The sequence below is a fragment of the Microcebus murinus genome, chromosome 26 (genome assembly GCF_040939455.1).
Source record: "Microcebus murinus isolate Inina chromosome 26, M.murinus_Inina_mat1.0, whole genome shotgun sequence".
In the NCBI taxonomy this organism is placed as follows: Eukaryota; Metazoa; Chordata; class Mammalia; order Primates; family Cheirogaleidae; genus Microcebus; species Microcebus murinus.
Window position 1 is genome coordinate 19155227 of NC_134129.1, and position 144179 is coordinate 19299405.

At 37.3% G+C, this 144179-nt stretch overlaps 1 protein-coding gene across 1 annotated transcript; it reads left to right on the plus strand.

Annotated features, from left to right (window-relative positions):
* The first annotated feature begins 25282 nt into the window (after nt 1–25282).
* Nucleotides 25283–95265, plus strand: GABRG1 (gamma-aminobutyric acid type A receptor subunit gamma1). Its single transcript, XM_012743043.3, has 9 exons — nt 25283–25528; nt 47437–47585; nt 57805–57872; nt 71491–71711; nt 72615–72697; nt 76001–76138; nt 76270–76422; nt 81512–81723; nt 94648–95265. Exons 1-9 carry the CDS (start codon nt 25425–25427, stop codon nt 94915–94917), a joined length of 1398 nt encoding a protein of 465 aa, XP_012598497.1. The 5' UTR covers nt 25283–25424; the 3' UTR covers nt 94918–95265.
* Nucleotides 95266–144179: the final 48914 nt, after the last annotated feature.

Below are 144179 nucleotides of genomic sequence, written 5' to 3' on the forward strand. Positions count from 1 at the left end.
CTGGACGCCAGTTAAAGTGGGTAAGGACAGACTTTGATCAGTAATAACTATTGCCACGAGGAAAACAATCCCATGGGAAGTGAACTGAACTTCAAATTTGTACAGAGGCAACTGGGCATTTTGGAGGGAAAATGAAGGATTAAGGAGGGGAGCAAATGGGAGCTCAGGGTCAGGGACGTGAAAGAAAACGACCAGTAATTAGCACGAAGGCAATTAGGCCACCTGTGACTGGAGGCAGAAGCCCTATTCTCTCCCCAGGTTTTGGCTGAAACCAACGGTGCATTTTCTTTGGAGGTCTTGAATTTTCTCAGGCAGGTGCTGTAAGTGGGGATAGAGTCCTCTTAGGGATGTGGGCTACGTTCATGTTTGTTCAAGTCTTTATATAGCCCGAGGCTGAGGCTTACTGGAAAAGGAAGCTCAGAGGAGCCTGGCTAGAGTTTGGTCCGGTAGAGAATCTCTGCCACCTTACACCAGATTAAATTTCTGTCCCGTGCAGCTCTGCCTCTCTGCTCATCTTTCCTCCATGCCCACCGAATCCACAAAACTCCTAAACTTAGATTGCCCCGACTTATTGTTCCTCTATAAATGCCCTTTCATGCCACTCCGGCAAAGCAGTTCTCCAGCAAGTACCATGTCTTGTCCTAAAATACTAACTCCAGTCAAGTATGATGTCTTGTCCCAAAAGACTAGTAAAACAAGCAGCAGGTTGTCTGCTCAAATAACACTGCTCACTCCGCTTGATAACAGCACTGTCTTCTGCTCTCTTTTAAAAAATGAAAAAAAGAAAAAACAACAATGCACGATTGTGAAAGATCTACATGTCTCGAATAGCCTCAATTCATCATTGCTAAAAAAAAAAAATATTAAAATATGATGGTAGCTGCAGCAAGATTAACGCTTATGCTCATGATGTGCAAAAATGCAAAAGAAAATGAGGTTTTAAATGCTTTCAATTGCATCTCTAAAAACAGAGAGATAATCCAATCCACGGAAAAAAAACTGGTCACTATGCCTGTGTGAACAATATCTGGGAAAAGTTTAATGACGTTCCCGTGTTTACGAATGGCAATATTGGTAGTTAAGAGTGTGTGTTAAATGCCAAATGGTGTGAGGAGTACTGAGTGTCCAGGGTGTCAACACCCCTGGTCCACCGAGTTTGCTACTCGTGTGACACAAATATTTGTGTTTGGGACTTACTTCCTGAAAATCTCGATATGTCTCTCTCTCCCCTTCTTTCTCCCTTCCTCTCCTATTTTACTTTTGTAAATCAGATCCTTGATGGGAAAATGTTTTGTGGTTTTTGGTAAGTTTACAGAAATGGAACATTTTTACATTTATATCTATGTTTTATAACTTAAAAACATTAGCATTTGTGTGTGTTTTTGAAATGATTTTTAGTTTTCAGACTAAATGGTGCGTAATTTCTGTGAGTTACCTTTCATAGATCAATCTCAGGCACCGGTCTCATTTTTAGCATCCCCCAATACGCAGACTGCCATTATGTTCTTATCCACTTCTTGACCTTAATCAAAAAGTGTATCTACCCCCATAATATGCCAAAATTAAAAAAAAAAGTGTATCTAATGTTTCACCATTAAGTTTCACGTTTTTTATATATTTTTCATGGATATTTTTTATTAACTAAAATATTTAATTTCAAATCTAAATTTGCCACTATTTCTTTGTAATCACAAATACAGGTTAGATTTTATTGAATGCTTTTTCAACATCAGGATTATGCATTTTTTACCTTTAATAAGGATAATTAAATTGAGTGATAGTTTTATTCCTGCTATTAACTATATTAAGTCATAATATATTATTACTTCAATCAGTTCTGAATTTTATGTTGTAACCTTTAATTCTTTTAAAATACAGACTATGATTGACAGCTTAATGTGTTTCACTATGCCTAAAAATAATTCAGATTTTAAATATTGTTTTATTTTGTAGGCATTATTTCTTGTGTTCTATATCTATCTTTATTTAAATAATTTTTTTTTTTTTAAATTCTGCTCTTCGATCTCCAGGAATTCTTTTAAAATTCTCCAAACTATAAGCCAATAAACTAACAATTAAAAACTGTTATTTCTTTTTGACTGAAAATATCTGTTTCATTTTTTAAATTTAAAACATTATTGGAAATACAGTTCTGAATTTGTAATGACATCAGACCAACTTGGCTCAACGTCTATGTAGCAAAGTTGTGAGTTATTTTTCAGTTGCCATGGATCCCCAGGTTGAAGGGCATGTAGTCTGAGCATGCCCAGATGAACCAAACAGGCACCACCACCCCAACTGGGAACCTAAATGCTTGGGCCCAGGATCGGGGACTGAATTAAGAGGAGGACTCCTCATTACAGGATCCAGGATCCAATCAGATTGAGCCCTGGCATCAAACCAACCCTTCCATTTGAGAGGTTATAGATTGGTAATAAATATCATTCAGAAATTCAAAGACATCATTTTATTCCTAGGGTCCAGTCTTATAAAAAAGAAATTTGATGCAAGTGTTATTCTTATTTCTTTTAAGTTACTATTTACTTTCCCTGGTGAAGCTTTTTCTTTTAGCTTAAGATCTCTGTAATTTCACCCTTTTATTAGAAGGTGAGAGTTCAAGGGAAGCATGAAGTCATTATTGCTCAGCATTTCATGGGCTCTTTTAATCCGAAGACTAGTTCCAGGAAAATTATCAGCTTAACACCACACACACACACAAACAAAAACTCCAAACCAAACAACAACAACAGCAATAAACAAAAGCAACAATGAAAGCAGCATACATTTCTCCTCTTCCATTTTATCTGCTCTTTTCTTATGAAAAATACATTAAATAGATCTTTAAAAAATCTCCTTCACATTAATCCTTTAGGTTTTGGAAGATTTCTCTGATTTTTCCGTTAAATGACAAGTTTTAATTTTAGCTAGATCCAGACGAGTGTGTGTACCTTATATTTTTAAATTACAAGTGCATCGTTTAATATTTTCTCCCTTTTCACAACGGCGTTTTATCATTTTTTTCCTAAATTAAAATTTTCTAATACTGCTCTGAGAATTTCTAGTACTCGCGATTTTCTTTGAATCCTTTCTATTTCTTCTGGGTTTAGTAATTTTGATTATTCAATTTGGTTTTTCTCTTTAGGTGTATTAATTATCCTCAAACTTCTAGTGAATTTATTACATTAATGGATGAAAATGCAGACTGATTTCTATACTTACTTAATGAAGGCCTCCACTGCAGTGGTATAAACTGATTTCTCAAAGAAGTCTCATCCCATAGTGGAGGTGGTGGTGGTGGGTAGAGAAGTGTATGCATTTTCGGGGTGAGTGAAGTGTTATCTGGAAAGCTTCTCTTTAGAATACCTGGGTTGAGTACAGAGAACTTGTTTATGTGTACTCCAAATTGCCCCAAATAAAAAAGATTTTATTCTTGGGATATTGACTGTTGCTTATTTGGGGGGGTGGTCCCAAGTCTCCAGAAGCCCTGTTCTACATATTATTTTAGCCCCCAACACACCCACTAATAAGCCTATTTAGACATCTGTGCTGTTGTAATAAATCGAATTTGGGGGAAGGCATATGATTCATTAAATAATAATTCCGAGAATTGAGTAAGGGGCCCCTCTTTCTCACTCATTTTTTGACTCTGATTTTGGAATATCATATTTGCTCTTGTATGTATTTTGCATTGCAGTGAGTTTTCTCCAATCTTGTTTCTTCATAATTATGATCTTAAAGACTCACTGTCTCCCAGAAATTTTTCAAAATTTCTGCCTACATGTGGTTCACTTTTGTTTTCCAGGGCTACTAGGGGTTTCTTTTAACAAAAATAGCATTTGCATCCATTTATGTGTGTATAGGGTTAGAGGAGACATATATATTTTTTATTTATTTATTTAATTTTTTTGAGACAGAATCTCACTCTGTTGCCCAGGCTAGAGTGAGTGCCGTGGCATCAGCCCAGCTCACAGCGACCTCAAACTCCTGGGCTCAAGCAATTCTCCTGCCTCAGCCTCCCGAGTAGCTGGGACTACAGGCATGTGCCACCATGCCCGGCTAATTTTTTTCTATATATATTAGTTGGCCAATTAATTTATTTCTATTTATAGTAGAGACGGAGTCTCGCTCTTGTTCAGGCTGGTTTCGAACTCCTGACCTCGAGGAATCCATCCACCTCGGCCTCCCAGAGAGAGGAGACATATAGATTTTCTAGGTCTTCTGTCTTGATGCAATCTTCGAAATAATCTCAATTTGCAAAATAATGCACAAATCTTAGTGCACCAAAGTGGTATTTGGGGTGGATGGATACAGTAGATTGGCCCACTTGAACCCCTATTGCAATCCCTTCTACTGGCTGAAACTGCATTTTCCAAATTCCCTTGGGGAAGCTAACATCCTAGATCTGATTTCAGCTTTGCTAACCAGATGAATTACTATTCAATTTGAATGTGGAAATTATCTAAATGGAATGAGAGGTGTGGAAAGCATTTATTTATTTATTTATTTATTGCTACTGAGAATTAGTGACACAGCTCTGAGTTCAATTTTGAAGAAGGATTCTTGATTTCTGATTATTACCGCAAGGCTATGAGCACTTGGGGCCAATAATTGCAGTGGGAGCTTTCTGATCCTTCAATTTCCTGATTGTGGCAGAGGTTTATGAACTCATTCCCACGGGCTTAGCTTTGAATCTGTTTCTATATTCCTTCCTGTTTAGCATCCCTAAAAATATTAGAATGGTGCCTGGCCCATATTAAGCACTCAAGAAACTTAAAGTACTATCATTAATCACATTTTTTTTGCTTTCTGCTCACTCTGTACATAGCCTCCATAAAAGTAGAAACTGAGTCTGGTTTAATGTTCCATACAAATGTTGTCTTGGTAAATACATAAGCACAGAAGAAATATAGGAAAACTTACTCAGGCAAAATTATTTGTTTTATTCACAACATACACTACAAAACCAACGCTGGGTTGAAATTGTGCATTTAAAACATGTAACAGGGACTTTAGTCTACATCTTTAGTAGTGAATAACTTTGCAAGAATGTTTAACTTCATTTCCATAAAAGTTAAACAATATATTGAATTATATTTAGCAGAACATACTACTAATATAAAGGGCACTGATAGAGAGGAACTAAATATGCATGATCATATTCATATCAATAATACAAATAATTATCAAGTAAAACACAGCCTATACCATTTTTGTAGTGATAAGCTTGTAGCAATTTAAAAATCATTTTATTAATATTTTAAAGATGTTTTTAATAGAAAATATTTATCCTACAACTTCTCCTTGCACTCATTAAATTCATTACTGGGAGCATAAGTATGGCAGGATTTTAGTTATATTAAGAAAATTGTCCTTTCAAGCCAACAGAAGAGTAAAACACAGAATTCAAAATGAACCACACTTGAGAGAGAATCCTTAATATATTTAATTAACTTTCTTATTTCATATAGGTCTTTAGTAGTTACAACTATTAAACATTAAAAATAAGGTGCTTTAAAAGGAGTTGTGCAGAGTTGTAGGAACAAGGGCAACTTTGCTTAAAAACAAGTTGAGAAAAAACCTTTCACTCCTAATACCTTATTGATAAATGTAATTGTCTTAGAGACACATAAATTTATATAGAAAAGGCTAACTATAGCTCAATCAAGACAGGCAATGCCAGCAGCAGAGCCTGGTGATAGTATGCTAACTGTAGATTATTTTGTTATTTGAACACACATTATATATATATTATATTATAATAAATAAATATATATTTATTTTATAATAAATAAATAAATATATATTTATTTAGAGAGAGAAAGAGAATTTTTCATAGCTACTAATTGCTTAATGATCATATATTAGAGCATTGGTTCTTTTTTTTTTTTTTTTTTTTTTTTTTTGAGGCAGAGTCTCACTTTGTTGCCCAGGCTAGAGTGAGTGCCGTGGCGTCAGCCTAGCTCACAGCAACCTCCAACTCCTGGGCTCAAACAATCCTCCTGCCTCAGCCTCCCCAGTAGCTGGGACTGCAGGCATGTGCCACCATGCCCGGCTATATATATTAGTTGGCCAATTAATTTCTTTCTATTTATAGTAGAGACGGGGTCTTGCTCTTGCTCAGGCTGGTTTCAAACTCCTGACCCCGAGCAATCCTCCCCACCTCGGCCTCCCAGAGTGCTAGGATTACAGGCGTGAGCCACCGCGCCCTGCCGAGCATTGGTTCTTATACTGTGCTCTTTGGGAATCTCATGGAAGAGATTGCTATTTTTGGCTGGTGTGGAATTTGAACACAGCAGAAGAAACAGGTGAGACATTGTAACCTATGAACCTTATTCATCCAGCTCAGGTCTATTTTTGAAGAACAGGGCTCTATGATTAAAAACAAAAAAGCTCCCAAATTTAAAGTAAACCAAATATTTATAACCAACAGGTGAAGTTGAAGCTCTACGTTTTCAGATGAGGAAATTCATGCCTAAAAACGTCCTTTGATTACTATCAAAGTCACAATTTAAGACCGATTCTTCATCTATGATCTGGTTCTCTTTGTGCAATGCTGTATTGCCTTTCTTTTTGTTAGTCTTGGTTCATTAATACTTAATTCAATTTATTTCCACAAACATATCGAGCCTCTCCTGTATCCCATGCATAGTGTTAAACATCGGAGTCATGACGATGAATACTACACAATTCTCTCCTCTGCACGATCTCAGTTTGTTTAGGAGACAGGTAGTAAATGTGAATTTTCAGAATACAGAGGTAAGTGCTACTGTGATGTGTGCAACATACCCAAATAAAATCACAGCTTATTAGGGCAGAATTATTTCAGAAAGGGTCTTTATTCCTGGTTTTGTTCACTGTGGATACCAGCGTCTTGATTCTAACATTCAGAAAATATCCATGTGGTTCATATATAAATATGGAACAGTAGTATCTGAGTGTTTCCATTTTTGTTTTAACTCAGAAATTTTTGAAGTGGACAAAAGGATTTATTGAGCATAACTAAATCTACACTCATTTATAAAAGCTATATGGAATTTATTACATCATTATTACATATAATTTACGCTAAAGTTTCTCTTCAGATCGTATAAATCTTTCGCCCTTTAATTTACGCTAAAGGATAGTGGCTTTCGTTATCAATTTCTAGTCCCCTGTCGGGGAGTAACGAGTAATAACATGTAACCCTTTTGCAAAAAGAGAATCTCTAGTTCCATCTGTGATTTTCTTTTACCCACACATTCACTATGTTGTTGTGTTCTATGTCTTCTGGTCGATCCTGGAGTTTATGTTTCACGTCAAGGTTCTTGCTACTAAATCTTTGCAATTTTTTTTTTTCCCCCTGTTGTGATGATTGATCTCTGCCTCCAATTTCAATAAATAAGTCTTTGGGATCGCCATTGGATCCAAGTATTCCCACAGGTGTCAATTTCAGTCTGGTATCTGGAGATGGCTTATACTCAAGTCCCATTGACAGCAAGACTTCCCCTCCACTCAACTTGCAATGGACCTCTCATTCGCACAGACTCTATGCTGGTGAATCACCATCAACAATACCTCAGGACCTGACTGTCTAATCACGTGCTAGTCAACGCCACCTAGATCATGCACGAGGCGGAGCTCGGTGTTCAGCTGGAATTATTCGAATTTGCAGCCGACTTCACTGGAAACTACGTCCTACTGGGCATTTACACCATAACCTGCCAGAACTCTTCTCTGTTTTGAGTTACACATAATGCTTTGCTTCAAATTATCTTTGAGGTGTTACCAACCATCTATTTTACTGCCAGAGAGTGACTGAAGGCTCCCAAAGACTGCGGCTCAAAATCTGCTTTTATAGGAACGATTTTTACTTTCCAGTATTTCTTCGTGGTCACTTTGACTGCTTGTACAAGTTGTATATCCGTTGCTCAAAATACTTGGGACCGGAAGTGTTCTGGATTTGGGATTGTTTTTGGATTTGGGAATATTTGCATAGGGATAATAAGATATCTTAGGGATGAGCCCAAGTCTAGATATGAAATTCATTTATGTTTCATATATATATATATATATATATATATATATATATACACACATATATATTATACACAGAACCTGAAGGTCATTTATACAATATTTTTAATAATTTTGTGAATGGAACAAAGCTTTGACCATGTTTTGACTATGATCCATCACATAGAAATAGAGGGGATTTCTCACCTGTGGTGTAAATGACAGCACTCAAAAAAGTTTTGCTTTTTTGGAGCATTTTGGGTTTCAGATATTTGGATTAGGGTTGTTCGCCCTATACTTCTATACCTGATGAATTATGTTCGCCTCTGTAACAAACTGATTGTTTCATCTTGTCTTTGAGTAAGCTCATGATCTCTTTAATGAGGGGCTGTAATAAAAACCACTTGAGCTGCTGTTTGTGAGACTGACATCTCCATTAGTCAATTCTAATACCCCCCGAGTTTCAATTGTGCTCATAAAGTCTTGTCAATGAATTCATGTATCAGTAAATGAATTAGAAAGAACAAAGGAAAATCACTGAGAGGATATATTTAAACTTCGATGGGAAATGTAGTTTTGGTTATTTGGAGGTATTCAAGTCCCAAGTTTCCTTTATGATTAAAGAAATCAATGCTTTTATGCCATTGGCATTGAATTTGCAATTTCCTTCTTTGATGTTTTGCTGGCATCATGTTACTTAAATGAAGGGAATATATGCTCTTAGCTTTAAGCAGCTACTTAAATCCTTTTGAAGTACAGTGTAAAGCAGCAGGGTATTAAAATTAGGAGGGTCTGAGATTTCATTATCACCTCCGCCATTTAGTAGCTGCGTAACCTTGAGCAAGTTATTTAACTTCTCTGAGTCCTCATTACTCTATCTATAAAATAGATTAATAATATTAAACTGGAAGATATCTCCTAGGGGTTAAAGGAAATAATAAATTTACCCAAAAAGCCTCAACACAGATCCTACTAAAAAGTAATGGCCCGTTTAATGACACCGATAGCTAATTTTTTCGACTGACATATTCTCAATTTTAATAACTTACATTGCCTATACAACTATTTTAGAATAATATACAATGTAGATTTATATATTATATAATGTATTTTTATTTAGAACATTCTAGAAGTTTTCAATTAGTCTTTCAAACATAGCTTTATTTTCTGTCTCTCAATCTTCTCTCACTTGTGAAGTCTAGTCCTTCTCCTGCAAGTGGAAAGATATTTGACTAAAAATTCAAGCCCCGAATGCTAAACCAGTGACCCCAAACTACCACGTCTGTTAAGGAGGCATGCTTAGGAAATGCCATATCAAAGTCATTTTTTATTGTAATAACAGTGTTATAATAAAAACTGTCTCCTAAGACATGCTCTGTAGAATTTTAAGTGTGAGAAAATCTATGGAAGCAAAACAAAACACATAAAAACAACGACAAAATAGAAATGGAGGTACTGTAATTAATAGTATTCATATTATCAACTACATTAATTAATAATATTAACTACACTTCTTGGAAATTCACACAACAGACAAAGATTCGAGAATTCCTATAGGAAAGAAACCTATTTCTGGTTGGCCCAGCATCTTCATATCTATTTAAATAAAAAAAAATGACTTTTGGAATAATTTATTTGTATCAATAAAAATGCTATGGGATTAGAATTGGGATTGTTGCTGTTTGTAGGATATAGAGGGAAATCCTGTCCTAAGGCTTTGACACCAGACTCTCCTGTGGAACTTGGAGCCTTGCGGAACAGGGTTGTGTCACCAACTTGTGTCACCACTCAGACTTGTGTCACCAACACCCTATGTATTACTTTTCTACAGTCTTCGTTAAGTAGACTAGGTTACCATCTTGGCTCCTTGCTTATAGACTCACAGATCTCATTTCAATTCTGTGATCTTCATGGCAAGGAGAATAAATTAATGCTGGGGACTGGCTGCTGGGACAAAAGTATATTTCTGGTCTGAGAATTAACTATTAGATTTACATTTATGGAGATGGGGTATAATTGGATGAAATAACAGTGAAGGGTCCCTGAATTTCAGAGGGGGTAGAGATCAGTAATCCAAGGATCAGGATAATAGAATTGTTGCTACAATGCAGAGACAGTGTGTAGATTTATTTTAGATGGGATAATTCCTGCAAAGTACGTAAGAATGAGCCTAGCACAGAGGAGGCGTACACTAACTGATGGATTCCTTCATTATTGGTACCCTCGATTTTGGGTAACGATGATAGTCTACGATTTTACTTTTGATTTTTTAAATATAGTTATTTCTATTTCTACTTATTTCTTCATGTGCCCTTTTAAAGCATGTTTTAAATGGCAAAACGCTTTTGCATACCAATCAACCCATAGGTGGAATCCATATATATATATATATTTTTTTTTTCTCCACTTTGAAATTCTATATTCTGAACCTCCAGAGACTGAGTAATTTGTTTACAGTCACATGTCTGGAAAAGTACAAGAACAGAGAATCTAAAACACAAAGCATGTCTCAAAGAACATTTCTCATTCTATTAATTTCTAAAAGAGAACAAAAATTTTCTTTTCTACTTGTTGCTGCCAGCTTAATAGCCACAGGGAGCTTTGCAAAGATAGCTGTCATATTTTGCTACTTAACTTGATTTCTAATCTGTCTCCAAAATAACTGCAGTTGTATAAATGGATCTTTTAGTCTCTCGAATGGGATGGTTCTCTACCATCATAAATTTTTGTCAATGTCCCTCTTCAAGTGGGACACGCAGAATTAAAATAGCTCAAATGTAGTTTGCTTACTTCAGTGTGCAACACAAACTTTGTGGGTTTTTTTGACCTTTACAAAAGGCATTCATTAATTTAAATTTTGATAGGCATTCTTCACTTTCAGGTGACACAGTAAAATTATGTTAAATAACTTTGAAAATGTAGTTGCATAAAGCCTGTAACATTTTTATTTCCTTTTCACAAGTATATAATCACACTAATCCTTATCTTTCAGCAATTGTGCATTTTTAAAAAAAACTACGTGTAGACCTTTTTTTCTGCTTAACATGTAGGAAGCTGCAAAATAGGTCACCTTCACCCTAAAAACAAATAAACAAAAAGAGCTGAATAATCTACAAATCAGTACTTTTTTGCTCCTCAGAGAGCTAAAATTAGAAGGCAAATAAATAATTTCTAAGGAAGACAGGTGAGACATAAGAATTATTTCACTTTTGGCAAAGCACAGAAGAATAAAGGAAATCATTACACAATTAGGTAAGAAATATCAGTTGAAAGTTTAAGAAATAATTAAAGGCTAAATGCAGGCTAATATGTCAGTTTGGGATATCTGGGGATCCCCCAGACAAAATGGGAGCTCAAACTCACTAGAAAGTTCTTCTCAACAGGGTTTCACCTGTTGAAGGATTGAATTGAATGAAGTGGATTATCTACTAAAATCTCCAGAGGGGGTGTAACCCTGCTAACACCATAATTTGGGCCCATTCATACTGATTTCATACTTGTGGGCTCCGGACCTGTGAGATATTTGTTATAGCAGCCAGAGAAAACTAATACAATGTTCTTGCAGGTTATTGTTCAGTAGGTTTTTCAGGGTTTTTTCCCCCTTATAAAATGAGTTGGAAGTTCTCAAGTTCTTCTATTTCCTGGAAGAATTCGTGTATAACTGATATTGTTTCTTTCTTTAATATTTGTTGGTATTTGCCAATGAAGTCATGTAGGCACAAGGTTCTCTCTGCTGGAAAATTCTTAACTACAAATTCAATCTTTTCAATCAATACGGTAATCAATCCAGTTATTCAGCTATTCCTGAATGAACATTAGAAATTTTTATATTTCAAGGAAATTTTGCATTGTCTTGGCTTAAATCTGTTTATAACTTGTCCTTACTATTCCCTCAACCTCAATTGGCCTTGTCCACTGCCTCTTTTTATATACCCTACAATGTAAAATTTTTTAACATTTTTAAAGGATTCTAAAAACAAATAAAATGAGAAGAACATGCAACAGAGACTATATGTGCACTGAAAAGTTTACTTTTGGCCCGTTTACAGAAAACGTTTGCCAATGCTTGCTTTAATCTCTGTAGGACCTAGAGATGTTCCCTCTTTCATTCCAGATTTTGGCAATATGTATCTTCTCTTGATTTTGTGATCAGTCTTGCTGAAGATTATCAATTGCATTGATCTGTTCAGAGAATCAGATTTTTGCTTCTTTGATTTTTCCCTAGTGTCTTTATGTTTTTAATTTAAATGATTTTTGTTCTTATCTTTGTTGTTTCTTATAATAAATATATAATATAGTAGCAGAGGGAGCAAATTCTCCCTTATTCCACCTTTCTGTTCAATTCAGGATCAGATGTGGCCCACCTAGAGCAATCTATGTTTCTCTGTTTACAAGTTTAAATATTAATCTCATACGAAAAAACCCTCACAGACACACCCTTTACTATATTTAACCAAATATCTCAGCAACCTGTGCTCCAATCAAGTTGACACATAAAATTAACCATCACACACAAATCAGACCACAGAACCAAACTTAAACCTACAACTACAAAACTCCTAGAAGAAGACATAAGAGAAAATTTTTCTGACCTTTGGTTAGGCAAAGAGTTCTTAGGACACATAAAGTACAAACCATAAAAGGAAAACAAAGTGATACCTGTACTTCATCAAAATAAAGTCTTTCAGTCTTCAAAAGACACCGTGAAGAAAATAAAACGATGAGATACAGACTTGGAGAAAATATTTGCAAATCACATACTCATTAAAAGAATCGTATTCATATATAAAGAACTGCCATAATTCAGTAATAATATGCCTATTAAAATAGGGGAGAAAAACATTCTTAAAAAAAGATACCTTTTAACCCTGCTTCAGGGTGACATTATTGATTTAATCTATGCTCTCTTTGCTTGGTTGATGAGTAGCTTCAATCCACATTGACTGCTGTTACCTAACAGAGTGAAGCAATGTGAACTACAAGGACATCAGAACCATGACCCTTCAGCATGCTTGTCAGGAGAAAGTTCTAGTCATGTGGTCGGTCAGTTGACCTGCAGAGAAAGCTGATGAAATTATCTCAAAGTAGTTGTTTCTACCTTAAATTCCATTATATGTATATAATGGAATATATATAATGGAATATATATATGGAATATATATATATGTATATAATGGAATATACATATAATGGAATTTAATGGAATAAATCATGGAATATAATGGAAATATATGGAATATATATACTTCATGTATATATGAAACAATGGAATATAATGGAATATATATATGTATGTATCTGTTATGTGTATATATACATATATATATACATATATATATATATATATATATATATATATATATATATACAACCTCTGAAGTTATTCTATGTGTAAATTGATGTGGAAAAATGACACTATTTGACCTAAGCTCCTTATATACTCTATCATTTCATTCTGAGGACACACAGGTTTGTGGTAATTGCATTGACATTTGAAATTTAAATGATATCCGTTGTGGGTTGAAAGTAAAGACCAGAATACATGCAGATCAATGACTGTATGAATACTTAGGGCATTAGTTCTTAACCTTGTGAGGGCATTGATCCTGATTTGCAGATGGTGGTTTTCTAGCTATATTCTCACAGAGCCAAGAGAAACAATCTCTCTCTTGTTTCTTCTTACAAGGGCACTGGTCCCATTCATGAAGTCTCCACCCCCATGACCTGATTACCTCCCAACGTCCCCACCTCCTAATACCATAAAACTTGGGTGTTAAGAGTTCAACATATGAATTTTTATTATTTTTGATTTTTTTTCCAGCGTATTATGGGGGTACAAATGTTAAGGTTATGTATATTGCCCTTGCCCTCCCTCCCCCTTCGAGTCAGAGCTTCAAGCGTGCCCATCCCCCAGTTGGTGTGCATCTCACTCATTATGTTTGTATATACCCGTCCCCTCCCCCCTTCCCACCTGCCCGACACCCGATAAATGTTATTCCTATGTGTCCGCTTAGGTGTTGATCCGTTAATACCAATTTGCTGGTGAGTACATGTGGTGCTTGTTTTTCCATTCTTGGGATACTTCACTTAATAGAATGGGTTCCAGCTCTAGCCAGGAAAATACAAGAGGTGCAGTATCACCGCTGTTTCTTGAATCAGCAAGGAAAAATCAAACAACCCTATCAAAAAGCGGGCAAAGGACATGAACAGAAACTTTCCAAAAGAAGACAGAATAATGGCCAACAAACATATGAAAAAATGCTCAACATCTCTAATCATCAGGGAAATGCAAATCAAAACCACAATGAGATATCACTTATCTCCAGTGAGAATGGTCTTTATCAAAAAGTCCCCAAACAATAAATGTTGGCATGGATGCGGAGAGATAGGAACACTCCTACATTGCTGGTGGGACTGCAAACTGGTTCAGCCTCTGTGGAAAGCAATATGGAGATACCCTTAAAGTGATACAAGTGGATGTAGCATTTGATCCAGCAATTCCATTACTGGGGATCTACCCAAAAGATCAAAAGTCACTTTATGAAAAAGACACCTGCACTCGAATGTTTATAGCAGCACAATTCACAATTGCAAAGATGCGGAAACAACCTAAGGTGCCCATCAATACGTGAGTGGATTCATAAAATGTGGCCTATGTATACCATGGAGTACTATTCAACACATGAATTTTGGTAGGACACAAACATTCAGTCCATAACACTAACAGCAAGAATGCCTGCAGGCCAAACTATGCTGATCACCGTGTGGGCTCTACTAATGCTACACATTGAAGTAACCTTGGCACTATTGCTTACCGTAACTCTGATTATTAAGTGCTGCCACTTGGCCCCTGCCATTCCGGGATTTCAGTACGTCTATTAAATATAGGGAGTCCTCAAGATCCCATTATCCCCACTGAATTTCAGGAATCCAATTCTATTGCAGCGTTACTGTCATTCCTAGCCTACAGGTAATAGCCACTACAGAGTTCTTTAAGGCTGTTAGAGCTTCCCTCATGAATGCATTAAGGTAAAGAGAGTATCCTTGGGAAAACTCAGGGGCTGGGAGCGGGGAGGGGTGGCAAGGGCAATATATGTAACCTTAACAATATTTGTACCCCCACAACATGATGCAATAAAAAGAAAAAATAAAAGAAATATTTATCCTGCTTTCCTGGCAAGAAAGAAAAAGAAAGAAAGAAAGAAAGAAAGAAAGAAAGAAAGAAAGAAAGAAAGAAAGAAAGAAAGAAAGAAAGAAAGAAAGAAAGAAAGAAAGAAAGAAAGGAGGGAGGGAGGGAGGGAGGGAGGGAGGGAGGGAGGAAAGGAGGAAAGAAAGAAAGAAAGAAAGAAAGAAAGAAAGAAAGAAAGAAAGAAAGAAAGAAAGAAAGAAAGAAAGAAAGAAAGAAAGAAAGAGAAAACTCAGGGGCATAGATCGAGGATGGTTAGCAGGTCTTGTAGAACCAATCCATTCTAACATCCATTTCTTTCTGCAACTTTGGATAAGCACTTCATAGTGCCAAGGACATTTCAGCTTCATTATTGTAAGTTACCTTTGACTAAAGGCTTAGTCAAACAGAAAAGCAGGAACACTGTTACGAACACTCTTCCCTTCTTGATTTAATATTTTGAACCCAGATTCTTTGCTCAGTGCACCCACCCATTGCAACACAATTTGCTGATCCAACATTATAATCCTTCTACTCTGATCCAACCTACTTAGAACCCATTCCCATGTGGGCTCCCAGACTTTTGTTAATACAGACTGGCAATTCTTTTGGCATAAATGGCACTTCCTCATGGTGCTAAGAGGACACTTGAGGATTATAAATGGCTTCCTGATATTTATACGTAGTTGCTGAGTTCTTTGGTGGACCAAAAGCTACTGTGAGATAAATGAGGGAGGAAATATGAAAGTAGAAGGAAGTTCTCTCTCTCTGTCTCTGTCTCCCTCTCCCTCTCTCTCCCTCTCTCTCTCTCTCTCTCTCTCTGTCCCTCTTTCTCTCTCTCTCTTTCTCTCTAGACCCTAACGGCTATAGGAAATTATATTATTCTTTAGCTGCTAGTCAAAATCACATAAGTAGACACATCAAGGGCTATAAACTGGATGAGCAGGGAGTTAGGTACCGGACAGGACCCATTCGAAGATGCCCCGGGGGCTACTATTTCCACGCCAGTCCTGCTAGCAAGGCATTTTTTAAAATAAAATATATTAGGCTATATGAAGCAGGTGAGTAATTGATATAATAAAGCTCCATCAAAACCTTTAGGGTTTTCATTAAATGTCAGGCTACAATAAATCTCCCAGTGCCAGGGCCTCTTTCCTGTAAGCGTCTCCTATCTTAAACAGGGCTATATTCTTTTGAAACATGGCTGCTTCAGGCTCATTCTTCAGAAACTCTTTCCCACTCTTGACAATTTTATGGGGCGCCTCTTTAAAGTGAAATATGAAAGGTTTTCCCAACAGTGATGCTTTGGTTTATAGTCACTGGTATAGCCATGATGGTTAACCTGAGGTGGGGAAAGGTGGAAGAAACCGGAACAATTTGCTTTAAAGCAGATATCATGACTCCTCTGCCATGCAAAGGATACTGTGATGTAGCAGTTCAAACCGTGAGCTCCAAAACCTGACTCTCACGGTTCAAATCCACCCTCTGTCATTTATTTGCTGTGTGACCTGACAAACTTCCCACATCACTGCCCTTCAGTTTCCTCATCTGTAAAACAAAGAGATAGTCACAGTAACTCCCTGCCAATTATTGTTTAGGGGTTCAGTAAGCTAAACTATCCAAATCAAGATATTCGATGTTTAGCAAACCATAAGAACTATATAATTGTTAGCTCTTGATATTTTGTTTTATTTTTGTTTATTTATTTATTTTATTTTGAGACAGAGTCTCGCTTTGTTGCCCAGGCTAGAGTGAGTGCCGTGGCGTCAGCCTAGCTCACAGCAACCTCAGACTCCTGGGCTCAAGCAATCCTCCTGCCTCAGCCTCCCGAGTAGCTGGGACTACAGGCATGCGCCACCATGCCCAGCTCATTTTTTCTATATATACTAGTTGGCCAATTAATTTATTTCTATTTATAGTAGAGACGGGGTCTCGCTCTTGCTCAGGCTGGTTTCGAACTCCTGACCTCGAGCGATCCTCCCGCCTCGGCCTCCCAGAGTGCTGGGATTACAGGCGTGAGCCACCGCGCCCGGCCAGCTCTTGATATTTTGTATGACTTTATTATGTCTTCTTATTTGCTGGCCATTTTGTACTGATCATCAAAAAGCAATAACAATATCAACAACTAATATTTCTAAACCACCTAATTCTTTACAAAGGGTTATTTTACTTGCTCTTCATACTCACCCATTTTGATATGAATAATTATCATTTTCATTTTTTGTTGTAAAATTTTAGGCCCAAAGAGACATGCTTTGCCACGATCACAAAAATAATTAATGTGCTTAGCACATTAATAAAGCACTGATAAGCATTTTATTTATATTATCTAATAGTAGTACATCAACTACAAATTCTATATTAATATCCTAACCTTTTATAGGTAAAAGACTGAAGCTTACAGAAATGAAATATAATGCTCAAAGTTACAGAGATAGTAATGTAGAAATGTTGTACCTCATTGTTTCCTTCATTTATTCATTCAATAAGTTGTTATGCTTGTCACTGTAAACATTTTGGGGATAGTGTAAAGAAAGGAAAAAATGGGCTTGACACAGTGGCTCACCCACAAGCACTCTGGGGGACCAAGGTGGGACGATTTCTTGAGCTCAGGAGTCTGAGACCAGCCTAAGCAAGAATGAGACCCCTGTCTCTACAAAAAAATGGAAAAATTAGCCAGGCATGGTGGTGAGTGCCTGAAGTCCCAGCTACTTGGGAGGCTGAGGTGGGAAGATCGCTTGAGTCCAGGGGTTGCAGGTTTGAGCTATGATGTATGATGACGTCACTGCACTCTACCTGGGGCAACAGAGTAAGACTCTGTCTCAAAACAAAACAAAAAAAAAGAAAGAAAGGAAAAAATAATCTCTTGCCATCAAATAGTTACAGTCTAGAAAAGGGACAAAAATTGAACTGATTATGAACAAAATATTTTTAAGAATGAAAATATAATTCATATTTTATAGGAAGTTCAATAGAATGCTTTTCATGAGAGCACAAACATCTATGTTTTCTTTGTTGTGGTATCTTTACTACACACAAGAGTGCCTGAAACCCAGATGCTCAGTTACTATTTATCGAGTTAAATGGGTCAATGAATTATAAAATACAGCAAACCTCAGGAAGGAAAAAGTGCTGGCTGCTAATAGACGGAGGAGTTAATCATTGAAGAATTAGGGTTTCTTTGAGGATGTGCCGGCCAAGGTGAGACTGAAAAAAGGATAAGGACAGATGGAAGGTGGGGTGGAGTGATCCAGGTGCAGGAAAATCACCTTTGAAACAGTAAAGTAAAAAAAATAAGGCAAGGCAGTGGAAGAAACTAAAGGGAAGTCATTCTGGTTGGAACACAGTGAGAGGAGGAGAGAGTTGAGTTGCAAAAGTGAAGCAGGAGAGAGAGGGAGAGGCCAGAACCCAGAGGGTCCCATGGGCCATGAAAATATTATTGCCTTTTGTCCTAACGACAATAAGAAATCATTGAATGGTTTAAATGGAATACATTTCAGATTTCCACTTTGTAAAAGGCCATTTCTGGGAGTTACATAAAGAATAAATGAAAGGTAGGCAAGGTTGGAAATGGAAGGTGTAGGTAGTCTAAGCAAAAGAGATAATGGCCACTTGGATTCATTGGCTGCAGAGATAGAAAGAACTTGATAATGATAATAACAGTAGTAAGGATTGTTAAGATTAACTGAGCACTTACTATATACAAGGCACTATTCTAAGTGCTTTATTATATAAATTGACTAATTTAATTTTCACAGCGACTGTATGGGAAGTAATGCATAAGCTTTCTATTTTTATTTTTTTTTTTTATAGAAGTAGATCCTGCAGATAGCTTTCTATTTTTTATGTAGCTCATAAGTAGAGAAGTTTGGGTTTGAACACAGGCCACTCAATTATGAGCCTATGTTTGCTGCAATCTATTTACACTGGGTAGATTGGAGATGAGACCTGAGAATATTGAAAAAAGTTAGTGATAGATTAAAAGATAATATGTTTCAAGAGAGAAAAAACAAAAACAAACAAACAAACAAAAAAAACCACTGTGTGGTCTCCGGTTTGACTAACTGACTGGCATTAGATGGATATGTGTGTCTGAAGCCCAACAGAAATTCGTTGACTTGCAGTGTAATTTAGGGAGATGTTTTTGAGTTTTTGCAATAGCACACACACATTTGCAATGACGAGGTTGCCAAAGGTGACGGTGCGGTGTGAAAAGAAAAGAAGTCAAACCGATATTTGAGGGACTCCGGAATGTTGAGGTTAGATAGAGCAAGCAAGTGTAAAGAAGTCTAAAAAGTATTAAAGATACATCACAAAAAAAAAAAAAAAAATCAGGAGAGCAGGATATCATGACATTTAGGAGTGTGTTGAGAAAGTAGGAATGGTCCACTGGCTCAAATGTAGATGAGACATCACACAAGGTGGGCACTGGAAAATTCTGCTGGATCAGGCCACATGCAGGCGTTAGTGTCCTGGGTGCAAAAGCCAAACCAGAGACTGTGGTGCATGAAAAGACGGCTGTCGACGAAACTGCGGGCATGCAAGACTGAGGGAGAAAAGAAGCTAAGGTAGCAGCATACACGTGTATTCTGATGACAGATACGAGAGCACGTTTGCATGTTGGTTGAGGGAAAATCAAGTAGAAAAGAAAATATGGAAGAAGCAGGAAACACTGAAGATAAACAGTGACAAAAATTCAGAAATTATATTATAGAAGCAGAAAGGCAAAAAAAAAAAAAAAATGGGATGGCTTTAGGATTAGAAACCACAAATCCATTGCCGCCTGACATCAATGAACAGCTTCTGGACTTCTGTTTTGGTGGCACTCTGGAGGCCGGGTATGAGATTAAGAAGACTGAACAGATGACACTGAAAGGGTGTTTGTCTTCAGTCTTTTGAAATCTCTTTGTGCTGGCTTTCACCTCTGTTTGACTTAAGTAATAATCTGATTACAAAAACTGACATGGCTGGGTTTGTTGACTTTGGTCTTGGCAACTTCTAAATAAATATATATATATATATATATATATATATATATATATATATATATTTGATCCCCATGGTCTGATGGGAAGGAATAAGTCAAGCACCACGATCTGGAATTTGTCTACTTGGATACAGACACTTGAGGTCCATGCTGTGGAACAGAGATCTCTTAATGGCTTCAGAAATATATAAAATGATTAAAGTCATTAGTTTGTCTAATCATTCAATTATGAATTGAATGCACATTCTATCTACAGATATTTAATGACTGCCTGCTACCTGCTAGCCATTGCTTTGGACAAAAGGGCTACAGAGTTGATGACACAAGCAAATGAAGTCACCACCTTCATGGAGCTACATTTGCAGGCATCCTCAAACTACAGCCTGTGGGCCACATGCGGGTGTTTTTGCCCATTTGTTTTTTATTTTTTTTTACTTCAAAATAAGATATGTGCAGTGTGCATAGGTATTTGTTCATAGCTTTTTTTTAACTATAGTCTGGCCCTCCAATGGTCTGAAGGACAGTGAACTGGGCCCCCTGTTTAAAAAGTTTGAGGACCCCTGTTAGGGGGAGAAAGGTACTGATCAAATATGCACATAATAGTGAACACACAATACCAGATATTATAAACACTACCAATCCTTAGTATATAAAACTTAAAAAAAAACAGAACTAGCAGTTTGGGTAGAAATATAAATAGTTTCCAAAAATGCTATATGTTTACGGTTTATGACACAGATATCAAGCAGCTGCCTTAGGAAGACAGGTGACTATGTGCACCTGTAATTCAGAACTGTTAAGAACAATGCCTGGTGGAACATAGTTAGCTCTCAAAAATACTAACTCTTATAGGGCAGCCCTGTAATGTAGACTAGTATGCAACAAACAATCAATGAGGGCTTCTTGGAAAAAAAAAAAAAACAATGACCCCTAAGCTTAATCAGAAAGAATGAGGGTCTCTTAGACTAAGAGAATAGTATATGACAAAGCAAAACATGCATGATTTTTGAGTGGTTAGTTTGGGAGGCTGCAAGCAATATCTTGACTTGATGTAGAGTTTTGGTTATCAGAAGGAAAGTGTATCAGGAGAAGTGAAACACACCTCAAAATGTCTTTTTGCTCTGGAGAATCCAGATATTAGGATAATGTTGAGCTCGGGGTGGGCGCACCAACCCCCACACTAATTCTCTGCACCCTCCCTTTTAGACTGTGCATTCTCCAAGCTAACTATCCTGTGCCAGGTGCTATACAAGGGGCTGGAGGGAATAATCGGGTTTAAAAATCTATCCTCAATGAGATAACAACACAACTAACATGTTTCTTTGAGTAATGTCTTATTATCTAGGCACTGATTCAAAGTGATCCTCATGTATGAATCTATCCAATCCTTAGAACAAGTTCATAAAGCTAAGTAGAATTTTTATCCTCTTTCATATAGATGAAAAAACTAAGGCGGTAAGTTCTGTCCACCATTGTATTCCTAATACCAGCCTTGGTGCCTGACGTCAGTTCCTTAATAAATAGTGCTGAATAAATGGATTAACAATGGGCAGATGAATCATGCTGAAAGCTTGCCTTGAAGGGCCAGAGTTGCTACTAGTTGATCAGGTTCCTGGCTCACCGGTCATTTTGTGGAATGACGGTAGGGCAATGATTCTACAGCTCTGATGCATGACAATTTCCAGGGGTTCTTACTAAAAACTCTAAGTCATAGTGAAGTCCATAAATGTGCATTTTTAATAGGTGCACCCAAGCATTTTACTCTAAAGTGATTCCTGAACAAATTTTGAGAGAAAAAAAAAAAAGGAAATTGCTGTGCAGTGTGTGTTGATAGTCATTACAACGAGATATAAGACTAGCGCATAATGATCGTGGCTCCATGGGTCACAAGAAAGAGGAGGGGAATGGCGACTTCAATGGCAATGTAAGGAAATCAGTGACTTCAATGGGATCTAATTACCTGTTTCACTCATATTGCAGGGCTTCTAAGCCCTGGCGCTATTGCCAGTTTGAGCTCTGTAATTCTTTGCTGTGAGAAGGCTTTTTTTTTTTTTTTTTTTTTTTTTTTTTTGCATTTTAGGATAGATAGCACCAACTCTAGCCTCTATTCACTACATACTGTGTTTCCCTGAAAATAAGACAGGGTCTTATATTTATTTTTCCTAGGGCTTATTTTTAGGGGATGTGTTATTGTTTTTAAGGATGGTAAAACAATCTACACTGATTCAAATAGAGTGAAGTCGTCTTCTTCTGGAACATCATCATCACTCTCCAAACCCCGAATTCCATCCTGAATTTCTTGCGACTCTATTTCCTTTAGAACCACCGGCCCTGATCTCTCATGTCGGGCAATAGAGCTCTCACGGGGCAGATGAGAAGGGCTGCTCGTGTTCTTTCCCGCTCTGAGATGAAATGCATGGGTTGTGCAGATGCGCTGCGCAGCCACACCCGTCACTACGGCTTATTTTCGGGGTAGGGCTTCTATTGCCCAAATGCTTAGAAATCCTGCTAGGGCTTATTTGATGGGTAGGCTTTATTTTTCAGGGAAACACTGTACCAGTAGCTCCCTCCAACTCCCAGGTTGTGACAACTGAAAATATCTCCAGGCGTTGACCAAAGCTCAAATTGCCTCCAGTTGAAAACCACTGCCTTAATGGAAGACAGAGAGCTTTCTTCAGCTCCTTACTGTAGCAACTTCTGTTCCTCTAACCTAGAATCCTGTAATACAGACCCCTGACCTGTTTTCCCGATTGTGCCCCTGAGAGAGACTGTGGCTTGTTTGATGAGCACAACGTACCTTATTTGTTCTATTCAGAGCCTACGGTGTGTTTCTTTTCCCACACACAGACAGAGCTTGTTTATCAAATCAAGTGGGACAGATTGTCAGGGTCAACACATGTCAAAACCGTCCTTAATTCTTCTAGATTCTGGGGGCCTCCAATCCCTTTTATGCAGTTTGCAGGAAATTATAATTAACTATGACAGTAGAATAGGATCGGTTTCCTGGAAGCCATATATTATTAAATGAAAAAAAATATATATATATCAAAGGAAGAGACATAGAAATAAAGTCAGATAAAAGTGCCTGATATAAATGAATGATCTGAGTTGGAAAATATTTCGGCACGAAACTGGCAGAAACCTAGATTTGGGAAACTATAGGAAATTTTCCTTTATTCTAATTTTTAAAAACCTTTTGCAAGAATAAAGAACTTATTAGTATCCAAGGATATATCCTTCACCTTTCTCCTCCATTAATTTCTTTTAACTGCTCTCAGCATCTTTCAGTTATGTAGGAAAAGAATGAGAGTAAAACCTCCTTTAGAATGATTGATGGGAAGACTATCAACTATTGTTGCATAACATTATAAAGTATCATATTCTTATTAATGTATTAAAAAAACCCTTACCTAATCTTAGCAAAATGCAAGGGTTAACTAGACAAGTAGTTGTTATTCACAACATACTACTAGTGAATTAATTCCTAGTTCACTGGCTAATCAGATCAGTGAATTAGTGTGTGCATTCAACGAAACAGTTAGATAGCTCTCCAAAGCACATTCTTAATTGAAATCGTAAAAAAGGAAAGAAAAAAAAAAAACAACTAGGGTTTATATTGACATTGCATTTTACCCAAATTTATTCACCTCAAAATGTATTGTAATGAAACTTATTGTTATATAAATTATTTGACAGGGGCTACCTTGACTAGCATTCTTTTTTTGTGCAAGTGAAAAATGCTCCCTAATTAGCATATAGTGGGAGACGAAAAGCTAGGAGAGTCAATACCTATTTGCAGAGACTAAAAGGATTGAGAATCAATCAGTCAAGAGGGGGAGAAAATCCCAGCACTGCACCATTGGTTACTCAGGGCAAGAAAAAACAAAAACAAAAATAAAAACTGTAACCTTGTTACCCACATTCAGTTTCTCTAAGTGATTTCAGTAGGTACATAGTAACAATTCCCTTTTGGCCACGCACAAACACTGTTACTTCTGGCTCGAACTATTTGCAGGTAAGACAAACAGGCTCGGTAACCAGGTGGTGGATTGCAGTTCAGCTCAGAATCTGGCCAATTTGAGGTGGTCTGGGAGGTGGGTGATTAATGAGACAGCCCAAAGCCGCCAACCCTAGGCAACTTCCGTGGGAATAAGCAGGTTTTCAGGAAGGCATGAAGGCAGAAGATGGCTGGGCAGAGCGAGAGCCTGCTCCCAGCTCCACCAGCGTCTGTCTTCGCCTGTGCAGTTGCTCCAGCTGCCAGAGGCTTTCCGGTTGCCACGGCAACTGCCAGGGCTCCGCTGCGAACTCAAAGCAGAGCCTTCTGAAGTTGGGTACCAAACGCTGGCGCCCAACAAACGCAAAGGCAGCTGCGGAAGGAAGGGGAAAAGAGCCAGCCAGGACCACCCATGGATCACTTTAAAAATCAGATTTTTTGTTTTTGTTTTTGTTTTTGCATTTGCAAAAATGAGATTTTTTTTTCTTTTTTTTCCTGCCTGGGATTATTCATGCGTGTCATCTTTTGGTGCCTGGCGGGAGAGGGAGAGACTGCAAATCCTCTGCTAAAGGCAAAGCATCAGGAGGGGAGGAGGGAGTGGGGCTTGTGGCAAACGTGGTTAGCAGGAATGCATGCAGCCCGCTCATGCTCATTCATTCCTTCATTCATTCAGGTGAGTGCTCATCTGTGCGGGGCATCGTGCCAGGTGCTGGGTCTACACAGAGAAAGGGGACACCACCCCACCCTCAAGACCACCATAATCATTAGCAAAAATTAGCAGAATCCTCAGAAAACGCCTGGGGGAAACCAATTAGGCATTGCCTGTTTCCCAGGGGTCTCTCTTGGAGGACAGATTCAGAATCCAACCCCAGGAAGGGAAAGAGGCCCCAGAATAGGGTTAGGAGAGAAAGCCAGGGGACAGAAAACCTGTGAAGGCCACCCAAACGTCTCTCTCCCAGGCTGCCAGAGAGAAGAGAGGTTTGTTTTTCTTTTAGAATAAACGTAGCCCTTTTCCCTACTGGGCTCAATTTCTAGTAGGGGAAGCCCCGCCTCCCTGGGCCACTCATTGGCCCAGCTCTTTTTAAGATAATTTATGCCAGCATCCTCTCTGTCTGATTGGCTGCCCTGCTCAGTTCCACCGGGAGGCGCATCCCACCTGGTGGGAGGTGTGAGGCTTTCCCACACTCTGCCTCTCTTACTCTCAGGCTGCTGCCGAGGTGGGAGGGAAAGTCCTGCTTTGGAGAACTGAGCCAGTGGGCAGTGCAAACAGGAAAAACGGGATCCCGATGGCTTCTTGGAGAGCCTTGCTCTTCTCCCCCTTCCTTCTGGGGAATCAGAGCAGAGGGGTGAGGCTGATGTTCCTGCTACTGACTCTGCATCTGGGAAACTGGTGAGTGGATTCAAGGACTCCAAACTATTCTTTGGTATCTACCACCCCTTATTTCCCTTTCCTTTTAAAACCTCATTCTAAGTAATGTGCATTTTCTAATTCATGTGTGTGCCATTTATTTTACCATCATTTCATTTTTCTTATTAGATCTATTCACTCTCCTAGAAAGAGAATTTAGCTTATGTCTAAAGCATCCAGATTCAGTTCTTTTTGGCTTTCAAGCAGAGTATATAAACTAGTAAAGGTTCAGTTACTGGGAAGGGATGAGGGGGGAAAGAAAATGACTTAGCTACTAAATTTAGTGAATGAAATGCCATTGATGAACTTTCTGGATGATTCTGCATTTTGAAGACAAAGTTATTTCAGAAACTTGTTTCAAAGTATGGTATATACATAATGCTTTTGTTCTATATACTAAGATAGCTTTTTCTCTCCACACTCCCCCCCCCCAACACTCACACCCTTTTTGGGTAACTTTCTGCAATAAACCAATGTTATACATCAAGAAAGATTATAAATCTAACTAAAAATATCATATCAGCATTGATATTTAAGTCAAAAATAACCACGTTTATTTTATTTGAACCAGCTTTGAGTGTTTTTTAATTGGCTGTCCACTAGTAATTAAAAAATGTATAGTGATATGAATGTCTTGGCTGTGTGTGTGTGTGAGAGAGAGAGAGAGAGAGAGAGAGAGAGAGAGAGAGAGAGAGAGAGACAGAGAAAGAAAGAGAGAGAGAGAGATTACCAATCACAAACCTCCAATTTAACAGGAACAACACTGGGCTGTAATACCTTTCAATAAAACTTTGAAATCATTCCGGTAGAAAAACAAAATGCTCAAGTGTCATACTTGGATTGTGCATAATAAGAGTAGTGGGTGAATAGTTATATGTTGATTAAGAAATAGATACTATATTGGTCTGGGACACATTATTTGTATCATGTAACTTGTTCCAAATAAATGTATATTTAACATTATTTTATTGTATTATATAATCCTGCTTAGAACTCGAGTAAAGTACAATCACTATGAAGATATTAACAGAAACATGCTTTTGTAACTACTTGTATCAATGCTAAAATGAATTATTATTATAAATTTTAGTATAAAGGTTGACTGAATATTTATTGCCATTACCACTAGATAGAACAACTGTAATTTATCTCAGAAAATAGAGATTGAAGTATGCTAAGTAATAATAGGCTTGGTAGAAATTTTTTGACACTGAGTACTTTTTTTCACTATTACAGTTTTGAATATTTTACCATTTTCCCTCAGACTCTTAAATGTTCTGCATGGACACAAACATATAACTAGGTGAATTATTTCTTACACATGTTGCATTGTAATGGCTTATTCCTTCAAATATATTATAAAAACTTATAGAAGATATTTAGGTAGAACATGTACCTTCGTAATATTACAAAAGTAAAAACAGATTTACCCAGGGGTTTTCTGAAATAACAACCTGTATGCTCTTTTGTCATTATAAGGACAAGTTTCCCTTTCAACCAAAAAGGCAAGCTTTTGTTAAAGTGCATATTGTCTATCCAAAGAGATGTTTTGTTTTAAATAAAAAGGTTTCGTTTTTGAGGATTTTTTAAAAAAAATGAGTATTGTAATTGGCCCCAGAACTCTCATCAACCTGTCAGAGTTCAAGAGCCATGTGGTGTATTGACCAGAGACAAGATTATTAGCAGTCTGGAGTCATGATCTCACATGTCAAGGATGCTTACCCTCTCTGGGCACAGTTCCTTCATCTAAGAAATAAAGTATAGCAGTAGATAACAATTTATGATTTCCTTAGGTTTTCACATTCAATATGTCTAAGATTTGAACTGAATCAGAGAATGAACCAATGGCTACTTCACTGTTTTTTTCTTAGTAGTTTTCAAGATGGAAATTCTAAATGCAAATGTCATATCCTTTTCCCATATGTATGAGCAACTGAGAGAGGTGATATACAGCTAAAATTCATAAATTTTTTTTTCTATCATAGTAATACAAACAATCTGGATTATTCTGGCCAGTGAATAAATGCATATTAAAAAATAAATCTGTAGGTTGATTGATAACTGATGCCCTAAGCCCTGAGCTCTTAGGGCATCAGTTAGGAGAGTTCATATCTTCAGTTACTAAAGTAGCTACAGTTATGGTGAACTTTTCACCCTTTTAATATGTAGTTGGAGATAACTGGCGTCAACACGGGTAAACCATGTGCAATCATATTCTCTCCCACTTTCTCCTTCTTTTGAGAGACCTTTCCAAAACTAACCACAGATGGTTCTGTTTGTAAGACTTTTGGTACCTTATACTGGTTTCTAAAATACGTCTTCAATGTTTCTAAATACGTCTTGGTGCTTACCCAATTGAAAGCTATTCTTTTTTATAGCAAATCAGAGGCAATGCCTTGCTTCCTCATTAGTTTCTATCCAGAGTGTAGAGCAGAGACACTATATTGATTTTTATATTGCTGAACTATGAAAACCTATCCTATCATCGTAGCTAAAAGCTATAGTCATGGTTCCTGTGTTTCATTCTCCATGATACTCTATGGCACTTTGACAAGCTGGTTAAAATCTCTTCAGTTTGATTTGACTTCTTTGTAATCTTGGGGGAAAAAAAAAATCCCATTATCATCAGGTTTATAAAAGAGTTTAAAAAGTGCTTTGAGATTTTAGCTGCCCTAAAAAGTAACTTACAACACTAAGAAGTTACATTTCAAGAGAGCTCAAGGCAAATAACTTGCTTTGGTTTTTCAGTTGCTCAAATGAAAATATTCAAATATACTTACTTTTTAAAATATATTATCTTCAAGTAATTTCAGTAATATATTTTGCGGGAGTGGTAGCAAATAAATGATTTTTTTTTTTGGCATTTACATTTTGGGCTTAAGTTTCTAGTAAAATACTGATGACAACCATTTAGACTTTGAGAACAAGATAACTAAGTAATGAAGATCCATGATAATTAAATATTCAAAGGACTAAGAAAAAATGACTTTGAAGCTAAAATGCAGATGTCATACCTGATAAATGCCCTGTGTATAGTCTTTTAGGTTATCTAAACAAGCAATGTTCTTTTTCCATTCTATAGTATAAAATACACTTTTGGCTGAGCAACAAAGGGAAATGTTAGGCATTTTACTCAATTATTAAATAGATTAATCTAATATATGAATATAATGATGAATGTAGAGGCCCAAAGGGGAGACAAGGAAGGGTAGAAAACTGAAAAATGGTTCTGGATGTCCTGAGAAAAATGTGGTATATGCATACCACGGAGTACTATTCAGCTATAAGAGACAACGGTGAACTGGCACTTCTTGTATTTTCCTGGCTAGAGCTGGAACCCATTCTACTAAGTGAAGTATCCCAAGAATGGAAAAACAAGCACCACATGTACTCACCAGCAAACTGGTTTCACTGGTGGGAATATAGGAATAACATTTATTGGGTGTCAGGCAGGTGGGAGGGGAGAGGGGGGGATGGGTACACACATACATAATGAGTGCAGTGATGCACACCAACTGGGGGATGGGCACACTTGAAGCTCTGACTCGAGGGGAGAGGGGGGCAAGGTCAATATACGTAACCTTAACAGTTGTAACCCCAAAATATGCTGAAATAAAAAAAATATGATGGCCGGGCGCAGTGGCTCACGCCTGTAATCAATCCTAGCACTCTAGGAGGCCGAGGCGGGCAGATTGCTCGAGGTCAGGAGTTCGAAACCAGCCTGAGCAAGAGTGAGACCCCGTCTCTACTATAAAAATAGAAATAAATTAATTGGCCAACTAAAAATATATAGAAAAAATTAGCCGGGCATGGTGGTGCATGCCTGTAGTTCCAGCTACTTGGGAGGCTGAGGCAGGAGGATCGTTTGAGCCCAGGAGTTTGAGGTTGCTGTGAGCTAGGCTGATGCCACGGCACTCACTCTAGCCTGGGCAACAAAGTGAGACTCTGTCTCAAAAAAAAAAAATTATAATGAAAATATGATAAATGGTTGCCTTGGGGGAAGAGGGAAGCATGGACTTTAGGAGAATAAGTCACATGTGGTTAGGGTACCAAGTGAGAAGCCTGGGCTTTACCATTTGATCTGAATTCTCGGTTTGGCCCTAACATTTCCCACTAGGGCGACTTCAGACAAATCTTTGAGGCAGCGAGTCTTCATCTGTGAGACATGAAAATGGCATCTACATGTCCAGATTGTTTCACGACCAAGAAGGAAAATTTATACAAAGAAGCTAGCACTTAAAATTTTACCTAAAAAAAATAAAAAGAGAGAGATATAGTAATAGGTAATCTGTGGAATCATAGTTATTCTAGTATTATTTACCCTAAAGTGGTTTGACATGCAGTAGAGTGAAATCCGTGGATCCTTGCGTGTTATTAAATTTCTTTTGGATTTGGGAGAGATCAATCACTCATTTAATTCAATAAATATTTATTGGATGCTTACTGTGTTGCACAGTACAATATGCTGGGCTTATCATAGTGATACTCTAATACTGCTAAGACCTACATTTATTTATTTTTATTTATTTTTTTTTAATTTTTTCATGCTGATTGAGATCTCACATTTTTTTTATTATTATTTTTTTATTTTAGCGTATTATGGGGGTACAAGTGTTAAGGTTACTTATATTGCCCGTGCCCCCCTTCCCCCTCTAGTAAGAGCTTCAAGCATGTCCATCCCCCAAACGTTGCACATCTCACTCATTGTGGTTGTATAGACCCATCTCCTCCTCCCCCCTCCCAGAATCAAAGGAAAACATCTTTTGGTCAAAATAAGGAAATATGTCTTAAGGATTCTAAAGATAAACAGAGGAGTCTAAATTTTTGAGGATAGAAGATGATGAGGGTATAGATCGTCATTCACACAAGAGAATTAGCCATGAGATGTCTCATCAGCAATACCAGAAAACTATGGGCAAAATGTACCACCAAATTCTCAAGACAATATTCAGCCTAGAAGGTTGTACTTAACCAGAGTTACCAATCAAGTGTGAAGGGAGACTGCAGCCTAGATATCCTTATTCTCCCCATTTTACAGGTGGAAATACTGGGGCGCTGATTTTTAGGAATTTACTGAAGACCATCCTGCTGATAAGTGCTGAATCCAAGACTCGTATCCATGTGCACTAAGTCCAGAGCCTGCATTCTTGGCTATGAAATCTCTCAGATTAAAAATGCAATATAAACCTAAACAATTAACATGAAATATGGATGAAGGCAACAAAAGGAAGGAAAGGAGAAAGGAGGAGGAAAGCAAAGAAGAAGAGAGGAGGGGATAGAAGAGAAAAAAAGATAGTGCAGTTATGAGCTCATTGATAAAGCATAGAAAGTAGAAAAATTTACTTTGTACTTATCAACATGCTTTCCGGAATATTATGTGCAGTGCTAGATTGATTATTTTAGGGAAAATGTTGATACACTGGAGTAGTTGATCTAAAAAAAAAAAATCCCCATAGGATGATTTTTAAGTTAAAAGCAAGGATTTTTAATTTATTTTGATGAGACATTAGATGACTACTTTGTTTTTAAGAATGCTATCTAAAGTCATAATGAATTTGTTAAGTACAGGTGTAGCAGACCAACTATAACCAAGCAGTGAAAGTTACATGAAGGCAGATTTTCTTCCAATACAAAAGTTTTCTAGCGAGATAACGGATGTCTTAGCATCATTAGCCATATTCAAGCAGAAGCTTGTTAAGAGTGTCCTTGTGCTCTGCGGGAGGCAGATGAAATTTATGTTGTTTTTTTTTTTTTTTCTATTTTTAAACATCTTACAATCTAAGTGTATCCAGTGCAAAAAACGGTTTAGCCAGTTGGAGTCTTATGCTTTAGAAAATAGCCTTAGCTATTAACTCATTCAATAAACATTTATTCAACATGACCATTCACTCAGCACGCCTTTGCTCAGTGCCCACTGTGTTTGTTAAGCAGGGTTCTGGGAACCGGAGATAGTGGTAAGTAACACAAAACCCTTGCCCTTACAGTGTTTGTACAGTGCAAATAGGATATGTGTCTTATAGTATATATATACTAGATGCACAGGGCAGAGAATCAGAGTCTATGCTTCCAGTGATCCTAAGCTCTAGTAGTAGTTTGTATTGAGATGGCTTACTAATGGAAACAAGTCAAGACCATAAAATGCCTTCATCGCTGGCCAGAATTCTCAGTGAGGTGCCATGAACGCTCCAACGAGGCTGCCATCAGTTGCAACTCTGGGAAGATAATTGTATGGTCTCAGCTGTCAAAGGCAGAAGTTCAGGTCAGTGTTAGTGAAGGATAGAGAGAGACAGATAACGTTTCTGCTCTGGGCCAGAGGTACGGGCTCACAGTTTGGTAGGACTTTTGAAAACTGTATTCCTGCATCTTTTAGGGGATCTTTTACGTTGGTCATCTGGCATATGGCTTTAAAATAGCGGTGTGGCTCACGCCTGTGATCCTAGCACTCTGGGAAGCCGAGGCGGGAGGATTGCTTGAGCTCAGGAGTTCGAGACCAGCCTGAGCAAGAGCGAGACCCCTGTCTCTACTATAAATAGGAAGAAAATTAGCCAAACAACTAAAAATAGAAAAAATTAGCCAGGCACAGTGGCGTGTGGCTGTAGTCCCAGCCACTCAGGAGGCTGAGGCAGGAGGATCGCTTGAGCCCAGGAGTTTGAGGTTGCCGTGAGCTAGGCTGATGCCATGGCACTCTAGCCCAGGCAACAGGCTCAAAAAAAAAAAAAAAAAAAAAAAAAAAAAAAAAAAAAAAAAGCAATATCCTGTTAAAGGCTATATAATTTATTTAAAAATTAAATTCTGAATACAGATTCTTTTCCTCCCAGATACAACGTCTTTTGAGATTTAACATGTCTCCTATTTTTAGATAGAGACAGTGCTATGCAACAGGTATATAGAAGTAAACTTAACCTAGACCCTGTTCTCCAACCTATAGCTAAAATAGTCAGATGGGAAGATCTATGATTATAATAAGCTTATTATAAACATTTTAATATTTGTGTGATCAGGATGTGACTTGGTTCCGGGCTGCTGGAATCATGGGTTCTAGGCACCAAGCTAATCTTTGGGTAGATTTCTACGACAATCACTAGTGGTTCTATATTATGTGAATTGCTTAAACACAGGGACACCATCTACCTTTCAGTTAGCCTAGATGGATGTAATTACCAGAATAATTTTCCAACACATACAGTTTCTTGAGTAAGGAATACCTTTTCCAAAAACCAGCCATGCTGCCTGGCATGGAGTAGCCGTATTTGCTGGATTGAAATTAACTCAGACATCTGTATTCTGTAAACTAATTTGTTACTCTATGCAGGTGGCTTATGAATGTACATTTCTTTTCTTTTTTTCTTTTCTTTTTTTTTTTTTTTTTTTTTGAGACAGAGTCTCACTCTGTTGCCCGGGCTAGAGTGCTGTGGCGTCAGCCTAGCTCACAGCAACCTCGAACTCCTGGGCTCAAACAATCCTTCTGCCTCAGCCTCCCGAGTAACTGGGACTACAGGCATGCACCACCATGCCCGGCTAATTTTTTCTGTTTATTTTTAGTTGGAAAATTAATTTCTTTCTATTTTTTAATAGAGACAGCGTCTCGCTCTTGCTCAGGCTGGTTTTGAACTCCTGACCTTGAGCGATCCTCCCTCCTCGGCCTCCCAGAGTGCTAGGATTATAGGCATGAGCCACCACGCCCAGCCTACATTTGTTTCTTGAATTTCCTTAGTAGCAATTCTTTTTGAACAACTTCAAATTTTCATAACTATAATAAACTACAGTGTCTTCTTGTTTCTATTGTACTCATTTGTATTCTCTCCTTTTTGAAGCGAATGGTCTATACCAATGAAAATACTTTATTCTCATTTTAAGATCCCAGGATTTAGAGGGAAAAAAAAAAGATGTATGTTTCTGCATTCAGTAGTGCTAACTCCCATTTCTTTCTTCCACTTTTAAGAACTTGGAATATGTTTACATTATAGTAAGTCTTAATATGATGCTCCACTATGTAAAAATTCTAGCAACCTTGAAGAATTTCTCTGATGCATAAAAGAATCAAAGTCTTAGAGAATGTGAATGTCACATAGAATTGTATTGTTTCTAAGTCTAATTTGTATTCTGTCAGGCTCTGTGGATATAAATGGAAAAATGGAGAATTTGATGTTCATTTTAATAGACTCTCTGCTCAGTGGCCATTTCTTAAACAGACTATAATGAAAATTACGTTTTCTTTTTCTTCCTCCAAAAAATATTCACATGGAAATGGTCCCCAAAGAATATTTATAATCTCTTGAGTAGTATTAAGTATTCCCCTGAAGACTATTCATTAGATGCATGGTGGTTCCTAGTTTTCTAAACTCTTTTTTTGAAGAACAGAATTGGCCTGCCAAACATAGCAAACAAACAAACAAACAAAAAATCCCAAATACAAACATTGGCAAATGATGTTATTTTATTAGTAATACTTGTTGTTACATTAAGGATCAGTCAACTGTTAATATAACGGTTAATATAATAGTTTAAAATATATAACCAAAGACATTAAGAAAAAATGTTTTATAATTTTCTGGTTTTATCTTCTTTCTACAAGTATGCCACTATACGAATTAATTTTTAAACATTTATTGTGACATCACTCTGTCCCTTTTGAATTAACTAATAGAATTTTACATTCTTAGGTCTAATCTAATTAGATAAACTATGCTCTGATATTTTTATGAATTGTCCAGACTCCTTTTTAAAACTAATAAGGAAGCATTCTGTGCCCAAAACAACATTTATTGCCATTTATTTCTTAACTTTAATGTAATTTTGAAGGGTTCTATAGCTTCAGCCTTACCAAAGAAACCAAATAAAATAGACCATAGATGAAGATGTTGCATTTTACTTTTGTCTCCTAAATTAATTTTCCACATCCCAAACTGTGGGATCATTGATGTATAATCCAATTTGTGTGCTATTCTGTAGACATAAACTATTTTAAATTGTAAGGTTCTTCAGGATGAAGAGTTTAAACCTATTTTCCTTTACTTGTTTCCTTAAAATTATTTCCAAGTTGCTGCTGTGGTTGAAACGTAGGAATAAAAAAGAAAAATGTTTTCCCTGATGCCATAATGATAGTGTTTTTGGTCAAAAATCTAAATGTGAAAGTCCCTTATTCCATTTAAATCCTCAAAAATTACATAGCAATTAGAAGCCTATACTTCCAGATTTTACTGAAAGTTTAGACAGGTATGTATACATACATTTGTCTATATTTTTAAAAATACAAATGAGATCTAACACTTGTTTTTGTAAGTAATATCAGAGATATATTTCTAGATCAGCATTGTTATTGTACCTTATTTTTAATGATGATGTGGTATTCTTTATAATAGAAGAATTGTATTTATTAAATTATCCCATAATAGATTATCTCTCTTTCATTTTATCTGTTACAAATTATTTTTCTGTGTGGGTATACATATATATATATGCATATATATGCCTTTAATTTCAATATTTTAATCACCATTGTCAAATTACTTATCATAAAACAAATTCTGTTTTCTGTCAATGGTTATAAAAATGCTGTTTATCTATATTATCTTCAGTACCAGATGTAATGGATTTTTTTTTTTAACATTTTGTCAATGTGATGGCTAAAAATTATTGTTACAGTTTTAACTTATTTTACATTCTTACAAGTAAATTTTAGCATGATTTTATATATTTATTGGTTTTTGTCCCCCCTCTGAATTCCTATATATCAGTCATAAATATCTTTTTCTCAGTTAATCATTTGTCTCTATCTTGTCTAAAGTACCCTGTCTATACAGAAGTTTCTTGTAAATTTTCATTTGTTGTCATTTTTTTCTTTTCCTTCTTTGGTTACATGTTACCTCAAATGTCTCCTTACCCCAAAGGCCAAAACACATTTTTAATATCTTCCTTAATAATGTTTTACTTTAGCCATCATGTTTTGATCTTTCATATATGTACAATTTATTGTGTAATGTAGGAATGTGATTTTATTTTCTTCTAAATGGGCTAATCAGCATTTCAGTAAAATGTATTGAATAATTTATTCTTTCATTTCTAAACTGACTAGTCACTTTGGTCATACACTAAATCTCTATATATTTGGGATCTGATTTTGAACACTTAATTTTGTTCTCACCAATGTATGTATTGCTACAACCTACAATAAGGTTTTGATGACTTAAACATCTTTCAATTTGTTTTCTCAAATGCTACATGAGGCCGGGCCCAGTGGCTCACGCCTGTAATCCTAGCTCTCTGGGAGGCCGAGGTGGGCGGATTGCTCGAGTTCAGGAGTTCGAAACCAGCCTGAGCAAGAGCAAGACCCCGTCTCTACTATAAATGGAAAGAAATTAATTGGCCAACTAAAAATATATACAAAAAACGGGCATGGTGGTGCATGCCTGTAGTCCCAGCTACTTGGAAGGCTGAGGCAGGAGGATCACTTGAGCTCAGGAGTTTGAGGTTGCTGTGAGCGAGGCTGACGCCACGGCACTCACTCTAGCCTGGACAACAAAGCGAGACTCTGTCTCAAAAAAAAAAAAAAAAAAAATGCTACATGAATATAAAAGTGACCATGCAGGAGCTATCAGCTGGGATACATTAGGTTATACTGTGGTAACAAATCTCAGTGGTTTACAACCCCGAATATTGATTCCACACTTAAGCTGCACGTTTATTGCAGTTCATCTTTGGCTCTGCCCATGACTCTTTCACCCTGAGAGGGAAGAGATGGAGGAGGCTCTGTCTGAGTGTGGCTGATCTCTGGCAAGACAAGAGCAACATACCGTGTTTCCCCGAAAATAAGACCTACCCATCACATAAGCCCTAGCAGGATTTCTAAGCATGTGTGCAATAGAAGCCCTACCCCGAAAATCAGCCCTAGTGATGGGTGTGGCTATGAAAATCAGCCCTAGTGATGGGCGTGGCTATGAAAATCAGCCCCAGTGATGGGCGTGGCTATGAAAATCAGCCCTAGTGACGGGCGTGGCTATGAAAATCAGCCCTAGTGATGGTCGTGGCTATGAAAATCAGCCCTAGTGATGGGCGTGGCTATGAAAATCAGCCCCAGTGATGGGCGTGGCTATGAAAATCAGCCCCAGTGGTGGGCGTGGCTATGAAAATCAGCCCTAGTGGTGGGCGTGGCTATGAAAATCAGCCCTAGTGGTGGGCGTGGCTATGAAAATCAGCCCTAGTGATGGGCGTGGCTATAAAAATCAGCCCTGGTGATGGGCGTGGCTACGAAAATAAGCCCTAGTGATGGGCGTGGCTACGCAGCGCATCCACACAACCCATGCATTTCCTTGCAGAGCGGGAAAGACCAGCAGCCCTTCTCATCTGCCCCATGAGAGCACTGTTGCTCGACAGGAGAGATCGGGACCAATGGTTCTAAAGGAAATAGAGTCGCAAGACATTCAGGATGGAATTCGGGGTCTGGAGAGTGATGATGATGTTCCAGAAGAAGATGACTTCACTCTATTTGAATCAATGTAGATGGTTGTACCATACTTAAAAAAAAAAAACAAAAAAAAAAAAACACATCCCCTGAATATAAGCCCTGGGGTGTCTTCTGGAGGAAAAATTAAATAGAAGACCCTGTCTTATTTTCGGGGAAACATGGTAGTAAACTTCACTGACACTAAACTTTCTGCTCCATAGTGATGCATGTCACCTACATGCTATTGGCCACAAGCAATCACAGGGCCACACCTGAGTTCACCAGGACAGCATGGACAATCCTTCCTGCAGGAAGAAGTAGCCCAGGTCACGTGACCACGTTAGAAGTTTGTGGGGTGAGAATTATAATTCCTTGTCAGGAGGAGGAGGAGAAAAACTGAGAATAGTAATGCACTCTTATCATATGTTGATCATACCTATTCATAGAATTATTGTGAAGGGTGCAACGCTTGTTTTTTGGCTTAAGAAATGCGTATGAAAAAATAGAAACCCATTTTCCTTTATATCTAAAACTTTGCCCAGTATTATATGTTTCTTAGGATTATTTTTTTATCCTGCATTTATCACTGTCTTCCACAGAAAGTTTTCCCCAAGCATTTCCAATTTACTGATTAAGAATTTTTTCTGTTTTTTCAAATGCTACTTCTAATAAATATTTAAATATTTAATGAATCCTCAGAATGGGCTAAGCATTCTATTGGTTTACCTTCTCAGTATTTTTTAGAGTGATAAATCCTCTAGCATATTTATCACAGACCAATAAATATGTCACCTAATATGGACTTAGGTATTTTTTGTTATTGATCTCACCTATTACAACTGAGTTATATCACCACTTGTAGAACAGAATTCTGCTAATAGCTCAATTAAGATAATAATTGATTATACTTATAAAATATTTCAAAGGTCAAAACCTTTAGTAGAAATTTTGTTCAATTGGAAAGTCTGTAGAACATGAAATTTGTGTAGTTTAATAACAACTTAATAAGTTAATAGCATATCTGGAAAATGTAACTTAAAATAGGCCAAGATTTCTGGCATCTCCAAAGACAAAGAAATAAGGAGAGAGGGAAGAACACAGGGAGGGAGGAAGGAAAGAAAAGAAATGAGTGAGAATAAAGAGGGTATATGTGTGCATTTGTGTGTGTGTGTAAAATTAGAATGATTGCATTAAAATAGTAAGTAATATTCACAATCAGATTAAAAAACAAAGAATGTCAGCATTATTATAATGTATTTCCTCGGGAACATATAATATTAACCAATTATTCATACTATATCATAAAGCATACTTAAAATTTGGCTAATAAATGACAAAGTATAATGAGTTGCTAGTCATGAAAAGTGAAAAGGAAACCATATTCATGAGTACAGAGGAAATCAAACGACAACTATAAAATCACATTTATATAATGATATAAATGTAGTTACACTTGGGCTGGAAGGTAACCACTCATCATTCTTCTTGCCCCGTGACTCACTTTGCATTCAGCTTAATGACACACCTGGAAATTAGTAGCTATTGTTACCTCCATTTATGTTATTTCAATTACCAAAAAGAGCCATTTCTGAGGTTAGGATAAGTCATAAGGAAATGAGGTGTTAGGTGAAAAAAAAAAGAATCTGGGCCGGGCTTGGTGGCTCACACCTGTAATCCTAGCACTCTGGGAAGCCGAGGCGGGTGCGGATCGCTCAAGGTCAGGAGTTCGAAACCAGCCTGAGCAAGAGCGAGACCCCCGTCTCTACTAAAAAATAGAAAGAAATTAATTGGCCAACTAAAAAAAACCAAAGACTCTGTATACCTAGTAATCATTGAATTTAAAATATTGTAACCATCCTGAGCTTAATTCAGTTGAACACAGTGGAACCAAGTGTTCATTCTGCTGAAGTTAAAAGCTTTTGTCTAGATTTGAGTTAGTAATATTGTTCTTGCTCTATCATATTTTCAGGAACAAAAGCTGCTGCTCATTTAAAATGTCGCTTCCTGGTAGACAGGTTATTTCACTGAAGAACTGGAAGCATATAACGGAAGCTTTGCCGTTAGCCACCTGGCCAGATGTTGGGCAGAGCACTTAGTGAAAGGTTAGAGGTATTTGCTTCTCCCTTGTCTCACTTTTTTTACTAGCAATGCAAAATAAGTCAGTGAGAAGATATCTTCCCTTTTCTGGGTTTGTCAAGGGAGGTCTTCTATAGTACGGTAAGATTCTTTTCGTTCTAAATAACAAAACCACACTTAGGCAAACGAACCAATATACATAGACAGATGACTAAATTGCAGGGTATGATCCAATAGAGGACTGGCCAACCAAGTGTCAGAAAAGCTAGGAATGGGGCAGCTCTGGGATCTTGGCAGCAGAAATCTTCTTTCCTGAGCTATGCCTTTAGCTGGACTCCCCTACAAACTAGCCATTCCTGCATTTTATTTTATTTTATTTTTTTCTAAAATTCTCCACTGTCAGAAGTGAAAGGCCGGCTCAAACTTAAGGGTCAGGTGTCTACATCATTCTAACAACTTGGCTAAGAAAGGGGTCTCTGGGAGTACAGACAGACTTCCGTAGGGCACAGGCCTGTGGGTTGTTTTTAGACAAAGCTGAATTATAGCGAAGTAGGAAATCACACTTGACCAGTGTCTATAAAACGAGCCATTTCAGGCAGGAAAGCAAAGAGCTGCTGGAACCAGGAGAAGTAAATAATTCTGGCCAACTCCTTGCTTGAAACAGGAATTCTGTTTCTTTGTTTTGCTTTCTGATGATCAATACAATGAATAAAAATGAAGGAGCATACACTAACTTGTAGAGAAGTTAGAGCATACACACACATATATATATTCATATGTGTAAGTAATTTTGGAAAATTGGAGGAGTACGTGTCTGGAGGAAGACAATATGATATTGATCAAATCCATATTTAATATTCAAATTAATAATAGATATGTCGATATAGTTACAGGTGGGTCATGTTGTATAGTCTAATAATTTGATTTTTCTGAACTTTAAAACTTCCGTCAAGTAAATATCCTTTTAAAACTATGGTCCCCATCCCTGGGGCTGGGGACTGGGTACCATCTGATCCCCACTAGGAACCAGAGCTCCTCTTCCTCCCTAAGCTCCACCTCGCCTGCCCATAGAAAAATTATCTTCCGTGAAACCGGTCCCTGGTGCCAAAAAGGTTGGGGACCACCATACATCCCTTTGTTTTATATGTACTAATTACTAAATACTTCCCAAACTCTCTCCAAATCACCTAAAGGTCTAGACAGCCAAGACAGGCAGCTATAATAAGGCTATTCAAAGTTCTAGGGCTTTCCTTCAACTTCACACACACACACACACACAATATCTGTGGGCGCGTTTGTCTGTGTTACTCCCCTGTCAGCCTGAGTAGATTGACTTTTATTTCATTTTCTTTTGATTTTAGCAAGCCAGTTTCAGAGAAGACTTACATCTGCCAACAGTGTGAATCTGTTTTTTGACTTTTGTCGCAAGAGTTTGCCCCCTAGCTCCAGGAAGGAACATTCTGGCAGCTTCCTCAGATATCTACTATGGTCCTTGCACTCGTTTTGTGCTTTGAAATTCTGAAGTCTTCTTTATCAAAGATAGAGTCCAGGAATCTGTTTCTCTCTCTCTCTCTCTCTCTCTCTCTCTCTCTCTCTCTCTCTCTCTCTCTCTCTCTCTCTCTCCCTCTCTCTCTCTCTCTCTCTCTCTCTCCCTCTCTCTCTCTTTCTCTCTCTCTCCCTCTCTCTCCCTCTCTCTCTCTCTTTCTCTCTCTCTCCCTCTCTCTCTCTCTCTCTGTTACTTTTTCTCGATTTCTGAGAAAGGAAGACTAGCATGGCCACTTTCACCGTGGTTTTCAGGAGGAAGCCCTCAATGACCTTTTACAACTGTGGTAACTTTTAATATTTGTTCACTGCCTAACGGTATATACAAAGATCTAAACCCTGAAAGTTGGGCGAGGAAACTGTGGCTCGAAGATATTGAATGACTTGTTCAAGTCACACACACTATCACTAAAGACTAATACTAATATCTAAGTCTTCTATCTTCTACCCCTGAGCTTTTCCTTGGGGTTTACTTAATTCATGTTTATATCCTCAGCATCTGGGAATGCTGCGTGTTCAGCACACAATAAGCACCTAATGGATAATTTGTCAAATGAAGTTTAATCAAAATTTTGTCACATTTGTTTAAAAAGTTATTGAAATCCAAACTAGAATGTAGTTTACAGAAGATCAAATGGTCACTAAATATGAACAGGTGCTCTACTTTACTAATAATCACAGGAATGCGATGAAATGAAAATTAGATATTATTTCACATCCATTAGATAGGCAATATAAAGTTCATGACAATGCATTGTAGCCATATGTATCTCTGGGTCCTATGGTGATACATATAGTAAAATGTAATCATTACTAACACATTAGCTATTATATTTACTATAACACTGTATCACATTTATTACAGCAAATGTAATCTCTGGGGAGGGAGAAGAATGTAGACGATTTTACTTCTTAAATTGCTGTTGGTTTCATAGACAGTTGATGATTGCATGATTATCTACTTCTTTAGAGTTTCTAAAATATTTCATAAGAACTTCTCTCTACCCCAACCTCTCAGTATGTTTTAACTAGAAGACATTTCTCTAAGTAACTAATATACAATGTGGCGAATATAATCACTAATACATTGGGACTATTGCAATCAGTTTACATGTGATATGATCATTTACATGGAAATTTTTTGCCATTAAGTAGCTCTGAGACACTAATGCAATCACTCATATTTTCGGAATTCCAGTGTTCTTATTTTTTATACAATGAGTATGACATGACAATCTCTAAAGATGCTTTTACTTCAGACATACTAGTTCTTAGAAATATTTAATGCGTGGGCTGACAATGAGAAGCATAATAGAAGCTTTGGAGGAATTATATGTACTTCATCATGGAAACTGAGTTATAAAAACAACTTGAATTTAGTTCTTGATTGTTATATAAAATATGTAAAATGCTAATTTTGAGAGTGTACCTATACTTTTTGTTCCATTTTAATGGCTTATGGTTTTCTCAAATAAGTAAATGAACACTAATGAGGGTACAAAAGCAACTCAATTTTGTTCAGTAATGTTAAATCATAGCAGCAGTAAAATGACCCAGTTAATTAATTATATTCAATGGCATTAAAATGACACAAACAATAGTAGTAGTCATGACTTCTGAACATATTTAATTATTTTCTAAGTGCAAAAGACAAGAATTCAGATGTCTTGATCAAGTATATCTACCTGTTATCTGAGTTTTAAATTGATTAACTGATTACCTTGCTACAAAAACTGTATTAGCCATTACTTGCTTGTAGAAGATAAGAGAGTATGGCAACCTAAAGCGGTAACGATGTGAATAATCAAATTTGATATTTACCTTTTAAGAAGCATGGTGGAAGTTTTCCTGTGAGCATGTAATGATTAATTAACTATATCAAAAGTGTGGAAAAGAAAGTAGCAGTCATGAAATATTTACTGTATTTACTTCCCATTGAATTTCTCCCACATAGATGCTCAGTTCTAGTCACAGTAACTGTCTTTTTTCTTCCCATGGAGTATATAAATGACCTCATCAGTGCATTTCTCTTGCAATCATACCATTTTTTTTTCAAGCTATGGGGAAACTGTCTATCAATATTCCTGCAGGGTTTAGTCATATTCTTAGGGCAACTCATTAAGCTACTCTGAGCTTCATCTCTGCTTTCTTAACAGATTGATGGAAGAGGCTTTTTTGTGTGTCAGAACCAGGACATTTGCAGTCACCTTTGTGTGAACTATATACGGGGTGACTATATAATTCATCATCCAAAGTAGGTCATTTTGTGAGTGAGAGAGTTGCTATTAAAAATTAGGACAACAGGTATAAACCAGGATTGTCCTGGAAAAAAAACAGGAGTTTTAATGGGTGTTTATGCTGTGCATGAAAAATAATTTATATTAATTTATTGACTTGCTACAGGCATATATTATTTCCCTCGTGATAAAGATGGATTCCCTTCATGATTATGTGCCTTGCCTTTACTTAAATTAACTCTTATTTATTAGCCCAAACTTGTTCGTTATGTAAAAGAAAGGTAACGCAGTCATCAAAGTATTTTTCACATGCAGTCATTTCTTATGTCATCAGAGAAATGTGCATAATAGATTAAAATAACTAAGCTTAGTAAGACAAAAAGAAACAAGTAACGATATACTATGTGACTGAAAAACTTTCTTTGGTAAATAGTTGCAGGCTGCAATTGAAAGATGGCAGTAGCAGAAGCCTTCAAGAAGCAGATGCCATGATGAGATTAGACAGGAGAAAGGGGAATGGGAGGAAGAGGGCATACATGGGCAAGGAAACAATGGATGTTTACGTCTAGGAAATAGAGGAGGAAAGAGGAAGTTTGATCAAAAGAGTCTGGGAGTGCAGGGCTCTTCTAAGAAAGTTTTGGCCAGGCCAGTGGGTGTCCTCCAAGACACGTTGCCCCTCCGAGGGGCCCCTGGTCTGACAGGGATTTGGTCTGCACTGACCACACCCCGTGTTCAGGTGTGGCCTGAGAGCTACCTGGGAAAACCTGAGTCAGGTGTGGACTCCCTGCTGACCCCCAGTGCTGGCAGCTGGGCTGGCAGGCAACGAACCTACCATGCAAGAGGTAGGTCCTCTTGCCTATCATGGCAAGAGAACCAAGGTGCAAATTTTCAAGGCTGCCACAGCCATTTTCTTGACAGAGGCGAACACTCTACCTCTCTCTCTAAATTTAATTATTTATTTTTTTATGATTAGAAATTTATTCCAGAGCACTATCTGGTAGGTGAGTCAAATGAACTCCTTTTCACATATTATAAAATTTGAACGGGAAGACTTGTAGGATACTATTAACATACAGAAAAAAAAACCCCCGAATTTTCTATAGCCCCACTAGTGTAGAATATTAAGTGTGTATATTACGCTGTTTTCTCATCAAATCTTTTAAGTAATTTTATAATAGTTGATGATGGAAACAAATTGTTATGTTATTTTTTCATGGGCTATCCAATTATAAACATAATATCATGTTTTTATAGACTCTTCACAGCCAGCAGTTCAATGGATGTGTACATTCTGTTATGTGACTATGTCATTATTTATTTAAACATACTGCCATTGTTTAAAAATTGTGCTATCGTGGACAATACTATGATAAGCATATTTATGCGTATCATGCATATTTATGCATGGCATTTTTCTATATCACTTGTTTTAATAGTTTTCTTCTTCACTAAAAAATAAAATCATTGAGATCAAGACTACAATTTTATTTGTCTTTGTATTCTCAGCATTTAGCACATTCTTAATATGTGATATTTCCTCTATAAATGAATTACAACATTCAGTTGGAGATTGAGAACACATAACTTTTTCATCAGAAATTATGTGATTCCTTGGGACTATTATAATATTTTCTCAGAGGTACAGGACTGAAGCACCTAGTCACATACAATCCAAATATACTTCCTAATTATATACCCTAAGCCTTGCTGTGTTCATCTGAATTAGGAAATTGCTAATAATAACAATAAAAACATCAATAATTATAATAAATGATTAGTGAAATTATATAATCAGATGTCTAAAATTGTTTCCGATAGAGTCATACTTACATCATTTAAGATAAGTTCTTAAGCATGAGGCTGGAAATTCTCTGAGAACTATTTATAAAAATCATACTTGATTTTCCCAAAGGAATAGTCATTTAAAATGTGTAAACATTATAAAAATCTCTTAGCCTCTAAAAGACATCAGGACATCAAGTATGCAATTAGAACTGTGTTTTTAAAATTATGATAAGTACTTTTTAATCACTAAAGTAATACCAATATAATATTAAAAGTAATTAAAGAATATTCTGAAGGCAATTTAGATAGCTTAGGGGGAAGGTATAGACAAAATTAACTATAATAAAATTTCCATCCTGTTATTGCCAGAAATGAGGAAAGATGGCTTTGCAATATTATTGAGGTCAATTTTTATATTACTTGTGTGCTACATGGGAAAAAGAGGATATAAATCATTATAAGCATGCGGTTTTTGGATTACCCAAATGCTGCTACCATAAAATATAGAAAAGACTTCCATTTTTTTTTCTGGTAACTTCCATCTGACTACAATTATATTTCAAGGAAAGACCAACTGCTTAGATGTGCTCTAGCCTGCCTATATCCACCTGATGTTTCATTCTATAAAACCAGGACCGAGGAACCCTAAAACCTGGGTTGTTGTCAATATCTCAACACGTCTAATAAGAAAAAAAAAAAAAAAAAAAAACTTTCCAGAAGGCCATACCGGCTGGGATTCATAACACTTCAGTATTTTCCAATACTTTATTTGTATACGTATTTATTTATTTATTTGGAGAAAATAATAGGAAATTTTTTGAAGGAGGAAATCATATAACAATATTTCAGTACTGCATGCGTCACAAAGTTAAATACAGCGGGGATAAAATTGTTCTGATGGCGATTTCACTAAGAGTGTGTATTTAACTGGGGCAGCGTAGGTAGGAGGAACTGGTGGGAATCTAGAATAGTAAAAGTGAGGCATGTGTTACTGAAACATCTCTCCCTGTGTTGTTTTTCTCAAATGCTCCATGCAAATAAAATTGACCATGCGGGAAGCTATCAGCTGGGGTATGTTAGGTTATCCTGTGGTAACACATCTCAGTGGCTTACAACCCTAAATATTGATTCCACACTCAAGCTGCACGTTTATTGCAGTTCACTTCTGGCTCCACCCAAGACTCTTTTACTCAAGAGAGGGAAGAGATGGAGGAGGCTCTGTCTCTGAGTATGGCTGCTCTCTGGCAGGATGAGAGAGACATAGGAAACTTCACTGACACTAAACCTTCTTCTCCATAGTGATGCACGTCACCTACATGTGCCATTGGCCACAACCAATCACAGGGCCACACCTGAGTTCACCAGGACAGGATGGATAATCCCTCCTGCAGGAAGAAGTAGCTCAGGTCACGTGACCAAGTTAGAAGTTTGTGGGGTGAGAAGTATAATTCCTTGACAGGAAGAAGAGGAGAAAAAATGAGGATAATAGTAATGCATCCTATCATATGTTGATCATACCTATTAATGTAACTATTGTGAAGATGAAATGAGATGGTAAATTCTTTGCAAGTTACATTTTAATTTACCGTGTTAATATAAAAGTAGATGGGGCAAAAGAGATCTGAATGGGTAATGTAAAAAGATCAACTAAATATATTAAGATGAAGTGTAGAATATTTACTGCTAAGAAGGGAGCACATCTTTGACGTATATATAAATAATCTAGTGAATTACAGTTTTACTCAATATTACCCATGTTAGTTTGTAGTTTTTTAGATCCCTTTTCACTGGAGCACTAGAGATTTACTAAAATAGGGTCTGTTGTTAAATCTAGAATAATTTTATTCAAACGAAGATGCAATTACTTATGAGTGATAAAAATAAATGTATTGCTTTTGATGAACTGTAGGTGAATATCTATATTACTGAATGCTTCTACCGTAATTCAGAAGCATGCCGAATCTTTATGCTTTTAAGCACACAGGTTTAGCAGGAAGAATTAGTTAGGGTTTGATTCTCGGTTTTGCTAAGAAATAGGTTTGTACTTTCCCTAGTTTCCCGTGATCTTCAGTTTTCTCATTCATAAAATAAAGGGGGTTATTTGATCTCTCAAATCTCATTCCTAGTCCTAAAATTTTACAGTTATTTTCTCCTCCCCCAAATATATGTGGAGGGTGAGTCACCCACCGATGATTTGATGATCAATTTTTGAAAAAGTTCTTGGATTAAGATGTCTGGGTTCTCAGACTTTAAAGGAATGAGCATGAGTGTGTACAACATATTTTCCTTTTTTTTTTCCAAATCTTTCTTCACTCATATTCCCTTAATTCTGTTCTATATATTTGTTTTAAATGCATTTTACCAGACTGATTATTAATATTACATCTTTTCCTGTTAATATTTTTTACCTTTTAGTTTTTATTTTGGTTGTAGTAGTTTAGGGTCACAACACATGGTTGTGCAGATTGTGTATTGCACAAAACTAGGGAACATTATTCACATTTTCAGCATAACCTGTAAGCATTAAAGCATAACCTATAAGAGCTTTAATGACAGATGTTTACTTTAATATTATGTACTGTATTTATTGCACTTAATTCTTAAAGTTTGAACATTATGACATAAGGACAGCTCAACTGAGAAAAGTGATAGTCCTACTGAAAGTAAGACTGACTTACTGAATTTCTGTGAGGATTTTTCCATCTTACTACTTCCTTACATAATTATAATACTCAAACTATTTTTTTTCTCTATATGCAATTTGGTTGAGTTTTTTATCCTTCAAATTTTTCTTTGAATTATTCTAGTGCTGATAAAGCAGATGATGAAGAGGATGAGGATTTAACAGTGAACAAAACTTGGGTCCTGGCTCCAAAAATACATGAAGGAGATATCACACAAATTCTCAACTCATTGCTTCAAGGCTATGACAATAAACTTCGTCCGGATATAGGAGGTAAGTCTGAGTTATCTTTCTGGGATTTGGGTGACTATGAAAAAATACCTGGTGCTAGTTTAATCATTTATCTCATATTCCTTGAGTGTGTTAGAGACTCTACTGGATTTGAAGATTACTTGGAGTGGTCACTCATAGTTTGCGAGTTCATGGTCTGAAGTAAGAAAAATAGACGTGTAAGTGTTTTTAATGTAATCAACTGTTACAACAAAGGGTGACAGCAGAATTGTTTATTGAATGCCAGTAGGATATATGAAAAACAATGGAGATTTCTACATGATGGTGTCTTCTTTCAGAGAAGATTTTTTTTTTTTTTTGGTTATCAGGTTGAGTAAAGGAAAATCACTGTCATTTTGTTCAACACTGGTATAATTCCCTTTGTGAAAATTTCCTTTTTTTCCTAAGACATAGCAATTTGAGATGTCTCAACTGACAGCCTGAGGTTTATAGCAAGAGCTTCTCTCCCTGGTGGCTCAGACATCCCTAAAATAGCTGGACTTGCTCCATGATATTTTAGATGTTTAGCAGCTGTTTATATTCAGTTTGTTAGCATCATATCGTACACGTGTACACTTCAGTGATTAGCAAATGCCTTGAGGGGAAGTGGCAATGTGGAATGTCCAATTAAACTCCTTGTGGTTTCCTTTATTCTAGGGAAGCCTTAGCTGTCTTGACAGCCCTTAGCTCCATGTTTCGTCTCTGTAGCCCAAAGAGACAGCCACATTTCTCTAAGCCACTATGTTCTGTTCGGTCACGAGTGTCGTACAAATGAAACAGCAAATCTACCAAGGGGAGAAAGTGGCCAGGGAATAATGCAGAGCTCACATCATTTTATTTTTCTTCCTTCTAGAAAATTATTGCATCAAATCTCACCTTTTAAAAATTATTTATTTATTTATTTATTTTATTTCAGCATATTATGGGGGTACAAATGTTAAGGTTACGTATATTGCCCTTGCCCCCCTCCCTCCTCGAGTCAGAGCTTCAAGCATGACCATCCCCCAGACGGGGCACATCTCACTCATTATGTGTGTATACACCCAGCCCCTCCTCCCCCCTCCCACCTGCCTGACACCTGATAAATGTTATTCCTATGTGTCCACTTAGGTGTTGATCGGTTAGTACCAATTTGCTGGTTGAGTACATGTGGTGCTTGTTTTTCCATTCTTGAGATACTTCATTTAGTAGAATGGGATACAGCTCTATCCAGGAAGAGGTGCTATATTACTGTTGTTTCTTAAAGCTGAATAGTACTCCATGGTATACATGTACCACATTTTATGAATCCACTCATGTATTGATGGGCACTTGGGTTGTTTCCACAGCTTTGTAATTGTGAATTGTGCTGCTATAAACATTCGAGTGCAGGTGTCTTTTTCATGAAGTGACTTTTGATCTTATTGGGTAGATGCCCAGTAGTGGGATTGCTGGATCAAATGGTAGATCCACTTGTATCGCTTTGAGGTATCTCCACATTGCTTTCCACAGAGGTTGAACTAGTTTGCAGTCCCACCAGCAGTGTAGGAGTGTTCCTCTCTCTCCGCATCCACGCCAGCATTTGTTGTTTGGGGACTTTTTGATAAAGGCCATTCTCACTGGAGTTAAGTGATATCTCATTGCGGTTTTGATTTGCATTTCCCTGATGATTAGAGATGTTGAAATCGCAGCTGTCTTAATTGATCTCTTTCCTTCAACCATCAGTGTGTGATTTTAAGACATAAGTTTGATAGTTGTTTGATTTAGATGGATATTTTGATACCAATTAATCAACACACAAAAAATAAGTCTGTCCTTCCACTTACTCCTCATAATAATGCTTCACTATTATTATTTAAGTATAATAATAATGCTTCACTGTTATTATTCAAGTATCTATTTTCTTTCTATCATGTAAGTTTCCTAAAAGTAGAATTCACCATATCCCTAATTGCTAAAAGAATTTGTGAAACATAAATAGGGCTCACTTAATATTTATGGAGTATTTGTGGAAGAGAACCCAGTGAATATATTATATATATTTTTTATTCCATGTGTAGGTGTTTTGATAGTTGCTCTATTCCATGAATTTTACCTTTTAAGTCCCTTTATTTCAGATCAAGGTATGAACGGTCAAATTTCATGCACACCTGTAATATCATCAGATCAATACATTGGATTAATGTCCTAGATACATTGATGATTGTATCATGCATAGTAGCATTTTTTCTGTGCACCAGAATATGCACTATAAATGACTTAATTGTTGAAATGATCTTTGCAGGCATTTTTTTTTTTTTTGTCCAAAATTCATGTTAGCACCTTTTCTCTTTGGTTTTGCTATGGAAACTTATCTAACCAATGTATTGAGGTCTTCTAAACTGAATGGGGAATTATTAAAAGTTTTGTTTATCTAGTAAAGCTTTTATTACTTCATGGCGAATATTCTTTTCCTTTCTCTTAATAACTTTTAAGGTAGATTCTACGACCTTCGCAATAGTTTCAGTTATTTAAGCAGTTCAATGCAGTCTTAAAAAATTAATGTTTAAACAGATTTAAAGCTATCGTTCTCTGAAGGGGCTGGGCAGACAAGTGCCACTAGACAGACACTGGGGGTGGGGTGGTGATAAGGGAAGTATAGTGTGCCCTGTTCTTTTACTCCACGTCTTCAATCCTTCTAGGTTTCTGGCAATGGAGACATGGGGAAGACGTGTAGAAGAATGGTCCATGTGTCTAACTGGGTGCGGTTTCATCCTTTAGTTGTTACTTCCTTTTGGGATAACACCAACTGGCCTTAGGTGGATTTTGAGCGGTGGACGTGCAAATAATGACTCTTATGGGTAGGAGGGCATGAGTGGTTTTTGTTGTTGTTCTTAGGCATTCTGTACTGTGGCATGGGAAATCCGGGGGCTTTTCTCTGTCTGCCACCTGCCTCAGCTCCTTTCATCAGCAATCTGTTTGAAGTTTTGTGCCCTGGTGCACAAGTCTCTGAGGTCAAGAAACTGATGAGATTCTTCCAGTGCAGTTATTTTCCTTTAGTATACTTTATAACCACAAGAAATAAAATATCCTAGATGTGCTAAAGAGTTGGTGTGCAGATCTTCCACTGCTTTTTTTTCCCCTTTGAATCCCACCACTCCTCTCGTTTTCCCTAATCACATATAGGATAAGGAGCAAGTCTGCTCCTAAAGAGATAATTTAAGTAGAGATGAGAGACCAAACTTCCATTCTCCTAAGAAGAACCATTCCTGGGATTATATATTCATTTATATATATGGGAATATATACATATATATGTCCCTAACTATAAGGTAGGTTGGGATGAAATGATTTATAATAAAATATTTTGCATTCCATATACAAAAGCCCAGGCATAGATAGGCTGGGAGAAATGATGAGGCTGCTAGATGCTTGAATTTATATATAGAATCACTACATATTGGAAAGCCAGACAGGTAAAGTGATATATGTGTTTGGTAACAGTGACTCCAATACTACCGTGTTCCCCCGAACATAAGACAGGATCTTATGTTTATTTTTCCTCAAGAAGACACCCTAAGGCTTATTTTCAGGGGATAAGTTATTTTTTTTTTTAAGTACGGTACAACCATCTACATTAATTCAAATAGAGTGAAGTCATCTTCTTCTGGAACATCATCCTCACTCTCCAAAGCCCAAATTCCATCCTGAATTTCTTGCGACTCTGTTTCCTTTAGAACCATCAGCCCCGATCTCTCATGTGGAGCACTAGAGCTCTCACGGGGCGGATGAGAGCTCGTCTTCTTTACTGCTCCTCGATGAAATGCATGGATTTGTGCAGATGCGCTGCGTAGCCACGCCCGTCACTAGGTATTATTTTCGGGGTAGGACTTCTATCGTGCAAATGCTCAGAAATCCTGCTAGGGCTCATTTTATGGGTAGGTCTTATTTTCGGGGAAACATGGTACGAGCAGCATTGTAATTGGTGGTGTGGTTAGCTCAAACAGTGTATACAACTCTTGGTAAAATTAAGAACAAAATAAATACCATCTTCCTATGTTTTATACAATGTATTTCTGAAAAATTCTTGAAAAACACAAAAATACTTCGTTTTTATATGTATAAAAACGGTTATCTTCTAAACTCATATTATAACACACATATTTTTCACATACATGAATGGACATCCAAAACCTCGCTAAATGCAGAACAATTTTTTATTACGTGTGACTGGTTTGTGAATTTCATGGACTTCATCCACTAAATATTTTTACCAAGAATCCCACCCAAATAGGAAATTTGCGAAATAATCTGCAGGGGTCATTGTTGTTGAGAAGTCCTGCTAAGCATTGCTCAGTAGAACTTTCTGCAGTGACGGAAATATTGTTCTGCACTGTCCATTTTTTTGTGACCACTAGCCACATGTGGCTTTTCTGTACTTGAAATGTGGTTAGTGTGGCTAAGAAAATATGTTTTAATTTTATTTAAATGTGATTCATTTCTATTTAATTTAAAAACACTCATATGTATCTACTGGCTATAGTATTAGACAGCATAGTCTGATATATACATATATATATACATATTTATATAAATATATATTTATATATAAATTAAATATTTATTATATATAAATTATAATATATAATATATATTATATATTATATATATTTATATATAAATTATATATATTTTTTATATAAATATATATATATTTTAGTCTTAAGAACCTATTTATCCATGTGCACCTTTTTGTCCATATGCATACAAGTATTTATTTATCTGCAGGTAACCTGAGAAGGATGATTGTGGAGTGGTGGTTGACATTTCCTTGTTACTAACACTTTAGAAGAAGTATCTGGACCCAAACTTGATATATGTCTTTGGGTTGAGGACCTATTAGGCTGTCTCATATAGGCAACTAGGAACCCCTTAATCATAAGTTATTTCAAAGTCTCTGTGTGATATGGGCCTGGAATTTTCTTTTCTGGAAGATGTTTAATTATAAATTCAACCTCTTTAATAAATACAGGCTCTCTGTTAATCGGATCAAGATTTTCTTTTAGTTTTGTTGAGTTTACTAACTTTTGTTTTCATTCTTGTTTTGAAAAAAGATTAATAATGTCCTTATGGTTTTTTCCTGATTCATGGATGATGTCTAAATGTAACTTAATTTCTAAATATTTAAGGGATTTTTTTCAAGATATTTTTTTCTGACTAACTTCTATTTTAATTTTGCTTTGGTCAGCATATCTGCTTTTATTATTTCAACCTTACAGAAGCACAATGCAACCACCAAAGCCATAAAGATGATATTTATGTAATACCACCATTGAATACTCAGCCCCAATTTCCAATTGTCTCAATGATGTATTTATATCATGAGGATCCAGTTCAGAAATAACCATTACTGTTTTTGGGTTTTTTTGTGTGTGTGTGTGTGTTTTATTTTTATTTTTTTGGCTTGTTTTTGTTTTTTGCCTCTCTGGTGAATTCTACCAAATATACAAGAAGGAAATAATATAAATCTTACATAACCTCTTCCAGAAAATACAGAAGGAAAGATTCCCAACTCGTTTTATAAAACCAGCATAATCCTGATAACTAAATTAGACTGGGAGAGTACAAGAAAAGAGAATTATTGACTAATATAGCTCCCAAATGTATCACTTGAGTGAAACAGTTGGTACTTGAAGGAATTATTTGCAGATAGAAACAGATGACTCCCTCAAAAAAAAAAATAACTTTTTTAAAAGGCTCATAGAATTTTGAACACAGCTTGGTAAAAATAAACCTGAATTTGGGTAAAGACTGGAAAAGAATCTGAAGGCGATCAGTGTCTAAGAGCGTTTACACCAGGTGGCTCCTTTCTTTCTTGGAATTGTACCTGTACCTCTTGTAAACAATAATATACTTGGTTACATGAAATTTTTAAATGGGAATAAAATTCATACAACATAAAGAAAACCAAAGTCTGTGCATGATAACTGCAATATCTGGATCAGTGGGACCTTTTTTTTTTTTTAATGCCTATTCTGGGACAATAAGAAAAGTCTGTAGAACTTACTCTTCAGAGCGAGAATTTTTAGTTGACCTACATTAATTTTAATATGAAAAGTGACCAAAAAGCTACCTAATCAATTAAAGATATCTTATAGAAATTGAAATAAGTGTGTCAGAGAAAGCATGGTTAAGATAAATTATAAAGAAAATATTTTTAAAAATCCATTTGAGTGTATATTTTCTGATTAATAAGCCAATTCCCACCCCTAGAACTGCTTGTCCTTGCCTTCAATATCTGGAAACTGAACGTGGAAACCATATTGATCTCACTGCTTTCTTCTTTTTAAAATCTGTACATTTTTCATCCTCTGTCTGTTCTCAGGGTGTCCTTTATTGCCCCGGACCTGTATTCTCTCTATATCCTGACTCCCACTGGGAGTTTATCTACTTATATTCTGGTGAGCTACTTACAGCAAAGTACTTAGAATCACAGCACAGACAGAAGCCTTGCAAAAATAATCCAGTGTCATCTCTACCTGCGTTCCCCATACAAAAAAAAAATGCAATTTGTTGTGGCAGTACATGGTTTTCTTACCTATTGTTACACTATTGCAAGAAAGAGATCTTTGTCCCCTTGTATGCTCATGAATTAAACATAATCTGTGCCCACTTTCAAGACATTATTTAACGAGCCTGGAATGACAATCCCCTTTTAGTTTTGGTTTCCAAATTTTGAATTAAACTATGTTTTCCTTTTGAAGCAGTGCTAAAAATCCTGCAATTGAACAAACTCTGGACTGAGAAAATCATAGTGTTAATAAAGACTACTTACTCAATTTCCAAGAAGCCTGTGTTTTAAGTAATTTTACCCACAAGAATTGTTTATAGTAATACGAACATGGCAATGAGTCATTACTAAGGAGCAATTACAGATTTCAGTTGTTTTCCTCATAACTATACACTTGGAAGCACATAATCACTAGCTGTAGTTTCAAATTTTATCTGAGATACTTTAGTGTACTTTCAGGTTTTTTCTTCTTTGTGATTTGGGGCTGCACACTCAAAGATAAGATAAAATACCAATAGCCCAGAGTTATAAAATGGGACACAGAATAACTCAAAAAAGATGCATAGTTTGCAAATATATATTTAACAATTACTGAGTATCTTCTTTATCGATAGCAACGTTGTATATTGGATTTACTAATGTGATTCTTTTTTGATCCCCATCCTTGCTTTATGTTGATCATGAAGTATCTCAGTGTCTCCAATCCCAGGTGACTCATGCCAGAGTTAAGATTTTTTATGACATACGTAAGTCCATCTTGTAATCGGCTAAGAAATGTTGATATCAGGAAACCAGGGTAGCTCACTTATATCTGAAACCTTCTACATTGTAAATATGGGAAGCATATCTTGTGAATAAAAACGTCTCCAGGAATCATTTCTTTCTCAATGGAGTTAATGTTCATCTCTGAATATTATGAAATCAAAGCAGGTCTGCAGTGTTGGTTGATCTATCAGTTTAATTGAAAAAAAATAAACCTAATTATATAAGCGTGGTACATTGCTTATATCAGTTATAAATGCTTATTACTGGTAATAAATATACTTACAAATAGGAATAATAAATCAATTGTCTTGTTAATTGGCTTTCATAAAATCATTTTGTAAATCTAGCTGTAATTAGCTTAATTATATGATATTTATTGGCTAGAATTCATAGCTAGTCAGGAACAAATGACAAACAGTTAAAGCAACTCATCTCAGAAGGCATCAGCCTAAGTTAAATTGTAAAACCTTCTGTACGTGATACATCCTTCTTTTATTTAAGATATCTAATTGCTGGCTGGCAGACTGAATTACATTTTCAAGTAAGGTAGAGGTTTAGAAACTTATACTTTTGCATACTGAAACTATTTCTAACTAATCTCATTAATTTTTCTAGTTAATAAAATATGAAATGTCATGTAATAAAACGTTTTCTGGAGGCAAAACAAACTATGTAAGTGTGTGTTTTCCCAAGTGTTAACTTTTTCTAATCGCAAGGGATAAAAATACTGTTTTTGAAGTTGTATTGCGACACTGTTTTGAAAAATACCTTAAGTTCTCCTTTGAAGTTTGGTAGCTTGAGGGCTCTGTCAGACTGAAAAATGCCAATGCGGGGAAACTGAGGCCGGCTACCTACGCAGACATGGCTGTGTATTATGTCAAGAAATACATCTGACAGGTGGATCACAGCGTTGGAATTATAAGAGTGATAAATACTATGTCAGAAAGGGAATACAGATAAAGGCTGGCAAGGAGAACTGAGCAAATATGACCAACAATATGCCACAAAAACAGAGCAACTTTCCACCTACAAGAAAAGTTTGCTGCTTTATCTCTGTAATTCTCTGTTGAGAAGTGTGACAGATTTTCTCCTAGGAATGTGTTTCTCCTTCTTGTCTACCTCTGGCATCCTTTACACCCACTCCTCAATAAGTATTTGCTGAGTCACTAAATTAATCTTTTACATCTTCTTTGGTGCTAGCGATGGGTGGAGTAAAAGAAACTGAAAAAAAGGTTTTACAGAAAACAGAAAAACATATGAGTCTATGTTATCATTATGATGATAAATCTCATTAAAGAAAGCCAAAAATACCTGGTGAGTCTCAAAAGCCTAAATCATGATCAGAGATGGCATTCCTGTAGATATTTGCTAATTATGTTTATTTGGTAAGCATTCGGAAGGCTTACCAGTGATATACATTTTAATAGAACAAAAATATCGTTATGTGTTATTTAAAAATTAACTGGAAAAACACTAATGATTACATACAAAACACAATTGGCAAGGTCTACAGTGATGTCCATGAAGTGCAATCTGTGGGAATTAGGTGAAAATATGCCTTACACTGCATCCAACTATAAACAACCTAAAGGAATACTGTTAATAAGGGAAGAAGGAAGGAGACATGAACAGATACATATTAAGCTCCTCATATGAACCAGACTTGGAGGTACTACGTTTCCCCAAAAATAAGACCCACCCATAAAACAAGCCCTAACAAGATTTCTAAGCATGTGCACCATAGAAGCCCTACCCCGAAAATCAGCCCTAGTGATGGGCGTGGCTATGAAAATCAGCCCTAGTGATGGGCGTGGCTATGAGAATCAGCCCTAGTGATGGGCGTGGCTATGAAAATCAGCCCTAGTGATGGGCGTGGCTATGAAAATCAGCCCTAGTGATGGGCGTGGTCATGAAAATCAGCCCTAGTGATGGGCGTGGCTATGAAAAATCAGCCCTAGTGACGGGCGTGGCTGCGCAGCGCATCTACACAACCCATGCATGTCGTCTCGGAGCGGGAAAGAACACGAGCAGCCCTTCTCATCTGCCCCATCATGACAGCTACTATCCCAGAGGTGACCGGAAAGGTGCGGACAGCCCCACCAACAAGGTTGGCTCCCCCTGTCAGGTCCCGGCCATCCTGTGCGTGCTGCAAGCTGAGGCTTTGAGGGGAAAACAACACATCCCCTGAAAATAAGCCCTAGGGTGTCTTCTTGAGGAAAAATAAATATAAGACCCTGTCTTATTTTCAGGGAAACAAGATAGTTTCTTAACATATATTATGTCCTTTAATCCTCATAATTATACTTCAAATCCCAGTATGTGCTGAAACTGGCCCATATTGACTCATGATAGCCTCTTATGAAGTAACATATAATATATACTAATATTACATATAGCCTTTGCATTCAATGATTTCACATTGATATATTTAAATCAGCCATTGTGGGAGTATTCACGGCATAGAAATCAACAAATTAGGGGCTCATCCCCTCTCTCTGAGAGCAAGGTCATTAAACATTTACCGGTGTACTTCTGGTGAGCACTAAGTGTAAGTACATACTACCAAAAATCCACTCCAATCCTAAAATCTGTGGCTATTTCAGAACGAATCATCTAGCAAATTTTTTTACTGAATTAACTTCCTGAATTTTAGTGGATGATTGAGATGTTTGAAATATTTTTAGGCTGCACATTGGAGTTTTTTTTTTCCATTAAAAACATTAATTTTTAGTTATTATAATTGATTTAAAAACTAAAAGATGTTAATATTTTTGTGGCAGGCCATGTTTCCGCACTTCATAATGAAGAATGTTTTACGATGGAAATGGTAATTTTACCATTGGTTATGAAGATTCATTGAAAACTAAAATTTATTTAAAACGACCTCTGATTACATGTTTGACCATTCTTTGTGTTGGTACTTTGCAGTGAGGCCCACGGTAATTGAAACTGATGTTTATGTGAACAGCATTGGACCAGTGGATCCCATAAATATGGTGAGTGCGGAATGTTAAAAATAGTTATGTGGCATAGAGATCTCCAGTATATACCACCATTATAAAACAAGCGTGTGAATATTTTTTTGATCGCTAATTCCGAACGACTTCAGATCAACCTGTGCTATGTCTACTTGCCAGGTGTTGGAAACCGGAGCTCAAACATCCCTGCATCCAAGAATTTTTAGCCTGTTGTTCCAGTGCACTGTGCTTGGTAGGGCTGGGTGAGAGCATGGAAAATTATCAGCTGATCCATCAAGAATGGATCCTTGAAAAAAAATCCAGGAGAAAAAAAAAAATCAGAAAGGCTGAGGGGGAGGTAGTCAGAGAAGAAAAGGAACTCACTGGCAGAGAAAGCAGAAGAATTAAACATCCCGAGAAGATCAGGAGAACTCCCAGCAATTAGACGGCACTGGAACAGATAGTGCAAGGTGAGGAATTGAGTGAGGCCAAAGGAATGACTAAGAAGGGCCTTATCGAGGATGGCTTTGTACGCCACAGAAATAGGAAGCCTATGAGTGGTATTGCGTGTCGTGTGAATTGTATCCTTTCAGAGAAATGACTGCAAACTTTTTATCATGGGAGTGTCATAGGAAGATCTATATTTTCAATATATCACACTTCACAGTGTAGAACAGTATATAGAAGACCGTATAGGAGATAGAGGTAAGGGTCCAAGTTCAGGGTTAGAGAGACCAATTAAGAGGTTGTTGCATTAGTCTGGGCAGGTGAGTTTCTCAGAATCTGGGGACTCCTCAGTTACGTGTAGGCTGACTCCAAGGTAAAGAGATGAAGAGACTTTGAAGATGGTAGAGTCCTTATTTAAGGGAGGTAATGCAGTACAGGCATGTGTGCCCCAAATGCTCATGGGACATTGAAGAGGAGCTGTCCAGCACCACTTTGATCCTCCTGCCGCGCAGAGAAGATGCTAGGACTGGATCTAGATGTAGATCAGGAAGGGAAAGGAGACAGCAGCACACAATATATAGCTTAAGACATCAAGAATGTGTGAGATGATCCCAGGGAAAATTCAGATGAAGAAGATCACAGGTCTGAGGACCGGATGGCATAAGGAAATCAACGTATGTAAAACAGAGGTGGGTGAAAGAGAAGTGCAGGAAAGTCTGAGGGGTAGAAGAACTAGGGAAAGATGATATACTACACAATCTGGGAGAGCGAATAAGATGAAGGAGGAGGAATACTAATGCATTGCAATCGTATATGAGGATCTAAGAAGAAAGGGGTTAAACTGGGACCGTGGGCTTTGGCAGGTGGGTGGTGTTGGTTGTGTCTCTTACACGAAATTCACTGGAATGGTAAAGGTAGGGAAGGGTTAACAGCTGGATGGCACATCAGCCTTCCATCCTCAGAATTGGTCTCAGATCTGAACTTGTTGCCATAAAGCCCCGAAGGCACATATGGGCCCTGCATGGATGGGTCCACCGTGTACTGTTTTCAGGGTGCTAGGGAGCGAATGGGAATGCAGATCTAAGGTTATGAACTACTTTTCGAGAAACGTGACTTAAAGAGGATGGGATAAGAGCACGGGGGAAGCAAAGGTAGGGGAAGAAAATCAGAGAAATAAGGGAGGGAGAGAGAAAATGTAAGACCATGTCAAGAGAGGGCCATTTTTAGGATGAAAAATGATAGAAGCGTGGTACTCACACTTTATCTTTTACGCCTAGAATACACAGTGATTTTTATTACTATTTGAAGGATGTTATTAGCAACAGCAATATAACCAACAAGCATTAATAAAAACAAACCTCGTGATGTTCTGTTCCAAACCCAAATAGTCCCATTTCTGTGAGTCAAACTACTGCATCTCTTTGCATTTTTGCATTGGTAGCCAGGCTTACCCTAACAGAGCACCACAGACTGGGTGGCTTGAACAACAAACATTTATATATTTTTTTACAATTGTAGAGGCTACAAGTTCAAGATCAAGGTGCCGACTGGCTCAGCTTCTCCTAAGACTGTCTCATGGACTCACAGATGGCCACATTGGCCAAGTGTCCTCACTCGGTTTTCCCCTGTGTCCGTGCACCTCAGTGTCTCTTTGTGCATCCGAATTTTCTCTCCTTACGACAAGTCGTAATAGATTAGAGCCCGCCCGAAAGGCTTCATTTTGATTCAGTCACCTCTGCCAAGGCTCTGTCTTCGAATGCAGACACACATTCTGAAGGTGCCGGGGCTCAGGGCTTCCACACATAAATTTGGGGGTGACACGATTCAGCTTATATAGGACATCCAAAGATAATTCTCAAACACCTTCTTGAAATTCTTCCTCACTTCATTTATTCGGTATTTTAGAAGTCAAAGCGTCTTTTTATTACAGGCCTTACCATTTTATTTTATTTTATTTATTTTATTTTATTTCAGCATATTACAGGGGTTACAAATGTTAAGGTTACGGTAAGCCTTACCATTTTATATCTAGAAAAACCTTCCCAATATGCCTAACGATCTCCTGTTAGGCAATAACCTAACCTACTTATTCCTCTGGCATTGTGGCCACACTCACCATCAGTTTTTCTCTTATTCTAGTCTGAGGTTCCCATGATTGGCATTAACCATTACAGCCATCTGCACCGAATACTGCAACCACGGAGTTTTAGCCACACCATACCTGACATGTTCGTTACTTTGATGCAACCAATCTGAATCGGCTGTGTTTAAATTGGATTTGAGAAGAAGATGATGGGGTGTCCCCAGTGGGGGTGATTTAGGTGTTGGTCTTCAGTTAGGGGCTAACACTCAGGATAAAGTCAAGGCAGGAGCCAAATCTTTGCCTGGAATTAGCCAGGACTCTTGTGAGGTAGGAAAAACAGCCTTAAGGTGAAGAGACAAGAAAGAAGAATGACTATCAGACCTAAGGGAACACATATATTTAAGGACTTGAAAGATCGAAGTTGGCAAGGAAATAATGACAAATCAGTGCCACAAGTTTATTTTAGCATTAACTCTGCCCAAAACAAGTTCCTACACAACCAGTTGATTTTTGTAAAGAGAAAACATTATATATATATATATATATATATATATATGCAAAATAAGGTTAAATTTTTAACATTATGCAAATATGAGATGTCGTAATGTAATACACTGCAAAAATGTTAAGTTTTCTCTTTAGGAGAATATTAAAATGTTTAGTTTCTAAGTTTACCGATGCCTAGAGAAAACAAGCCTGTTTGAGCATATGGAAAAATCTGCAGTTTTTCCTAAATTGCATATTTTTTTGTTTGGGGATTTTGTTTTCAATTTGCATGAATTCATTAAGTTTAAAATGTGTTCATTAAAATAAAGAGAGAGAGAAAAAAAAAAAGGATTCAAGGCTATATTATTCCAGAAGCACTTTGACAGGAATGGCTACCAAGAGGCTTCTATGATTATCTTCCTGTATAAAAAGATTCATGGTATTAAAGGTTAGTTTTCCCAGTGAGGAAAATTACACAGTTATAACCCTGGACAGTGATAACTTAAAAAATACTGAATACATTAAATTGCTATTGAAACTAGTGATACTAAAACGTGAAACAAATAACAAAATCTCTATGGAACACTTGATAGTGTTTATTAAAGAACAGCATTGTCGTGCTAGGAATTTAAAAGCAACAGGTTACAGAGACTATTTTAACTAAACAATGCAGAAAAATTAGAAATCACTTTTCATAAAATGAACAAAATTGCTTTGAATGTGAGTGTAATCAAGCAAGCAAATTGTGTAATTAAGCCAGGAAGAGGGTAGTTACCCCCTTAAGTACTCATATAATTTAAGGTATTGGTAAGGAACAAAACTAATGTGTTGGTTTAACTTTTAATTTTTTTAAGTTAGCCAAAATTTGTTCGCTACAAAATATTTGTTTCTTTTAAAGCTTAGCTACATAAAATAACATCTCTATAGATTACTGAAAATACTTAACAGCATCATTTTACAATATGATGTTTTCCTTTCCTTTTTTTCTTACATAGTTAAATAGTTTCAATCTGATGTCCCTATCAGAAGTGGGGTATTCAATAATTGCATGTTAAATAAATGAATGAATCAATCAATATAAATATTTTTTTCTATAGTTTTTGAGAATTTACAGTTAAAATGAATAACAGAAGCTCTGATGAAGATTGGGAAAAAATAGAGTAACTTGGAGAGGCTGCTCAATTTTTATGCATGCTTTGATTAAAACGACCTTAAATATATGCAGAACAAAAATATGTAATCAGAACTGAAGGCAAGAAAATGTTAATAGAGGTTATTGGACTTAAAATGATTTTAACCTCAACTTTTCAGATTTGCATGAGATTATGTGCTTTTTTTCCCTTTTTTGAGTAAATATCTCGAGATAGCAAGTACAATGACTAGCAAGTACAATGTCCAAGGGTGACAGCAATTCTCCAAATCCAGGTCAAGACTAGCGAGAGCTCTAGGATATTCAAGATGATGTTACAGGTGGTTAACAGGAGGCTATAGCACAAGATTAGTAAGTAAAAAAGTAGTTATCATTGAAAATTCCAGGTGTAATCTGGACATGGGTTTACTTGTAGGGACTTGCACCCCCTTATGTAATCCGCTATTAAGAGATTGAAAAATATGGAAACTTTGAAAGTAAAGGACAAGAAACAACTTATATAAAAACAGCTCAAGAATGAGATCCCAGTCCCCATATGCAGAACTTAATTTATATCATTCTAATTGCAAGAGTGATGTGTCACACAGTTCTAGAATATTCTGAAGCTGGATAGATCTTCCTGCTTGCAATTATGATTTGGTCTTGGTAGTGGAGAAGGGGCTGAGGAAGAAGGTGAGCAACTATGGAGAGGACAATTTAAAAAGCATTCAGGAAACCAGCTGGGCTATCCTTCAAAACACCTGCTAAAGAGGACTACAGGGGCCAGCAGTACACAAATAGAATTTAGCACATTTAGCAAATGACCATGTGCTTTCCTTCTGGTCCCTACAGAAATAGTTAACAAAAAGACTCTTCTCAGAAACCTTTTAACAGAAAAAGAAAATCCAATGGCCCTCCTATAAAATTTAAACTAAAAATATTTTTAAAGAATAGAATATGTGGAGCCACAAAAGTTATAAACATAATTATTGAATGGAAATGGGATATTTTTCTCACTCATAACTTTCGTTTCCACTCATTTAAGTGAAATGTCCAGTTATCAAACCGTAAGGTGGAAGGTGGGGAAGGGATGTGGCTAAATAGGCTATTTGAAAATGGTGAGAACTGGACCCGGTGTAGTGACTCATGCCTGTAATCCTAGCACTCTGGGAGGCTGAGGCTTGAGGATTCCTCAAGGTCAGGAGTTCAAAACCAGCCTCAGCAAGAGGGAGATCCCGTCTCTACTAAAAATAGAAAGAAATTAGCTGGACAACTAAAAATATATAGAAAAAAAATTAGCCAGGCATGGTGGCGCATGCCTGTAGTCCCAGCTACTCGGGAGGCTGAGGCAGGAGGATCGCTTGAACCCAGGAGTTGGAGGTTGCTGTGAGCGAGGCTGATGCCACGGCACTCACTCTAGCCTGGGCAACAGAGTGAGACTCTGCTTCAGAACAAAAAGAAAGAAAAGAAAATGATGAGAACTGACTTTCAAGTCTTTTTTTCAATTTTATCTCATCAGACTCATTTTGATAATAAACTCCTGAGACATGTGCCTTGTATTTAGGTGTTGTAAAATTATTGAGAAAACTGGGACCCACAGAGAAACATTTCCGCGTGTATTTCTTCCATTGCAAGGAACACATTTCTCCACCACGCCCCATGCAATTGGTTCTCACATTCTATAGGTCCATCTCTCTCTTACTTTCTCCTTCCCTCCCTGCCTCTCTCTCTGTCACTGCTGCCTCTAGTTTTAAAGAGATAAACCTTAGGCACAGCTTATGCATATCAAAGAAACCCTTCTTATTACTTGTACTATATTAACTGGAAACAGTCGTTTCTCGCCAAGCATATTAACTTGAGGAATTATAAAACAGCAAAATCTTGGCAACAAGATACCTTTGTTCCTATCTAGATAACTGACCTGCATGTGCTAATGGCAGAGAAGAGAAGAATTTTAGTCTTTGTGGCTATGATTATTCGTAATACTTGAAGAAAATGCGTTTATATTTTTTAAAAAAACTTAAGTTTATTTTCTTGGTGTGTACAATATTTTGAAGATTGTCGCTGTGGTTTAATTGTTTTTTATTTCTGCACATTATGCTAACTTTTTTTGTCACTAGATAATATAAAATTAACTTCTAGGGATGGGTTTCATACCTAGGAATTGGGCTCTATGGAGGTTATACTTATTCATTCATTTATTCATTCAAACATCTGACAGTGATAAAAAGCATAGCAATGGCATTAAAATAAAATATATGTTGAAAGGCAAGTAGGAAATAAGTTACCAAAACTATTTCATTGTAAAAATTGCAATTGTAAATTATTGTAAAATTGTAATTGTAAAACTATAAATTTCATCTCTCTAGTTTACAATTTTATGCCTCATATGAATGACCTGTGGATATAGGAAAGGTTAAAATTGTGGGGTATGTGGTCGGAATTTCTTACGTATGTATGGTACGATCTTACAAAGTTACTTCCTGGTATCTAAATTAGAACGGAGGAAATCGAGAGTGAATTAGAAGACAGAACTTGAAAAAATAATAGTCATTGGGCAAAAGCAACTTGCTTGCGTTTAGAAAGCAAATGAGATCTTCTATTAATGGATTTACATTTAGCTTTCTTTGCTTAAGTGAGAGACTACCAAATATATATTTGAATCGAATGAAATAAAGGTTTATGAAAACATTTCTGATTTAGTAAAAATAGTAAGCTCAGAGAAAATTTCATATGTTTTTGTATAATTATTTCTAAAATTATTTCAAGGGTATATAAAATCTCTCCACATAAACTAATTCAGTGAAATGCATTACCATTTTGCCTGCTTGCCTTATTTTAAATAAAAATCATATTATAACTGTGCTCAAAATCTGTCAAATATTAATGTTATTACCAAGAATGGCTCCATTTCAAGTCAATATTGAATATCAGCAAAATGCATATTTAAAATAGCTTTAAAATACTAGGTGAACACATATTTTACTTAGTTGAGTGCCTCGTTGCACATGTACAACTAGTATTCTGATGGTTTTTCATTATTTTCTTGTAACTCCACTGAATAAATCTTATGTCTTCAGTATAGAAGGCTTCTTTCTAGATTTCATGATTACTCAGTTGAAGCTTGGAGTGCACAGAAAGAAAAAGAGACAACCTATAGATAATGGATTTTTAATACATTATGTCCACTCAATCGGGAAATACAGAGTGAATTTCACTGAGAGGTAAATGGAGCCAGAGATGGGACAAAATGACAATTGTGTAGATTTGCATAGAAAACATGAGATGGAGGAATATGTTTCTTCCTGCCACAATTAATTTTCCATTTTCCCTTGTCTAGAAAATAAACATGTGGATAATTTTTGTTAAGGCTTTCTGAATCCGTGAGTGCCCATCCCTACTATTATAGCTCTGCCATTGTTAATTTTGTGTGTCAACTTGGCTAGGCTCCAGGACCAGTTGGCTGCTAAGCAGGACAGGCAGTGGCAGCAAAAACACCCGGTGGGCCGGATAAATGTCCTAGGCAGACGGCATGTGGCCCGCTGGCCATAGTTTGAGGATGCCTGCTCTAGAGGAAGAAGGGAGTCTACCTTTAGGCCTCCTTTGGATTGAAGACTGAAACATCACCTCTTGCCCAGTTCTGCAGCTAGCCTCTCCTGTAGATTCTGGACTTGCCAACACCCACGATAGCTCATGAGCCAATTTTCTAAAAAGCTTTATTTATTCATTCTCTCTCTCTCTCTCTCTCATCTATCCATCTATCCATCTATCTATCTATCTATCTATCCATCCACCTGTCCATCCATCCTATGGGCTATGTTTCTCTGGAGAATCTTAACTAATATTAATACCATGTTTCCCCAAAACTAAGACCTACCCATAAAATAAGCCCCAGCAGGATTTCTAAGCATGTGCGCAATAGAAGCCCTACCCCGAAAATCAGCCCTAGTGATGGGCGTGGCTATGAAAATCAGCCCTAGTGGAGGGCGTGGCTATGAAAAATCAGCTCTAGTGGTGGGCGTGGCTATGGAAATCAGCCCGAGTGGTGGGCGTGGCTGTGAAAATCAGTCCTAGTGATGGGCGTGGCTATGAAAATCAGCCCTAGTGGTGGGCGTGGCTATGAAAATCAGCCCTAGTGACGGGCGTGGCTGCGCAGCGCATCTGCACAACCCATGCGTGTCGTCGCGGAGCGGGAAAGAACATGAGCAGCCCTTCTCATCTGCCCCGTGAGAGCTCTAGTGCTCCACAGGAGAGATCGGGGCCAGTGGGTCTAAAGGAAATAGAGTCGCAAGACATTCAGGATGGGATTCGGGGTTTGGAGAGTGAGGATGATGTTCCAGAAGAAGACGACTTCACTCTATTGGAATCAATGGAGATTGTTGTACCGTACTTAAAAACAATAACACATCCCCTGAAAATAAGCCCTAGGGTGTCTTCTTGAGGAAAAACAAATATAAGACCCTGTTTTATTTTCGGGGAAACACGGTACAAGTTCATGAGCGTAACACTCACCCCAGATCTCAAGGTACATATTGCCTATCTTTGGAACCTGTTCATATCCTCTCTATATGATATAACTGCTTAAGGACTGGGAGTTCATTTTTTTATGCCTCTGTATTCTACGCAGGGCTTGGCTGTTCTGTGATTTTACTAAATTTAATCCTTTACTCTTTGAAACTTTGTATAGGATATATATCCAGTGGGAAATGTATGACTCAGCATGATGCAGAAAATTAGCACATGAAGTGTGAACACTTTCAGTTCATATTTCTCATTTCAGCAGTGCATGGATTCAGAGCCGTGGCTAGGTTCCAGAGTCAATTATTGGAAATTTTTAATTTTAGATAATAGTTGCCAAAAACTTTTCCAGATGTAGAGTATCCTGTGTATCTGAGGAATGCCATTCCCTGACATACAGAAAATACACTACCTTTTCCCATTATTTATGGCTTGCATTCTTTTATTGTCCCATTATAATGTGCTACATTTTACTGTCTCTTTCTCCCTCCCTAACATTTATTAATTTAATTCCAGAATATATCTTGAATCCATGAAGGTTGAAGTTTCAGGTTAAATGCAACTTCTGTTATGAAGCCATTCTTAATTTTCCCCAGCTGCAGACAAATCTCTACTGTTTTCATTTCACTTTATCTATACCTCTCCTAAATTTTAGTAATTTCCAATTTGTATTGTGTATTTCCTACCAAGAACGTTCCATTTTCATTTTTGTAAACCCAGTGAGATATAAAATTAACTGGAACACTGAAAGAATATTTGCTAAAAAATTGATGAATGAACACAATCTTGGCGATCTACATTCACTGGCATAAAAACAGCACACAGAGAGTCAGTAGCTCAATCTAGGATTCATGTCTATTTTTTGAGTCTCAGTGTATCTCTGGATGACTTCAATGATTTAAGCAGCTGGCATAACCTCTTTATTCCTTATTTCTTTTTCCATTTGAAAAACAGAATAACACCAAGATTTTTACTTACCTGGCAGTGATAGTATCAAGAAGTTGTTGCTTTTACAATAATTAAGCAAAGTGGAGCAAATACCTGTGAACACTGACCACTAAAGCCATTTGTGGTGTGGATTAGTCACATTCGTACTTTTTTCTCTATATGTGTATAACTCTAGTATGTGATTTATTGCTAATAATGATTAGGTCCACCATTCTGTTTGGGGCACATGATTAGACAGCTTGAAGAGAGTTCAATGCCAGGGTGAAAAGAGCAGATCAGAATCCGCCATATTTCATCGTGAAATTAGCCACCTAACTTAACTGCTCAGGCGGGTCTTAAATTTTGTGTTAAATTTTTCCCATTGCTAGAAAGAAAGTAATATGGAATTAACTAGTACTTTAAAATGTGAGATGCACTACACAGTTGCAAAGCTGACAATATAGTGATAAAACCACACTGCGTGCTTTCATCAATTATAGTCTGATTTGATTAAGTTAGAAATCAGAATGACTCACTTCTCTACATTTATTTATTAATGCTGTTTTTTCAGCTAACTTGCAAGAAGATACAGTAAATTTCATAATGCACATTGGATCACAAATGTTAAGTCCTATGTTCTTTATCTCACAACGTTTATTCTAGAAGCTATGGTATTGTATTATTCTGAGTGAATGGAAGTTCCGTTTCCTGTTTTCTTTGCTTATTTATTATGCAGATAATTATGGCCTGCAAGTAGGGTTATGAAGTACGAGAACACAGTTTGACCATTTTCTGGAAACTACACTAATCCAAATATATAAATAAAATTGGATTTTTGATTACACATAAACTGGCACAGACTTCAATGACTTTCTTATCAGTGAAGCATTTATTAAGAATTAGCAGTTTAAAAGGGCTTGGGAGTATTAGCCTCTACAGAGGTTTGGGAGGATGGATTATCAAGACATATGCCTCGTGTCTTTCTTTTCTTGATCTTAGACTGAGAAAACAATTGTGAGTAGAAAACTTTTCACGCTACCTCAAGATTATCTGCTTAGGAAATCTTTGACCCCTTGGAAGTCATAACCCTCCCAACAGCGATTAGCAACTTTAGGATCAGGTATTTTAAATAAGATCCTGCCAACTGCTGAGCAGCTTTTACTGCTGCTTGTGAAATTCTATCACTAGACAAATTAGTTCTCAAGTGCCACCTTTAATACCCTGTTAGCTACGGATACTGCAGCCAAGTGCACCTACCAAGCAGCTGAGATTCCCTCACTCAACCAATGTTGGATATTCACCAAGGCATAAGCCCAGCAGATTATTTTAAGCAGTCTCTGCTGTTTGATTCCATACAAAAGTCTGACACAATTCTGACTAAATGCTTTTTCCAGTGTCTGCCATAGAATGAGCATGAACCTTCTTTCCATTTGCATATGCTATTAAAATCAGAAAGTCATTTCATTAGCATAAGTTACACTGTTAGACTCTTAATGGTTAATCATTTGTGTCAGGTAAAGAGGCTGCTTGGATAAATCATAATTGATTCCAAAATATATATATACACATATGTATATGTATATGTGTGTGTGTGTATATATATATATATGTATATGTGTATACACACACACACACACACACATATACAAATGGCCTGAGAAACAGGAGGCCAAAATGGGGATTAAAGATAACTTCAACGAAACTGTCCAATAATTTTCCGCAAGGTTCAAGGAAGAGATACAGCAGTAATATGGTACATAAGAATCCATTAGCCCTCCCGAATGCATGCCCTTTTATGTACTATTCCATTAATACTGCTCTATAATATAATTAAACATCTACAGCATAAATAGGCTTCATTACGTATTCCGGGATGTGTGTTGTATTATGACTCAGCTTGAGCTACAAATAGTGTATCACCAGGGTTGTGGCTCCAGAAATTATAAGGCTTATATAATTGCAAAAGTACCTTCAGCCTGTAAATCCACAGCACGGTTTGACTCTATGCCAGCTCGTAGTGAGTTGCAAAAAAACAAAATTTTAATTGTCTCTCTTTCCAAGTTACTCTAGCATGGCAATCAAGACTATGTAAAGAGGCCGGGTGCAGTGGCTTACGCCTGTAATCCTAGCACTCTGGGAGGTAGAGGCAGGAGGATCACTCAAGGTCAGGAGTTTGAAACCAGCCTGAGCAAGAGCGAGACCCCGTCTCTACTAAAAAATAGAAAGAAATTAATTGGTCAACTAAAAGTATATAGAAAAAATTAGCCGGGCATGATGGTGCATGCCTGTGGTCCCAGCTACTCGGGAGGCTGAGGCAGGAGGATCGCTTGAGCCCTGGAGTTTGAGGTTGCTGTGAGCTAGGCTGACACCCTGGCACTCTAGCCCCAGCAACAAAGTGAGACTCTGTCTCAAAAAACAAAACAAAACAAAACAAAAAAAACTATGTAAAGAGAGGGTCAGAATGCAAGTATTTTTGTACACAAGGATCTTATGTCTTCAGATCTATGCAAAACAATGACTGAGAAACAATAGATGCTAAATATATGGATATATTATTGAAGATCACATATTACATCATTAGTGGGAGAATTCATCCATAATTTTATACATATATATTTAATTGCCTTATAAATGTTCATGTTTACACTCAATTGCATAATATCTGGGCCCTTCTTGCATTTTAAATAATAATTAATAGGTATGCGCTTTCAGAAAATTGCAACATTCCTCATCCAAAACAGATGAGGTTTCCCACTCAATTTATTTCTATATTCCAGTCAAGCAAATTATAATTATGAATAAGGATTTGATACAACTTCCCTATTAAGTTGACTCCTATTCTGTTTACCTATTGATCTCCCTGGCATTTTTTTTTTCAATTTTTCATTCATTAGTTAAACTTGCAATAGTACATTTACTTTTTGTGTCAAATATTTCCCTTCAGGTAAACTGGCCAGTTGCTAATATCACATCAAGAGCTAGCAACCAATCTCTCCCACTGCTAGTAGCTTATATAATACCTCATAGTTTTCAATTTACCTTTCATCCTCTTTAAAATCAAAGTTATACACACACATATCTTTTTCACTTTGTTTCTTCCATGGACTTGATTATTGCTGCATTTCTGTTCCCTTAATATTATCAAATACATTTTAATGTTTACAATATGGCAAATATTTTGTCAGGATACAAAGGCAGATAATGCCTTATTACCTGCTCCTAATAGGTTTATCATAGTCATGCAATTTCTCATTTACCGTTACTTGCCGATATGGATAAAGACTTTGCCCCAACCTTGGAACTCACCATACCTCACTGTGACCACAATTATATGCATTTGTTGTGGGTGTGGACTTGGAATTTAGCATATAGTGGCTCAGTTTCCATATCAGCTGCTTATTAGCTCTGTGGTGTGGGGAGAAGTTACTTTACCTTTCTCTTAATAAATGTTGTTTGAGATTAATTATTATAGTAGTACCTATTTCACAGGGCTGTAGTCACGACTTAGTGACATGAAGCATGCAAAACTCTTTGCAGTGTGTTTGGCATGTTATATCATTGCTTAATAAGTTGGTTTGTGATTGCTCAAAAACTGTGGATCTAAATGTTAAAATTAATTTTCAGACAATGGATAGTGTAAGGGCTTTTGGATCATTTGGTGGTTATTTTGCATCTTGATTTTGTACTTATTTATAATTTTTTGTGACTTAAGCACCATGGAAAGGTCACTAGAATTAATATAACTGTTAACATTATGACACTTAGCTTTTATATTTAATGGCTGTATCTTGCATATTACAAAATCTTCAATAAAATTTCCCCCCAAAATATCTAAAAAGGATTAAAGCCTCCATGGAAATATTTTATTTCATTTTACATGACTCATGTAAGCAATTAAAAAGAAAGGTTAAGATAATGTCATATTTTTTCCTCCAAAAAAAAAAAAAAGACTGAGTTTAAATGCTATTTACTTGCAAGAGTTTTATAATATAAAAATTCAAACTTCTGGGGAAAAACATCTCAACTAATGGGTCTACCACTAAGTCATCATTCTTCTTATTTTTTAGGAGTACACAATAGATATAATTTTTGCCCAAACCTGGTTTGACAGTCGTTTAAAATTCAATAGTACCATGAAAGTGCTTATGCTTAACAGTAATATGGTTGGAAAAATTTGGATTCCTGACACTTTCTTCAGAAACTCGAGAAAGTCTGATGCTCACTGGATAACAACCCCTAACCGTCTGCTTCGCATTTGGAATGATGGACGAGTTCTGTATACCCTAAGGTAATATTGTTTTAAAAACTGGTAGTTGCTTTATTTCCCATGCTAACATTTGATCTGCTCCTAAATTTCCCTTTTTTTTCAAAGTTACAAGGTAAGGAACGTGGAGCTCCTTTCGTGTGCTAAAATCTAAAATTGTGAGATATTTCGACAATACTTTTTTATGCTCTAGAAGTCATTATTATGTGAAAAAGGACTAAAAGCAAAGAAGAAAAAAACTCTGGTTTTCCTCCTTTGAGGCAGAAGTGGTTATGGCATGAACATGATGTTTTCTTAACCTGTGCTGCAAATGATAGCCTGAGATTTTTCTCTAGGAGCCCATTCTGCTATAAAATTATAATACTCTGACTTTCAATGGTGTGGCAGAACATCCCTAAGAGAGGATTAAATGAGAGTTGATGTATAAGGTCCAAGTTTATTTAATGTATTGCCTTGAACATATATGCTTATTAAGAATCATCCTTAATGGAAAGATGTCCATAATAAATTAAGAGAAAACGCCACTACACTTACCCAGGTGTGTAATCTATTATTCTGGTGCGTGTGTGCATTTTTGTGTGCATGTGTGTATTTGTTGAGATACTGAAGTATGAATTTTTAAAAGTAAATGCAGGGATCATATTGAATTATATACAGAGGAGTCTTAGTTTGCCGGGGAGGAAAACTGTTAGGGTGTTCATACTCATTTACGAATGTAGTAATATTACCATTTAATTAAGTCTTCGAGAATTTAGAATTATTATAATATTCTAACAATCACAGTTCTTTATTGTAGGCCAAGATCGTATCTGATAATTAGTCAAGACATTTTTAATGCTTAAAATTATTTCTGTTTAATAGAAATAATGAAATCCATCTCTCCATCTAAATAGATTGACAGTAAAATCTATTTCTCCATCTAAATAGATTGACAATTAATGCAGAATGTTACCTTCAGCTTCATAACTTTCCCATGGATGAACATTCCTGTCCCTTGGAATTTTCAAGCTGTAAGTGATAAAAAAAAATTGATAATTTCATAGAATTTTAGCCTCAGACCCTGTTTATGGACAAATGTAAAATAATTGTAGACAAAATGTAACTTTCAGAGTTGTGGGTTATGTTAAACTCTCTTAGGTAAAGTAATCACAAACAATGCATCTTTTTCTTGCTTTTAAACTAAAATATGAACATAAATGTGTACTGGATATATATATGTTATTAAATGATTATTTACAACTTTTAGTTTTTTTCCAATGACCTTTTCTTATTTTTGATTAAACAAAGGAATACTGAAGATAGGTGTACATTCAAATGTTTTTAGACATCCATGAATAAAAAGTTGGTTCAAATTTAAGTTCATCTTCCTGGAAGCAAGATATAACTTTATCACACTAGATTTCAAAATATGTTTGAATGTTGGATGGGTTAAGAGTATTGACTATATAAATAGCAAATTTTTGAGAAGACTTTTATGAGTCAGAAAAGCTAAGGTAGGCCAGGCCCGGTGGCTCACACCTATAATCCTAGCACTCTGGGAGGCTGAGGTGAAAGGATCACTCAAGGTCAGGAGTTCAAAACCAGCCTGAGCAAGAGTGAGACCTCTGTCTCTACCAAAAATAGAAAGAATTTAATTGGCTGACTAAAAATATGTAGAAAAAATTAGCCGGGCGTGGTGGCGCATGCCTGTAGTCCCAGTTACTCGGGAGGCTGAAGCAGGAGGATTGCTTGAGCCCAGGAGTTTGAGGTTGCTGTGAGCTAGGCTGACGCCACGGTACTTTAGCTGAGGCAACAAAGTGAGACTCTGTCTCAAAAAAAAAAAAGAAAAAAGAAAAACTAAGGTAAAAATAAGTTTTATTTTAATTAAAAAAATAATGACATACAAAGAAATGGTTGGAACTAAAAATTTGAATATAAGACCTAGTATTTTCTTCCAAGGAAACTATCATAATATTTCTGTAGTGATATTATTTTTTTTTTATTTACTTGTTTTTTTTTTTTTATTTCAGGGTATTATGAGGGTACAAACAGTTTGGTTACATTTTATATCTTTGCCTCTCCCTAGCAAGGGTTAGAGGCATGCCCTGCCCCTCCACAATGCTCACCACGTCCTTTAGTTGTGAGTTTCGTTTTTGCCTCTAAATGTTCAGATGAAGAGTCATATGTCTCCAACTCAGGTTCAGACTAGGACATAATATGCCTGCCCATGCATAGTATCTTTTTAAATGTATTAGTGGGTTCTGTATCTTTAATACGGTAGACCAACCTTTCTGTTAAAGACACTTACAACTTCAAGTTATTGAAATCTTCTCAAAAACATGTAAGTGATCACTTATAGTAGGAAGACATTTTCAGCAAGCAAAAATCCAAACTTTTCAGTGAAAAGTTGAAACCAGAAAGGTAGGTTTGCAACCAGTTGTGATCTGAGGACCCTTGGCAAAACATCACAGCTTTGAGCCTTGGTTTTGGCAGCCCTGTGGGATGGAAGTCTAATAGAATATAATATCTACATACACCCGGTACACAAGGGGCTGGACAGTTAGGGTCACATGAAGATGTGTCCCAGATATATATATATATATATATACACACATATATATATATACACACACATATATATACACATATATATATACATATATATATATACACATATATATATATATACATACACACACACACAGACACACACAGCAACTAAAGGCTAAAAAAAAAGCTGCCTCTAAAATCAGCATTCCAGGATAAAATAACTGTTCTTGAGAAGATCTAATCACAAGTCCACCCTCAAATAGAGTTCAGAGCCCACGTTTCCTTCACTCAGTTGGTCCAAAAAGCCCTCAGGGACTTCTCTGATGTGAGGCAGAAACAAAAATATTCCTTTTGAAAGAAGACACCTCTATTCTAGACACCGTAGACTAGACGAAAACATTTTCAACATAAATAATAAAGGACTGTTGTCCAGCATATATGAAGAATTCATCAAAGAAGAAACAACAGAAAAAAAGAAGAGAAAATGCAATAAAATGATGGCCAATTGAACAAGCAATTCTCTAAAAAAAAAAAAGCCCAAGAATTTAATAAACTTATTTTAAAGATACCAGGTTTTGTTAGTAACCAGGAACATGTGAAATAAAATATACTTCATGGACCAGTAAAAATGAAGAAGATTGCCCATTATCCACATTGATGAGAATACGGATTCATGTGAGCTTTCATGCTCTGGCTGATGAGAGACTATGTTAGTATACTCTCCATGGGAAAAAGATTGGCACCATTTCATAAAGTTGAAATTATATGTAACCTATGACCTATCTATCCCACATGTATGTATGCATCCTAAAGAAGCATTTGCATATATATGTTTTGAAAGGCACCACTAATAATGTTGCCAGAAGCAATTTAAGTAGTAGCCAACAGGAAACATCACAAGTGTCTGCAACAGTAACATAGATACATTTTGGGACATTTTTACAATGCAACAATTTAGCTACATACAACATTGATGACTATCACAATATGATATTAAATATGAAAAACAATGCATTAAGTATGGCAACAGTCAAATATCCAAAAATAACTCTAACTAACCTATGTTTTTCAGAGATGCACATCAAAAATCTATGATTAAAAAAAACATGGGGCCGGGCGCTGTGGCTCACGCCTGTAATCCTAGCTCTTGGGAGGCCGAGGCGGGCGGATTGCTCAAGGTCAGGAGTTCAAAACCAGCCTGAGCAAGAGCGAGACCCCGTCTCTACTATAAATAGAAAGAAATTAATTGGCCAACTGATATATATATAAAAAATTAGCCGGGCATGGTGGCACATGCCTGTAGTCCCAGCTACGTGGGAGGCTGAGGCAGGAGGATTGCTTGAGCCCAGGAGTTTGAGGTTGCTGTGAGCTAGGCTGACGCCACGGCACTCACTCTAGCCTGGATAACAAAGCGAGACTCTGTCTCAAAAAAAAAAAAAAAAAAAAAAAAAAAAAAAACATGGGAAGGATTATCACAGAAATCAGGATAGCCCCACATTTAGACGTCAGGGGGAATATTATGCTAGGTAAACACATGAAAACTAGCAAGGTTCTATTTCTTGATTTGAGAGGATTACATGGGTTATTATTATTTGATCAGTATATTATTATTATTACCCAAACTATACATACATATTTTATGCAGTATTTTCTATACTGAGCATATCTTATCATAAAAAAGGAGGAAAAAGTTTCAAGAGTTTGTCTTTAGATCACGTTGATATTACGACAGTAACAGATTTAAGTATTACTATTCTATTTTTTAATTTTAATTTTTTCTCTAGATGGATACCCTAAAAACGAAATTGAGTATAAGTGGAAAAAGCCCTCCGTAGAAGTGGCTGACCCCAAATACTGGAGGTTGTATCAGTTTGCGTTTGTAGGGTTACGCAACTCAACTGAAATCTCTCACACGATCTCTGGTAAGGAGAAAACTCGAATCAGTGAATGATACTAGTGTTAAGTGACATTTTTATTAAAAATATATGAATTATAATCTATACTTTTATATATCTTATAGCCAAAATAAAAGATGTTTTTTTTTTTCTTCCAGGGGATTATGTTATCATGACGATTTTTTTTGACCTGAGCAGACGCATGGGATATTTCACCATTCAGACCTACATTCCTTGCATCCTGACAGTTGTGCTATCTTGGGTCTCTTTTTGGATCAATAAAGATGCAGTACCTGCAAGAACATCCCTGGGTAGGCCACGTCATATTATGTTATAGCATTACAGAATTTTTAAAAACATTTTTATGTGATAAAAGTATATAGTTATATATATATATATATATATTCGAATATATATTACTCTAGAATACAATCAGGCAAAAAATTGATAAAATCTCTAGTGCAAGACCATGTTGAAAGGAACATACGAAGAACACATAGGAAACAGAATTGCGAGGGACTTGAAATTTCAGAAAATTACTTATTTTTCCCACCAATTGAAGTTAAGGGAAGTACGGTTACACAATAAGAACTGATACATGAAAATCATAACAGAGTACCTAAATCTTATTTTGGTCAATATTTTCAATCGCTTTTCATGAAGATTTTATTTTATGTTTTATCCAAATCACTAATAACTAGCACTTATTTGCTGATGTATGTTTGGATAGATTTGAAATACGCTGCCTTTATAATGTTGCTAATGAACAGTCAACTGTTCCAAAGGGTTAAGTAGCTAAAAGAAACAAGAACCTCCCTGGCTTCTGTAACATATAAAATGTACAATTATTCTGTGAATGTTTGAGAGTTGCCTATACAATAACATTGATTAATAGGGTAATTTGTAATTCGTACTTGATAGAATAAACTTTTGCTTTCTTCCTGTATCAATCTAGTACAATAAAAAATCACTTAAAAAGTAAGAGTCTAATTGCTCTACATTTGTTTAAAAGAAAATGATAAACTGCATTCATATACTGATACGCAATTCTTGCTAATCAACCAATTCATTCCCCGAATCAGTGTAAGACATGAATTGCACTGCTGATAAATTATGTCTTGAAAAAGCATAAAGAGCTGGGCGCGGTAGCTCACGCCTGTCATCCCAGCACTCTGGGAGGCCGAGGCGGGTGGATTGCTCAAGGTCAGGAGTTCGAAACCAGCTTGAGCGAGAGCGAGACCCCGTCTCTACTAAAAATAGAAAGAAAATAATTGGCCAACTAAAAACATATAGAAAAAATTAGCCAGGCATGGTGGCACATGCCTGTAGTACCAGCTACTGGGGAGGCTGAGGCAGGAGGATCGCTTGAGCCCAGGAGTCTGAGGTTGCTGTGAGCTAGGCTGATGCCACGGCACTCTGGCCTGGGCAACAGAGTGAAACTCTGTCTCAAATATAAAAATAGCATAAAGAAAGTTGAAACCATTTTTATGTTCAACCATCATGAGGTTTCATGTGGTTTCTATGATAGCTGGTAAATAATTCCATTTAATAAATATAGTAAAAGGCCGATCACAGAAAATTGGCAATGATAAGGCTGGAGGCACTTAGTTCTATACTTGGAAATGCAATTCCATTGGGAGTTTAAACAGAGGTGTTGACAGAACTAGTGGGCAAAATCCACTTATACCTGAATTCTGTTTCCTTGAATTATTTCAAATTATTTTATGTCCCAAAGTGTATAAATTATTTTAAATTTTTTCTATGTTAATGTGAGTACAACTGAAACACTGTATTTTTGTTTTTATTCCAATATTTCTCCTAAAGAGAATTTGAACAGATTATTTATACCACTGGGTTTGTATAAAGTTGTATGCTAGAGTATCATGAAAGAGAAAAGCCAATTGTGAAATTGTGTTTTTGCATGAATTCATATTTTTTCAACATTAGCATATCAACTGTAAAGATAATTACACCCAGAGCTAATTTGAAAAGTATCTTTTATTATACTGTGAAGTTGGAGAATTAAGATTTATTAGGTGTATACCTAGATATGTACATACCAATACACATACGTCATTGAAGGACAGTTCCTGAGCTCATTAATTCAACACTGTAATTAACAAACATTTATAAAATACTTTCCATGGAACAAGCAGTGTTCTTGGTACTGCAGTATTAACAGTGAATAAAACTTATAAAGTGCTTATGTTCATGGTGTTTACATTTTACTGGGGAAAGCAGGTAATGTACAAATACAAAAAGCATGCAATAATATCTTAGTCAGCGATAAAGGCAATGATAAGAAAGCAAAATCAATGTGTAGAGACTGACAGGTGAAGTGGGTGGTGCGATCTTTGCTATTTTATACATGAAGTTGAGACTGATCTGTGAGGAGGTGGCATTTGAGCAGTGATCTAATGAAGTGTGGGGACAGCCCGATGGATATTAGGTAGAAAGGTAGTTCTGGCAGGGAGAGCCACCAGGTTTTCAAGTGGGACCCTCCCCCATGTCATGCTTGAGGTTCACAGAGATGACAACTGTCGTTAGAGCTGACTGAATCACCATGGATGAGACTTAGAGAGGTGGCCAGTAGATAGATCATGCAAGTCTTTGTGGGCCACTTTAAAGATTTTGGATTTTATTTCAAATCTGATGGGACACTGCTGTGGAATCTTTAGCAGAGGAAGCCATGGAGAAAAATAGCAATATATCCCAAATGTTTTCTTATTATCATGGACTCTGAGATATTTTAATAGGAAATCTATTATATTCTTCTCAAGCTAATCATGGTGATCATAATTACCATATTGAAGAAGTAAATGTCTGAAAGCTAAGTTCTGCTGTAGTTTTCCTTACCTTATAAAAGAAAGTAATGATATTTAATAAAGTAAATGAATGCAATTATTAATCAATAATTGATAACAAAATCAATTGTTGATAATAATTGATTTGATAATAAAAATAAATAACAATTTATTTTTATTAAGTAAAATAATAAAATCAAACCACACATTGGCTTTAAGATTTTTTAAGTAGGGATGGGACAAAATTGTGGAAGCCATGAATAGCTTTGGAAGTCTACCTTGTCTGACTATGAGAACATTGTGATTTAATGATTTCCCCCCTTCAAAAAAAAAAGTATGGAAGTTGAGGGAAAGGGGAGACTTACGTTCATTGAAATTATTTAGCGCTTACCATATACAAAGACTTTTAAATATAGTTTTGATTTCAAAATAATTGAAGTAAAAACTGTCAGAAATAATAGGAGAAATAGACAAATCCACAATCATAATTGGACATTTAAACACCCTTTTCTCATTCATTGAACTACATGAAAAAATCAATTAATACGCAGAGAATCTGAATGAAATTATCAACTACTTGACATGACTGATATTTATAAAACACTGCACCTCACTTCACAAGACACAATATTTTCAAGTGCATATGGAACCTCAACCAAGATCTGAATAAAATTCAAAAGACTAAAATTTTTCAAGGTAATTTTTTTAGCCAAAATGGAAGTAAATTAAAAGCTAATAAAATTAATATAATAATGTCCTCACATATTTGGCAGTCTTTAAAAAATGGTCTTTTAGATAACCCTTGGGTTAAACAAGAATTGAAGGGAAATTATAAAATATTTCAAACTGAATTTTAATAAGAACTTAATATATACATATTTATGGGATTCGTCTAAAGCACTGCTTAGAGGGGGAAATTATAGCTTTAAAATACTAATCTAAGAAAGGAAGATCACTTAAAAATCAGTAACCTAAGCATCCACTTTAAGAACAAATAAGTAAATTAATTATATTTTATATACATTTATTATAAGTACCAAGCAAGATAGTACTCTGCCCATTTTTTTAGATGAGAGGCACAGAGATCTTAGATTCCTTAAGAACACAGAGCTAATAGATTGAAGAGTCAGAGATAGAACTCAAATTTCCCTCCTTGATTCCAAATCTGTCACATTTGTGTCATCTTTGATTTTTTTTTTTTTTTCAGTCCTAAGAGAGGATGGACATGGAGTGAAAAGATGAGCACGTGAGAGAAACCGTTAGGGCAAATTTCAATGAAGTCAAGAGGGAAAGAAGTAGTTATTGCCTGCATCATGCCAAAGAGACTTGCTACAAACCCTTTCTAATGATTCTTTTTTCCATCCCAGATCTCGCTACTCTATAAATATTGGCCGAGTGAGGAAAGCATTTAGCATTGTATTTAGTACTTTTACGAGGGTCGACAATTCCACTCCTGGGGGGTCATATTTGGTAGGGCAAAGAATCAGAACTGTGTTTGTTAAGTAAGAAGAGAGATAGCATGTGCATGTAACTCACACATGGTATAAAAAAAAAAAAATCAAAGATGACACAAATGTGACAGATTTGGAATCATGGAGGCAAATTTGAGTTCCATCGCTGACTCTTCAGTTCAGGGACCTAAGATTAACGGTGTTGAGAACCGCAGAAAGGCCAATGGATAAAAAGAGGCAAACACCCCCAAAGACACACACACACAGGGACATGACATCCCAGTTATACATGCTGAATTCTTAAAAATAAAAAGATGTGCTCTGTGCCTTCATAGATTCCCTTAACATAAGTATGTCTGTATTCTTCACTCAAATTTGGAGATTAAACATAGGTTTAATTCACATTCACGTGCAAGGAAATGCTGAATTCGTTTTGATTGACTCTAACAGTGGCAGGAAAAGCCCAGATCACTATTGCATCCGTTAGATGGAGGAATATTTGTTTCTCGCGTGAAAGCCCCAGGGGCAAGTATTTCAAAGTGATTATGATGACACACATCCGGTGACAGGGAGTCAGGCTCCTTCTAGCTTTCTGCTGCGTCGTGGGTGGTTTTCATTCCCAAGACCATCGAATGGCCTAAGAAGGAAGGTTGCTGGTTGCCCTTAGCCATCGTATTCCAACAGAAAGCAATGAGGAGGTGGCAACGGTCTCTGAGTCCACCTCTTCAATGCCATCTTTTGGACATTCTTGCCCTGGCTCCCTTTAGCCAGATTTTAACCCGTGGCCACCCACAGGTTACACAGAGAAGGTGACAAATAAAGTTGTCCTTCTGGGCAGCCACGTACCACCTGAAAACTGAGTCTACTCTCTTGCGGTGGAGGAAGGGAAAGATGGGTGGGTGTTGGGAGTCACTTTGCAGCCCACGGTAATTTGCATGATTAAAATTCCCACAGACTCAAAGAGCACATGGGACACCACGTAGCCATGGTTACTAGTAATTCTTTCTGTAAATCTCTAGCAGTCGTGTCCCCCTTTGTTTGCATTGTCTATTTCCACACACAACATCCCGCCGGATCAGATGGAAGACTAAAGGTGGTCTGTCATTTTTCATCTTCTATTTTTCTTTCCCCCCCTGTCCCCACAGGAATCACCACCGTTCTGACGATGACAACCCTGAGCACCATTGCCAGGAAGTCCTTACCGAAGGTTTCTTACGTGACAGCCATGGATCTCTTTGTCTCTGTGTGTTTCATTTTTGTTTTCGCAGCCCTGATGGAATATGGGACCTTGCATTATTTCACCAGCAACCAAAAAGGAAAGGCTACCAGGGACAGAAAGCTAAGAAGCAAGGCCTCGGTAGGTTTAAAAGAAAAAAAAAAAAAATCTTTAACTTTGTTAGGCCTCAACTTAGATATACTGTTTTAAATATTTATGGGGGGTTTTTTTGTTTGTTTTTTTAGAGAGAAATAAGGACACTTTAGGTACTACAACAAAAGATAAACAAAATTAAAGTGAAGCTGGAGTGCCTAAGCATTGCCCACCAAGAAAAGTGTATTTATATTCCTCTAATATCCCCTATTGCTGTAGTCCCCCAACCTGTCTGGTCTGTTAGGAAGTGGGCAGGTCACCACCTGAGCTCCGCCCACTGCCCCGCCCCCTACCACTCCCAGCCACGCCCCCCTACCATTCCCCTCCCCCATCCGTGGTAAAACTGTCTCCCATGAAACCTGTCCCTGGTGCCAAAAAGGCTGCAAGCTGCCCTCTTGGGTGACCTGTGTTAACAGTGGTTTGTTTTATGCTCTGAATTATTCCACGAGTGGTCACTCTCTCTACCAAAAACACTATTTAAGCTTTCTCTTTAATTCTACTTTTGTGTTAGGATTTGGATTTCTGATAATCGGTGGCCAAAAATAAATAAATAAATAAAATTAGCTTGTTTTTAGTAATAAACATCTCCCTTTACTGTTGGCACCCAGCTGTGCTTGAAAGTCACAGATATTAAGTTCTTTTGGTTTCTGTATAATCTTGTATTCTCTGTTTTCTCAATCATATGCCTACCTTAACTTATATCACATCAAGTTGATATATTAAAATTGATTCTGCTGATTTTAATATGCTTAAGTATGGGAATGATTAAAAATAATTTATTTCCATAATAGGAATTATGACAATCTGAAAGTGATATCTAATACTTGTTGAGTGTTCCAGGCACTCGTCTCAGCATGTCATATGCATGATTTCATTTATACTCAGAGCAGCCCTGTGAATATAAGTTCAGTGATTTGCGCAAAGACGGTCCTTAGTAAGTGAAAAATCCAAGACTCAGACCCGGGTCTTTTTTTTAAATCCCAGAGCCCAAGCTTGTAACCCTTCCTTTATATTGCATGCATAAATAAATGAAAGAAAAGTAGACATTTCTTTTTCTAAAAGGAACAAAAAGGACACTTCTTTCATCACTGGTTTCAGTAAATGTTTTCAAAGAATATTTGTTTCTAAATGCTGAAGTAAATGAGAACCCTATAAAACAGCGATGCATGGGTAGGAAGCTTGTAAGCCTAGTATTGTGTATGTATGTGTGTGTATATACATATATGTATGTATGTTTATGTATATATACACACACACATAAAAAATGAAGCATAGAGTTTTCCATGTTAATTAACTTTGGAAGTTCTAGGATTTGATGATTTAATTTTTCCTCCCCCCATTTTTTCATTCCTTAATTTATAAAACTTTGCTATACTTTTAAATGATATTTTACTTTTCATGCTATATTCCAAGACTCAAACTCTGACATATTTTGCATTTAGATTTCCACCATATTCCAAGAAAGCAGAGCACATTGCTGGCAGTACGAAGTTGAGAACTTGCATTGTAGAACTAGCCTGTGACTCTTTTGACTTGACATAAGTTTAGCTTCTCTGTAGGATATATCATGGCCCCTGGATGGACAGAGGGCAATGGTGTCAACTGTAATATAAATATTGTAATATAATTGTAATATAAATATTTAGCAATATAAATATTGCTAACATTTTAAATAAAGAGACATGGAGGTTTTCTACTATTTTCCTATAATCGAAGACAAGCATCCTCTCTGGATCGTCCATTTCATCATTTACTCATCATAACTATGTTTAATTACTACTTTGAAATTTTTACTGCTAGACATTTTGATGGGGAATGTTTAGGATAAAAATAACTAACATAAAAGCCAGGCAGTGTTCAACCTCACATGGATTCTCTGAAGAACACACAGCCTAAACGTGGCTAGGGTAGGACTGTAGCAAAGCAGTTTGACTACAGAGCATGCACACTTGACCACAGGTTTGGACGCTACACTTGCTCAGGAGGGCTGGTTTATTGGGAGTGAAAACTTTAAAATTATGATATCATTCAAATTATGTATTCATCAAAAATTTTTGAGAACTTCCAAAGTCTAGGCACTGTTCTAGAATAGTCATTTACAAAAAATCTGTATGTTAAGTCTTTAAAATTTCGCATCAAGGCCAAGATACTAAATACGAATGATGGAAAAATAAGGAATAAAAATTAAACGATAGCTTTGCAGCACTAAATGACAAATTGCAACAGTTAAATTGACATGTTGCAATTGACCACCTGGGTGCCAAAAATATTTTCTTTACAGCTATCCAAAATAAAGTTCCACAGTTTTTTTTTTTTTCTGTGTTCAATTAAGTGCTTTATGAGCTCTTTCAGTATTAAATGACATTTTGAGCGAAAAAACCTGGATCAGTAATCAAATCTGACTCCCTGCATGGTTCAGTGTTCAGCCATATGGTCTTGCTAATCAGGTAAATCGGAATGTACTTTTATGAGGACTAGACAGCTCTGCTGGCTAAATCCTCTACTTCAGGGCTTTGTGGAATTCACGTTTTTCTTCTGACCCAAGGCAGCACAGTCCAATGTACAGCCTAGACCTAGAGATCTTGCACTATTTTGCCATTACACCTGTTTTCATTATTAGTGACTTTATCATTCCCTTTCTCTTTCTCCTTTCTTCCGTCTTCCCATTTTCTTTAATAGGCTCAAAATTCTGAGTAGCTTGAAATTTATCATTTTTTATTTTATTTTATTTTTTCTAAATTGTTTATGCCAGTGGTGAGGCCAGGACCAAAGACCTTGGCTAGAGTCACTTAAAGGTCAACATGTCCGTTATTAAAGTGAAACTAAAATCCCTTTCTTGACATCTCTTTGACTGAATACCTGAGACTCTCAGAATACCCCGATTTATTTGTTTTAGGAAGAGATAAACAACATAGATTTCTAGTTTCAATTAACGTTCTAAGAAAACATAAATTAATAAAAGCTGCTTTCTACTAATACTTTATGCTACACATGAAATGTTGGGCTTTCTTTCTTTCCTTTTTCTTTCTTTTTTTTTTTTGCAATCTTTTTTTCCTGTGTGTATTTCTTTTGTGTATCATTCTTTTCCTTCCTCCCTCCTTCCCTTCCCTTCTTCTGTCTTACCCTCTTCATTTCTGTATTTTTCCTCTTTCTTTTTTATTGTACATGTCAATGACTTTTTCTCTTGGTCCATATTCCTATAATTTTTTTTTATTACCATTCATAAATACATGATGGATGTGTATTTGTGCCAACATTTGTTTTCGAGAAAACCTAAGAAGTTAGGCTTACTATCCTGAACAATACAATCAAGACTCTTTATGGAACAGGTAAAGGTCACAGAAAGGCAATAGTAGTAAACAAGCCATTGCTAACTAAAGAGTAGTTCATGTTGAAACTTGAATATTCATCCCATAGACTATCAAAAATCTTAGAAAACTACATTATACTTACATCAGGGACCTAGTATGCCCATTCTAGGATAGGACTTACGTATGTTTAGGATTTTGATTTAGTGAAAATGTAAAATGATAAAAATTTATTTCACCAATTATGTATAAGGCACTTTGGAGACAAAAAGAGATGGAATGTGTTCTCTTCTTTCAGGAATCTTTAAATCTAGTTGTGACAAAATATATAACAAATGCAAACATATAGATAATAAAGCACAATATAAATAACTGTCCACTATAAAAATCAAAAGTAAACAAAGAGTCTGTGAAGGAATTAACAATTAGACGAGTGCTTTGTCAGACTTTTTCAGAAGCAGGAATTTTTTTTTACGACAAATATTAAAAAGATACTAAATATTTCATATTTTATGAAAACATAAACTATATTTTTGATCGATCTGTTCTTGTAGACACCTACAACTAAGCCAGATCCTCATGGCCTATACCTGGCGTGTAAGTCATTCTTGAGACCAGAGGTAACATGGTCTGGGAAACACTGATTTAAAAGCACATAGTGTTAGGGCCGGGCGTGGTGGCTCATGCCTGTAATCCTAGCACTCTGGGAAGCCAAGTCAGGTGGACTGTTTGAGCTCAGGAGTTCAAGACCAGACTGAGCAAGAGCGAGACCCCGTCTCTACTATAAATAGAAAGAATTTAATTGGCCGACTAAAAATACATAGGAAAAAGTAGCTGGCCATGGTGGCACGTGCCTGTAGTCCCAGCTACTCGGGAGGCTGAGGCAGGAGGATCATCTGAGCCCAGGAGTTTGAGGTTGCTGTGAGCTAGGCTGATGCCATGGCACTCTAGCCCAGGCAACAGAGTGAGACTCTGTCTGAAAAAAAAAATAAATAACAAAAGCACATAGTGTTGAGAAACAGCTGTGTCAATATGGGTCACAGTGGAGCTTCCTTTCAAGTATGAATAATTCATTCATAAAACATATAGACTAATTCTTCCAAAGGAAGTTGGGCAGAGAAGATTTCAGGGAAAGTATGGCTTCATTGTAGTAATTCTTTGAAGAATATAAGTTGCAGTTTTTAAGACAACAAATTAGGAAGAACATTTAAGACACATGAAATCATGTCAGCCGAGTTGAAGTTCACATACGAGAACAAAAATAGACTGGTCTATGCCCCAAATCATGTTGTCCAATATAGAAGACACTGGCCACATGTGGCTAGGTAGGATCGAAATTAATTAAAATTGAACAAAATGTAAAATTCTGTATTTTAGGAGCACTCGTCACATTTCAAGTGCCCAATAGCCCATGGGACTGGTGGCCACCATACTGGCAACATAGATCCAGTAGAACATGACAGAATTCTGTTCTACAGTGTCATTCTAGGAAATAGGAACATTGGGAAAGAAAATAACCCATGTCGAGGAATAAAAAAGTGGTTTGTGATTAGGATGTGCAAAGTCTCTAGCGCCATGCTAAGAATTCAGATTTTTGTCTTGTTAGCACCAGCAGGTCATGCATGTTTTTAAGCAGGATAGTGCATTTTTATCTGTGTTTCTTTTTTAATACTTTTTTAATTGTTGGTGGGGACTACTGCCTGAAGAGTCCTGGGGCACCACAGGGTGTCAGATGGCAAGCGATGGCATGCTCAGTTTTCTCTTCCTCTTTTTATGTAGCCACCAGTCCCACTCCCATGGTAGCTAGTAAATCCACTAACCCATTGATCCATCAGTCCATTAATTCAGGCCATTCCTGAGGGTAGAGCCCCCATGATCCAGTCACTTCTTAAGGGCCCCACCTGTCAATCCTGCCACATTGGGGATTTAGTTTCAACATGAGTCTTGGAGGGGACGGATGTTTAAGCCATAGTGGCAGGCATCACCACACACCATCTAGTTTTGGGATATGTTTGCACCCCATAAAAGAAATTGTACCTAGTAGCAGTCAATCCCCATTACCCGCCTCTTATCACTGTCCACCTCCCTCGCCCTAAGCAAAAACTAGTCTATCTCTATAAAGTTGCTTATATTAGACATTTTGTATAAAGGGAATCACAACATGTGGTCTTCTGTGACTGGCTTTTCAGCTAGCATCGTGTTTTCGAAGTTCATCCATCTATAGCACATTATCAGTATTTCTTTTTTAATGCCCAATAATATTCAATATATGGGTACTGTAGTATTATTGGGAGCAAATTTTGTTATGGCTTAAAACATAAAGTTTAATTCCTTAAATCTTCTGAATTGTATGGGAGTATTTTCTTTTTTTTAAAATTACTTTAATTTTATTTTATCATATTATGTTTTTGAAAGATAATTATGAGTAGCCTAGAGTATATACTTGAGTGGCAAAAGAGGCAGAGAAAATTTCAGAAACTCTCGAAACATTTCAAAAAGTTATATATTACAGAGGCTGAACCAAGGTATTAGGTGAAGATGATGTGTAGGAGGTTTTCTTGTTTCCTGGCTCCCACCCACAGTCCCTTCTCTGCAAAGAAAAGATCTTTCAGCCACCGCCTATCTATTGAATAAACATTTGTCTACCTTGCAGAGTACTAAAATAATGAAAAGCTGTATCAACCCACAGTTTCACCAGTTGTGAAGATTCTTTTTTGTGATGATATTTGGCAAAGCTCCCGGAAGGGATTATAGGATGTTGGTAAAATGTGAAATATAGCAAGAAGGTTACTTAAATAATTGTCAAGGCAGTGGATAGTAGGATGTTTTCAGCAGATAAACCATTTAATACCAGTTCTGACACTGGCAGCCAAAAAAAAAAGACCAAATTAATCATTGAGTAAAAATCATTTAAAAAAAAAACAACTAATTTTAATAATAATATAGGTGTATGGTTAAAACAAATGAGCATACACTCCTCTGAAAAACAAAAAAAAAGGGAAAAAATTAGCAAATAGAAAAATTCATAATTGTGTAAATGAAGAATAAAATTCTCTATCTAGCACCATTAGTCTGAAATCTCCATATTAACCATATTTTAACCATTTTTGATTTTACTTTCCTATGATGATTTTTTTCATTGTACTTCTAATTCTTAGAGTATCACATTTAAAGGTATCTATAACTCTTTTCTACAAGAGATAGAAAAACTACCTCTCCTATTGTTTCCTTCCCATTCTCTCCCTCAATATTTTATCTTACTATTAATATTTATTATATTGGACAATTTTAAAACTATAAATAATACACTTAAATCTCTACTTCTGAATTCATTATTGTAACTGATTCTAATGCCAATGTAAATATCATTTTTTGCAGATAAAACTTTTTTTCTTTTCTTACCTGAAATATTTTATCATCATGTTTCTTCTCATGGTGTAAAAATTTCTTGAGGATCAGCACATTTTCTGTTTTTCAACCTCGTTCATGTCCTCATTACATAATATTCCTATCTTTTATTTCTGAGAACTTCCTTGGCTCTTTGTTCCAATTGAGTTTTATTTTCTTCTCTAAAACTATTGCCAGTGGGATTTCAGACCTCCTAAGTTATCCATCTATTCCAGATTTTCTTTTTATCATATTTTCCATCAAAAGTACTTTTTTTTCCTTTCTAGTGTGAGAAATTTCCCAAAGATTTCATTTTAAGACTTTTTTGCTTTTTTAAAAATTTGCAACAACCTTTTGAATTTCTGAGTAGTCTTATTTTCTAACTTTTTTCAATTTTAGGTCTAATTTTTTTCTTAAATGGATGCGTTATCTCCTAGCATTTCTGAGTGGACTCATTAGAAGGTTTAATGTTCTCTCATGTTTCCTGAATTGTTAGAGCCATGCCATCTTCACTTTTCTCTTTCGTGTTGTTGACTTACCTCAAAAGTTCTTGATGATTGCTCTCCAATAGGTCCTGCAGGCTTGGCATGCTGCAACTGTCAGTTTTCACTGTCATGTGTGTGATTGATTGGGAGGCATGACATCTGATTCGACATACATTCTAAATGATAAATTACAGGGTGATAATGATGCAATACAAGGGCATTCTACCACCAACATCAATTGTCCTAATCTTCTCTAGTGGGAGGTTGGTGGGAGGTTATTACTATTATTTTAGAAGCTATAGAGTTCTACTTATAAGCAAACACCCACCTGTCTGCATCTTCTCTTCTCTGCATGCATAACAGATGTAGTTCACAGAAGCGAAGCTGATCTGGAGATGGTTTAACTGAAACATTGCTTAACTAAAACCATGTTTTCTTTCCATCTTATCACTTCCATTCTTCCTACCTTCAAGCGAGTGTCTCTGGAGCTTTGATAAGAAGAACAGCTTCTTCCACAGTCATGTTTTTATTTCCTGAGCTTTTCTGACATGTGTCTTTCCTTTGGTCTACTTTATCCATTAACCCATCTCCATCTTGCTCTGTGCACTCCAGAAATTTATTGCAAATTCTAATGTGCGGATTGATGATTTCCCATCACCAAGATCCACCTCCTGTCTCTTTTTAACACTGATGTGGTATTTATGATTTTTTTTTTTTTTTTAAGACAGAGTCTCACTCTGTTGCCTGGGCTAGAGTGAGTGCCGTGGCATCAGCCTAGCTCACAGCAACCTCTAACTCCTGGGCTCAAGCGATCCTCCTGCCTCAGCCTCCCAAGTAGCTGGGACTACAGGCATGTGCCACCATGCCCGGCTAATTTTTTCTACATATATTTTTTAGTTGGCCAATTAATTTCTTTCTATTTTTGGTAGGGACAGGTCTCACTCTTGCTCAGGCTGGTTTCGAACTCCTGACCTTGAGCAATCTTCCCACCTCGGTCCCCCAGAGTGCTAGGATTACAGGCGTGAGCCACCACGCCCAGCCAAATTTATGATTTTTGAACATCTCAACTGATACTTAAACAGGATTTTTTAAACAACAGGTGGAGAAAACCAGTGCTTAGATTGGCATTCTTAGGTGCAGCATTTTAAATGGGAAATTAGTGATATTAGTCTGTATTTTATAATAATAATAAAACCGTCTAATAATATTGGCTATTCATATCACTAATATTTAATAATTTTAATGATATCATGTATAAATAGTAATTAGATAAGTGCATACCTGTATAAATATAATGCATATATAAATGATGATTTATTTACCACTTAATATTTATTTGACAATAGTATATCTTGATGCTTAAAATATATTTTACATATTTAACTATATTACTAATATATAAATAATATTGTTTTTTATATAGAACTAGATAAGGATATATCTTCAATAGTGAAAATGGGATGGATTTTTCACAATTTAAGTTCAGCTACATTCTTGGTGATTTTTGAAGTAATAAAAAAGTTGTATTCTCTAGACTATTTCATTTAGGGTAGAAGACTGTCCTAACGGTCCTGTGTTGTTTCTTTTTATATTGCTTGAACTGATTTATTTTTATTTTTTCCATGTTTGCCTTTGGGCGGAGGGCCTGCAAAGTCTATACTCGAGAAATTTGAAGATGGGCAGTGTAGTTGCACTTTAGATGAATAAAGTTTGGGACGTATGTATTTTTCTGGTTAATCTTTCAATGGTTTCCAGGTCAGAAATCCATGTGTCAGCAGCATTTTATTTTATTGATATACTGTGTCAAAATTTTGGCTATTTTTCTCAGCCCGTATAAAAAGTCCATGTCTGTTTAACTTTCATCGTTTGTTGGAGTGTAGTTTCTTTCGACTTAAGAATTTGTTTTTTGGAGTGAGGGGGTGGGAGAAGCAAGAAACTGGAAAATTGTCAATTTAGAGTGTCACTGCAGTAGAAGCCCTCCAAGGCAATTGATCACCAGAGATTAGTCCACTTCTTAAAATGAACCACTTGCAGTTTTTTCCCCATTTTGTGCACTTTAATATTTAATCATCCTTCTCATGCACAATTGATATCCTTTGATGAACACATGATATGTCTATTTGTGGCCATGCTGAGTGATATATACGGAATGTGTTTCCTAAAAGATAACCTCAGAATTGCCAACGAACAAACATTTATGCCAATCATTTTTCATTCTGTTTAGCGTAAGAACATATGCTGTTGGAGTATGAAGTGACGAGGAAACGCATGCCAATTTGTCTCATATTTTAAACATAATTTTAGTGCTCTATTAAAATTTAGGAGTCCAGTCAACTATCCTCAAATGTCATCCTCAAAACACTGTCATTAACATTTAATACCATACTGCCTCTGCTTTTTATGATATAGCCAGGCAAGTGCAGTCATGAATTTATTTGTGTTTAGGGCATTGCTCCTTATCTTTAAGCTGCACATTTTGTCTCTAATACAAATATTTTGACCTGCACGATGCTTTTATCTTTTCTCAAAAATAGCACTAAATGTGATTATTTGCTTCTGTTTGCATCTATTAAATGTTTTAATATTTAGTGACTTAGATGCTATGTTTCTTTTTAAAGAGACTCATAAAATGGGTTTGAATGTAGATTTGAATTTTAAGTCATTCTTATTTTATGTGCTCAATTTTTAAAGTATTTTCCATAAAACATTTAATTTTCATGGCTTTGAGATTTATTTACTTCAAAATTGAGGATCAGAACATTTTATAAACATTTACATTAGAAAGAATTTAAGATCAGGTTAAAATAATTTTTAATAAACTCAGCATTGGATTCAATATTTAGACAATGAAACCACTGATTATAATAAGTTGCAAGATTCACATCTTAAGATAATCTTGAGGCCAGACGCAGTGGCTCATGCCTATAATCCTAGCACTCTGGGAGGCCTAGGCAGGAGATTGCTCAAGGTCAGGAGTTCGAAACCAGCCTGAGCAAGAGCGAGACCCCGTCTCTACTAAAAATACAAAGAAATTAATTGGCCAACTAAAAATATATAGAAACAGCCGGGCGTGGTGGCACATGCCTGTAGTCCCAGCTACTCGGGAGGCTGAGGCAGGAGGATCGCTTAAGCCCAGGAATTTGAGGTTGCTGTGAACGAGGCTGACGCCACGGCACTCACTCTAGCCTGGGCAACAGAGTGAGACTCTGTCTCAAAAAAAAAAAAAAAAAGATAACCTTGAAATACGCAGAAGTTCTGAAAGATCAAGAATTACAAACACTGCAATCTTCATTACTATCTTACTTGCCATTTTACTCAAGCATTCATTAATTTTTGAGTAAAATTTTTGATAATTTCCAGGCTTTCATTCTTGTTGCCATGATTATGGTTTGTGTGTTTATTTTAGCATGCATTTTATAATCAATTGTGATATGTCCTGATCAGCAATCAGCAGTAACAGTTGCACCAAGGACAATAAATATTACCTATTGGCAGCTGAATATGTGGTATATGTCAAATATTTTGCTTAGTGCTTCGTGTGCATCATCTAATTTAATCTTCGAAAAGATCTACAGTGCTATCGTGATTTTTGTATAGCAGAAGAGCAGTCAGGTTTCCTGTTCAACCTTATTCTCACTCTACTCTGCCAGGCAAAGCTAGAAATTCAGCCCAAGTTTGTCTGACTCTGCAGTGCTTGCCTTAGTGTTCCATGGTATTCTGGCTCTGCCTGATTTATCGTACTTTCAAAAATTATTCTTGGCCGGGCGCGGTGGCTCACGCCTGTAATCCTAGCACTCTAGGAGGCCAAGGCAGGAGGATCACTCAAGGTGAGGAGTTTGAAACCAACCTGAGCAAGAGTGAGACCTCATCTCTACTAAACAAATAGAAAGAAATTAATTGGCCTACTAAAAATGGCTAGAAAAAATGAGCCGGGCACGGTGGCGCATGCCTGTAGTCCCAGCTACTTGGGAGGCTGAGGAAGGAGGATGGCTTGAGCCCAGGAGTTTGAGGTTGCTGTGAGCTAGGCTGACGCCACGGCACTCTAGCCCGGGCAACAGAGTGAGACTCTAACTCAAAAAAAAAAAAAATTATTATTATTATTTAAATATTATTCAGAACCTAGTATCAAAAACATTAATTTGACATGTGTTCCAAATAACCCTGATAATAATAGTAGCTACTGTTACTAGGCAAGACGGTGTACTGATCATTTTACGTAAGTTATGGGATATACCCTTCACAGCTGTCACAGAATTAAGTGCTAATATAATTGCAGCTCTAAAAATAGCTCCATGGGCAAAAATGATTAGAGATTTGAACACTAATTAATTGTTCCCAAACCTGAGTTTTGAAGTCCTGCAATGTCCTTTCTCCCCAATAGGATGCCTTTCACTTACCCACTATTACAAACCCGAAATACTTTTTGTCTATTAATAGCTTCTCAAACCTTTTACATTATCAAAATGTCTTGTTTGCTGTTTATTCTGATTTTCCTAAAATAAATAACATAACATATAATAGCAAACAGATATACTTATAGCGTTATAAATGTTTTAGTATAAAATATCACAGAAATATACTGTTCATTCCAGCCGGGCACAGTGGCTCACGCCTGTAATCCTAAAACTCTGGGAGCCCAAGGTGGGAGGATTGCTCAAGGTCAGGAGTTCGAGACCAGCCTGAGCAAGAGTGAGACCTCATCTCTACTAAAAATTAGAAAGAAATTAGTTGGACAACTAAAAATATACAGAAAAAGTTAGCTGGGCATGGTGGTGCATGCCTGTCGTCCCAGCTACTCGGGAGGAGGCTGAGGCAGGAGGATCGCTCGAGCCCAGGAGTTTGAGGTTGCTGTGAGCTAGGCTGACGCCACAGCACTCTAGCCCAGGCAACAGAGCAAGACTCTGTCTATATAAAAAAAAAATACTGTTCATTCTTTTTAGAATTATATTATTTTGTTTATGGTATTTTGGTAGATGAACTTTCTAAAGGTATAAAATATATTTTATATTTCAGAGGAATTTATTTTCTGTATAATTTTTGGAATGTAAAAAAAGTGTTATGTTAGGAAGTGAATTATAATCTATAATCATGTTAAAATTATAAATACTTGATTTCTGTGGAAACTGAAATCATTTTCATTGCATATGAGCCTTCTAGAGTTTGCCTGGAGGGGGGGAGAATTGATCTTTTTTTCTTTCTTTCTTTCTTTTTTTTATTTAGGCATATTATGGGGGTACAGATTTTAAAGTTTCAATAAATGCCCTTTCCCCCCTCCCCTCCACAAGTCTGAGTCTCCATCATGACCATCCCCCAGACGGTGCACCTCTCACTCATTATGTGTGTATATACCCGCCCCCTCCCCCCTCCCACTTGCCCAATACCCTATTACTGTAGTACCTATGTGTCCACTTAGGTGCTGCTCAGTTAATACCAGTTTGCTGGTGAGTACATGTGGTGCTTGTTTTTCCATTCTTGGGATACTTCACTTAATAGAATGGGTTCCAGCTCTAGCCAGGAAAATACAAGAGGTGCTGTATCACCATTGTTTCTTAGAGCTGAATAGTGCTCCATGGTGTACATACGACGAGAAACACCGCCAGACAGAGTGTCTCTGCAGAAAAGACATATTCTAGCAGAAATTAGAAGAAAGAAGCAAGAAATTGATCTTTCTTTATGCTACTTTTTTTTTTTTTTTTTTTTTGTCTCAAAAACTCTCTTATTGTTCCATTCAGACGTCCTCTGGCCTGCATCCCGGGTCCACTCTGATTCCGATGAGCAGCATTTCTGTGCCGCAGGGCGACGGGGATTATGGGTACCAGTGTCTGGAGGGCAAAGACTGTACCAGCTTCTTCTGTTGCTTTGAAGACTGCAGAACAGGGTCGTGGCGGGAAGGAAGGATACACATCCGCATTGCCAAAATCGACTCTTATTCCAGGATATTTTTTCCAACGGCTTTCGCCCTGTTCAATCTGGTCTACTGGGTTGGCTACCTTTACTTATAATTTCCACTTGGTGGGCAAAAATCGTTAAGTGTGACTAAACCCAATGTTAATCTTTTATAAGATGACGTTTAAAAATTTAAAATGCAGAGAGAATCCAATGGTTAAAATGTGAATAGTATTGCAGTTATTTTTAAGACCTTCATGGGTAAATAAATTAGCAGCTTTCAGGTTAATTGACATGAAACTGGTACAAAATCCAGTATATTAAAATACGATGATATATATTTACTTTAGTTTTCTTTACTTAGATCCTATTGTGAGTTTGAATTTGTAATTTCTATGATTCATATTTTAAAGATGGGATGATTTTAACATATATTTCGTTTAAGTATAATCTATCATCTGTCATGTGAGACCAATGTTTAATATTTATGTAGTAATTTTTTACCTAGAAAAGATTGTTAATTTGATTTTTTTTTTTTTTTTTTTGCTTTTGATTAGTATGCCCCATTTGGAATACAGTTAGTTAAAAACATAATGCCATGATTTTCTTGGTTTTTATTTCCAAGATGTTTTACTCCCAAGAAGAAATTGATATATTTTTTAATTATAAGTTATAGAAGACTTATGAAAAGGCCAATTTTACCTGTCTTTTAATCCAGTCCATTTCCTGACACAATATTAAATAGAACTCTAGTGACGTTTACTTTGGTGATTTGTAAACTTGATGGAAAACACCAAAGTCATTTTCTTTTTAAATAGATGGGTGAAAAAAAATCAAGAAAATTGTTAGGTTGAACCATTTTATTCTCCGCCCATAGCATTTATAAAGTATGAAGAGGTTAACACTGAAATGTTAAAATTTGTCAACACAAATTAAATGCAGAGATAAATTATTATTTTTTTCTTTATGTTCTACAAGATTGTGACAGTCTATAAATTAACAAAAACACTGAGAAACAGTGTTGTATTTACTCATGGAGTGAAAGAATTATTACCTGGCAAACTGAGTTGCAGGTCATGTTGAGAATATGGTCTTAACTATGGACTATTCATATGTTTTAGGCTGGTAATATCTGAGGGACAGTTTTAGGCCTCTGTCACTTATTGCTTCTTCCAGTTTCAAAGTTCTAAACCTCGTCAGTTTTTATTTTTAATTTTTTTTTTATTTATTCATTTTTTTTTTTTTTTAGAGATGAGGTCTTTCTCTGTTGCCCAGGCTGGGTTTCAGTGGCTCAACCTTAGCTCACTGCAGACTCAAACTCGTGGGCAAAAGTGATCCTCCATCCTTAGTCTCCTGGATAGCTGGGACTACCAGTGTGTGCCAACAAGTCTGGCCAATTTTCTTTTTTCTTCTTCTTCTTTTTTAAGAGAAGGAGTCTCACTCTGCTGCTCAGGCATGATCAGAACTCACTGGTAACTTTGAACTCCTGGCTGCAGGCAATCCTCCTGTGTCAGTCTCCTGAGTAGCTGAGACCACAGGCAGGAGCCGCCGTGCTCAGCCCAGTCAGATGAACAACAACACTATAAATCGTTATAATATTCTTTTTCTCTACAAAATGGGGGAAGCCTCAAAAATCATGTTAATGGTGGAGTTTTTTTCAGAGGCATCTTTAATGAACAAGAGCGTTGGGAGAGCTCTCCAAATTCTTAGAGACAGGAGTAAAGTCCAAATAAACTCTCACTGTAGATAAAGCCTATCAGTTAATAGTTTTTTAAATGTCTGGTTTTTTTTGTTGTTAAGGAGAAAGTTAAATGTAGCCTTCAGTCCTGATAGTCCTGTGAGTAGTTTGACATATCAGTTGTTTATAGGAACTCCATATTCATGACCTAATTTTTGGAGAATCACCAAGATCGGCTTGAGGATAACCTTTAAAATGTATTTCCATTGCCAAGAGCAATTATAGTGATGAAGAATTTTATGATCAAGGCCTGTCTTGAGGGTTGAGAAGGAAGCTATCACCTGTGCATTTTGATATTCTAGTTTTAATGGGATAATTATCCCACACGGTTAGCAAATACCTGAGTGAGGCTCCGACGTGGTTATATGTCTGCTTTTGGAATATGTAGGGCTGTTTTTGTTGTGATTTATAGATAGTTTACCGTGTGTTTCCAGTTAAATCTGACTTTTTTTTTTTGTCACTTTGTCTATAAACTTCTGAAAAACGTAAACACGAATTGAACAATAATGCCCAATATCCACCGACACTGCTTTTTATTGAATGGAGAGCCAAATGAAACTTTGGCCATGTATATATTCATTTTCAGGTTATTCACGCATTGATTTTTATAATATTGCGCATTGATGGATATTCTCAAGGTGAACATTCATTTAGAGGAAAATTTAAAAAAATAACATACTCGTGAAGAATAAAAGACAGCTAAAACGTGGCGTGGCTATTTCCGTGTCTTAAACCTATATCCTGGTCTTTATCACAAGGCAGGGGACTCTTTCCAGTGTAACTGAGCATGACTTTAAAAAAAAAAAAAAAGGTACTTAAAAATGCTTGATATAAATAGCCTTGATTTTATCATTGGTGTTTCATTAACTTGGCTTTAAATGTTGACAATATTTCCAAGTGGAAATAAACTTGATAAAAATATGAAAGATGTTTTTCTATAAACATTCCTTATACATGCCATTAAAACAAGCACTTGGTTTTCAAAGCAAGTGGTATTTTGAGCAGCTTTATTTAAGTATACAGATCAGAAAGAGCAGTGTAGAAATCTTATTAATTTCTAAAAATAAGAATGAAAAGGTAAAAATGCACCAAGCTTTTTTTTTTTTTTAAGAAATCAAATAGAGCTTATTTTCAAAGGGGATGTACTAAACTACTTGTTCCTCTCTTCTTTCAAGTATTAGGCTTAACCATCTTGAGGAATAATTTTTTTTTTAAAAAAAAAATCCTCCTCTTTCTCCAGGTGAATTATGTTTTAATTTATTGGATTCACCAGGACTTGAATTTCCTGGATGCTTTAAATGTTTTTTTAACACTAACAGACCAAAAAAAGTGGATATAAACTAGAGCAGAAGGATTTCGGAGCAGCTGAAAAAATATTAATTTACATATAGACTCTTTCTCTAAATATCTGACCAGGGTCTTGAGGTTCTGAGAAGGAGAAGAGTGGTGGGAATAATTTTATTCTCTTGGATTTGTGGTAATATTTTATTTATCCTTGAATTGCATGGACCAAATTAGGCTCGCTTGAAAGTAATTCCTATAATGCCAAGTGGTTTCCAAGAAAAAGAAAAAAAAGTGCATAGATGACCTGAGTATTCAGTAAGGAAGGGGGAAATTCCTCCAGTAAATCTAACTAAATATAAAGTTTTGATGCAAGTAAGAGTGAGACAATTGGTTGGGTGCATTTTAAGTTAAAGACAGATTTCATTAAGAGTTTGTGAAACTGACCAACTTCAGATCAAAGCACAGTAAATGTGTGTAAATATAAAGGCAATCATTTTCTTTTCCATTTGTGTTCCCATATTCTAGCATTAATATATCATCATAAAATAGACCATATTTTTCCTAAAGAACAAGAATAAAATTGATGGCTGCATTCTTGCCAAATGATTCAGCATCAGAAAGAAGGGCTGATAATACACACCAAGGATCCCATATTGGTAAATATGAAGTGTATCCCAAGTCAATATGTTGTGACAAAATACCCAGTGTACTTTGATTATACAACAGAAGAGCTTTAGAGATAAGAAGATTTTTTGGTAAAATTGAAATTAATAACCGGTAATTAAATAAACGTGACAAATGAGTAAATACACACATAAAATTATCAAAGTTCTATGCCAGTGCCTACTTTCATTCTTGCAAAATTTCCCGCAAGACGCCACGCTCAAAATTATTTAATTGGTCTTAACACTAGGTTTGAAGTGATACAATGACTTAGCATTTATCTCACTAGACACATTTTGAAAATAATTTCTAACCGAGCGATTTTTCTTTACATTATCAAATTTACTCAGCTTCTCATTATCATACCATATGAGCTTAGACATGCTAGACATGCTTGGTATTATGTTTTTGTTGATCATTCTTTGCTGTTTTTGTTTGTTTGTTTGTTGTTGTTTTGTGTTTTTTTTTTACTGCTAAGGAGGCCTTGGCAAGCCTCTGTGCAGTTACTAAAGCTATTACCAAGTATTTGTCAAAGACATTCCAAATGCAGTTTCCAAACACCATTGGCCACATGACTCCAGTTATCATAGGGTCAGGTCAGTTCTGCCCTTTCGTGTTTGCATTTTGGAAACAAGGTGACCTAATTCAAATATTTATGCAGTGCTTTCTATGTACAAGGTACTGTTCTGGATACCATAGGGAATGTAAAGATGAATTCTCACAGAATGTATAATTGAGTCAGATAGGAGGAATAATTATAAAATTTAAGAGAGGGAGGGTAACTCTGGGAAGATTTCGTGGAGAATATGTGTATGTAGACGGGAGTCTGAGGATTCGATAGGTGAGGGAATCAGAGATCACAATTTCCAGTTGGGTGGACCGCTTTAATAATCAGAAGCAGCCAATCTGTGAGCAATAGATAAATTGGAAAAAAAAAAGAAAGAAAATTATACGAAAAATTTTTTGATATTATTTTTTAAAAATTTTTTAAAAAATGAAAAAATAAACAGAAGCCCTGGCAAAAATAAAAACGCCACTTTCATTCAAAGACAATCAAAGGTGACGTTAGAGAGCTAGACCGAGAGGCAAGAATATGAAATTCAGGTGATAGTATAAATTCATGAAGCATTCACAGAAATACTTGAGTACAAAGGCGCCATTAACAAAACTGCAGGAGTTTCATCTCATTGGAGTGTGATGTTTGCAGTGAGACAAGCCAGTTGGGAAGCTACTATAATACAGGAGGCTGAGAGAGGGTAAAGATCAATACTCAGATAACAGAGGTCTTTAGTGGAGAGGGAGGCAAGAGAGCCCCGAATAAGAAATAAAGCTTTATCAAGCAATATACCTGAGAGACAAGGTGTGCTGGGCACCGGGAGTCCTGTATTATTGAATAATACTTGTTTGTGTGTGAACAGAAGCTAAAACACTACTTGTGAATGTATTTCAATGTCATTTGCTGCTGTATTTTCATCAAATGCTTATTTTGTCCATTGATCTGTTTTTCCCACATAAAAGATATATGAAAAAAGATAACCTCTGAAGTGTAAATCAGAAGGTAGTCTATCCAGATTATCATTTTTAAAAAAAAAAACAAAAACCTGTTCCTTATTAAAAGAGCTTTCTCTTCAAATAGAGTCTTCTAGCTTTCTGAGGAATGAAAAAAAAGTGTGTGTGTGTGTATATATATATATATGTATATAGACAAGGAGAGTAAGAGAGAACTGTGAATATAAATAGTTCATTATAGGATCAAACAAATCCAGGAAATTGATTTCCAATCATCAAACAATTTTTGGAATATTTGTCTCAGAATAAGAGAATTTTTATTGTTAGACAATGGAATGTACCTGGACTCTTTGAATCTGTGAATAGTAAAGACTACGATAGCTGGAATGCAGTTGAGCAAAAAGGGCTAATTAATGGACTTTTGAGACATGACTTACCTGGATGGGAATACTTTGGGTCTCGATAATTCACCGAAATAACTGTCATTTGTGTCCACCAAGTGTACATAGTTACTTTGCATAACAAAGTTTTATGGCTTGTGAGTGTAACAGCTTTAGCCTCACCATAGCATTTGCAACTGTGTGGCACCTTGCAAAGTATTCTGTACTTTCGTGAACTGTGTCCAAAATAAACCCAGTGACTTGCTATGAAATAAAGAGTGACATTCTCTTAAACTGTGTCTTTTTGGGTCATTTTTATACAGATGTGTCCCTTTACTCTTTCAGTGTGTACGATCATGACTTTAGAATTGAAGTTAATTTCTGACCCATGTCCATTCACATTTTTCCAATTAAGAAAGTTCATTGAAGATTTCCTCCTCGATAGAGAACTTTGAAAAGGAATTTAACCACAAAAGTCAACGTAACTATAATTAATGTTTGCACGTGATTTTTTGCTGCTTAAGACTGTGATTTTTCTGGATTATTCTGGCCATTTGTGACTTTTTTACCCTAATCTGAACTGCAAATACCCTTCCTAAGGTATTCCAGTGAGAGCCACACATATTTATTTAGGATTAATGCTCACACCATTCCAAATATCCCATGTTACAAAAGAGTTCTATTCCACTTGCAGAAACAGTCACTGGAGGAAGAGTAAAAGCCAGAAAACCAGGAAAGGTGGCATCTTCCGCTTCACCCTTCTTTTAGGGGACTGACATATATTTTCCTAGTTTAAGAATTAAATTTAGTAATGTACATGCTCTGCTCAGAGCATTTAAAAGTAATATGTTCTGGACAAGGCCCCTGTTGCCTTGAGGCATAACAAAAACAAGGTGCTGCCTAGAGGCATAACAAAGGACCTGAGTTGCAAGTAGGCAAACTGAGCTGCCCCACCCCACGGCATTGGGGGTCTGGAGGCCACATGATAAACACCCCATAAGATGGCTGGTTAGTCAATCACGGGTAAGACCCCTCAAGGGATGGGCGACCTAAGCCAGGCACAGCCGCCAGGGTTCAGCCGAAGATCTTAGGGGGTCACCCTAAGAGAAGCTGGGGATGAGAAATGCCCCCTGTGGCTGCCTTGCCTGTCCTTGCTAATCTCGGTCCATGATCTATGCCTGGAACCTAGAGCAACCACCTGTAGATTCCGAGTCAGGGGACATCTGCTTCCCTAAGGCTATTCCGGAATTTATAGCCATTGCTGCAATACCTGGGTGGTTACGTACAAAGAACTAACTTTAATTTTTTAGAGTATAAAAGTAAAACTGACCTGATGTATTACTACTCGAGTCAACTGTATGTGTGTCCGCATTTTTCTTTGTGTTCTGCATTTGTGTTTTGTGTTCTGTGTTCATCCTCCGTCCTGTAAACGGACCACGACACCCCTAGTCCTTCCTTCCCTGTCCCCACAGCACGGTATTAAAAAAAAGTAAAGTTTGTGATACTTTTTCAGGCCCGAAATATCAGATACGCTGTTATCATAAAAGGTTGGGCAGAACGGGTGAATCACAGTATCTTAAGCACCTGCTATGTGTCTGGAACTTTCAATTCTTGATACGTTAATAATTTAGTCTTTATTTACTTATTTTTATTTTTAGTAGAGACGGGGATCTCTCTCTTGCTCAGGCTGGTCTCGAACTCCTGACCTTGAGCAATGCGCCCGCCTCGGCCTCCCAGAGTGCTGGGATGACAGGCGTGAGCCACCAGCGCCTGGCCGTAATTGAGTCTTCAAAGCAAAGAGTTCTGTATCACAGATGGGAAAACTGAGGCCGCATAGAGCACATACATTCTCAAAGCCCATACACCTGTAACCGTAAAATTAAATTTAGGTACTTTTAAGCTGAAAAGACCCTCCTCTTTTGATCATGCAGCACTACCCTAACTGCAAAGTGATTCTTCTTCTTCCAACACTGGAGCACGTTTCCTTTGCAAAAGAGAAGCAAAGGCCTAAAAAAAAAAAAAAAAAAAAACAAACAAAAAAAAAACAGCCCACTCCCTTCTGTTTGGATCACAAAAACACTGTATTATTCAGTAATAGCATAATAGCATCCTCTTTCTTGTCCCTTGCAAGTTATTTCCCAAGCGGATTTTATTTCAGCTGAAACATTTTAAACCTATCCTAAACATGCCTCACAAAAGTACTCCTGACATCCCAATCAAAATATAGAGAATTGACTTTTTGAAAAACGGGCTGGCAAACTGTGGTCACCGCAGCAGTCATTGGGACCGGGCCACCTCGCTCATGTACATGTTGTCCATGGCTGCACGTTTGCATAAATGGCAGAACTAAGCAGGTGCGACTGAAATCAAAGGGCCTGTGAATCCTATTTATTCTCTGGCACTTTACAGAAAAAAAAAAAAAAAAAAAGTTTTCCAATTCCTGTTTTTGAAGAACTTTACTGTGCTAATTAAAAAGAATCACATTTTAAGAGTGCATTTGCTTAATCCTTTTTTTTTGTTTGTTTTTTTGAATTTTAACTTTAAAAGGAAGAGGGCCTTGGTTGAAGAGAAGTTTTGTATGAAGTATTGCAATTAATTGCTTTCCACTGTACTTCCTACTCTTAACTTCTCTCAAAGAGATGTTAATCAAAGCTATGCCCTCTTTTTTTAGAATCTGTGAAAAATGATAATAAATCTCTTTCATTAAGGAAAATATGTCCTTCTTCATAATTATTTCAATACTATTTGAAGAAGATAAAGTAGGTTAATCTAGAGAGAAGATTGTTGTCACCGCTCAAGCTGACACAAGATGCGTTAAGTAAAAGAAAAGTGATAAATGCAAATATTAAAGTAATTTTAACGATTTTTCCCCTTGAGGCAGCATAAAGCATGTTTTCTCATTAAAATTGTTTGTGTCAATATAAAATCTTGCTTTTAACAACATTTTTTTCTTTTTTGCAGCACTGACATTCAAGCAGCCCTTATGAATAATTTCATTTTCAGAATAAATATTTAATTCACCTAGCACATTACTCATGTGCTTTGCACATTTAAATACGTGCATTTCAATTATTAAAATTTATATTTAAAATAGTCACAGCAAGTATTTTGCTGGAAATTCTGACAAAACGTTTATTCTGAATAAAATAGGAGAACTTCTTTAAGATATGACAGTACCATGAAGTAAGTACATTTAGGCATGATACAGTCAACATTTGCCACAAATCAAATATCTGAATATGGATTCAAGTCCCTGCTAAAATCTTTTTACATTCATACTAAAAAGTAGATTTTTCCATTTTTTAATTTATTTTTGACTGCATAACCTTTGAATCGTCGTGCTAAAATTTCAATTTGTCTTATTGGCTTGCCTTTTGAAAAGATTACCATAATAGTAAAAAGTTGAAACTTTGCAAATCTCTTACATCTACATTAATAACGAATAGTTCGCATAGTGTTTTACTGTGCCATCGTTTCTCTCTGGCCATTGTCAAATCCTATGGAACAAGAGGGACTGACATGGAACAAGAGGGACTGACATTGAACAATCCATCTGACAAACAAGAAGCCAGAGAGCAGAGAGCTTGGGTGACCTACAAGCATGACACATGTTGGGCTCAAGTGTTCCGCTTATAAATTCTGTGTTTACAACATAAACCCCAGGTCTTAAGGCATATTATAAAAAAATTTGAACCATTCACACTGCATGCATAATCTCCTCCATCTTCTTTGGTGTTATCTTTTTAAGGATGAGTGAGAAAGGTGCTGTTAATGTGGATTTCATGGCTCCAGAAGAAGAATAGAATGCTCAAATCTTGTTTTCGGTTTTTTGTTTGTTTGTTTTGAGACTGGGTCTCTCTCTGTTGCCTGGGCTAGAGTGCAGTGGGGTCATCATAGCTCACAGCAACCTCAAACTCCTGCCTCAGCCTCCCTAGTAGCTGGGACTACAGGTGAATGCCACCACTCTGTTTTCACTAGGGACAGGTCTCGCTCTTGCTCAGGCTGGTCTCGAACTCCTGACCTCAAGCGATCCTCCTGCCTCGGCCTCCCAGAGTGCTAGGGTTACAGGTGTGAGCCGCCGCGCCCGGCCGAAATCCTGGAATTTGAGGAGGACGCACTGTACACAAAGTCCAGGAAGGAGTTAGGAAAAGCCCCCCAAGGATCTTCCAGAATCCTGAAGCTAATTACTGCAGGAGGAGCTGAGGATAGGGGACCCGAGGGGAGGGAGCAGAGACAGAGAGCTGTAGAGACATAGCTGTGGGCAAATGGATACCTGACAGCTAGCGTGGCCTTCCTCTGCTAGAGGACATAGGTAGTGTGGGGTAGTCCTGCCGGAGGGGACCCGTGGAGCAACCATCCCCAGTGACAGCACTACTTCTCTTCCTTGCTGTGTCCCTTTGGGAGCTCCCCGCTGCCAGACTCTAACTGGAGGCCAGAGCGGATCGGGGTGTTGATCTCTCACGTACAGGTCAGTTTCCCGGGTCGCAAAGCAAGAGCAGAAGGGTGAAGGGAAGCTTTGCAGGGGAACATGGAAATACTCTGGGCGGTGTTTGAAGACATTGTTGGGAATCCAGAACTGATTAAAGTTAGCATGCTTTATGGCCACACACTTGCCTTCTTCCTACCCGAAAACCCCAGAGTGGCGGCAAGCCCCTGGCCACCCTGAGCTCTCTGCCTCCCATCGCAGGGCTGGAAACCAAGGCAGGGCCAGGAAGCCCGGCAAGCCTGACCCGTGCATCAGAGAAGACCGTTCTTCGTCCATCCAGCTCCGCTATCTCTGTTGCTGGCCAGTAACATTTTTGCCACATTCGTGCAGTACATTTCTAGACATGTGCGTTCCAAGGGCCAAAAGCAAATTTTCTAGATTCCTTAAATTGACTTTTGTTGCCAAAATTCCCCTTAATATGTTTTTTTTACCTTTGTCTCCATTGTATACCTTTTTTTTTGTTTTGTTTTTTTGTTTGTTTTTTTTGATCAGGGAAAGAAAAGCTGGGCCAGGAGAAAATTGGGGTGTTTCTGGCTCTTTTTTTTTTCTTGATGAGATTACAGCAATGAATATGGCATGCTTTCTGATGTGGCATAGTTTAAGAATCAAATGAGAAAATAAACAATAAGCAGGAGAACACAAACAATCTGATATGCACTATTTTGAAAAAACTAAATTGAGGGGGCATTGAGGTGAACTTAATCCAGGCTTAGCTGATCAAAAGCTACACTGAGATGTAAAAGATTAACAAATATAAACGATTATTAGGAGTTAACCTAATAACTTGCTTTTTTTTTTAAATTTTCTTTTTATTTTAGCCTATTATGGGGGTACAAATGTTAAGTGTTACTCGAGGGGGGAGGAGGGGGCATGGGCAATATACGTAACCTAATAACTTTCATTGAAGCAATAGCCTGGTGGTAAGCAAGAGAATATTCTGGAGTATAAGAAGTCTGATGATTTTCATTTTAATTATTTTTTTCTCCTCTCTTCAATGTGTCATTAAACATATTAACATTTGAGCATTTTGCAATATTTGATACAAAAGATTCCTTTAAAACTATATTTACCTTAGCAAAGGACTCTATGTTCCCTAAATTCTTGAATTCTTGACAGTAGTCATTACCCAGGATCACTACCCACCCTCTGAGACTTTCTGGACACCTCTTGGCCAGTCCTCACCAGGGCATGCTTAGCAAAGTCCACACATTGTGTTTAAGCACTTATTTAAGGAATATGAATGGATTGGTACGCTGTAATTTTCTTGTCTATCTATACAAAATGAAGTCTTGAGGGAAGGAACTGATCTCACAAGAAATTGTAAAAATTGTTTGAAATTGCATTACTTATCTGCTGGCTTGTTTTATATTTATGGATGCTGGGTCAAACAATGCAGGCAGATCATTTCTTCAATGGGCACGTTTTGCTCCCCCCTGTATTCACACTTCAGTGAATACTGTCCTACACCCCATATATATCACGGAAGATAAATGCAGAGTGTCCCTTCTCATTTTCACTTGTGTCTTGACACTAAGATGGAAAGTTGGGTGCATTTCATGAGACAGTGTATGGAAAGTTCTAGAATTAATAAGATGACCATGCATTTCAGCTTAAATCGGATACAATTAATTCCTCACTTTGGTGTATATTTGTTCGCTTTTTCTTACGGACAAATACACACACACACCCTCCCCCACTGCCAAGTGAGAGAACAATCATTACTTGTTATAAATTGGAGTAAGACAATAGGTACTGCGTTTTTTACTATGTGCCCAGAATTATTTACAAAAGCACAATCAAGGATGGATCAAAACGTATTGATACTATCGACTGCTCCTGCAATTGAACGTTTACTACATGAGCACACCATGGTTAGTTCAACTCCCGTTTGGCCACCTTTGGCGCATAACTGCAATGTAGGAAATTGAGGGTCACGCTGAAATAACTAGAGTGGGAATAAAAGACATGTTTTTCCATGAGGACTTGTGAGTGAGAATAACTTTTGACAATGAAAAACGGAGGGGAGATCAAAGATAATATGACAATAAGAAAAAGTAACAACAGCGACTGCACAATATGTACCTGGCATTGTCCTAGTAACTTTATTCATGGTAACTAGTTTAATCCTTACAAGATCCGTTAGAAGGAGCTACTATTATTATCTGCAATTTATGTAGGAGAAAGCTGAGGCAAAAAGTGGTTGAAATACTTACCCCAGGACAGAGAGAGAGTGAGGATTAAACCCAGGCCTGCCAGCCTAAGAGACTGTTCACACGAGCACACCATCAAACTCCTTCTCTACAAGTCCTGGCTCTACACACTCAGCCTACGCCCTAAAGCATTACAACTGGCATTGGAGCATAAACTCAGCAGAACACGCGTGTCCAGTATGGGATTAAAGACGGAAGATTTAATTACGTGTCTGCCAAATTGGAGAAACGAGATTATTTGCTTTAATCCATATAACTTTGGAAAACCAAAGGCTACAGCTTAAATATCCTAGCACAAGATTCAGGGATGAAGAGGGGGAAAAAAAAATAGGCAATCTCTAAATGGAATTTTACAGAGTCAATGTTTTTAATTCTCTTATTAATTAAAATTATCTCCACAAGAATACAGTAATCTTTTATATATCCCAAAGAATTGAAAGCATGAATATTTGCACGTGATATTCATTGCAGTATTATTCACAATATCCAAGAGGTGGAAGCAACCCAAATGTCCATCATGAGATGAATGGATAAAGAAAATGTGGCAGATACATGCAATGGAATGTTACTCAGCCTTCAAAAATAAAGAAATCCTGTAGCATGCTATAACGTGCATGATCTTGCTGTGCTAAGTGAAGTAAACCAGTCACAAAAAGACAAATACTACATGATTCCACTTATATAGGTATTTAAAGTAGTTAAACACACAGACAGAAAGTAGAACTGTGGTTGCCAGAGACCGGGGAAAAGGGAATATGGAGAGTTGGTCAATGAACAAAAAGTTTCTGTTTTCAAGATGAAAAAGTTCTAGATCCCTGTTGCACAATAAATGTGAATATAGTTAACAGTACTGAATGGTATATTTAAAAACGGTTAATACGATAACTTCTGTGTTTTTACCAGAATTAGTATATATGTCAGATAGATAACTCCTTTGCAGACTGGATATAGATGCATGAAATCATGAACTGTCATTATGGTTATAAAACATACCGGCCTTGTTACATAGTAAGAAAGAGAAGCAACTTTGAAATGATGCAGAATTAGAATCAAGTTCTCACTCTCCCCTTATTTTGTGTGACCATAGGAAAAAAATTACTTAAATTTCAAAGCCTTGTTTTGTTTTGGTTTCTTTTAATCTAGAAATTGGGGCTAATATATATTATAGACCAGGTGTCCTCAAACTACGGCCCATGGGCCACATGTGGGTGTTTTTGCCCGTTTTTTTTTTTGTTTTTTTTGTTTTTTTACTTCAAAATAAGATATGTGTAGTGTGCATAGGAATTTGTTCATAGTTTGTTTTTTTTTGTTTTTTTTAACTATAGTCCAGCCCTCCAATGGTCTGAGGGACAGTGAACTGGCCCCCTGTTTAAAAAGTCTGAGGACCCCTGTATAGATGATCTAATGAAGATAGTTTTTATGGAAACACAGTTAAGTTTATGGCCTTTTGCAAGTGCTTCAAAATTGTCAGCATCCTCCTCTGATGTTTATGGGAGGTGAAAGGCTTAGGAAAGGGAGACTTCTTGAAATGACGACTTTTGAATCCTAGACAGTGAAGAGAAGCAATGCTGGTGTATCATGAGTTGGAAAAGGGCTCTGAATCTAGAAGTCCAGTTTCCACCCCAGCTCCCTTTAGTTACTGACCATACGGTACTGGGAAGATTACTTAAGCTGCCCGAGTCACGCTCATCTCAGCTGTAAAACACGGATGGCAATAATATCCCTGACCACACAGGACGTTCATCAGACACACCTGTGAAGTCAGTGCTAACAAAAATACGCCCTCTAGCCCCTCTCTACTACAGAGACAAAGGAAGAAAAAAAGTATATGTCTTCCCAAACCCTCTTATAATTTAAGAGTAACCGTACGATTCAGTTCTTGTTAACGAGATGTAAGAAAATGCCTGGGTGGTCTTTTCATAAAGCTTTTTTTTTTTTCCCTTAAGGAATCTACTAGGCTGACTTATGAAATAAATTCTTAGAGCTGTCAGCTTTTGACCTGCCCCTTCTTCCTGTCTGGGATGTAGACGCCAACTGGGAGGTACAAAAGCGAATGTAAAAAAAAGAATATAGATCCGCTGCTGAGTTTCTTTGTCAGCCTCAGATTGCTTACCCCAGGATTTCTTGTCTTGATGGATTGAAAAAAGAGCAACAACAAAACCTAGTGGTTTAAGGCACTGCACAGCCTCACTGCCAACATTAAAGGAAGCAAACGGAGGGAAGCCTTTAGCAAGGTGACTTGCCTAAAGCAAATTATTATTAATAGGCAGGCACACCTAGCTGAATATGCCTCTCATAACCTTTCCTTTCCATATTCCATTATGTTGAATCTAGGATAGAAGAAGAGTGCATTAGTATCAACCTACATTTGGATCACAATCCAATATTTTTTATCATTCTCTTAACCTTTGCCAATAAATATCACGAAGAGCCAATTGTATGACAGTTTTTCAGTTTGTCCGGAGCTAGTTCCAAAATAGTCTGATTGATTAGTTTAGTACTTAAGGAAAACAGACATTCAAGAATGGATGTGAATATATTGTAAGAACTTTCAGAGGGTTTTAAAAGATCATTTCTGGTATGGATTTTACTGTTGCAATAAAAAAAAATTGAACATACATCTGGTTTGGACTATTTTGATGAGGCTTAAAATATCTTGGGGGGAGCAGAGGGTGTTTACCATATGCTCAAGCCTTAGTTCATTGATTAGTTTATTGAGCCGTGCTGACTTCCTGGCGAAAAGCTGATTCATTTTGTGATTCATCATCTGAAAAGCTAATAAGAAGCTAAAATGTTTGGTTTTTTTCCTACTGTTCTAGAAAATGTATGTCTCTTAATGGTCTTTAAATGGTGTAGTTTTCAACCATGACCTGCATTCCTTAAACTATCAAGATGAAAATTAAAATAACATTTAATAAAATGACATATTCAGTGAAGTAAAGATATTTCTGGCTCTCGGAAAGACATGTGAACACTATTGTACTTCCAGAATTCCATTATCTGCTAAACTAGATGCACGGAAGACTGTGTTCTCCAGAAATGGTTGCAACGCTATTTCCCAGTGCACGTGTTTTTACTACGTGACTTTGACCTCCTCCCCACAGAAAGGCCAGATCTACGATATTTCTTTATAATCTGGGCATAGGATCGTGACTCTGGTGGAAGTCATGTCGTGATCACTACCATGTTAGGTCATAAAAGGTAACACAACTTTTGCCTGGTCCTCTTGGGGCCCTTGGTCCTGCAGCCCAGCCAGCATGCCGTGAAGACCCAGAAAAGGCCCCAGCTGAGAAGTAGAATCAACTGCTCAGCATGGGATGAAAGGTGACTTCAGGAAATTCCCACCCTCGGGTATTGAATCACCTCTAGCCTTCTGATGTCCCCTGCTGAAGCCGCAGACATGGTGGAATCAACACAAACCACCCCCCATGGCGCCATGTCTGAATTCTGGACCCACAGAAGCTGAGCCTATTAATGCCACTGTTTGATACGGTACGTTCTGGAGTACTTTGAAAAGCAGCAATAGTAACTGCCGAAGCTTCTTTTCTTTAGAGATTGAGGAACTCAGAGTGACGGATCCCAGGTTTCTTGAGTAAGAGTAATGCTGCAACCGATATATTTATGTTAGTATGTCCCTCCAATTGTGCGGAATAAATGATGGATTCATAAATGCATGGAAATATCCTTTAACTTGAATGCCTTCTAGGCCAAATAGGTTACTTAAATATACAAATATAATTTCTGGAGCAGCCCAGCCAAGACTGGCAGATTGGTAGATCTGGTAGCAAACTGAGAAGTATGTATCCTAACTAAAAGCATTGGAATGAACATTTCCTTGAAGATTCTGGGTAAACACATGCACGCATATCACATATCTGTTGTTTCTACCTTCACAATTCATTTCTCTCTAGCTCTACTCCTCCAAACTAGGCAATGCCATCTTTTGTTATTTCTTCTGAATTGATAAATTGGCTCAATACTCTGGTTTTTCCACTTCCGCTCTGGTTCACTGCACTCAATTATTCACACAGCAGCTTAAGTCATATTTTGCTTTTGTTTATAACAAATTAAATCAGTTGCTTATTTCCTAGAAAGCCTTACAAGATCTGGCCTTGTCAACATCTACAAGTTTTAGTGCTACTTCAGAGACCCTAAGATGTTCACAGCTCGGAATATTGGCAGAAGCTGCTATTTCTGCCTAGACTGCTCTTTCCCCGATAATTTCTGTTGCTGGCTCTTTCTTATATTTTAGATCTAAGTCCAGTTGTACTCTAAAGGAGGTAATCTCTGACTCTCTATAAATGTGCAGCCCCTGGCCGGGCGTGGTGGCTCACACCTGTAATCCTAGCACTCTGGGATGCCACGGCGGGAGGCTTGCTCAAGGTCAGGAGTTTGAAACCAATCTGAGCAAGAGTGAGACCCCGTCTCTACTAAGAATAGAAAGAAATTAATTATCCAACTAAAAATATGTAGAAAAAATTATCCAGGCATGGTGGTGCATGCCTGTAGTCCCAGCTAGTCAGGAGGCTGAGGCAGGAGGATTGCTTGAGCCCAGGAGTTTGAGGTTGCTGTGAGCTAGGCTGATGCCACAGCACTCTAGCCTGGGCAATGGAGTGAGACTCTGTCTCAAAAAAAATGTGCAGCCCCCCAAAATTATTCTGTTCTCCATGTCTGACACTTTGAGCCCCATTTATTCACTTGAGAGTTCTTACTATAGGCAGTCACTTTCATGAATATACACACATATTTTTACACACACACACACACACACGCCTGTCCTCTATGTTGACTTCATAAATAAAGCCAGAGTCCAAAATAGCTACCACATAAGAAGAAAATTTATAACAATTACTTGAGAGAAGCATTGAAATAATGGTTCAAGAGAGAACTAAAAATAATAATTATTCCCTTAATGAAATATAACACATACATATATACACATATATATAAGAAATGTAAGAAAATTATGTTTAAAAATTATAGAAGAAACATATATTTCATCAGGCAAATAAATAATATTTAGTGCTGTCATCAACTAGAAAGACAGACAAAAAGATAACAATTCAAACAAATAAAATGAATGCAAGAAAAGCCAGGATGAGAAAAAGAATAAAGACAGAAAGTTATAAACTTATAAACAAGAGTTGAATTAATAAACACAGGGGAGAAATAAGACATATATATATATACATATTATATATGTGTATATATGTGTGTATATATATATATATATATATGTCTCTGCCCCAGTTCCTAGAAGAGAGCTCCTAGTACCCTTGAATTTTCTGAGAGATAGGGGGGCCAGGAGAGTCTTTTGTTTGAGTATTTTGCCTTTGCACTGGTTCCTGATGCAGGTCTCCAAGATCTTTGTGATTTCCGTGCTAGGAGCATTTGATATATAGAGCCCCTAAATCACTTGGAATTTGCTGGGTGATAAGGGATTCTTGGTGGGCTTCTCTGTGTGAGGACTCATCACCAGAAAGAATAGGGCATGATTATAAGCTGCAGCTTTTAGCCCCACCTTCCATTTTCCAGAGAGGGAAGAGGGGCTGGAAATGGAGTTGAGAATCAACCACGCCTACTTGAGGAAGCCTCCCTAAAATCCCTGAGCTATGGGGTTCGGGGAGCTCCCAGATCCGTGATCACATCAAGTGCTGGGAGGGGGTGTCACACCCCAACTCAACAGGGATAGAAGCTCCTGTCCTTGGGGACACTTCTAGATGTTGCCCTATGTACCTCTTCATTTGTGTGTTCATCTCTTTTATTATATCCTTTATTAATAAACCACTAAGTGTAAGTAAAGTATTTCCCTGAGTTCTGCAAGTCGCTCTAGCAAATTAATCAAACTCAATGAAGGGATAGCCGAATCCCTGATTTATGGCCAGGAGGTCAGAAGGTTAGGCGACAACCTAGCATTTGAGATGGGTGTCTGAAGTGGGGGGCAGTCTTGTGTGACTGAACCCTTAACCTATGGAACCTAGTGATACATCCAGGTAGATAACGTCAGAATTGAATTTAATTGGAGACACTCAGCTGGTGTCTGCTGGAGAATTGTTTGGGGTGTGGCGTGTGTGGGAAAGTACTCCCACACATCTCATGTCAGAAGGGTAGTGCTGAGGGGTTGTGTAAGAAAGTGGAAAAAATACTTTGGTTCTTCTATCTCTATTAACAGGTAAGCCATTAAAAAAGCAAAATGCAAAAACCACTCGCAAACCAAATAAAAATAAAGATAACTCACGTAACCAAAGTTGGAAAAGTAAGGAAGATAAAACATCAGAGAAAGACTTGAGGCATCTGAGACTGCTTTATACAATTACACGGTAGTAACAAGGCAATGTGGAACATCCAAGATTGACAGGGGAGAATTATCTACAATAGCAGCAGTGGGGTGAAGCCAGGGAAAAAGGAACTGGAGCCAGAGAAATTGAACAGTGAATGATTTCAGGATTTCAACAAACAGAATAGAAACACATTTTTAATACCACTCAATTTGACTCTCACAGAAACTTTCTTCTAAAATATGAGAAAAAGAAAAACCAAGAAAACTATAGCCCTCTTGCATTAAGGTGGATAAGTAATGTATTCTTATAGAAAACTCAAGCAAATAAAATTCAGCAAACATACTCCCGTGTCTGACAGAGAATATTACTTGCTATGTATTACCATGATCTTCTGAAATGACAATCCAAGAGTGTGATCAGCAATACCTCACAGAGATCACAAAGATGTGACTTCAGAGAGCATTTTCTGGCTGCTAGATTTGCATTTCCACAGGCTGAATATTTAGTATGACATATCACACACGTGGCAATTTGAAAGAATATTGTTAGCTCAAGGACTTAGAAACAATATTATAGTAATAAATGTGCTCATATATAAATATGCTTTTAATATTTCAAGGAAAATAACAGTTAAAAAGTGGTTTATTCAATATTTCTTTTAGGCAATTTTACCATTATTGAAGAAAGTTCAAATCGAGTAATGTAATGAAAGCATATTGTACTAAGGGGCTTTCAACAAATAATCTTTGCAATTTATAAAAATTAATTTTCAAATTGAATATCTTAAGCTTACATAATCTTTTCCTTTAATTTTCTTTCCCGTTAGAAAATTTCTTGCAGTGTATTTTTTCATAGTCAGCTTGTAAAGCAGGTGAGCAGTTTTAATAGAATTCTACTATTTGAAAAATTCCTGGCTGGAGATGGGGGGGAGGGTAGGAAATGGAACCACATCAAGAAGAAAATCTTTCTAACGTGCTTAAATAGTGACAACGCTTGACACGTTTTTTTTTTTTTTTTTTTTCCAGTAATCTCCCTGTGAAGTAGCTATTTAAAAATTATATATTGCAGATTTTAATCCTGGACTTATCCGTTCAGGTCATGTTGTTGGTAAATGGCAGAGTAAATTGTGAACTTAGATTAGGCTGGTAGCAAAACTCATAACCATTTTCTTTGTTCTAAATCACATGATCTTTCATTTGATATTTACCTCAAATCAGTGCATGTGTGTGTGTGTGTGTGTGTGTGTGTGTGAGTACATGTATGTAGACGTCCTTCTTTTATGGTTTGATGTGGAGAAGAGTAAGAGATGTGGTTACCTCCATAAAAAGCAAAATAAATTAACAAATAAGTCACAGAAATACTAGGAATGGTGGCTGTCAATGTGAAATAGTAATATAACCATAATGGATTATTTTTCTAAATGATACTGTTTTAGAACAACATTTTATTACCAAATTACTAAGATACTACAAACATAAACTTACCATCATTTCAAAAGTACATTAACAAAGTAACAAATTGGAGCCAAATTGCCCTTAGGATTAATGAGAATAGCTATTAATGAAATAATGCTTTAAGAAGTCATAAAGATAACAATCACTTTTAGCAAACTTTGGGTCTCCTGATAAACTGTGAAAATGGAAATAATTAGCGTGTGTATAATAATCACAAAATACTTGAGGAATCTCACTATTGTTTAATTCCTATTTAAATGAATTGGAATCTGGCTGGGTGCAGTATCTCCTGCCTATAATCCCAGTATTTAGGTAGGCTGAAGCGTTAGGATTGCTCAAGGATGATCAGGAGTTCAAGATCAGCCTGGGCAACATAGCAAAACTCCACCTATACAAAAAATAAAATTAAAAAAAAAAATAATCAGCCAGGTGTGGCGCTTCCCAGAAGGATCACTTGAGCCCAGGAGTTTGAGGTTATGGTAAGCTATGATCACACCACTGCATTCCAGTCTGAGAGACAGAGTGAAATCTTGTCTCTTAAAAAAATATTAATGGAAAGATAAATATGATTTCTTTGACAATAGCTTTTGTAGTGGTCACAAGCCACCCAAAACAAATAAAAATCTTGGACTCAGCATTTTTTTTTTTCCCTCCATCAGCTTTTTCACTGATTCCTTCTAATTTTAAATGATTCTGAATATAAAATATCTTCACTAAAATGTTCAACAATGAATTTCAGTAGACATTTACCCAAGGGTATACTAATTACTTTCAAGTTTTAAAATGTTTTCTGCTTTGTTTGTTGGGTGAAACCCTGACTATACTTCTACTAACAGTAATCATTTGGCATGTATTATGCCTAATACTTTTATAGACACCAAGAAAAAAAAAGGCTTAGTTAGAGCCAAGAAGAGCACTATCCATCTACCACACTCAACATACTCAATCAAATCAAATATACCACTCCAGTTCCCATTTACCAGTTCCAGCACAGTTGGATACAGTCCAAAAATTTGAGTCTTATTTTGAAAATCTGAATCAAAAGTCCTTCCAATACCTGAAAAAACCATCTGTTACTCATTTCTGTTTCATGAACTTCTTCCAGACACAGCATGATGTCTATTAGCACCAAGAATAGGAGCAGAATCACTTGGAGCCATAAGACTCACCTTTCAAAATTAAGAACCATCAGATAATTTTAAATATAGTTGATGTTATTCAGAGTAACAAAATGAATTCATCTCAACAGACGGCCAATTTTTTTTTCATTTCTGTTATTATAATGATTATATTCTGATAATGTATTCTAAACTATAGGAATATATTATCCATCTTTTTAATGTGATCTCTTTGACACAAATACTAGAAGCGCATCCTATGGAGGGATTTCTTCCTTGATGCATGTGCAGTGGTGAGGTGCGTGGGAAGATGTATGTTGTGGCAGTTCTCCAAGAAAGAGAAGACGACATGCGAATAGATATGCAAGATATCTATAATGGGTAATGCCCTAGAAGGATGAAGAAAAAAGAGCCATACATAGAAAACAGGAAGAGCCTCAGACTGTGATGGGCATCTAAGGCCTGTGAAGGAAATAGAGACAGAATCGGGTAGGGAGATTCTGGGGCTGCAGCCCAGTTCCAAAAAAAAAAAAGTTTGGCGAGGCCAATGGGGAGTCCTCAAGCGAAATTACCTGCTGGAGAAGTCCTGGACCTCTTACGGATGTCCCTGAGCCTGGTTCCTCACCATGCTCAATCACTAGCTGAGTCCAGCGTGTGAGAAGTGTGTCCATAGCACAAACATTTCGGTAGATTCAGAGGGGCGGCAGTTAGGGCTACTATGCTTCCCTCAGGAGATCTGGGTTGGGTGCTCTTATGGGCTCCACACACAGGATCCAGCAAGGTTTCTGAATGAAAGGTTTAGTGACCCATATAGCTTGTTACTTAATTTCCAAATTACATAGCTTTGATTTTTTTCTTCTCCTTACCTTCAATGTTAGACCATTCAAATCCTCCTTTTGTCTACAGAGCATGAAGAAAACAAATCATTGGTGATTGCAGGTGCTTCTCTGCATTCCAAAGCAGACCGTATAAAAATGTTTTGCAACACATTTCTCTAATATCCAGTGGGTAAAAATCTCCCACACTATCTACTTTAGAGATGTCAACTGCACCTTCCACCTCCTGGACTTCTCCAAATACAGATACTGTAAAAGAGAAACGACTTCCTGATCCAAGGGAAGCTATTCTCTTGAATAACTTACAATCCAGGATGATATTTTTTGGTGTGTGGAAAAAAAATAATCTTTGCAGTCTAATTCTTAATTTAGAAACTCTGAATTGGGAAACATACAGAACATTATGTATTCAACCATTAATACTGAAAATATAAGACCATGATTCAGAAAAAAATATCCCGTGTTTCGCACACTCTAGGCGCTACTGCTTTGATAACAGAATGCAGAACTATGTAACATGACTATACTTTCTGTCTCATGATATTCCACCTTCATCTCCCTCCACCTCTTCTCTAGGTTCACTGGCCTTTTATTTTATTTATTTTTTTTAATATGCTCAGTTTACTTCCAACACTGGAATGCTAAATATCTTGCTCCTTCAACAATTTCCCTGGTACACCAACATCTCTTAAGGCTCACTTCATATACTCAAGGCCACATCTCTTATTCCAGTCCTAGAGTCAAGGAATACTTATATACAGATTCAGAATCCCTTCAAGATTATAGTCCCTCACCTCAAAGTTTTAACTTCCATCATTCACTTTCTGTTCTGGCGCTTTTCCCACACAAAGGTTTGGGAGATGGGAGCCCAATTAGCATGCACACAGGGGCAACCTGGAAGTTCTGGTAGTAAAAAATGTCTAAGTAAACTTCCAACCAATGGAGAAAGTGAAATAATGAATCAATAGTTCTTCCTATGGTATCTAAGGTGGGAAATCATGGAAGACATCCTACACATTCCTCAAAAGGCCTTGGCAAAAATAAATCCCAATTGCTCATGGCCAAGACCAATTCCTCATTTCTTTGTGATTTTTCCCTGGTCTTTCAATTACCTGGAAGATGTGTATGTACTATTTTGCAAATAACATGATGAGCTTTTTTCGGTACATTTTAATTTTTGAAGTACTGTTACATTGAGGTAGAAGTGCTCTAAACCCAGCTGAAAATGTGGGAGAGTAGACAGAGCTGAATGAGACTGTTAATGCAGTAATCATATACATAAGATTCTGCACAGATATATACATCTAAGTAAATAACTGTTCATCTACTATTTATATGCACACTCAGTTAATATTTAATTAATTGCTTAATTCCTCATAGTCTATAAAAATACAATGTTTATGCTTTAAATATTTCTTACTATTTTAGATGTAAAACATAAGGGACCAAAAGATGATGAAGTTTTTTATTTTATAATATCTGATGTTTCTATACATTCACAGCAGGAAATAACTCATTATGGTTTATCAATAATTCAATGCCTATGAGAAACAATGAACTCACTAGAGAGATAAGTCACAAGGTCTTACTCCCCTAAATAGTGTACTACAAAATATTAAATGGCATAGTAATAAAAATATAATGATATGAATAGTCAAAAGTGAGTCAAAAAACAATACATTTCAGTACCTTGGACAGAGGCATTTTTTTTTTTTTTTTTTTTTTTTGGTAGTAACTGTATGGCTATATAGCGTGGATTTTCCTGTTAAAATATCAGTGTTCTTGGCTGGGCGCTGTGGCTCACGCCTGTAATCCTAGCTCTTGGGAGGCCGAGGCGGGCGGATTGCTCAAGGTCTGGAGTTCAAAACCACCCTGAGCAAGAGCGAGACCCCGTCTCTACTATAAATAGAAAGAAATTAATTGGCCAACTGATATGTATATAAAAAATTAGCCGGGCATGGTGGCGCATGCCTGTAGTCCCAGCTACTCGGGAGGCTGAGGCAGAAGGATCACTCAAGCCCAGGAGATTGAGGTTGCTGTGAGCTAGGCTGACGCCACGGCACTCACTCTAGCCTGGACAACAAAGTGAGACTCTGTCTCAAAAAAAAAAAAAAATATCAGTGTTCTAGCTAGAAAACTGGAGAATATTAGTATTTACCTCATAGCAAGGTTCTAAGGATTTATTATGGCACATAGTACACATTCAATTAATGTTATTTCATTCTTTTCCTCCTCATTATTATTTTCTTTCTTCCTCAAATATTCTTGTTATTAATATCTTTTTTTAGAAACACTTTCACAAAATCCCTTTATCTTTAGTATATTATTTATGTTATGCAATGATTACATTTCAGAATTTATAAAGCATTTCTATATACATTGAATTCTGGATCCTGTCAAAACTTAGGTTTCCCAAGGGAACTTCCGTTCCTGTAAGTTACTTATCACGTGTGATGGACTTATTGTTGTCTTCCACAGACAATTTCCTGGAATATAGCAGTCCTTATGACATTACATAAATTAATGAATTTGGGTCTTGTAAAAAGGGAAGTCAACTGGCTAATATTTATTAGTTTCATTTCGCAGATGAATAATTACTTTGGCTTCAAGTCTACTTGTCCCTTTTTCTTATTGCAGATTGTCTCTTCCCCCTAAGACTTTTCTGAGTAATGTCCTTACTCTTGTCAAGTTTTCTGTCTGAGTAAGAACTCTCCTGAAGAGGGATATAAAATTGCCATCAAAGATCGATTCAGGTTAGCTTCCAAACTTCAATCACACTGTGGGATCTAGCATCATAGCAAATAGAAATCAGCCTTTGGAATCATATGCAGCTAGGTTTGTAGCCAGTGACTATTCCATTAAAGCTGGATAGATTTTTTAACAAGTAACATACTTTGTCTGATACTCACTATTCTTCTCATTTGTAAAATGAGCATAAACATTGTACTAGTAGGGACAGACCAGTGCCACTAAACAATCCCAAACTTGGAGCATTGCCTAGGAGCCCTGCTGATTTTGGCTACTCAGAAACCCATGCTGACAGAATAGCCGCCATTCAAGTGCTGCTTGTCACTATACGAATGGTAGAAAAATAAACGCTAGAGAACTGGAAATATATGATAAACAAAACTGATGACTACTATTAACATCTCTACTTTGCATGATTTTTCTAAATAAAAATTGGAGATGATGTAGGTAAATCATATATTTCTACACCTACTCTATCACAATTTTCCAATAAATCATAACTATAGCTCCTCTTTAGCTAAAAATATCATCTCCCCCAGCCCATCTCCAATGCCATTCCTTTGGATTCAGTGATTATTCAGCAACAGATGAGAGACATTGTCTTTGGAAGGCCCCTGTAAGGCACTCATATATCTCTATAATGATGGGAAGTTTTTAGGGAGTCTTTACTTCCTTCTCCTAACATGAGTGACCTTATCTGAACTATAATATCCACTTCCTTTGTGTGTATTTTAATATTTACAAGGCTCTTTAGGAGACCTTATTTAATTTCATCTTCACAATGTTCAGAGACAACCATAAAGTATTGCTAGCCCCATTGCATAGTTAAGAATATAAGAGCTATGTTCTGAAAGTAAAAAGAAGTAGTAAAAAAAGGTCAAAGGCTGGGGCCTTTTCATATATACTTCCAGAGTTCTTTCTGCCTCAAAACTAGTTCTCTTTGATTGGTGAGCTCTCACTCTGGCCAGCCCAGATATCTAGCCCTGGGATATAAGGAAGGAGACAGAGGGTTCTTTCTAAGAAAAGGGACTGGGCACACGAGGACAAATCCCCTTTGGATAAAGGATATCTGAGGTCATTACCTGGTAGGCAATGAGGGAACAGAGGGGCAAAGACGCTAAAGGTATTGAGAAGAAGACCCCAAAGGCAATCACAGCAACAACAAAAAGAAATAAATGGGACCTGATCAAATTGAAAAGCTTCTGCCCAGGCAAGGAAATTGTCATGAGAGCAAACAGACAACCTACAGAATGGGAGAAAATATTCTAATGCTACACATCTGATAAAGGGCTGATATCTGGAATCTATACAGAACTCGGGAAAATCAGCAAGAAAAAAAGCAAACAACCCTATCAAAAAGTAGGCAAGGGACATGAACAGAAAATTTCAAACAAAGATAGAACAATGGTCGACAAACATATGAACAAATGCTCAACATCACTAATCATCAGGGAAATGCAAATCAAAACCACAATGAGATATCACTTAACTCTTGTGAGAATTGCTTTTACCAAAAAGTCCCCAAACAATAAATGCTGGCGTGGATGTGGAGAGATAGGAACACTCCTACACTACAGGTGAGACTGCCAACTAGTACAACCTCTGTGGAAAGCAATATGGAGATACCTCAAAGAGCTACAAGTAGAACTACCATTTGATCCAGCAATCCTACTACTGGGCATCTACACAAAGGGATAAAAGACATTCTATAAAAAAGACACCCACACTCAAATGTTTATAGCAGCACAATTTGCAATTGCAAAGATGTAGAAACAACCCAAGTACCCATCAATACATGAGTAGATTAATAAAATGTGGTATACATACCATGGAGTTACACTCAGCCACACACACACACAAAAACAAAACAAAAACCAAAAAAAAAAACCAAAAAAACAATGGTGATCTAGCACCTCTTGTATTATCCTGGATAGAGCTGGAGTCCATTCTATTAAGTGAAGTATCACAAGAATGGAAAAACAAGCACCCACCATCAAATTGTATTAACTGATCAATACCTAAGTGCACATATAGTAGCAACATTCATTGGGTGTTGGGCAGGTGGGAGTAGAGAGAAGGGAACAGGTATATTCACACCTAATGGGTGTGGTGAACAATCTGGGGGATGGACACACTTGTAGCTCTGATTCAGGTGGGGCAAAGGCAATACATGGAACCTGAACATTTGTACTACCATAATATGCTGAAATAAAAAATATGTTTAGAAACCTATTACTATTTTTACTGTCGATTTATTTTTATTATTCCTATTATTGCATAATTATTAAATGGTACATAGGGATGCAGATTAAATTTATTACATTACATGTGATAAATTTAATTACTAAGTCAAATTTATGTAGTGAAGAAATTCAAAACCATTTTTTTTTAATATTCAGTAATTGCCTAGAAAGAGTAAGGATATAAAGAGATTGTTAATGTTGACATTTTATGCAGTACAAAATAACATTTTATTATTATGTATTTTTGAAGATGCTTTTAATGAGAAGAAGCTCTGAAAGTTTTATCTGCTCCCAAACACTCAGGACAGTGATAACTCTTATTTGGAGGGGAAAAAAATGCAGCTTATTTACTATCGTTACGAATCAAGACATAAACTTATTCCTTGGACTATGTTCTAGGGCTGCTAATCTTTGCTAGTTGACAAGAAAACTTTAGCATGCGCCTAAACCATGCGACTGACCCATCACAAATTATTAGTATGGGAATCAGGCGGGCAAGAAAAGGTGAATGGCCGAGGGTTCGAGAAACTGGCAGGATGCAGAGCACTGCATCCACAGATGTGGAAAAAAGGAGGTTTCGTCTGGCTCACACTCACTAAAAACAGACCTAAGGGCACTGGCCTACAAAGTGGCACCGACCATAGAAAGCTCTAACTAAAAATAGAGGCACGGTGAGACAGAGTCCCACTGAGTACATAGCAAAGTCCTCCCAAGCTGATGAGGGCTTAACCAATCATGGCAGCTTACAACAAGTTCAGGGTGAAATGAGTGCACACTCAAAACAGGATAGCAGAACTCTTATGACACCTGCCTTTGCACACTTGGCAGACAGAAGGAAATGAGGAGCAATTCGATTCAGGACTGGGACCTCTATGTGTCCATTTTGGATAATGGGATTAAAACAAACAAGCAAACAACAACAAAAAAAAAACTCCCAAATGCAGCCTCTATCCGTTGCATCTAAAGGCTTTTAATATGCCACCAGGGTCATTTTTATTGGCCTGCAGGCAGAAATAATTTGCATCTGTCAGGCCTCATTACTTGGGCAGCTCAGCACAGGCATGGAGAGACACAGATCATCAAGCGCTATGATTACTTTTCTTATTCATGAGCTAATGACATTGGATCCTTAGGAGAGGATATGCTCTTAAATATTCAGACAAGATCCACCGGTGAAGGAAGGGTGACTATCTCTGCTTATAATATCTCTGTTCACCAACTTAACAAATAATCATTAAGCACCTAAGTACCAGGCATGTTTATAGGTGCTAGAGTGAAAGCTATTAAAAAAAATAGTAGAAGCTTACATTCTAGCAGGGCAACTTCAATTTCCCTCTCTATAAACCAGAAACATAATTTATTTTACAATAAGAAATTTCTCATGGATATGTTTTTGTGGTGAGGTCAAGAAACACTGAATTTCATGGTGTGTCTTTATATGATTTCTTACAAGGTTTTGAGATATCATTCCCTAGATACATAATCAAATATGAATCTTGCTGTTAACAATTTGTGCAAAAATTTTATTCCAACTAACTGTGCCAGGTTATCCTGAGAAAGCCTATTGAAGTTAAAATAGCAGATTGGTTCTGTTAAGATCTCAATTGTAGATAGTTCAGTTCATCATGTCTTCTATTCATGGGGCAAGTTTAATATCGTCAGCCTTTACAAATCTTCTCTCTCATTTTATGTTTTATTCATTTATTTCCCTTTATCTTTTTTATACAAATACCACCCTTAATAAACTCCCACCTTCCTATATCATTGTAGAAATACATGGCTATCTAGCAACATATAAAGTATTGTTGTGTATGTGTATATACATATTAAAATAACTAATACATTTTTCTTTTTTTTTGGAGACAGAGTCTCACTCTGTTGCCTGGGCTAGGATGTAGTGGTGTCGGCCTCGCTCACGACAACCTCAAACTCCTGGGCTCAAGCAATCCTCCTGCTTCAGCCTCCCGAGTAGATGGGACTACATGCACCACCATGCCCGGCTAATTTTTTCTATATATTTTTAGTTGTCCAGCTAATTTCTTTCTATTTATAGTAGAGACGGGGTCTTGCTCTTGCTCAGGCTGGTTTCAAACTCCTGACATTGAGCAATCCTACCACCTTGGCCTCCCAGAGTGCTAGGATTGCAGGCATGAGCCACTGCGCCTGGCCTAATAAATTTTCTTTTAGAATTACGCAGTTGTTAATATATGCTAGGCACTCTTCTAAGTGCTTTTAATATATTAACTTAACCATTACAACAGTTTTATAGTATTGGCACTATTGTTTTCTTTCCCACTAAGAGGAATTTGTACACACTATTATTTTGTCATGTAATATTCAACCCTTGATGTTTATATGTTTACCAGCTTGTCTGAGGCTATATCACTGTGGTCATAATTTGCACTTTTCTAGTTAATAGTGAGGTTATCTGTCTTTTTATGTAGTTTTGGCCATTGGGTTTCCTTTTTGTAAATAGAGTTTATATTTTTTGTTCATTTTCTATTGGGTTTAGTGCTTTCTTTTTGTTGATTTGAAGTAGTTTCTTGGACAGTCTAAATATTAATAATACAGAAATTTCTTTTTACACTATTTACATTCCTTTTTATTTATTGATTTTTTAAATCAACAGTTTGAGTACTACCTTGTCTAGTCATAATCACAATCAAATTGTAAGCTAATGCCCTGAGTGGAACCCAGAAATTTGGTGAAATTTAAATAAACACAGATTATCAAGATTGAAACATAAAGAATAATGGCAACAAAAGCAAATTCATAACACAACGTTAGTGAAACTAGACTAACATTACATCAAAAAGTTTGTAAGCATAGCAAACCAGTAAGGAAGCCATGGGTATCCTCATTTTAATAACAATCAAACGATAGGGTTAGTAACTGAAGGTCAGTTATCACTTAGGTATGATGCAGCGGTTCCCAAAACCTCATTTTCATCAAAAGAAAAAGCGATTTTGATCGATTTAGTTTTTTGCCAATACTTTCAGAAAGACTGCCTATCTAAACCCTATATTGGTCACGTTTTGTGGCTGTTATTTATACGTGCAGAAAAAAAAAATCAATTATCAAAACATGAGTAAGGAAGAACTCAAGAACTTCTTTGCCAGTTTCCACACCTTCCTCTCTCTATAAATGTAAATGCCCAAGTGTTTCTTGGCCCGTACATACAGAGAAAGGTGTGTGTTGGCAAAAGATGATTGAAAATGAAATCTTTTGCCCATCCAGAGAACCTATCCATAAATGTAGTAAAGGAAAAAAAAACACAAAAAAACAATTCTATCATTGGGAAAGCATCCAACCATAAAATAATCACATCCCAAGCAATCTATGAGTTTTCAAAGACAGAAAGAAATCTCATCGTTGCAGACAGCCAAGCTATGAAACCTGTTACACGCATGTTCTTAAGATACACAGTAAAATGGTCCACAAGTAAGAGGACTGACAGCACACATAACTTACCTTCAATTCAATTGAAGGGTTTCAAGATGTTTATCATAATCTATGAGGGCAACATTATTATTATCCTCTTTTACAGATGAGGAAATTGAGGCACAGAGAGAAATAACAACCCATAATAGCCTGGTTCTGAAGTCTGAACAATTAGCCACTACAATACCCTGGAATCTTTATAATTCATTCTCTCTCTCTCTCTCCCTTCTCTCTCTCTCTCTCCACTCCCAAGTATTTCTCACCTCTTCTCAAGAAAGTTTTGATGACACTTTTAATTCTGTAAAACACTAGTAGACAGTTTACTTTCGGACACATGCAGACTTGATTTTTCTGAAGAAGTCAGATTGCTCTGACAGCCAAAGCCTGCTTTGAATGTTTAGAATTTACGACTAGTTAATTCCTGCTCGGTTAAAACAAAAATTTATAAAACCTAAAACAGGAGACAAAGTCGTTTTTCTCCCCCTCCCTCCAATATCCCTTCTTCCTGCTTCTTATAAAAGGTCCCAAGGATGGCCTCAAAAAATCTGAAATAGTTTATTTCTATCAAAATGAAAATTTTTGGTATTAAACAATCATGTCTATGAGCATATAGCTACCAAAGCAAAAATCCTGCCTGCCAAATATATTTTTCCTTATTAAGTCTCCAAGGAGTGTGAATTAAGTGTAAGTATTAGGCTAAACATTGAGAATAGCAGAGGAGGATAAGGTCACGGCCATTAGACATTTACAGGCTAGTAGGAAAGGTGGGCCCATTAACATTCCAAACACTGGTACAGTTACAAACCCTCTTTTGCATTCATTATCTCATTTGATCTCCACTGCAGCTAGTGAGGGAGCTCTTATTTTAATTCTCACTTTGCAGATAAGAAAATTGAGGCTCAGAAAGGTTAATTAATTTGTCCAAATTTACACTCCAAACGAGAGGCTGAAACCGGCGCTTCTTCCTAAATCTTATGCTCATTTCGCCCCACAATAGCTACTTAATTCACTAAGACTACTGTTGAAAATATAAAACCGATATTTCTATTGTTAGCCGATTATTCAGTGATTTATTTAAAAAAGTTGGGTTTTGGTTCACTTCCAAAATTTAATTTGCAGAATGTAGCGGACATTTCTTGCTTTCGTGCTACACAGCACTCATTTTTATTCACATTCCGGTGAAATGCACCCTGGTTTTCACTAGGGTAAGATGTCCAGCTACTTCTTGCAAACACTGTTAGTGCGCCGCTCCAAGGCTCCAATCCTTTTGGTTTACTGTGTGCTGCCTGCCCAGCTTCCGCGTGGATTTGCTTCCGATGGCCTGCATCTAAGACAGCCCTCCAAGAGAGGAGCCTCAGCACCCTGGAGCCCCTCTGCTCCCATGCACACACACAAAAAAAAGTCTGGCGTTTATGCTTATCTATGGCCAATAATTTAAAAGTGTAAGAGTAAATTACATACCAGATCTCCCTGCAGGAAAGCGTTGAAGACCTCCTTTTCCGCACACTCTAACTTGGTTTCCCTTCCCTCCCCCTATCCTTTCTGGTTTCTCCCGGGAATAGGGCTTTAATCACTTACACTCCAACCCTCATTCTCAGTGTCTCCTGCAGGGAACCTCGCCTAAGACATGGGTGGATCATGGGAGCGAGCCCTAAGCCAATCAGTAAGTAACTCACATTTCCCTGCCAAAGGTTTGTGGGTAGGATTGAAGCGATGAGATTGCCCTGAGTATCCCAAGGGAGAGAATATTGCCCTTTCTTAAGAGAATCCAAGCTGAGAGACTGCAAATAAACCCTCCACGTCCTACAGCTGGGTTTTTAGCACCACAGGTGGAAGAGTCAAGCTGAGTCAAGTGGTGTTGAAAACAGATTCCAGGGAGATCGTTTACACCTGCACCTTGTCGTGCCTGAAGGCAGCCCTATCTCTGGACTTCTCACTTCCAGGAGCCAGAAACAATTCCATTTCTGCCCGGGCCAGGTCGGCTCGAATTCTTATGCCGACTTGGACCCGCAGGTCTGGCTTCCCCTTGGCTGGCGGGTCAGCACGGGTTGTCCCTGCTCTTCTCCCAGGTGAGATTCCAGCCCCTGGAAAAAACAAACAAACAAAAAAGGCTCAGAGTTCTCAAGCACTGAGCGTCTGCAGGTGCCTCAATTGGAGTCAGTTTCTTCGCAGCTTTTATGGCCTTCCGCTGGGGCGTCCACAGTCATTATCTTTTTTATTTTTTCAGCATATTATGGGGGTACACATTTTAAGGTTTTGAATAATGCCCTTGTCCCTCCTCCCCCCACAAGTCTGAGCTTCAAGCGTGACCATCCCCCAGATGGTGCACATCGCACTCATTGTATATGTGTGTACCTGTCCCCTCCTCCGCCCAACACCCAATAAATGTTACTCCTATGTGTCCACTTAGGTGTTGATCCGTTAATACCAGTTTGCTGGTGAGTACATGTGGTGCTTGTTTTTCCATTCTTGAGATACTTCACTTAGTAGGATGGGTTCCAGCTCCATCCAGGAAAATACAAGAGGTGCTAGATCGCCGTTGTTTCTTAGAGCTGAATAGTACTCCATGGTGTACATACACCACATTTTATTAATCCACTCATGCACTGATGGGCAGTTACCTTTGCTGCCTTTGTCTTCACTTGCCTGTCAGGTGTGCGGGGTGCCTTAACACCGCAGTTGTCATCTCCTCACCTTAGTCCACAACACATGTCCTTAACCCCTCTGAGGGCCAACAACCAGACTGGAGGCTGACTTACTCCTCATACATGGCTCCATTTTGAGACCTTTGGGATCGCAAATTATTATACATCAGTCCTCTTTCTCTCAGCAATGAAAACCACCTTGAAACCCTTCACTTGTGAAGGGAGAAATGTTAGACAAATTGAATGTAACGGAGTTTAATGGACCAGAGCATGATTTGAGGATCAGGCAGGCAGACCTGCCCGGGACCAGAACAGGTTCAGAGTGATTCTGGGTCTGGCACGTGGTCGGATAATGTTTATTGGCAGAAAAAAAAAGAAGGCGACATACAGAAAACAGGTGAGGTACAGAAATAGCTGCGTTGGTCACAGCTGGGACCATTTGCCTTGTTTCACCATGGCTTCAACAGTTTGCCACCTGTAATTGGCTGAAACTCTGTGTAGGCACAAGAGGAGGTTATAATCTGTTTATACCTCAATTAGGTTAAAATTCACTATGTATGGAGAACCCACTAAATTATACAACACTTTAAGTAGTAAAATATCTATTTTTTTTTTTTTTTTTGAGACAGAGTCTCACTGTGTTGCCCAGGCTAGAGTGCCGTGGCGTCAGCCTAGCTCACAGCAACCTCCAACTCCTGGGCTCAAACAATCCTCCTGCCTCAGCCTCCCAAGTAGCTGGGACTACAGGCATGTGCCACTATGCTCCGCTAATATTTTCTATATATTTTTAGTTGGCCAACTAATTTCTTTCTATTTTTAGTAGAGAAGGGGTCTTGCTCAGGCTGGTTTCGAACTCCTGACCTTGAGTGATCCTCCCGCCTCAGTCTCCCAGAGTGCCGGGATGACAGGCGTGAACCACCACACCTGGCCTAAACTATCTATTAATACTACTATTTAAAAATCCTGAGAGAGGAGAGGGTAGTATGAATAATTCCAAACATAGTATATCCTCACTGAAAAAAAGATAATGCTATTAATATTATTATTAATTAAAAGCAGTGTATGGGTTCTGAAGTGATATGGGCTCTGGTATTGTGATACATGTTCTGACAAATTGTAGCTCCCTAGTTGTCTGATTTGGGGAAAAAAATATTTTTTCTGAGACTGAATTGTTTTCTCTGCAAAATAAGAAACACTGGCATTTATATCATTAGGTTGTCTGAGAAATAAGTGTGAGAAATATATGTTTAAATTCTAAGCACAATGTCGCCATGTAGTAAGAATTTAATGTTAGCAATTGTCATTGTTTCCAAGGATGAACTAATTTATTCACACTTGTTATATATGCTGCTTTTAAAGGAATTTTTTTTCATAAAAATTACCTCTTAAACTTAATCTGTAAAAAGCTCGCATAGTTAAAATCGAAATATTTTACTTCATCTCATATGTCTCAATGCAATAAATATAGTGGCCAAATTAAGAAAAGAATGTGACAGGCTTTTAGGTGGTTCATGCGAAGGGAGTTAATATATACCACTTCCCTGAGAAGTGGTGCTTGTGTAAAATCAAAGAAATTTTCTTAAAAGTGTGATTTTAACCCAGCAACTACTCGATTTATTTCTATGACATATTTGAATAAAAACTTTAATTTTTAATGAATGTCTTCATTTCTTTTTCTTCATTGGGCCATGTGCATCATTATTAATAGCAATAATGGGCAAATATCAAAACTGAACATCATAGTGTTGTAAAGTTTTGAAAATTATCAAACAGTTTCAAATATACCAGCACATTTAACCCCAATATCTATGTGGCTGGGAGATTGTGTTACTGCGCCCATATCACAGTCTAACAGACTGAGGCTGATGGAAATAAAATAAGTAAAATGAAGTTGTACAGTGGAAATACTGAGTGTACTCCACTGGCTCCACATCTCATTTTTTTTTTTAGAACACATTTTGCTATTGTGAATCACTTTCGTGGCGTGTAATAAAAGCTTAATGAAGAAAAATCTGGAGATGCAAGTTTTGACAAGCATGCGCAGGGGAGCTCTGCGTGATCTAAACCAACCAAGCCTGACACGTAACACGCCTAGACTAGAGCCAAAGGCAACACTTTTATTTTGAGGAAGGATGGCGAAAAGAGCCCTGCCCTTCCCAGCACTCTCCCGAGGCCTTCAGTAGCCTGGTAGGGACCAGGCAGAATCCTGTTCATCACCGTAGCTGGGAAAATTTAATATAAAAAAATGGTACCCAGGGACTGGTTTGTAAAAATTATCAAATTGCAAAAAAAAAGAAAAAAAAAGAAAAAAAAAAGCCTCTTCAATGGAAGGCTAAGGCAGTGGTCATTGAAGGGTAGCCCATAGACATCTGAGGATAGTCTCATGGGGTCTAAATGGTTAAAAATTTATGGTAATACTAAGCCACAATTTGCCTTTTGTACCTTCGATCCTTAGGTGGCCAATGATAAGAATGAAACAAAAATAAATTCTCAGGATGAATTTCAAACGGGGAAAGAGTTTTTTTTGACAACGGTTGTCTTTGTCATTTGAAAAATAAGAAAGAAATGAACAGTTTTCTCTCTTAAATTGATTTTGACATAATTACAGAACTGGAACATTAGTTCATGGAACTGTCAAAGCTGCATCTTCCAAAGAGTTGGGACTTTCTTGAGAGAGAAAAAAGGAAACGTCAAAACTCTGCTGAGCAATGTTAATGGATGACTTATTCCCCCTCATGTAACTGAAAAGAGAGAGAAACCATGAACCTCAAATCAGTGTTTTCTTTTTTTCCTTTAACCTGTATTAAATTTTAGTTCACTGACATCCTCTAAGATTTCTTGTCATTAAAAGCTTTTAGGCTGCCTAGGTAATTCAGAAGAAATTTCTTTTAAGTGGGAGGAAAGGTGATATTTAAATAGATCATTGGATTGACTATTGATTAAAAAAAAAAATTCTTTTGGTGACACATAGGAAGTGCTTCAGGATTGCTTTGAATTCTGAGTTTTGATTTACATCGGAATCCAGAAATGCAAACGCTTCCTAAGTATGAGCTGAACCTAACCGATATTGTAAAATTTTGTCAACAAATTTTGTATCTGAGGCTACAATTGGTCTTCCGATATCCATTCTCTCCTCCTCTCTTTACTGAAGGAACTCTTAAATATTAGCAAGGTACATGATCATTAGAATGAAGGCCATATTCTCTAGTCTTCTTTGCAGGTAGACAGAGCCAGCTCACTAAGTTAGGCCCATGCATGGATTGTGAACGGAAGTAGTTGCACATCTTCTAGATCTTGTCCTTGGAGAATAGTCTCCACTTCCCTCTTTAGCACTTCCTCTGCAACCCATAAAGAGTAAGAGAGAGAAGCCAAATTGAAAGATGCCAGAAAATACATATAAGATCCCTCGTGAGATTCAGGAAAAATGGTCCAGAAAACCAATCACCTAGTCTTGGTTCATCTTCTTTTACCTGCTGCAACCCCGGAACTTACTCCCTTATTTTACCTATGTGCATTTCAGCGTCAGCTGAGTGTTAATATCATAAGCACAGCAGGAGTAGTTTGCTATTACACAAGCCCTGCCTTGTTCAGCTAACAGGTAATCCAGTGCTATGTGATTGTCCAAGACAACTTTAGCTAGAGAATCCACAGACTTTTGTCGTGCAGAGATAGCAGCAGCAGCATTAGCTATGATCCAACGTGATCAGCATAGTGAGACCCTGTCTGTACAAAAATACAAAACAAAAATTAGCCTGCCACTTGAAACAGCATGGATGGAACTGGAGAAGATTATGTTAAGTGAAATGAGCCAAGCACAGAAAGAAAAATCTCACATTTTCTCACTCATAGGTGGTAGCTAAACATGCAAAATAATTGATCTCATGGACACAGAGAGTAGAATGGCAGTTACCAGAGGCTGGGAAGGGTAGTGGGGAATGGGGGTTAAAGTAGGGATTGTTAATAAGTGCAAAAATATAGTTAGGTAGTAGAATGAACAATATTTGATAGCACAACAAAATGACTAAAATCAACAATAAGTTAGGGTATACTTTAAAAAATAGCTAGAAGAGTGGAATTGTAATGTTCATAACACAAAGAAGTGTTAAATTCCTGAGGTGATGGATACTCCAATTACCCTAATTTGATTAATTCACATGGTATGCCTGTGAATTAATTTTAACTAATTAATTTTGATAAATATCACACATACCCTATAAAGGTATATACTTATTATGTACTCATAATAATTAAAAATGAAAACAATTTAAAAATTTTTTTTAAAAATTAGCCGACCATGGTGGTGCACACCTGTAGTCCCAGCTACTCGGGAGGCTGAGGCAGGAGGATCGCTTGAGCCCAGGAGTTTGAGGTTGCCGTGAGCTACGATGATGCCACGGCAGTCTAGCCTGGGCAACGGGGTGAAAGAAAAGAAAATAAGAAAAGAAATAAAAAAGCATAATCTTGAAAAAAGGGTTTCAAGATTGAGAAATAAACTGCATACACACGAGAGAGACATATCTTGTTCCGTGGTTGCGAAAAAGAGACGTGGATCTGAGTTTCGCCTGTGGATGTGGAAAAAACCCGAGGCACGGCTTAAACAACGAAGAATTTATTTCAGCCACATATGAGTGGCTACAGCAGCCTGGGAAACACTTCCAAGTTACCTCGGCAAGTGCTCTGGAGACCAGAGAATGCGCTCGAGCTTTTCAAGAAAGATGGACGTATCAGGAGAGTTGTTTTTCAGCTGTTTCAATTGATGTGATTATATCTAAAGCGATTTGGGAGTCAGGAGACAGATCGTATCAGTTAAAAAAGACAGCCCAGGTGAGGGACCTACCGGCTAAGCAGGAAGCAGCAAACGAGATGCTTTGGCAGATACTCGGCCAAGGAGTTGTGACCTGCAGGATTACCTATTCGCTTAAGACACGCTTGAGGGTCAAGCTGCAATGGTCTCTTGGCCCCATTTTAGGCGCCTTGACTGGCCCATTGCCATTTTCCTTCATCGGGTCACAGAGAGAAAAGGGTGAGAGGGTAGCCAGGGCTCTGGGAGGAAGTAATTATCGCTCTGACTCTTAAACAAAAGAATAGCACTTAGGTAGCCAGGCAGATCACTAACAATGACATTAGGATGAGACATATAAATGACTTTTTACTCATAAAAAATGACATTTTACTCATTCAATGACTTTTTACTCATAAAAATGACAATTTCACATGACTTAACCTAACATAGCATATGCTTTGCACCAATCTAACAGTTTGATCATTTATTTAATTCTCACAATAACCATAGGAGTTGATTATTGTTGTTTTATAGGAGGGAGTAGACATAGAAAGGTTAAGCATCTACTCCCAAGGTCAAAACACGTATGGAGTAGGAAAGTGAGGATCCAAATCCAGGCCCTCTGGCTCCAAAATGCATTCTCTTGACTGATTTGAAGTCAAGACAATAAGGACATTCCTTTGCTCCGTGAGGGTGGATAATTCTCTTTGCATACATCTACATCCTACTCTTATGAATGCCGAGTGTTCGTGCTAGCATAGGGCCCTCTTTATTGTAGAGAAGAGGAATGTTTGTTTAAAATACCCGTTCCCACCAGGTGTGGTGGTGAGCACCTATAGTCCCAGCCACACGGGAGGAAGCATAGGTGGGGGGATAGTTTGAGCCCAGGAGTTCAAAGCCAGCGTGGGCAAGACAGCAAGGCCCCATCTCTAAAAAACACAAGTAGATAGCAGTAACATAAGAAATAAATTATCCACTCACAAGCTGCAGCTTACATCTTGATAGTCTCTGGCTTACAACGTTAGCCAGACAGTTATAATATTATCTAATATTATTAATAATAATATTAATAACTAATATTATTAATAATATTAGTTATAATACTATCTGGACATTGAACACTTCTGAACTATAAAGCGATGCAATACTGAGTTCTTTGAGAGCTTTTACCCCAGATTAAACATATCTGTTTTGAAGACTTACAAGTTTGTTTGAATGCTAATTTATAGATAGATAGATAGATAGATAGATAGATAGATAGATTTATATATTTGTGGGCGCACAACTACAACAAGGACGACAATTCCTCCTGGGAATGTGACCTATAAGGAAATCATGGGCTAAGAAGGATGGTGGTGGGGTTGCTGAGTAAAGTTTCATGCCCAGAGCAAATAACGCTTCTTCAGTGATCGCCACGAACATGAAGCTTCTGTGTCCCACAACCTTAAAATGGATCGAGGTCATTCAAGTTTATTCTTCAATGGTTGAAGCACCGTTATCAATTTTTTATGCATTGCTCAGCCATCCAAAATTTCTTAAGCTACTACTTTGTGCTAGGCACTGTGCGAGCAACTGGATGTATAGTAGTAAATCAGAAAGTCTTGGATACTTGTTGAACGCTGCTATCATCGTGGTCACCTACTCAAAGAAAGTTATTCCCCCCCCCCCAGAATATTACAGGGGTATAATTGTTTAGGTTGCATATATTGCCTTAGCCCCGCCTGAGTCAGAGCTACAAGCGTGACCATCCCCCAGACAGTGTGCATTGAACACATTAGGTGTGACTATACCCAGCCCCTCCTCCCCCTCCCACCTGCCCTACACCTGGTGAATGTTACTAGCATATGTGCACATAGTGTTGATGAACTAATACCAATTTGGTGGTGAGTACATGTGGAGTTTGTTTTTTTGTCATTTCTGTGATACTTCACTTAGTAGAACGGGCTCCAGCTCCATCCAGGATAATATAAGAGGTGCTAGATCTGCATTTTTTGTTGTGGCTGAGTACAACTCCACGTATGAGAACAAAATCAAAGACTCAATATCCTTCACGATAGCAACGAAGAAAATAAAATACCTAGGAATATATTTAACGAAAGAGGTGAAAGACCTCTACAGGGAGAACTACAGAACACCAAAGAAGGTAATAGCAGAGGGTGTAAACGGGTGCAAAACCCTACCATGCTCATGGATCCATCGGCAGAATCAACGTTGTTAAAATGTCTATACCACCCAAAGTGACCTGCAGATTCAATGCAATCCCTATTGAAATACCAACCTCGTTTTTCACAGATCTAGAAAAAAATAATTCTACACTTCTTACGGAACCAGAAAAGACCTTGTGTGGCAAAAGCAAATTAACCAAAGAAGAAACTTTTTTTTAGTTTAAGTGACCAGGAAACCCTTCTCACTCCTGTCCCTGTCTCTTACAGAGCAAGATAAAGTCCCAGTAAAGGCTCTCGACTGCTGAGGGAAAAGATGGTCTTTAGAGATGACTCTAGGACAATATTTTACCTTTATATAACTCCTTTAAAATACCCTCTTCTTAAATGTACTCTTGGGAACTTAAAATATGTTTGGAATAATCAAAAGGACTACCCCACCAAAAAAAGAAGAAGAGAGAACCCTGTGGCAATCTCATCTATAAAATTGTTAATGATTTAGGTCCTTGGCAATGTTACATCACAGGTGTGCCGGAAGACGTGAGTTGTGTTAACCCCAGGACCTGGGGTTATGGTTTAGGAGAAAGCGAGGTAGGAGATGTGCAGAGTGGGGTCACAGATGCCGAATTTTTTTTTTCTCCCTTACATGTGGTTGTGTTTATTGCCCTCCTTTGAATTTGTTCAAAGAGCATGAAAACCACGTCCCCTGGCTCGAAATCTGGAATTCTGCCTCAGGGCCTGTCTTTACCCTGGGAAAGTTATTTCTTTTCACCAAAGAGGGCAAGTGTGAGGCAAAGTAAAACAAGTAAGCAAAGAAATACAGGAGCACTAAATTTTGCACGAAAAAAAAGCAAGATTTGTGCCTAGCCTCTACCACTTAATCAATTGTATGATTTGGGATGATAGGCACGCATTTTTCAACTTTTAATTTTTTCATCTACGTGCAATAGGAATAAAATATCTACCGCCCAAACTGAATTAATTTTGATGGAAATTCAGTAAGATGGCAAATAGGAAAGTTATTTGATTAAAACATGAAGTTCATTTCAAATAGACTTTGGTCTCAATAATCAATGCGTGTGTGGAAAAATTAGTATTAATAGTTAAATGTATATAGACTTGGAAATCAGACAGATTCCCACTACTTATTCGCTTTGTGATATTCGGCAATTTTCCTTAGCTTTTCAAAACTAGCTTTCCTCATTAGGGGAACGGTGATAATCACACCTCGTAGGGTTTTGTGATGTTTCTATGAACTAATAAATGATTAGTCTAGAGCCTGGCATTTAGCATACATGCTCAGTAAATGGGAATTTTTATCTTTCCTGAGAAATGCATACTTATTCTGACTTAATAGAAATGATTTTTTTTTAATACCATTAAAGTCCCCTATATTTTAAATATTACATCAAAGTCAAACCAGAAATCCTTCTGTGTGTGGGAGAGCTGGGGCACCTTTGGGGCACAGAATCCTATAATCAACCCAGCGATGCAGAAAATTATTTCTGTCCTTTGATATCCTTTGTCACACTGCCACAGTCTCAGCCAAGCAGAGGTGATGGCGCACGCTGGACTGTGTGGTCTTATAATCTGCCTCATCACCGTGTGTTTGTTCCATTGGCATCTTGTTAGGCGAAGGACAGTTTGCAACACAAGTGCTTGTTTGTTCTGAATGATGAGAGATGAGCTGGCCCTCTCCTTTCCCCAGAGTTTCTTTGACCTTGGACAACACTGTTGCCATGCAACCACATTTTCTTGGTTTAAGCATCGGGAATCAGAGTTGATTGGCTATAAATCTATAAAGCAGGTTTTCCTTGGTGGGTGGAAGCCGATTGCTGCCACTCTAAATAATAGCATTAACAAAAACGGAAGCAAATCCAGCGAACCCATTTTAACATGTGTTTAGTTCGGTGTCAGGGAATCATTCCTTAAAAGGCTCAGATTCTTCATGCCTGTTCAGCAAAACTGAGAAAAATTATATTTTATTTTAAAGTTTTCTGCAGATAATACAATGTTTCTCATCTAAGAAACAAAGCTTACTAGTTTTAGCAGAAGTGCTTGCCTGTCATTGTTTTACAATTGGCCTTGCCAATAAAATAAGTCCATTAAAATGTCTAGATTTCAACAGGATCCTAAAAGAAATGTTCAGCTACTTAAAAATTAATTTATGCTCATAAACTTACATGACAAGTAAGTCTGCCTGAATCTTTAAAAAAAAAATAGTTACAGAGGAGGAAAAAAAATTGAACTACCAATCTAAAATGATAAGCATGATTTTTTTCAAAAGAAAGCTAGTAAGGAAAAAAGCTTAGGACAACAAATTATCATTTTCATTAGGAGTAAGCCACAGATGCACAAACATACTCATAAACAGACAAATGGACACACTTGCAAGTGTCTAAGAAGTCTATACACATAGACTCTTTCCTTCGCTATTTTTTGCTTTCTGAGGAAAATTCTTCCTGACGATTCAAACCAGGTAAACACCTCCTGTTGGATGTTCTACCGAGCCTCCGATTTCCCCTTCCGTAATCCTTATCATACTTGTAATTGCCGCTTTTGTGATTACCTTACCCATCAGGCCGGAAATTTTTCTCCGTTACATCCTCTGACTTCTACCGTAGGGATTACTCGTGGTAGGCACTCAACGGATACCTGTTAACCGAATGCATGGAAGAATAGATGAAAGATGATAGTTTCAATTATAAATATTCCTTCTCTTTATGAAGCAGAAAGACGCCTGTAAAAATACATTAATATGTTTTCCTCTTGTGTTTTTCCCTGTAATGATCCTGTTTCTGTTTCGCCAGAGGCATCCAATGCCTCAGGGGCAACTAAAGTCTTCTTAGTAGGGAAGCACAGAGGAAGAGGAAAATGATCAGCTGTTAACAAATAACAATTTGTGTGTGTGTGCGTGTGCGTGTGTGTGTGTGTGTGTGGTGCATGTATGTGCATGTATGTGCATGTATGTGCATGTAAAGCTGAGTGTTAACCTTAAACAGCACTCTCTGTGTAGAGAGAAAGGATTTTCACATTTCAAAGGCATTCTCATTTTAAAATCAGAAGTCGGGCCCTTAAAGGACTTCATGAGCCTCAGTGAGGAGGATGGGGCAGAAGAGAATTTGAATCTACTGAGGGAGAGGAGAAAGAGCACTTCTATGGTATTGAGAGAAAGAAGACAAGACAGAGAGAAGAGAGAAGATAGTAGAAGGAACACAGAGAAGGTGAGTGTGGGAGGAAGTTGAAAGCAGATTTTTTTTTTTTTTAAGCTTTCTTGATTCCAGCCAGTTTGGACTTGGTGGGCAGAGACCACTTTCATCACCATCCTTCTGTTTTGTGTCAGTTACACATTGCATGCATCTGTTCAGTGTCTGGTTACACAACCCAGTCACTCAGCCCAGCTGATGGCGAGGAATGAGTGAGGGTAGGCTTTAGGGCGCAATTTCTTGGCCTGGTGAGGTGACATTAAATTAAGCAATGTATGGACCCATTTAAAAGGTTTTCTTGGTTCCTGGGGCTTTATTTCTTTTATTATTTTTTCATTTGGGGAAATTCAAGTGGACATTCAAAAAGTCTCGAGGACCCGAATTATACATCTCATTGTGCCCAAGCGAAAACATAGATGCAACAAAGAAGAGTAAGATGTTGAAAGAGTGGCCCTCAAGTATGAGGCTTTGTTATATCTCGGAAAGAATATCAATGACTTGGCCAGGCGCGGTGGCTCACGCCTGCCATCCTAGCACTCTGGGAGGCCGAGGCGGGCGGATTGCTCGAGGTCAGGAGTTCGAAACCAGCCTGAGCAAGAGCAAGACCCTGTCTCTACTATAAATATAAATTTCTACTGTTAATTAACCCCACTCAAAGCCACCAATACCTCTGTTAGAATATGACAGCAGGCTGGGCGTGGTGGCTCACGCCTGTCATCCTAGCTCTCTGGGAGGCCGAAGCAGGAGGATCGCTCAAGGTCAGGAGTTCAAAGCCAGCCTGAGCAAGATGGAGACCCCATCTCTACTATAAATAGAAAGAAATTAATTGGCCAACTAATATATATATATATAGAAAAAATTTAGCCAGGCATGGTGGTGCATGCCTGTAGTCCCAGCTACTCGGGAGGCTCAGGCAGGAGGATCACTTGAGCCCAAAAGTTTGAGGTTGCTGTGAGCTAAGCTGACGCCACGGCACTCACTCTAGCCTGGGCAACAAAGCGAGACTCTTGTCTCAAAAAAAAAAAAAAAAAAAAAAAGAATATCAATGACTTAGTTGACATTGGGATGAACAGTGATTATTTTTCTTTTCTTTTCTTTTTTTTTTGAGACAGAGTCTCGCTTGTTGCCCAGGCTAGAGTGAGTGCCGTGGCGTCAGCCTAGCTCACAGCAACCTCCAACTCCTGGGCTCAAGTAATCCTCCTGCCTCAGCCTCCCGAGTAGCTGGGACTACAGGCATGCGCCACCATGCCCGGCTAATTTTTACTATGTATTTTTAGTTGGCCAATTAATTTCTTTCTGTTTATAGTAGAGACGGGGTCTCGCTCTTGCTCAGGCTGGTTTCGAACTCCTGACCTTGAGCAATCCGCCCGCCTCGGCCTCCCAGAGAGCTAGGATTACAGGCGTGAGCCACCTCGCCCAGCCTGAACAGTGATTATTGCATCTATATCTTGAAAGAAACTCAAATGCCCTTTCCTCTCTCTCCAGTTGCTGAAGAAGACAGAATGTAGGACGCGCATGTGCCGTCCTTTTATGGAGTGGGGGTTTATCAGAAGGCGGATACATGAATTCATGTGGGGCCAACACTCCCCTTCATACCACTGGCTTTCATTGTTCCTCAACTCTTCTTGTCTTACTGTCAAAGTTACACGGCGGGCCAAAGCCAGGGGCCTGCCAGGAACCATTCCTCCCGGCTCCTGCCGTTTGCATAGAGCACCATGACCAGAGGCTCACCTGTAACTATGTCTCAGAATACCTAACGGGGTGACTGTTTTTAGAGCCCTCTCTCTCCAGATCTAGTGGCTTTTTTTTTTTTCCTGGTAATTATGTTTGGCTAGCTTATCATCAAATTGGAATGGTTACAGAAGAGATTAAATCGGGTCTTATAAATTGCAAAAACAAACTTTTTTGAAGCTAAGAGATTTTAATTCAGAATTTTTCTTCTTATCACTTCATCCTTTCCTCTCTCTTTGCTTCACTGCTTGCTTTCTTAGTGAAAGGATTACATTAATTGAGTCAGGGAAACTACATTTCCTTCAGGAGTTACAGAAAAGGAAAGTTTACCCAGTTGCAGTGATAAATGTTTGACTCAACCATGTTTCCAAGATTGTTTTGAGGTTTTCTTTTTCCTACTAAATTTTATATACTCTGCAATACTACTAAAACCTGGACAGTGTAGCCATAGTTCAAACTAGTTACAAATCAATAAATATAATGTATTTTAATGTTTTTTCCAAAGTCAGTTTTTCATTAGTTTAAAAGTCTCCATGCAGAAACATTTCTAACATGACTTAAAATGAAAAAAAAAAAAACATTGACCAAACGAAAATTTTCTGATTTGTAATTAATGTATTTATTTGTATTCTATCTTGTTTCAAAACATAGTTAAGAACATTCTGTATATGACTTAATCCGTTTGCAGTAGAGTGCATGAACATACACAATTGTTATTTAGCTTTGAGTACAAAGCTGATATATAAAACTGAATACAAAAAAAAATGGAACAAGATTCAAAAATAGCTATTTAGATATGTTTTTTTTTTTTTTTTATCCAGTTAATTGTTAGAGGGGAGATTCTATGAGTTAAAACGGAAGATGGACCTTAATTCAACATTTTGTCTTGTGGCAGATTTTTCTCAAATGTATTCTGGCTAGGAATGTCTGGCTTTTAGATTTCTCAGGAGGAAGTGGATTTCTCAGAAACCCTAAATAATTCAATGTAATGCTTAAACACCCACTGTTACAAAACACAGGTTAAGCAAATTTGAAATCTATTCTGTTGCTTTCTTAGCTCAGTTCATTTTTCTAACTACAGAGAGGCAAGACAACAGAACTGTGCTTCTCATATAAAAATACTTGCAATGCCAAAGTATGTTACTCAGGTAACATAGTTCCATCAACTGTGGGCCTCCAGATACCTTATGAGACATGGATGGATGAGGCCTCAGGCAGTCTCCATGTGTAGGGAAGAGGATTTTCAGAGCCAAGTACATAACTCCAACGTCAGTATAAATATATGCATTAAACGTTGCTCCAAGGGTCTGTAAGAAAAAAATAAAAATATGATCAGTGTCATTCTTGAATCCTCCTGTCACATTCATGCGTCACAGTAGACGTCTCTGCAGTTCTACAATGCGGCCATACTTTTTGATCTATGTAGTCATTTTCTCACTTTAACTACATGGGACTTTCCTTTTTCTTGTTGTTACTTTGTACCTATTTCTGTAGAGACTCACTTTGAGAATTTGTCAAAACTGATTTAAAAAAAAAAACTCTTGGCCAAGCCCACACACATAGGCACAGAAAATTGGGTCCACTAACATGAGCCTGGTGCTGAGAAGTTTTAAAAAATCGGAGAACTCTATAAGACAATGTGCACGCTAAGCCATGGATCACATAGTACGTGGCCTAAGGCACGTGAGAATTCTGAGAAGGTAAATGAGCACGATTGTCCCTTTTTATAGTGATGCCCTTTTGCTGGAGAAGAGCTGACAGAGGACAGCTCTCCAGTCAGCTGTCCTCTGACTGGTTGGTTAAAAAAAGTTCAACCAGGCAGAGTGACTTTTCCCTTCCTGTCTGGGTAACCAAGCATACCGTGGCAGGGGAAAAACGAAAACAAAAATATATACAAATGAAGCAGTTGAAATAGAGCTGGGATCAAAACGTGACAGTGACATACCAACGATTTTGCACATGTCAACTAAACACTTTGGATGAACTGAATTCAGTATCTTTAACTGTAAAATCAGGACGATGTTCTCTCACAAGGCTTATGTGAGGATTGGAGGCCCCTGTCAACATGTCTCGTATAGAGTTACTCAATAGTTATTAAAATTAATTATTACAATTGCTATAAAGGTCAAAAATAGATTAACTGTGCCAACTCACAATTACCTAACCCTTTATACCCAAGTAAAAACATCCTTTTATTTTCTTTCTTTCTTTTTTTTTTTTTTTTTTTTTGAGACAGAGTCTCACTTAGTTGCCCAGGCTAGAGTGAGTGCCGTGGCGTCAGCCTAGCTCACAGCAACCTCAATCTCCTGGACTCAAGCGATCCTCCTGCCTCAGCCTCCCAAGTAGCTGGGACTACAGGCATGTGTCACCATGCCCGGCTAATTTTTTCTATATATAAAATTTTAGTTGGCCAATTAATTTCTTTCTATTTATAGTAGAGACAGGGTCTCGCTCTTGCTCAGGCTGGTCTCGAACTCCTGACCTCGAGCGATGTGCCAGCCTCGGCCTCCCAGAGTGCTAGGATTACAGGTGTGAGCCACCGCGCCCGTCCCGTCCCTTTTCTTGATATTCAAAATTAGCACCGATTTTGAAAACGCACGTGAAATGGGTGGGTTCTACCTATTTCTGACAGAGACGCACTACCGAGGGCTGTTGTCATTTGCCCTCGGCAATGAAAGGGTTAATAGAAGCCAGGCAGAATCAATATGTTCAGTGTTCTGCGAAAGGAGAACCTTTTTTTAGACACTTTCACAGGGAGGGCTTTTAAATCTTAGATAGTAGCATCTTTGTGAAATTGCTCTTAGATTTCTCTAAGATGGACTGTATATGTAGAAAGCCTTGAGGAAAAAAAAAAGAAAGAGTAACTGTAAAATTGAAGAGACATTTGTGTGCCCTCCTCACTTCACGTAAGGGGTTCCAGGGAAGACTGGGGCTTCGGGGACAGAAATGCTTGACTGAGTGCCCCGCCCCCTTTCTGTGATCTGAATTTAATTAAATGAAGCTCACCGATCATGCAATAAGAAAATGGCATTATGTTGTCAACTTGGAGCCAGAAATCCTTGTGTATGAGAAGGATAAAATTTCTCAATTCGGTGAGGCCTAAATTCTGCAAATCATCCTTAGTGAACCCATACAGAAAGATCCCTATTTTCCTTCATTTTTATGTTCTCAGAGACGCAACCTATACTAGATTTTTTTTTCCCCCGAGTTCCCATTACCCTTAAAGATCTATGATGAGTTTCCAAATTTTACACTTGTAATTCTGAGGCCGTATTTTTCTCCAGGGCTGGGAGTTAAACTCTAATGCACAACTTATTTTATGCCTCAGTGATTTCAGTGAGGCTCCTCTGGCTGTCTCCTCCTCTCTGCCTGGCTCATCTGACAGGGAGACGTGCTTGAGCATCACAGGATTTCTCTGCCAGGGTGGCTGAAGGGGCATCAGCCCGGGAGAAGACGGATCATGGCCCAAAATGGAGACCCCCCGACAGATTCAAATCTCTGGAACGTCTGGTCTCTGCTTTCTGCAAAGAGAAAGAGCTTGTTTAGGCAGCTGAGAAGCGATCTTTAGACATTGCTGGGTCACGGCCATGTTTAGCTTCCGGAAATAACGAAGATGTGGGTTAGTATCAGAGTCGGTTTCCAGAAGTTACAAAAGTTCACGCACACGGCTTCCTCGTTTCCAAACTTTTATGTTCCTCTCCGACAGAGATTGGCAAGCTATGACCCACAGCCCAAACCTGGCCCACCACCCTCTTTTAAACATAAAGTTTTATTGGAATTTTCAGGTTATCTGGAAGATCATCAAATTATTACATCTCTTCTGCCCCAATTACATTTTTTTTTTTTTTGAATCTCACCATTCCATGTTTATATCTATTTCATGACAGGTAACAACAGACATTCAGGCTCTGCCACATTCTCAATAAATACAGAGCACAGTAAACATCAAGAATCCTGCTTGATATATCTCTCCTGAGTACGTGTGGGTCTTGCTAAAAGCCAAAGTCAAATTCTTACAAAGCTCTCATGAAATGTGGCCTAGTTTTCTTAAATAATTTTATTTTTCAGTTGGCATTTCCATTTGACCTCTGGGCCAACCCAGAAGTGAGTCACAGATCATTACAAATAAAACTCTGAGAACTAAGGGCAAGATTGAATACAAATCCCATCCATCTTCTTCAGTTGAGAAACCAACGTGATAGAGATTTGTCCTGAGCTAAATCTAAAACGTAACACATTGCTGATTTGTAATCAGCACAAACTTAAAACTCAGTGCAAGTTCGGGTAGATTTTCAGGAAGACTCCCGCCTAGGTGGCTAGCATTTTTTATATAACTGTGCTATCCCAGTGTATGTATTTTAAAAGCAAGCCGTGGGTAAATAATTTTTGGCAGTGTTCATCACTGTTCAAACTTTACCAATCATTCCATCGGACCTTGTGTGTCAGTGGATGATCACAAG

Coding starts and splice junctions, on each gene's coding strand:
- GABRG1 (XM_012743043.3), top strand. CDS start 25,425: ATGGCTTCTTGGAGAGCCTTGCTCTTCTCCCCCTTCCTTCTGGGGAAT. Junction 57,873..71,490: donor CAGTGGATCCCATAAATATG/GTGAGTGCGGAA, acceptor CTTATTTTTTAG/GAGTACACAATAGATATAAT. Junction 71,712..72,614: donor CGAGTTCTGTATACCCTAAG/GTAATATTGTTT, acceptor CCATCTAAATAG/ATTGACAATTAATGCAGAAT.